Genomic DNA, 122,821 nt, shown 5'->3' with positions numbered 1-122,821 from the left:
AGTCTGCACCTTTCCAAGTTTATTTCCCACCACGAGCCTCTCTTTTTGTGTTCTGCACCCCTGGCCCATGACTGCATCTTACCCTTGCCTGTGCTAAACTTTTCATCACTTACAGTGAGCGTGCTCTCTGGTGAGCCTACCTAACTCTGCTCCGCCTGGAAAATGCCTGCTTTGGAGAAGTTCCCTTGAGTATCATTGCACACTTCTGTTCTGCTTCCACAGCGTGCTGTGCATGTCTCTGCTGGCACATAGCTAGCAATGCGGTTGCAGTCTGCTTCTTCCACTCTGACTTGACCTTCTCTAAAGGCAGGCACTGTCGTTTTTAATCACCCACTTTGCACCTTGGCTTGTGGGAAGAGCTGGCCAAAGTCTTGAATAAAGGAGCATTTTGAATTTATTAAAGTGTTTTTCAAACACTACTCTTTACTTAGAACCAAAAGCAATCAAAACTAAGATGAATGGACTGGAAGAAATAGTAAAGGTAAAAGTGTAGAAAATGACATTTGGGGCTGAATAGGCCTTGCTATGACCTGCTGTTTGACATGTCACTTAGTTGAAGCCAGAAGGACTTGGCTCCAGTTCTGCCGAGGGCTTTCTCTAGCAGCGTGACCCGGATAGTCACAAAGCTTAGTGCCCGTATCTATAAAAGGTGAAAATAATCATGTGGACTGTTGGTGTGAAATGAGCGGCACAGTTGTTGTTACAGAGTAAGTGATTAATAAATGGTAGCCATTATTGCTATTAATCATATTTTCTCACCAGGTGTGGTGGCGCACGCCTGTATTCGCAGCACCCAGGAGACTGAGGCAGGAGGATCGCTGCAAGTTGGAAGCCAGCCCGAGTTCAGGGCCAGCCTTTCTCAAAAAAACAAAAAATAAAAATTAGTTAATTGATTAAAAAATAAAAATATTTTCTCTGGACTGTATTTCCAAATAATAAAGATTTTAATTGTAACTGTGTAGGAGGGATATAGAAGCTAATATTAAATGATAACAGAGAAAATGTGAAATTTGGTCCAAAATTAATGTTACAGTTTTTTAAATATAATGCAAAAAATAATTATAAAAAACAAATTAGTTGGGGCTGGGGATTTAGCTCAGTGGCACCCATGCCTGCCTTGAAAGTGCAAGGTCCTAAGTTCGATCCCCAGTATAAAAAAAAATTAGTTTTTCATACACAGAAAACCTAAAAGTTCTGGCCGAATTCTGGCCATTAAGCAACACCTGAGAAATTCAGCTGGAGAAGGCTGATGCCAGTATTATCTCAAATAAAGGATAAGCAGACACGGAAAGTGGCGGAGGGGACTGGACTGCAAAGCAAGCGTCACAGAGAAAAAGACTTGCCTAGAACTCAGGCCCTCCTGGTCTTTGACCATTTGGAGAACAAATATTTGCTTACTGCCTTTTCTTTAAAAACAAGACAGTTCAGAGCCTCATCTAACATTTCATTGAAACGTGGAACACATTTGGGGACTCTTATTCCCAGGATGAATTCTGTCTCTAAGAGGAGTGGAAGATAAGCCGTCTGTCTCTAGATAGAAATATTTAGCTGCTAAGAGAAAAGAGAGACTCGAATACTTATGGACAAATAATCATGATTAACCAATGACCAAATTTAATAATAAAAACAGTTCTATAGCAGATTTTTAAGTGAAATTATACCAAATACACTACATGCTTCATTTTCTCTGATGGCTTAGACTTTGTTAGCAAGTCACGAGGTCTTAGACTTCATGCACCAGAGGATTTATGGATGTACAGTGACTCCAGGAACTCCATGTAATTGCCAGGTTGTCCTCTATAAGCCCTAACTGTGACTTATCCAGGTAACACAATTGCAGCCCCGGCCTACTAGGAAAATAGGTCAACCGTTTGCCGAGAGGGAGGAGAGGTCAACGGAGGGAGGGGGCAGGATACATGCACAACCACTGTTGTAAAGTGCATCTGTTACATTGCTTTCAGGTCAGATCAGATTCGTGTTCCTATTAAAAATAAAGACTGATTTGAGATTCTTTTCATAATAAAGTAGATTTTACAGTAAGGGCAATAGAAGAAATAACTTGATCATTGAAAAATTCCAAACTTCTAATGCAGGATATTGAATAGAAAAAAATTGTCAGAAATGCAGTACGTAAGTGGAAATATCTATTTCAAAAATAAAATTAACTGATACACATGATGTTAAGTTATACAAAATTAGGCTTAATATTTGTGCAGACAACTTCATGGCAGTGTAAGCTAATTCACTCTTTCTTGGTCCAAGGATATCTTAACCAAAGATTGACCATATTCTGGATCACAAGATAGATTTAGTCAAAATTCTGTATGCCTTACATCCAGAGAGCAAATAACAGAATTAGAAATAGCAAAATAAAATGCTTTATAACAGAAAATGTGAAAAAGATGCATAATATTTAAGCCACAAAGGAAACTCCTGTAAATAATATTTAACCCAGGAAGGAATCTGAAAATGTAATAGAGAATTGTTTTTTTGTTTTTCTGTTTTTGGTGGTACTGGGGATCTGACTCAGGACCTTGTGCTTGTGAGGCAGCTGCGGTGCCACTGAGCTAAATCCCTGGCCCTGTAATAGAGAAGTTTTAAGTAGAAATAGAAATAGAATATGTTAAATTAGATGGGATACACCAAAGCAATCAAAGTATGAAGCAAGCTTCTCCCTAAAAATATAGTGATCATAATAAGCAAGAGGAAAATATAACAAGTCTAAAATAGAAAATATGAAAAAATATTGGTCCTTTGAAAAGGTTAATGCTAATCATTAATGAAAAGAAAAAAATTGTTTCACTTCAAAAGTAAGTTGAACCACAGTTAGCTTAGAAATTGATTTTTTGGGTTATCTTTGAAGATTAGAAAAAATATATAGCCAGGGCCAGGGATTTAGCTCAGTGGTTCCGCCACCTGCCTTGCAAGTACAAGGACCCGAGTTCGATCCCCAATACCAAACCCACAAATCAAAATGTAGAAATTTGAGAAAGAAACCTAATAGAAATATGATGTATATTCTTTCAGGAATTTTTAGAGCAGTTGCTACATAGAAACTTTTGTCTTCTGTTAACCAGAAATGGATATATGAAACTGCCATGAGTGTAGCTGCTATGACACAAATTCTTATCCTTGATATTACACTTAAAATCCTTCAGCAGATGCCTGGTTTACAATAAAAACTGCAGGCAGGACACATTTGTACAGCAGCACTTTGAGCATCTTGGAAACCCAGGAGCCCTCTGTGAACGGGAAGCTCTGCTCTCATCTCCAGCTTTGTACAGTAGCATCACAGATCTGTGGCTGACAAAATGAATTGTCTGTCTCCTGCTCTGATCCCTTCATCCATTCAAAAAACCAAATCAAAGCAGAATGAGAGAGGCATCTATTGAGTTTCAAATTATTTTAAAACAATTATCGTGTTAACAAAATAATATGTGTAAAATGTTTTGAAAAAAAAAATAGTTTCACTTTGGAATGAGACACCCTTGTGCCTTACTTAAGCTACTCCTCTTTGCCGAGATATCTCTGTGTTGAGGAAAAAGGAGAATACAGGAGTTTGAGACACCTCAGCGGGGCAGGGATTTGTGGTACTGGGTGCCAGACACACACAGGGAGCCCTCCAAAGCTGGGGAAAGGAACTTCTGGTTGAGATGTCTTCAGGGTACTTTTGCAACTCTTAATTCTAATGAAACACTATCCCTACCTCAGGTGGTTTCCTCTGCCTAATCCCCTGAGGAAATCCCTTTGCTTTGCAAAGATAAAAAGTTAGTAGAACAAAGAGAAAGTCAGAAAAGTGGCCAGGCCTTTTGCTATAGAATTTCACTGAAGCCCTTCCAAGCCCCAGGATAGAGCCCTGGGGCCGTGCTATTTATTCCTACACCTGGATAGAATATCAAGGTCTGCAGATTAATCATGTAGAAACCTGGTGTTCTCACAGGGGCTGTTGCTTCCTCAGAACTCTAATAACAACTGTGTCAAGGCAAAAATCACACGAAAAGTTCAAAGTTGTTAAATCCCCTTTCTGCGCTGCTTTCAGCAAGAGTCAAGAGTCTCATCTGGTGATGTTGATCATTCTTTGTCTGCAAAGGAGAGTTTAAAAACAGAGAGGAAGGGAGTAAACAGCTTGAGATGGCCCTTCTCACTCAAGGGAACACCTGTCCAAGACTTTCATCATTTTTGTTTTTATTTTCAGCTTAAACTGAGTGATTCAGGCAAAAGACACAGGATTTGATATGGATCCAGATGTGATCATGAAAAATACATATAAATGGACTTGAGGCCTAGGAGGTCCTGACAAAGTTGTTTCCAATACAGTGCACACTTATTCCAGGAAGCACATCAAAGCTCAGCTGAGTCCCAAGGGTGTTTCGGAACCAGGGGGGGGAGTAATTATACTGTCAATGTAGGAACTAGAGATGATAACATCCCAAACGATGTTTATTCACCATTGACGTAAGCACTAGATGTTTTAGACTCATTGTAATAATCCCATTGTTATATAGCAAAATGTATTTTAAGCAGTTCTTCTTAACTTCCCTCCTCAAATCCTTTACCCATCCTGCAGTTACAAACTGACACTCCACAGGCATGTTTTGTTTGGCTTCTGCAGTGTTTCATTGTTTTACTTTTCAGATTAGGTTCTAATATAACTTCACATGAAAATCTACATTTCTGGCTTCTGGTGAAAAATACACCTGACACGTCAGATGATATATGTTATATTATTACACACTGTGCTCCCATTTCCTCTGCTGGTAATCTCTAGTTTACCCAGCCTGCTTGTCTTCGTGGCAGTCAGTATCTGAACAGCGTGATCTATGTGTCTCAAATGCACAGCTGTGATCGTCTTGCAGCCCTGAGATTGTAGAACCAAGGGGATCGAACTCGGGACCTTGTGCTTGTGAGTCAGGCACTGGAACCACTGAGCTAAATCCCCAGCCAAGAACCACATCTTTATTTTGAGGAAATGGAAGTACAGTGACAGATTAGTGTTAGATAACAGGCCACGGGCACCATCTCTCCACTCTGGAGCCATCTTGGGCATCATCTCTCCTCTCTCTCTCCTGAATTATGCTGCCTCCTATAGTTTATTTCAAAATGTAAGTATATTTCAAGAACCATAGAGCCTTAATTAATCATATGTTAACTGAAAAAAGTAAAAAACTTACCTTCTATGTGCAGTACGATTAGAACAGTGTTAAAATAAGGCATTGAGTAAAGTCTTTGGGAAGTGGCATTAAGGAATCTTTTCCTTCTGTTTCCAAATGTTCTTAAGTAATCATGCGTTAACTTTCTGTAATAAAACAAAACTTCCTTTTTAAAAATTCTGAATGCACTGAAACACAGTTTGCCAAAGGAAGTAGGACAATCCCACTTCCCTTTGCCAGACACTCACTTTCCTGCCTCTCTTCCAGCTCGGGTTGGCTGTGTCCCTTGGCCCTGACTTGGGAGACATAAGGGGAAGTTTCCTGGGCCTTGAGAAGATGTTCAGGACTCTGTCTTAAACACGGGTATGTGAAAATGCCAAGCAGAATTCTCAAGGCACAGTTACAGATTCTAACCTTGAGTGAAAAACAAAACAAAACAAAATGTGGAACTGGCACCATTTTTAGATACCTCATTAAACATTATTCCTATGGTTTAAGCGGCTACTAGGTTTTCTGTTACTTGCAGCCAAAACTGGGATACACATAAGAACATTTACATTTTCTTTGAGGTCATAAATTTAAACATATTATCTGAAGTTGAGAATTTTCTTATTTCTTTTCCCACTACTACCTCTGTACTTTTAATTATGTTATCCAATGAAGGAGGCTAGTGAGGAGATCAATAGAAGATCACATGATTTTCTGTCCAAGAGCATGCTGATAATCATCAATTTTCATTCTTTTGGGGTTTGTGGGGGGGGCTTTTTAAAAAAAATTGTAGTGTACTTCAGGCTAGCCTTGAACTTACTATCTCCCTGCCTCAGCTTCCTGAATGCTGGGATCACACATGTGCATCACTATGCCCAGCTCATTTTAGTTCATTTTAATAAGTTTGGGTCTAACAATCACCGGATATCATGGAGCTGATCTTTACTCTGGTCATTCACAAAATGGAAAGGTGTGGTTTGAGGTCATAAAAGTATTCTGCTAGAGAACACAGAACGTGCTGCTTGTTGAGTTCATGCTGACACAGTCTTCTTCATTGGTGATTACTGGAGTGAAGAGGGGAGGCTGAAACTTGGAGCTAGAGGATGACAGAGAACAGGGGACGACGGGAAGCTGAAGTCTCAGGAAGCCGCTCCGTAATGCTGGTCTGAATGTAGGAGATGTTCAGCCTGAAGAAGACAAGATTTGTTGGAGAATATGAGAAGTGTTAGTTAGATTCTTGTGGGTTCAAAGACTAAGGGTTCATCTGATTTATTTCAAGTACAACAGGAGATTTTAGAAGGATGTATGCAAAATTAAGGAAGGAAAGATCTCCATGGTGGCAACCCAAGAAAAGTGTTAGAAGTTGTTGAAAAAGCAATGAAGTATGGTCTAGGGGGGCCTACCTGAGCCTGGAGCCCAGATCTAGGGCAAGAAGTCATTCAGAATCATTGCAGACTACCAAAGTTTCAGGTGACCTGGTTACTATCCCATACCCTCAATAGTAGGACTCCTAGCGATCCATCATGAATGCGATTGGGCTGGTTTGGTTTTATCCTTGCTTTGCTAATGTTGCTGCCTAACTGATCTCTCCCCATTTTTCCAGACCAAATCCATGAGGGAAAAAATCTCATTGATGAATTTAGTTACCCTCATCCCTAAGGAGGCAAACACTTGTGCTGGGTCACCCCTTGGCCACAGTCCACAAACTCGGTAGGATAAGCACCCAAAACGTGGCCACCTCGATACAAGGAAGTTTGTAGCATTTCTCAGCTAGGAGCAGGCCCACCTGCTTGACTATAAGATTCCTTTATAAGAAATGATTGGCCTAGGTATTTGAAAGACTGTCATATAAAAACTCTGAACATTTAAAATATATTCCAGAAGATAGGAGGAGGGAAGAGACTATAGAAAGGTAGACTTCAACCAGACATAATGAAGACTTTCAGACAATTAATACTATCTGAAAGCAAAATGGACCTCCTATAGAGGTGAAGGGTAGCTTGTTGCTGGATGGTTTAGGGGAGGGTGAATTACCTACCACCTGGCAGGGAGATTGCTTCTTAGAATAGAGGATGGAACATTTATGATCATCTTTTGTCCTGAGACTATGATCCTGTGCTGAACTGGGAAATGTAGAAAGAATTCTAGGACCAGAGGAGACTCATGCATAAGATGCCTTTGAGGAATTTTGAGCCACAAGAAACTATCAGATATGTCAGGTTCTGACTTCTTTGTGGCAGATGTTTTCACCAGCAGGCTTTATGGGGTCATAGAACTCCAAAGTAGCCCCTAAAAATTCAATCCCAGTTGATCTCTAGGGTTGATTTAAAAGAGTAGCAATTTTCAATTTTTGTCACTGTTTTGAACTGAGGTGTTGAAGAACTCACATAAAAAGTGAGCTGGGTATGGTAGTACACCCCTGTATGCTCAGCATTCTGGAAGGCTGAGGCAGGAGGCTTGAAAATTCAAGGCCAGTCTCGGCAAATTAGCAACTTAGTGAGGCCTTGTCTCAAAATAAACAATAAAAATAAGTTAGGGATGTAGCTCAGTATGAGAGCTTTGGGTTCTAGCCCCAGTACTGCTGGGGGGGGGGGGGAGAGAAAGAGAAAGAAGAGAGAGAGAAACAGAGAGGGAGAGTGGAAGGGAGGAAGGGGGAAGGAATGTGTGTGATAACACACCTTCTCACATGGTAATTTATCAAGTAGCAGACAGTAACCTAGTAAGAAGAGGCTAGAAGAAAGGCAATAGGTAAGCAACTGTAACAAGTAAGTATTTCAGCACAGTCTTGGGTATTTTTCTCTGGTAGTGCTTTGAGGAAGGGAAAGAAAGGGGAAAAGGTAAGAGAGAAGGAAGGTGAAAGGTGAGACATAACTGGACACCTGCTCTGGGACAGGAGCCTGTTGCTTCCTGAGGCCTCCCACAGTGAGCAGCCTGAGCCTCATGGCTCCTGTCTGTTTTAGCTGACGATGAGTAATGGCCGCCTTTAAGGCCAGCTGCAGTCGTATGAAAGCCCTGGACTTAAGACATTAGCATTAACTATTTCACAGGAAAAGGTGAACATTTGACATGCGTTAATTTCTGTTTATTGTTTGCATTTGATCAACCTAAAGCTCCAGTATTCACCTAGAACTGTAATTTTCCAGATCACAGCTTGGCTGACCCCTGCAAAGTTACTCATAAATACTTTAATTCCCCAGTGCTCTTTAGAAATGACGGCAAGTGTCATAATGATGCATTGTTCAGTTCTTCGCACTTTGTGATGACCTGTCTTGAGAAGGATTTTACTTCCACATTATGAGGTAAAAGGTTGAGGTTAAGGCTTCGAGAAAATAACCTTTGGCATTCAAAAGGGAGGGTGCTTGTGAATTGCAGTCTTTATTCATTTCGGAAGTGTCCCGAATGTAGGTCAACAGTTACCAGTGTGCTCCAAAACCAGGGCTTACAGGAAATATGGGTGGAACCAAAGAAAAAGAAAAATCTACTTGTGTGAAGCATGGGAATTAAAAAAAACAAAAAATGGAAAAGTCAACTCAGTACACTGTGATTCTTTTTCTTTCTTCTTTAATTTTTTCCAGCCCAGGGAATTGAACCCAGGGCTTCATGCATGCTAAGCAAAAGCCCTACCATCAAGCCACACTCCCTGCCCAGTAGACTGCAGGGCATATGTTTTCCTCAGTTTCCTGCCTGTGCCTCTGCCAGGAGAGGAGGCGCCTGTACTCAGGCCATGGCTCAGGACCGGTCCTCAGAGACAGAGAGCAGTACAATGCTCTGCTGGTTTCAGTTCTACCTGTGTGATCACCACCTGTGCATTGGACCCCTGAAGTCATCAGGATGAACCCAGTTGGGGCCAAGCCCATCCTATTTCCCTTGAGTCAGGGATTGGTTTAGGGCTAGTCTGATCAGAACGGGTACAATACAAATACGTTCTTTCCTGACTATGAAGGGTGAAGCTTTAGGCCCAGACATGGATCATAGCATCTTGAAATCTCACCAAGGAAGTCACTCTGCAGAGAAAGCTGACCCATACGAGAAGCCAGAGCTGTCACAATAACTGATGACTTGTGTCGGGCTGTGACTGAGCCACACCGAGTCCTGACCACCTTCAGCTATTTCCCTTCACTGTCCTGAATGGTTAAATGGTTCATAGAGCCTTCTGGGAGAAGTAACCCTGGAGAACACAGGTATCACTGGGTATTATGCAATGGGCATTAATGAAGAAAGCAGTCCATGGGCCAAATTGTTTGCAAAGCACTGAATTAAGGCTATGTCAGAGCCATTTATAAATGAATGCACGTAGCATTATATAGACTTATTCAGCCAAAAAAAATCGGATGACTTTTTTTGTTTTTGCATTCATTTGTTTTCTGGGAACTCATGAATACTTTGAGGAACAGTTTGTGAGGCTAAGCTGAATCATTATCAGGTATTTACACCTTGGAGTATGAAGTGGCAAGAAAGAGAAAGTAGCAAACCCTAAGCATGGAATGTGAGAGGAAACCAAGGGCAAGAAACAGAGTTTCCTCCTTTCAGTCCTGGAATTGGGAGGGCTGGTTCACAGCGAGCTTCCAAATGCTGGGCCACATTCTAGCTCAGTAGATCTGCAAGATCCTACATATTGTATACATGTGCATGTATAAGATACAGATAAATGATCTCCATAACCCCCTTAGGTATAATCTTATGTATGTATATATACTGGGCCGGGGATGTAGCTCAGTGGTGCCGCACCTGCCTGACAAGTGCAAGGTCCTGAGTTCAATGCCTGGTACCATTAAAAAAAAAAAAGAATGTATATATACTATCTACAAGCATAGTCTGCAATTTGTTTTATGTGCATCATAAGCATTGTCAATTTAATATTAAATGCGGGCTGGGGATTTAGCTCAGTGGTTTTGCTGCCTGCTGCACAAGCACAAAGACGCGAGTTCAATCCCCAGTACCAAAAAAAAAAAAAAATTTAATATTAAATGCAAGTAACCTAATGACTCTTCAAAATACACTTAATGGTCCCCCCCTTTTTTTTACCTCTATTTTTAAGTAATTTCAGGCTTACAGAAAAGATGAAAAAAATACAAAGAAATACCATAAATTTTTACCCATGTTCCCCAACTGCTAACATTTTAGCAGTTTTGCTGACTTGTTCTGTGATCTGTCTTCCTATCTATCTATCATCTATCTTTCTGAAGCAATTGAAGGTTGGAGACATGATGCTGTAGAGTTTATAGAAATGTCAGTGTGAGGCTGGGGATTTAGCTCAGTGGTTTCACCGCTTGCTGTGCAAGTGAAAGGACCCAAGTTCAATCCCCAGTACCAAAAAAAAAAAAAAAGAAATGTCAGTGTGAATTTTTTAAAAGACAAGAACATTCTCCCACATAACCATAGTTCAGCAATCAAAATCAAGAAGTGGAAGGGCTGGGGATTTAGCTCAGTGGTTCCGGCTCCTGCCTTCCAAGCACAAGGTCCCGAGTTCCATCCCCGGCACCAAAAAAAAAAAAGTGGATATTTTTACAGTATCACCATCTAATAATAGCACCATCTAATCCATTCATCCGATCCAAATTCACCTCCTGTTTTAATATTTACAGAAAACTTTTCTTTCTGTTTTTGGATCTGATCCAAGATTATGTGTTACATTTACTTTTGATGTCTCTTCAATCTGAAATGATTCACCAATCTTTCCTTGACTTTTGTGACCTCAATATTTTGGAAGATTTCAGGCCATTATTTTGTAGAATCTCCCTCAGTTTGGGTTTGTGTGATATTTCCATTGACTGGCAAGTTCATTTGGCCAGGAATATAACAGAAGTGGTGCCATGCTCCTCTCATAATGTCAATTTGTCCCATTACTGGTGATATTCACTTTGACCTCTGGTCAGAATCAGGCAAATGTGCATAAAACAATAAACTGGAGGTTAAATGTCACCATTCCAAGTATGAGAGTTACTTTTGCTCCAGCTCTATACAAGAAAATGAAAAAAAAACAAACAAACAGAAAAAAAGAACAGCCCAAGAAAATGTTTTACTGGGGGCAACTAGATTTTCTTACTTTAATAATTTTCTTGTTTGTAATTTGGAAGATAATATTTTTTCCGTCTTTTAATAGAACAGGGTGTGTTATGGTTGACACATTCAGGAAGTATCAAGTTTTCTGTTAAAGAGATTATAAAACATGTTTATGTAATATCCAATCATGAGTTTGTTGTGGTCATGTTTCTACTGCTTACCTCGTAATCTATCTGCATGAATCAACTTTGCCCTCCAGAGCTGCCCAGTGTAACCCAAACATTAATGGTGCACAAGTTGTAAGTGGGTCGACTTAATGCTGGAAATTTGAACTCTGGGGAAGCTGTTTCAAAAGGATGAGGCACTTTGTGGAAACAAAGCAGATGGGTTACAGAATGCTCAGAATCCACTGAGGGAGGAACTGCACTATAATCCATATAGTAGGGGCATGGAGCATCACTCTGCTTATAGGACCCAGTGCTGTTTTAAGGCCACATCATAGGCAACAAATGATTTAAATTTAAATGATATAAAACATCAATGAAAGTAGCTAAAATCTCTAAATATGATTTTTCATCCACTTTATATACCACTGAAACAATCTCTGTCATGCATATCAAAGAATATTATTGTTTTTACTTGCATAAATGGCCTAAACCAATAGGACCAATAGACAGTTATGAGGATCTTTTTGGTAAATTCCAGTAGTTTCTTCTAACAGGCCAGTAGGTGTTATTTGATCCAAACCAGTCGAGTGTGTCACAATCCAAGCGAGTCACAGAACAAAGAGGTCAAACAGAACACACGTGGGTGAGTGGGCAGCCACAGGCACCCGCTGTGACTGGACATCTGGACGCCTCCCTTTCCTGCGACGACTGAAACCAGGCACCTTCCAGGAAAGGCCAAGTCAGGACTGGACGTATTCACAAATTCACAGCAGGATTTTATAGGTGATATTTGAGTTGGATGAAGCAAGAAGAACCTACATGGAGTGGAGAGACCCAGGCCTCAGAGGCCCCAGAACTGAGCAGGTATGAGATTTGGCCTTAGCCAGTTCATGTCCTGGCCCACAAGAGGGCAAATGGGTCCTAACTCACAGCCTCACCCACAAAATGTTATTTCTAACATTTCTTTAGGATAACGACTCTCAAATACTGATTCATCGAAGTACATTCCATATGCTGTGTAATCAGTGTAAAATGTTGATTTCTATTTGGTCACTTTATATGCTAACGAACCATCCCTTGAGTTGTTGTTAGAGTTAATGCCCATACACATAAAATACATATACTAAATTGTTTTAGAATAAATCATCACACAGGTAAGCTATGGGATTATTTTTAGTTTTCATGATAATGGTGTGACCGGTGGTGGCGTAACTGCATTATCAGGGTTGCTTTAGCTTTAAGGAGGGACAGAGCAGGCTGTGGGGCATCTGGGAGTCCCTCACTCTAAAGGAGTCACACAGCACAGGAAGACTGAGCAGGTTGTTGGCCTTGTTTTCTTGTTACAAATTTCTCATTCTGCATAGTATAGAAAAATCAGAAAATACAGTCAACAAAAAAATGGGCAATCCATAATCTATCCTGACGAAGACTACCAATTTTAAACATGTAGGTACATATAAATATAGATATACAATTTTGTTTACAAACACAGGGAGTTTCTTTTTCTTACAAAGGAAATGGGAAAGGGACCTGAGGACAGAGGGAAATAGGAAAGATGGGAGGGAGAGGGAAATAAAAAGGATCGGGATGTGATATGTATATGTACCAATTCTTCATGATGAATGCGTTTATTAGGTATCAAAAACATACTAGAAAGGGACTGGGGATTTAGCTCAGTGGTTTTGCTGCCTGCTGCACAAGCGCAAAGACCCAAGTTCAATCCCTAATACTAAAAAAAAAAAAAAAAAAAAAAAAAACTAGAAAAAGAAAATTTATAATCAATACCTTTGATATCAATGTATGCACTAAATTCATTGGGAAGACTGTACTGATTAATATATTGGTTAATATAACCAACTGTCCCCAACTATTTGTTCTTAAAAAAAAAAAGTCCTGCCACTGAACATCCTGACAAAGTTTCCTAAGCATTTCCTTAAGAAAAATTCCCAGATATGTGTTGCCAAGTACAAGTTCTTACATATTTTTCTTTCCTTGTCCTTACGTAATACCTGTTCATCTCCTTCCTACTTTCCAGCAATCATATCACATTTTCCTAGTCAACTCTTCCACTTGCTCAGGCTCCTCATTCTCAGCTGGTGGCATTGCTTCCTAGTTCTGTGAGAAAATAGACGTCACTGGAAGCTTCCACAATCCCCCACCTCTGCCACCCACCTTCCAGTGTCTGCAGCCACAAGCCCTGCTTGCCTTCCTGTGAGCCAGAACTGGCTTTTCTTTGGCACTGGTCAGCTCCCAATGCCTATCCAAAGGCACTGCTCCTGCAAGTCTAGCCTCGCTTTCCTGCACCATCAGTTTTTCCCTCTCTTTCCTGTGGATCACTCCCATTAGCTTCTCATCTTTTTCTTTTCTTTTTTTTTTTTTTTGGTACCAGGGATCAAACTCAGGACCTTGCACTTGCAAGGCAGGCGCCGGAACCACTGAGCTAAATCCCCGGCCCAGCTTCTCATCTTTAAAAACGAATAGACAGGCCCCCTTTTGGGCCCCATTTCCACATTCAGTTTTAGAATAATTTCCAGTCTCTTTGTAGCTCAACTCCATGAAAGAGTTGTCTTCATTCGAGGTACCCAATTCCTCCCATTCTCTGTTTAACCTACTTCTATGCATTCCACCAAAACGATTTTTGTGGGGGTCCCCAATGACTTACTAGCTCTTATAGCTGATGGACAACCTTAAGTCCCGTCTTACATGATCAGCAGCAGTTGACACTAGTCACCAAACCCTCTTCTTTGAAAGATTCTTTCTCCCCAGGGCTGATGGCTCCAGAAGTCCACAGGGGTCCTCTCTCTTTCACCCTCCTCAGCATCCTTTCCTGGCCCCTCTTCATCTCCAGTGTTGCAAGGGGCAGGCTTTGGACACCACTTTGCTACTGACTTAGCCTTTCCTTAGTCTCGTCGAGGACTTGGCTCTAACATAGACTTGCTGACCAGTTCTATAGCCCCACACTCCTCTGCCTTTTCCCTGTGTTCACACATGGTTTTGGTGAAGTCACTCTATAGATAGTTTTAACATCTGCTTTGAAGTTTTTGATATGGATATCGTTCAGATTTTGCACATACCTCTCCAAATAGTCTTTCAGAAATTCCACATTACATCTTGCTGGCAATGTACTAGAGTCAAACTTGGCCTTGTTAGATCTGTTCTGTATGTAATCGAATACATGTGGTATGATTAGAAAAGGTGGTGTTTACAGTTTTAAAAACTTATTACAGTAAAAGACATACTGCTCTTAATCTCCCTCACAATAATCATCTTTATTGCAAACACACATCCCTCCAGTCTTGCCACTTCTGAAGCAGCTCTGAAGTCCTCTTCCATGTCTTTTGTTGTACTGTCATGGCTGCCTTGATGTCCTGAATTGGTCCAAAACATTTACCTTTCACGGTTATTTTGGCTTTGGTTCCCCACCGAGAAGTTGCACCTTATCCAGTGAATGAGGTACATGAGGACGCACTAGCATGTTTTTATTTGACAGAGATTGCCATAAATGTTTTGAATCATTTCAGAACATTGAGGGAACCAGCAAAAGACACTCATGAAAGAGAACTTCTAGAACTGCTTCAGAAAGTGGCAAGAATTTGGGATTTAGCTCAGTGGTTTTGCCGCCTGCTGCACAAGCGCAAGGACCCAAGTTCGATCCCCGGTACCAAAAAAAAAAGAAAGAAAGTGGCAAACATGATGGGAAAGGGTATTCAGTGAGAGTGAGGGGGAGTATATCGAGGGGGACTAATGACAATGTGTCTTTTACTATAACAATTTTTAAATTTTTAATTTAAATGTTCACTTTTTTTGAGAGTACCTTATATTATGTTTGCATTGGTCTTGAAATCTTACAGGCTTTATTTTCAGCATCTTCCCAAATTCTCTTGTCACCTTAACCATTCATTGATAAACATACACATCTTCCCTAAAAGTGGGAGGGATTCAAGAAATGAGTACATTACCTCAAAAAACTATTGAACAGGGCCGGGGATCTAGCTCAGTGGTTTCACTGCCTGCTGCGGAAGCGCAAGGACCCGAGTTCAATCCCTGGTACCAAAAAACAAAAAACAAAAACAATTGAACACTATTTTTTTTAGGACTACTGCTGGAGAGAAGTTCTTGAATATGAGTAGCCATCTTATTAAAACTAAGCAATCCTAATAGTTTCTAGAATTAAAATTCATAGAATTAAGGTGTGGGCTGAGCTATTATTTGCTGGCAGATAGATAGAGGCTGTCATAAACTGTTTCGTCTCATGTAATCCACTAGCTGTGCATTTCATGATTCCAAAGGATGCCTTCAAGATGGTCCACAACAAGAAGTCTCCCCCTGGAGTTGTGCTGTGTGGCAGCTACCAAAAATCTCTGGCTGGGGCTGGGATGTAGTTCAGTGGAGCCACACCTGCCAAACGCAAGGTCCTGAGTTCAATTCCTGATACTGAAAAGAAATACAAAAATGTCTGGCTGGATTAATTCAATTTTAGGAATCATTTCTGAAATATTTTCTTTTTCTGGTTTGGCCTTTCTGCTTTCCTATTAAGCATTTTTCTAAGAAAAGCAGACTATTACGATAGTCAAATTAAATTGTTTTTTCAATGAACAAAGAGAGGGTGCATACCACGTGGTCCAGTAAAATGACCAAACGTGTCTGTCAAATGAGTTCGCTGACTGGTCCAGAAAGGGATCTTGGGAGGAAAGCAGACACCTGAGTTCTGAGACCCATCCCACTGCTGCCAGGACACTGCAGCATCTCTCCACATCTTCCGACCCTGATGCTTTTGCCTGCTTTGTCTCTTCACTCTGTCCTCCCAAACCCATGAAGTATGTGGTATGCTTGTGTGTTTGAATGTAACCTTTTCTCATTATTGTAAGAACTTTTTAAACATTTTTTAAAGCTTGAGCATCTTATTCTCCCAAGCAAGAAATACAACAAGCCCTAACATAAAATGTTAACAGACAATAAACAGGTCAAGGCAGACCTGCTCTGTTGGCCTCTTGGGAACAGAATGTGAAACCCTTGCCCCTCTGCTGGACACACCCAGAGGACCACCCTGTCCCTCACACCCCACACCCTCCTCCGATCCCTTCTCCTGGAGACAAGATGAGGACTTTGCCTGAAGAGCAAAGCTTGGTGGGAGGGGGGCTCCAGAGACGTCAGCAATCCAGATAGAGAATATTTTAATACAACATTTTAAACACTCAAAATTAATGCAAAAATCCATGATGAATAAAACATTAAAATATTAAATAAAGACAGGATTAGTAATGGTGTTTTGTGAACCATATTTGAGCCTGAGCCAAAAGGAAAATCTCGGTAATACTGATACTGTCTTTAGAGGGCTAATATTCTTTTATCTTGATTGCTGAAATGCTAGTGTCCCTTTAAACTCTGAGCTTGAAGTAGGTGCCTCACTGTCATGGTACCCTTTACATCCATCACCCTAGATTACTGTACAGTTGACTATTTCTTGCTTCCATTCCCTCTTGGAATGTATGGCCCCTGGGTATGTAGACCATGTCATGTTCATTTTTGCATCTCAAACACGCTAAGGACATAGTAGGATTTAGTAAACATTTTTAAAATAAATAGATCAGTCTAGAAACTATTAGATATGTATTTATCCCTCTGGTCCAACCTCTATCTAGCTTTGTGACCAGGCAAATCATGACTTCTCTGGCTTTACTAGGCTTCCCTGTGAAATCAAAGACTGGGTAATGCATGTCTACAGAATTAATTTGCCTGTAGAAGAAAAATCTCCCAAAGATTCCCTGCCTGATTATTGATTATATAATAAGGTCCTTGTAAGGGTGCTGGTATTTTTCAACATATTAGAGAACTGTGTTCAATAAATCTATGGAGTTATCTGTAAAATGCACTCTTGGCCAGATAAAGTGCTTTGAACTTATATTTTGTTGAAACTGTATTTCAAAATCTACGGGGGGTAATCTTTCTAGTAATCCTGTTCCAGTTGAGAAAGTCAAGAATTGTCCTTTGATTATCTCAACATATGTTAAGAAATACCTCCTTGCTTTTAGTTCCATTCTTATTGGATGGTTGCCTTCAAAGGTAGCAGAGAGCCACTGAAGTCTGGAAAAGCATTTGAGGCTTTCCCAACATCTCTCTTGTGTGATTGAAAGGGAGGAAAGTTCAGTTCCTTGCAGGTAATATTAGGTTTTGTTGTGGGGACAAAATACCTGACATACACAACAGAAAGGAGGAAGGGTTTACTTTGGCTCATGGTTTTGGAAGTTTCAGTCCATGGTTAGCTGGTAGAAATATGGCAGAAGTACATGGCAGAGGGAAGCTGCTCACCTCATGACAGCCAGGAAGCAGAGCATAGGGAAGTGTCAGAGAGGAAGGGACCAGGGACCAGATATAGTCCCAAGGTCTTATGACCAACCCAGAAACACCCAAAGGCATGCTTTACCAGTCTCCTAGGTGTCTCAAGTCAATCAGATGGAAAGATCAACTGTCGCACAGGTATAGAAACAAATGTACATCAAGTACCTACTGTCCACCTGCTATGTGTAGTCTTCTGTGGGAACAACAGCATGAGAGACAAAGTTTCTGTCCTTGGTGAGTTTTCAAGACACTGCTAGGAATAAAAACATGAACAAAGAAACACCATGAGTGGGTTGTACAATCAACTGTCAAGACAGTAAAGATAAGAGAATAGTGGAAGAAAAAGAGAAAGCAAATTACCTTTAGGTGCCTACTATATAAAGACTGAAAATCTTCTTTCATATAATCTTCACAGCTATCTTTTGAGTTAAGTATTAATATCTCAAACTAATAAGGACACAGAGGCTTGGAGTAAAAGTCACTCAGGAAGTACTATTTGTTTTCCCATACAGGTTTTGCATACAGGTCTTCTAAGATGTTTGAAAGGGATTACTTAATCTGGGTACTGTGAAGTTTAACTGAGTAAGGAAATATTGCTTGTCTTCCTTTATCCTTTTAACAAAATTTTTAAATGACTTTTATTTAGTCATTGCATCCTGGGATGTTTGCTCATTAAGATACCACTATGGTTTGGAAACTAGTTGAAGAATTTAAAACAGGTCAATAGTTTCATTTTCACACTAAAACATTGTTTAGGTCCTTCTTCTAGGTTATCAGAAACACAGTTCCCGTGCCTTTTATTTGATAGTTCTAAAAGCTTTGGGTGCAAGGACCAAAATTCCCTGCCCAGATTTATGCTCAGGGATTTTCCTGTCTTCTTTCCAGAGGCAGGCTTGGTCCTGGCTGCTTCCACTAAGGAGGCCACAGATGGAAGACTGCTTTCTCTGTCCTTTTCAAGCCATAACCTTCAAATGCCAGCTTTGAAGCAGCAGAGCCTGTAAAACGTGCTTGGTGCTTTTTTCTGTCTTTTTGTGTTTGAGTTCACCCTGTGGTGGTTCTTCCTCTCCTCCCCTTCCATCGCTGACCCTGGGTGCTCGGGGAGAGACTGGGATTTAACCAGGCATGAAAGAAGGCAATTTGGCAGCTTTGGAATGTGGAAGTCCGTTTACCTAGGGGCCAAATGTGAGGCTGGAGACTGAGCTCACATACCTCACTCGCCTCAGTCTCAGGGATCCAGCCTTCTCACTGGGAAGCAGAGGGACTTAAAAAGCTCTCAGAAGCTCCTAAGGCACTGGCTTGTTGCCTAGGACGTATTTTCTCCTGTTGTGCCCAGATTTCGAGGTCCCCAAAGACCACCAAGGAGCCGATTCCGATGTAAACACACGAGGGTCGTTTATTCAAGCTCGAGCAGGGACTCCCAACCATCACCGCCGCAGCAGGTCAAGATTGAGAGCCCCGACTCCAAATCAGCAGGGGTTTTTATAGCGGTTACAGCAAGGTTCTAGATTGGCAATTAAACTTGATTGATTGTGCCTTGCTCACCCAAGCTGCAAACAGTTGCTAACTACTGATTAGCTGTCGCTAGGGGACGGCTGAACACTATCACATGCAGGTGGTCAAAATACATCTTGTGGTTTTTCTTAGAACTGAAATTTATGCCACCAAATTTTAGAAGGGAGTCACTTAGGTCTCACACTCCTTTAAAGTCAGAATCAAGGGAGGATAGTGAATCACCCGGCACTGGCAACTATTGCGATAACAACCACATCAATAAGAAGTATCAGCCGCATCAATTTAATAATTTAAAGAATGATTACTTTCTGTTTCTGTAGGATGATGGGAACTTCCACTGCTTATTTGTGTGGTGGCATGTTTGATTGCCCAGTGGAATCTTCATAGAAATATTGGTGCAGCATCTTTCGAATGTAAAATTTAAATCATCACAACAAAGCCAAGATTGAGAAAGAGAAGAAAGATCGTGTGTGATGGGGATTTATGGAATTTCTGAGTGGTCTGGACGGTTCCTGCACGCAGGCAGCATGTCCCTGCTTTGAGTCAGGCCTGTATGTTCTCCCTGGTCCTCTGGACAGCTGGTAAAAGGCTTGATCCATCTTTCCACGACCACACAATCTTGGCAACTGGCAGGAAGTGTGGCCAGGAGATGGTCAGCGAGCTGACAATGTATTTCCCAGGATGGTGGAACACACCATGAAAAATCCCTGGGCACTGTAGCACAGCCATGGGCAAGAAGGCAGAAAAAGTAGAAATACATTCCTCAGAAGAGATTGTATAATTCAGCTGAAGGAAAGGAACCTGAATTCAGAAAGGAGATGTGTCAAACCCCAGCATCATGTGGCACTCGGGCCTGCCCCACACTCCCTGCTGTCTACTCTCATCTGTGCCTCCCCACCTTCCTTTACCTGCCCGACTTCTCCTCTTCCTGAGATAGGAGAAAAGAAATTAAAAACTAGGTAGAAAGGAGACAAAGAAATTGAAATTTTAAGTTGTACTTTTAAGAAAAACTGCAGCTTCAAGACATAAAACTCACTCAAGCCTTTTTCCCTTTCAGGAACCCCCCCCCCAACACACACCCAAAATCCTAAAGGTCCTTATACAATAAGGCTGTAAATCTGGGCTCTTAACCCATCCTTCCTACCTATAAACTGCACCTCCTCCATCCTCAGGAAGCAACAATATTAGTGGGGAACATATCTCAAATTGAAACCCAGGCACATGGCTTCCATAGCAACCTAACACGGTTAAGACATGCATCCTAGATCACCCATCTGAAAGACAGGCCCTTAAATGTACACACCTGGGCTCATACTATGTCTTGTTTTCTCTGAGCTCTCTCACTCTGCTCCGGAGTATGTCCGAAAAATCTCTAATAAACATTTCTTATATCTCTTTTCCCGACGCATGCTGAAAATCCCATTTCTGCAATGGGAGTCAGCAAACTTCCAAACTTGCTTTGAAAGGGTGGGATAGGTTCCTTATTTCAGGCTCAGGGACATCACAGACCCAGCCCAGGAACGCTTTCAGAACACAGCTCTGATGTTGGCTTTCCCAGGAAGCCACTGCCACCCCAGAGGATGAATCTCTCTGTGCCTCCTTTTGCCTATCCTGACCATTGTCCCCACCATGTTTTATTAGGATGTTTTCTTCATGGTGAACTTTGATCTCCATGAGGGCAGTGGCTGGGGTTTACTCAGCCCTGTGGCCCCAGCACCAAGCCCAATTCCAGGCCCAAGTAAATACAGTCATCGTGACCACATCAATAGATAAATAGCTGCTGAGGGCTCCCAGTGACAAGGGATGGCCATAAGGTCATTGGGCAAAGCCTTGCAGATGAGTCAGTTCTGAAGGAAGTAGAACTAATTGGATTGGTAGGAAGAAGACTGGGTGGACCATTTATGGGAAATGTCGGGAGCTTCGTTGAACTGCCTCTCACAGGACATCGCAGAGGGGATTAACAGGAGATGGAATTAATAACAGGGGAAGGAGGAGAGCTCGGGACTGAGAGCACTTTGTACTCTGGATCTGACAAGCAGGCCATGTAATTCTTTCCACCTGCTGTGGATGAGAGGGTGAGCCCAGGCCAGCCGTGCCCTGACCACATTTTCACCAGAACATCTATCTTTGGCTTCTTTAAATCCCACTGTGCTTTCAGTTTAATGCAGCATTTCCTTTACTTCCTGTCTGCAACCTTTATACATATTTCAGTGGTGGCTGTAGGTTATTTCCACAAATTACAGCAAACCTACTCCCACAGAGACCTAAGCCAACTGCAGTTTTTCCTTAGAGGCGCAAGTTTTTCCTTGTCTTCAAGTGACTTTCATCTCATACTTCCCTGGACAAGAGCATCACTTCTCATGTAGTCTCATGTAATGAAAAGTGCTGACTTGAGCCCTGCAATTCCAGCCGCGCCACCAGGAAGAGGAAATGAGCAAGGTTCATAACCAGAACACACTGTACCTTTGTAAACATTAACCATTGTTAGGGTCTGTGGGCCCGGCTGCTAAAGGCACCGATGGTGGAAAGCAAGAATTACATGCCAAAAATCCTATCTATGGAAAATTTCAGAGTTCCTTTATCTGCCTTGGTCTTCAAAGTTGCAGGTGCTATTTTGTTTCTTTTTTTAAAATAGAAGTATAGCTAACATGACTTATCTTTTATCTGAAAATATCTCTATCTGAGCCACATCATGATTAGAAGAGCAAAGTCATTCTCTGACAGTACCTGAGCTGAAATGACATCGTGCCATGGCAGGGGTTTCTGTTTTATGAGGACTTTTGTGTTAGCGATTAGAAGGGATTAGAAGGGATTGATAGTCTTTGCCGTTTGCTGGCACAGCCTAGGCATACATGGAGTATCACTGATTTTTATAATTCGCGGGGAAATTTTTGTTGCTCTCTTGATTTTATTTTTCTGTAAAAGTGAATCATGGAAATCAGCATTTAAATGATTTTACCAGAAAACTGATGGCTGCAATCATCGTCTTTGTCATCATTTTGTTCTTGTGCACCTAATAAGTGCCAGGTAGAGAGCAAATGGTTTTGTACTACAGCTCATAGGACCTGGCACTTACTTCTCTTCTAGTATTTCTCAAAGTGAATCAAAACACACTGTATAAGCAACTGTCTGGACTATCTGACCACAAACTCCTAACAAGGCTTATATCTCACTCATTTAGGTGCCTTAGTACCCTACGTATTATCAGCACTCAATAAGTACCTATTATATGCAACTTGAGATAACAAATTTTTACCATTTTCTGGATCTTAAATAAAATATAATACTATAGACAGCGCTATTTATAATAAGAAAATCTGGACACAAACTATAGGGGAGTAGTTTAATATAAGGACCAAAAATATACCTATTCTATGTGATATAAAAATGAGGCAAGGAAATGAAGGATTTTAAAATGAAAATTTGGAAGCCAGGCCTAGTGGTGCACACCTGTAATCCCAGCACTCAGGAGGCTGAGGCAGGAGGAGAACTGTGAGTTTGAAGCCAGCCTGGGCTACATAGTGACTTCACGACCAGCCTGAACTAAATAATGAGACTCTGTCTCAAAAACAGCAGCAACAACAAAACAAAAAAAAACAAAAGAAAATTTCTAAACTAGGCATGGTGGTACACTGTGAGAGGCAGAGGCAGGAGAATCACAAGTTTGAGCACATTCTGGGCAATTTAGCAACTTATCAAGAAGACCTGGGGAGAGCGGCACGGGGCTGTGGCTCAGCAGGCCGGGCCTGGCTGGAGGCCTCGGGACTCGGCTGTGGCGCGCTGCCTGAGCGTCGGCGTGCTCCAGGGGCAGCAGCCAGGGCCGTGATGACAGACTACAGCGAGGAGCAGCGAAAGGAGCTGGAGGCGCTAGAGTCCATCTACCCTGACTCCTTCACAGTATCATCAGAAAATCCACCCAGCTTCGCCGTCACTGTGACAGCTGAGGCTGGAGAAAATGATGAAACTGTCCAGACTGCCCTCAAGTTTACATACAGTGAAAAATACCCAGATGAAGCTCCTCTTTATGAAATATTTTCCCAGGAAAACCTAGCAGATAATGATGTCATAGACATTTTAAAATTATTAGCATTACAGGCTGAGGAAAATCTTGGTGTGGTCATGATCTTTACTCTAGTGACAGCAGTGCAAGAAAAATTAAATGAAATAGTAGATCAGATAAAAACGAGAAGAGGGGAAGAAAAGAAACTAAAAGAAAAAGAAGCAGAAGAAGCAGAGAAGCAATTATTCCACGGCATCCCTGTTACAATTGAGAATTTCTTGTGTTGGAAAGCCAAGTTTGATGCAGAACTCTTGGAAATTAAAAAGAAACGGGTGAAAGAAGAAGAGCACGCAGGAAAAAATTAATTAAGTGGCAAACAGCTGTTTGAAACCAATCATAATCTTGACACATCTGATATCCAGTTCTTGGAGGATGCTGGAAATAATGTGGAAGTAGGTGAGTCTTTGTTCCAGGAACTGGGTGACTTGGAGCTGGAGGATGTTGAGGACAGCCCAGACTACAACCCTGCTGGCCCAGGGAGTGACTCAGAGGACTGATGCACCATCTCTGGAGAGCTCCACAGCCACAGCATCTGTGGCTGTGCTGAGAGGCTTTTAATTTTCCTTTCTTTTTTTTCTAAGAAAAAATAACTCTCAGGACAATATTCTTCTGATAACTTTCACCACTGAACTTAATAAACTGACCATAAAACTTCAAAAAAAAAGAAAAAAAGGAAGACCTGGGCCAGGGATTTAGCTCAGTGGTTCTGCCGCCTGCCTTGAAAGCACAAGCTCTGGAGTTCAATCCTGGTACCCAAATTAAAAAAAAAAAAAAAAAAAGACCTTGTCTCAAACTTAAAAAATAAATAAATAAATAAATAAAGACCGGGACAGGGGATGTAGCTCAGTGGTGCCATGTCTGCCTCACAAGTGCAAGGTCCTGAGTTTGATTCCCAGTACCAGAAAAAAAAAAAAAAAGAAGAAAAAGACTGGAGATGTAGCTCAGAATAAAGCCCCTGAGTTCAATCTCCCCCCAAAATACCTCAAAAAATACGACAAAATATAACTTTGTAGTCTGAGATACTGGTCAGGTAAAAGTGTCCTCCTACAAAATTGTACATGCAGGGTGTTTGCAACCATGTTTTAGAAAAAATATTATTCATAGAGATAGAGGAAGAACCTGAGCAAAAAAAATACTAGAATTGTAATAGTGGTAAAGGAAGAATAATTATGGATGTTATTTTGCTCCTTTTACCAGTTTTTCACATTTTCTATTATACCTTTGTATTGAAAATGTAAACAATTTTTTTTGATACCATGGATCAAACTCAGGACCTTGTGCTTGCCAGGCAGGCAGCAGAACCACTGAGCTAAATCCCCAGCCCCCCAAAATGTAAACAATTTTAAAGGAAAAAGGCAATGCTGGTAGCATTACCCTTGGGTAATGAGTTCATGGGTGGCATTTATTTATCTAGCTGGCTCTCACTTTCAAAATTTTCCATTGGAAACATGTGTAACTGTTGTATTCAAAGGTTTTCTAGACCCGGAAGGAAGCTCCCCCACCACCATCCCAGGCTCCTAGGGCAGAGAAGCTGAGCCGGTCCCAGAACCCGGAAGGAAGCTCCCCTGCCGCCATCCCAAGCTCCTCGGGCAGAGAAGCTGAGCCGGGTGGGTGGCAGAAGCACCCCCACCCCCCGTGGAAATGAGAAGACACATAAGCCTCAAAAATAGACTTTTGGATCACCTACAGCAACCCCAAAGGGAAACGAGATGGAACAATCTGATACTCAACCACCTGGACTCTCTGAACTGGCAACAACAGAGGATCTGGGAAAAATGAAATCAGAAATAATTACTCAGATAACAGCAAGATTGTGCTCATGGTGCAAGACATGAATAATAAATCTAGACAGGACACATATATAAAAATAGAGGAGCTGAGGAACATGATGGAATCCCAACACAGGAAACAAATGGAATCCATAAAACAGATGCAAATAGATTTCCAGGAGATTAAAAACTCCATCGAAAGTCTGCGCAGCAGAATGAACCAATGTGAGGATAGAATTTCAGATATAGAAGATAAGATTGCAATTAGTGACCAGGAAAAGAAAAATTGCTTTAAAATTGTAAAGGAACATGAGAAATCAATTCAGCAGGTGCTAGATGATGCAAAGGAGAATAACATAAGACTGATTGGAGTCAATGAAGAAAGAGGAGAGAGTGCAGGTGACATAAAAAAACTGTCCACAGAAGTGATGGCAGAAAACTTCCCAAGGAGGGGAAAAGAACTTGGCAAACAGATAAGTGAAGCATATAGGACTCCAGCTAGCCTTGATCAAAAAATATCTACACATAGGCATATAATAGTTAGGATTCCAGAAATCCAACAGAAGAACAAAATTCTACAAGCAGTGAGAGAAAAGAAACAAATCACATACAAAGGAAAGCCCATCAGAATCACAGCAGACTTCTCAATGCAAACCCTCAAGGCAAGAAGAGCTTGGAGTGATGTATTTCAAGCCCTAAAGGAAAACAGCCTCCAACCCAGATTGATGTACCCTGCAAAACTATCTTTCAAAATTGATGGAGAAATAAGATACTTTCATGATAAAGAGCACCTCAGGAACTTCATGAATATCAAAACAGCACTCCAAAAAATTTCAGACAATACCCTAGGAAAAGACAATGAGGATCACTACCCCAGGAAACGTAGCAGAATGAATCCCTTGGGCGTGCAAATTAAACGCAAAGGGGGAGAATCCAACAAAAAGAAAAAGTCATGACAAGGCTTTTAAAACTTTTAACTTCATCTCCCTAATGAGTGTATAATTCAATCTTGTTATTGTACTGATTAGTCTTTTTCTGATTCTAGAGTTGCACACCTTTCCTTGTGCTATACTATTTATTTATCATCTTCTTATGTCTACTTTTTGATTGGGTTGTCTATTAATGAGCTGTAAGAGTTCTTTATATATTCTAGTCATAGGTTATATGCATTGTAAATATGGTCTGTTTAAGGACTACTTTTCATTTTAAAGATGTCATTTAAAGTTCTAAATTTTGATGGAATCTCATTTATCAATATTTTTATTTTATACATCATGTCTTTTGTATCCTAGGTAGTTCTTGCCTACCCTGAATTCATAAACATTTTCCCTTATAATTTCTTCTTAAAGTTTTATACTTTTAGGCTTTCTTATTTAGGTTCATAGATCCCTTCAAGTTATTTTCATGTATGGAAATAAAGGGTTGAGGTTAATTTTTTATATACGGATACCAGGTGTTCTAGTGCCATTTGCTGAAAACACTGTCTCTTCCTCGGCTCTTGAATTGAGTTGAAAATGCTAATGTTAAATAATCTTTCAAAACTCAGTGGACGATATATGTGTGGTTCTATTTCTAGATTCTCTGTTTTATTCCAATGATTTACATGTCTTTCCTTACACCAACACAACCTTGATTACTGTAGCTTTAGAAGAAGTCTTAAAATTTGGTACTAAATGTCTTCCAATACTGGTTTTTTTTTTACCTTTTCTAGGTCCTTTGTACTCCTACATAACTTTTAAATTTCAATATCCAATTCTTCATTTATAGCAAGTATATTCTTCATTTATAGCAATTCTTCATTTATAGCAAGTATACACAGACCTGAATTTTTATATATACCTTGTGTTTTCTAATCCTGCTAAATTCAAGTACAAGTTCTAGGGGCTCCTGGAGACTTCTTAGTATTTTCTCTGTAGATGATCATTTCATCTAAATATAAAGATTTTGCTTCTACCTTGCCAATCCTATCCTAATTGTATCATTTTATTGCCAGACTATTTTAGTGGGGCCTAGGTTTCAAAGTTTAATGGACAGATAAAGAGTAAGCATATCTGCCCTTGTTCCTCACCTTAAGGAGAAAGCATTGTATCTTCTCCAGTCATATAAGGCATTCTCACTGGAAGTATGGAGTACATGTCTTTAATCTGTTGAGAAGGTTCTGTTCTACTTCTGGTCTCCTGATAGCTTTTACCATGAACAGCTGTAGAATTTAGTCCAATACTTTTTCTCCAACTAGTGACAGAATCATATGGCTTTTTCCTTTCCTCTGTTAAAATGATGACTTTTGGGGGTGGATTTCCCAATGCTGAATCAACACTGTCATCCCTATAACAAAACCACTTTCTACATCCTGCCAGATCTGACTTCTAATAGTTTGTTTTGTTAAACAAATTTCCATCTATGTTCATACTTTTTTCTTCTATTATCTTTATCCAATTTTAGGATTAGCACAATGTTGATTTCCTAAAATGAGGGGAGAAGTGTTCCTTCTTTTTTCTGCTTTAATTGTTTGATATAGTTTATCATTTAAAATATATATGAGCCTGCTGTTGTCATATAGGTAGGTTTTCAAGCTAGGAATATACTTTCTTTAATAGGTGCTATTCAAATTTTATATTTCCTGAAGAGTTAGTTTCATTAATTTGTCTTCCAAGGTACTTCTTAGAAGTTGTCAAATTTATTTCAAAACAGATTTTTGAAATATGCTTTCTATATCCTTTTAAATTTTGTAAAATCTGTGGTAATGTCTCCTAGGTCTTGATATTGTAATTTAAAAAGTGCATAATTGATATTATGTAACAGGAAGTAAAGGTCTAAAGGAGCAGGGGAAGTGGGACGGGTAGGGGAAAGGAAAGAAGGGAAAAGAAAACATATGAGAAAAGGAAAAAAAATGGAAACAAAGTCTTTCCAAATAGGGAAGGGTGGGGTGGGGGTGAAGGGAGGGCAGGGGAAGGGGAAAAGAATAAGAACCAAGATACTCATGTAAAGGTACAAGATCCCAAGGATGAATGTAACTGTATTTTATACTTAAAATGTACCAATAAACTTAATGGAAAAAAAAAGGTTTTCTAAAGGGCTGCACATGTAGCTCAAGGCAAGAATTCATGCTTACTATGATCGTGGCCCTAGGTTCAATCCCCAACACCTTCCCAACCGATAAAAAATTTTTCTAAAATAAGATAGCAAAAAACACTTGGTAGTATTAAAATTCATATATTTTTATTTTAGTGTGTTTTTAACCCTAATGATTCAGAAGACTCCTTTGGGCTAACTATCGAAAGATCTCTATGGAATTGCTCAAGGTCACATTTGGGCCAAATGATGGATTACCTGACAGGCGTCACTGCCCCGTTGTCATGGAGACTGGAGATGCTAAAGACAATCATCAAAGTGTGGCCGTTTAACTTTGATCCTAGTTTGGTGTACAGAGAGGTGGAGGCGTTCTTACATCAGTTCAATGTAAACCGTGCAGTTGGGAAAGCCGTAGTCTTAGGTCTAATACAACAGATACACTGGATCCACTTAAAACAGAAACACTGACTGTGGCAGCAGCTGTCATTCAGAAATATAACTGGCCGGTATGTTGGGAAGTCTTTCCCTTCAAAGTGCCCTATCAGGGACTCGAAGCAGAACCTCCTCCAGCCTTTCATCCCCAGACCATCTCTGCAGTGAGGGACCAACTGACTCCTGGTCGCCCCTCCTGGCCACTCACTCTTCTTTTGCTCCCTTCACCCCACCACCCTCGGCCTGTTAGGCGCCTTGCTTCTTGTTAAGTTGTTCCCACAATCCTACTGTGCGATATTGACATCCTTTGCTGCCAGGCATCCTGTGAGCAGACAGTTCCTGTCTTGTTTTAAACAATCCTCTTTTAGTATATACTTTGCATAGCTCCTGGATTCAATTAACCTTAATTGTCTGGCAAGAGAGCCACCCAGACAATTTCCAGTGAGATAAAATTGGACATTTCCGCTGAATAACAACAAAATAAGTAAATGTATACTTTAAAAGAGCATTGATTTATTGATTCTGCTCAAATCAGAGGAGTTTTTGGGTAAACTTTAGGATTAATACTCGATGAGTTAGGAATTCCTGATCTTATTAGAAATGCTAATCTTATGAGAACAGTTAGAACCACTTGTGAAAGGGGCTGAGCTGACCAGGCTGTGCCTGTCCCCACTGTCCTGGCTCTATGAGAAAGGAAAGCAGGAGGGAAGAACATTTGCTCAGCACCTACTGTATTTCAGACATTGGACAAGGGCTCTCCCATACACTATGAGGTTAATCCTCTCAGCAATCCTTCAAGGAAGGATTATGATCAGCTTTCTTGTTCCTGATGGAAAACTTTATGATCAGTGAGATTCAGTGCCCTGATCTAGGCCACACAATCAGAAAAAAAGCAAACTTGAAAGTGCAGGCTTGAATTCAGCACTTTCTGAGTCCAAAGTCTGTCATGGTCCCTCATTTCAGCAGTTGCAGAGCTTGGTCAAATAGCTGGATGCAACATCTCGGGTTATTAAAGACTAAAAAGCAAGGCACAGGTCATGTCTTGGGCTGGGTCCTGGTGACACAGGCCCAGGATAACTCCAGCATTAACTGCTTCTCATCCACTTGAGAGGAGAAGGTGCAGTACCCCTGTGTCATCCAGGAAGTCACAAAATTAACGATCAGACTGTATGGCCCCGCCCCAGTATTAACTGACTGACCCTGTGGCATGCGTGTAGGCACTGGACCAAGGAGTAGACCAATGGAGCCATTTTCTGTCCCTAACTGCCTCTTTACTATAAGCTCAACCATTATAAAATCATGCCTGAGACCCACATTTTCATTTTCAAAATAACCTATTGAAATACCTAAGGTAACACTGCAAACTCCTTTCTTCCCAGAGTCTGGGTTCCACTGCTCCCAGACCAGAGGTAGGGCCTTCCAGGATGCCGTTCCACCACTCTCAGTTCAGAGGAAAGTCAAGCAGGTGCCAACAGCACATACCTGCCCCCCCATCCAAATGAGAAAACATGTAAACAGGTTTCACAACAAGACTTCCAGATCACCTATAGCAACCTCAAAGGGAAGGGAGATGGAACAGCCTGATACTCAACCACCTGGACTCCCTGAACTGGCCACAAAAGAGGATATGGAAAAAATGAAATCAGAAATAATTACTCAGATAACAGCAGAGATTGTGCCCATAATGCAAGACATGATTAATAAATCTAGACAGGATACAGATAAAAAAAATAGAGAAGCTGAGGAACATGATGGAATCCCAACATAGAAAACAAATGGAATCCATAAAACAGATGCAAATAGATTTCCAGGAGATTAAAAACTCCATTGAAAGTTTACACAGCAGAATGAACCAATGTGAGGACAGAATTTAAGATATAGAAGATCAGATTGCAATTAGTGACCTGGAAAAGAAAAATTGCTTCAAAATTGTAAGGGACCATGAGAAATCAATCCAGCAGCTGCCTGCTAGATGATGCAAAGAAGAATAACATAACACTGATTGGAGTCAATGAAGAAATAGGAGAGTGTGCAGATGACATAAAAAAAAAAACTGTTCACAGAAGTAATGGCAGAAGACTTCCCAAGCAGAGGAAAAGAATTTGACATACAGATAAGTGAGGCATGTAGGACTCCAAATAGCCTTGATCAAAAAAGATCTACACATAGGCATATAATTGTTGAGATTCCAGAAACTCAACAGAAGAACAAAGCTCTACAAGCAGTTAGAGAAAAGAAACAAATCACATACAAAGGAAAGCCCACCAGAATCACAGCAGACTTCTCAACACAAACCATCAAGGCAAGAAGAGCTTGGTGTGACATATTTCAAGCCTAAAGGGAAACAGCCTCCAACCCAGATTGATGTACCCTACAAAACTATCTTTCAAAACTGATGGAGAAATAAGATACTTTCATGACAAAGAGCACCTTAGGAACTTCATAAATACCCAACCAGCACTCCAAAAAATTTTAGACAGTATCCTAGAAATGGACAATGAGAATCACCACCACAGGAAGCCCAGCAGAATGAACCTATCGGGCATGACAAGAAATTAAATGCAAAAGGGGAGAATCCAACAAAAAGAAAAAGTCATGACAACCATAACTCAATATGTAAACGTTATAACCATCAGTGTGAATGGTCTCAATTCACCAATCAAAAGAAATAGACTAGAGAATGGGTCAAGAAGCAAGATCCAACAATATGCAGCATACAAGAAACACACTTAATTCAAAAAGAAACTCATAGACTGAAAGTTAAAGGGTGGAAAACAATACTCTCCATGTGATAGGAACCAGAAAATAAGCAGGAGTAGCTATCCTCTTGGCAGATCAAGTGGATTTCACACCAACACTGATTAAGAGAGATAAAGAAGGACACTACATCCTTGTAAAGGGACCAATCCAACAGGACGAGATGACAATCATAAATATCTATGGACCAAACATTAGTGTACCCAACTATATAAAACAAATGCAAACAGACATGAAAAGTCATATATGCACTAATACAATAGTAGTGGAGGACCTCAATACCCCACTGTCACAAATAGATCAACTAGACAAAATATAAGTAATGAAATACTAGAACTCAATAGAACTCTTGAACAAATGAAGTTAACAGATGTTTACAGAGTGTTCCACTCACAAAATCAGAATACACATTCTTTTCAGCTGCACATGGGTCATTCTCCAAAATAGACCACATACTCACTCATAGAACATGTTGAAGTAAGTGCAAAGGAATTGAAGTTATCTCCTGCATATTATCAGACCATAGTGCTATGAAATCGGAGATCAATAGCAAAAGAAACTACAAAAATTACATAAACACATAGAAATTGAACAACACACTTCTGAATAACCAATGGATCACAGATGAAATTAAGAAATTAGACAGTTCCTACAATTAAATGACAATGACAATACAACATATCAGAATCTATGGGACATAATAAAAGCAGTCTTATGAGGGAAATTCATGGCAGTGAATACACATATTAGGAAAACAGAGTGAGCTCAATTAAACAACTTGATGCTGAACCACAAGCTTCTAGAAAAAAGAAGAGCAGGACAAACCCAAAGCTCATACACGGGAGGAAATTATAAAAATCAGAGCAGAAATCAATTCAATGGAGACTAATAGAATAATACAAAAAAGTAATGAAGCCAAGAGTTGGTTCTTTGAAAGAAGAAATAAAATTGACAAACCCTTAGCTAACTTTATCAGAAAAAGGAAAGAAAAGGCCCAAGTCCATGCAATTAGGAATGAAAAGGGTGAAATTAGAACAGACCCAGCAGAAATCCACAGGGTTATCAATACCTACTTTGAGAACCTATATGCCAATAAGATGGAAAACACAGAAGAAGTGGACAGATTCCTAGATATGTATTAATTACCAAAGTTGAACGATTCTAAACAACCCAATATCAACCAATGAAATTGAAAGCATAATTAAAAACTTACCAACTAAGAAAAGCTCAGGTCCTGATGGCTTCACTGCTGAATTCTACAAGATGTTTAGAGAGGAACTACTGCCACTACTGTTTAAACTCTTCAATGAAATTGAAAGGGAAGCAATACTCCCAAATTCATTCCTGGAAGCAAGCATCACCTTGATCCCCAAAGCAGAGAAAGACCCAACCCAAAAAGAGAACCATAGGCCAATCTCACTATACATGCAAAAATCCTTCATAAGATACTGGCAAATAGAATCCAGAAGATCATCAAGAAGATCATACACCCTGATTAAGTGGGATTCACCCCAGGGATGCAGGGATGGTTTAACATAAGCAAATCAATCAATGTAATACACTATATCAACAAAGCCAAGGACAAAAACCATATGATTATCTCCATAGATGCAGAAAAAGCATTTGACAAAGTTCAACACATATTTATGATGAAAACCCTACAAAAAATTTGAATAGATGGTCTCTACCTCAATCTGATAAAAGCCATCTATGAAAAACCAACAGCCAATATCATATTAAATGTCAAAAACTGAAATCCTTCACACTAAAATCAGGAACAAGACAAGGATGTCCACTATCACCACTCCTGTTCGATATAGTTTTGGAAACATTAGCCATGGAAATTAGACAAGAGAAAGAAATAAAAGGAATAAAGATAGGAAATGAAGAAGTCAAATTGTCATTATTTGCAGATGACATGATACTCTATATAGAAGACCCCAAGAACTCCACCAAAAGTCTTCTAGACTTAATGAAATTAAGTAAAGTAGCTGGATGCAAGATCAACACACAAAAATCAACAGCTTTCCTCTACACGAACAATAGACTCAGTGAGACACAAATAGGGCAAACAATTCCTTTCACAATAGCATCCAAAAAACTGAAATACCTAGGAATCAATCTAACAAAAGAAATCAAAGACCTCTTCTCTGAAAACTATAGCACTCTGAAAAGAGAGCTTGAAGATGATATCAGAAAATGGAAAGACATCCCCTGCTCCTGGATAGGAAGGATCAATATAATGAAAATGGCCATACTTCCAAAACTGCTATATAGAGTCAATGCAATCCCAATTGAAATCCCAGCAGCATACTTCACCGACCTTGAGAAAACAATACAAAAATTCATTTGGAACAAGAAGAGACAAAATAGCAAAAGCAATTCTAGGTAACAGAGACATGGCAGGGGGTATTATAATCCCCAACTTAAAACTATACCACAAAGCTATTGTGATTAAAAACAGCATGGTACTGGCAAAGAAACAGACCTAAGAACCAGTGGAACAAATTAGAAGATGCAGAAACAACTCCAAACACACTCAGTCATCTCATCTTCGATAAAGGAGCCAAACACCCTCCCTGGAGGAAAGATAGCCTCTTTAATAAATGGTGCTGAATAAATTGGGTTTCAACTTACCAAAGATTAAAACTAGACCTATCTCTCTTGCCATGCACTAAATTAAAATCAAAATGGATTAAAGATCTAAATATTAAAACAGACCAGAAACACTGAACCTGCTGGAATAGCAATTAGGTAGAACTCTTGAAGACACTGGTGTAGGAAAAGATTTTATGAACAAAACCTCAGTTGCCTGTGAACTAGCACAAACAATCAACAAGTGGGATCTCTTCTTATTAAAAAGCTTCTGCACAGCAAGAGAAACCACCAGCAGTATGAAGAGACAACCCACAATGTGGGAAAAAATCTTCACCTGCTTTTCCTCAGACAAAGGTCTACTATCTCGAATTTATAAAGAACTTAAAAAAAATCAGACCTCCCAAATTTAAAGCCCCAATCCGAAAATGGGCAGCTGAAATGAACAGACATTTTCTCAGACAAAGAAGTAGAAATAGCAAAGAAACATACGAAAAAGTATTCAACATCACTGGTCATTTGAGAGATGCAAAGGAAAACAACACTGAGATTCCACCTCACTCCAGAAAGAATGGCTGCTATCATGAAATCAACCAATAACAAATGCTGACGGGGCTGTGGGGAAAGAGGAACACTGCTCCACTGCTGGTGGGAGTGTAGACTGGTGCAACCACTGTGGAAATCAGTATGGAGGTACCTCAAAGAACTAGGACTGGAAGTCCAATTTGACCCAGCTATTTCCCTGCTGGGTATCTTCCCCAAAGAATTAAAAGAATCATACCACAGTGATACATGTGCACCCATGTTCACAGCAGCACAGTTTGTGATAGCTAAAACTTGGAAACAACCCAAATGCCCATCAACTGGAGACTGGATCAAGAAAATTTGGGGTTTTTAAAAAATAAAATGGAGTACTACTCAGCCATAAAAAATGAGAAATTAGGGACATTGATAGCTAAATGCATGCACACTGAGGCGGTACTCTTAAGTGAAATAAATAGGACACACATGTGTAAATACTGAATAATTTCTCTAGTGTGAGAAACTGAAAGTGCAAATAAGGACTAAAAGGTATAATAGATAATGTGAAATAGGAAGAAAAGGGGCAAAGGGGAAGGGGAAGTGGGAGGGGTAGAGGAAAGGAAAGAAGGGAATGGAATTAATATGAGAAAATGAATAAAAGGAAACAAAGTCTGTAAATAGGGAGGAATGGAGGCGGTGAAGGGAGGGCAGGGGAAGGGGGAAAAAATAACCAAGAGAGATTATGTAAAGGTGCATATCTCCAATGATGAATGTCATTACATTGTACACCTAAAATGTACCAATAAAATAAAATTTTTTTTTTAAATAGAAAGAAAGCAGCCCAGCGAGGCCCCTGGGCCAGATGCCTGGGGACACAGCCAGGTAAGTGAGCTCTACAAGAGAAATTCCCTTGTCACAATATCCCTCGCCTTGTCTTCAGCCCTGTCTTTACGTTTCCATTCTCCTTTTGCTCAAATACCAATAATAGCATGATGGTGGGAAAGGAGTTTAAACCAACCATAAATTGAAATCTACAATGAATTCAAATTATTTGCTTTTATAGAATCATGAGGCAAATTAACTTTGAGCTGTAGTGTTTAATAAACATTTAATTTCAGAATAGATTTATAGAAAAGTTGTGACAACTATCATCAACATCTTTCATGTACATTTGTCACCACTACAGAACCAAAAACACGGGACATCATTACAGACCACAGCCCATACTTCATTCAGATTTTTAACTCTTTGTTCTGCTCTTCCCTGACTTCCTCTTCTGCCCCAGGATTCCATGCAGGATTCCACATCACACTCACTCGTCAGGTCTCTGTAGTCTCCTGCACACTGTGATGGTTTTTCAGACTCCTCTTGTTTTGGGTGCCCTTGAGGAGCATTGGTGGGGTCATTTGTAAAATGCTTTTCCATGTGGGTTTATCTGATGTTTTTCTAACGGTGAGACAGGGGTTATGGGTTTTTGAAAGGACAAGCCCAGAAGTAAAGTTTCCTTCTCATTTTGTCTCATCAGGCATTACAGGACTTATCACTATTGATTTAACATGTATTTCTAAAGAAGGTGAATCATGTGGTGAGCCAGTCTGAGCAAGAAATGGACCTGTACGTTTTCTAAAATGACTGAAATGGCACAAAATCAGATTGCCGAACTATCTTGAAACCAACAATGTTTCATTTAGTCCAAGTGTCTGGTTGTGAGGTTTAGGCAAGCTCCTCTATAGAAAACACTTGGAGTTCTGTAGAGAAAACGAAACCTTAAATATAGAATGCAGGTAGCATGCCATGTCTGAAGAATTTTATTGAACAGAGAGCGAGCGCTCAGCCATTATACAACACCAGCTGTGGAACCCTGCCTGCTCAATCTACAGGCCTAAAATCCCTGGAAGACAATATTAGCACTGAACCAGACTTCCAGATTTCCTGCCTCCTCTGAATTCATATCATTTCCAAATGGCTGGGTTGCTCCTAGGAGCCTGTACCATTCATTGCCTTGTAGGGAAAGCACTGGCAGAATCACTTTCCATTTGTTGCGTAAGAACATCATCTTCATTTAAGTGATTTAAGCCCGATTAAATTTAGCTGCCAGCTTTTAAAGTACTCTGCAGAGCATTCCAACCCAGAAAGGGAAGAGCCATGCCAGCAGGTTCCCTGCAATCCTCTGCCTCCTACCTTTGTGCAGGCGCCTTTCCAAGCAGCTGGGCCAGGCGTCACCGTCACCGGGAGAGTGATCCTCTGCCAGGCTCTGAGGTGTCTGGCTGAGCCGATCTTCCCACCCTGCAGCCCTGCTGGGGAAGGCAGTGGGGCCTCCCTGCACTGCCTGCCGCTTTTGCATTGTTCTGGTCTCAATTGCTTCCTTCTCTTTCTTGCTTCTAAGGTAAATGCAGCCTGTGGTTTTTGTTTTGTATTTTACTTCTATATTTAAAATGGGGAGGGGGTTGTCTTTCCATTTTTTGCTTTTTGACCAGCCTTGTGCGTTTCTTCTTGCTTTGGCTCTCCCACTCTCCCATCATTTACCGAACACTCGAAGCCACACGGGAGCACTGGATGAGCAGTTTCTCCTAACGAGCGTCCGTCTTTTTGTTTGCTTCCCACTCCCTTCCTGCCTTCAGAGTGAGGGCAGGCAGAGGGGGCAGGAATGGGGATGTGGCTGTACAGCCGTCCTCCCTGGAGAGGGCCGGCCCATCTCGCGGTGGCACACACAGTTCCACAGACCTCCTCCCACACCTTTCCGATTTGTTGTTTTAATAACACAAAAGGTCTCATTTGTGCAAATTTTGTGTTAGGGTTTCCATTTCACTCCCATGTGCTCATTATTTGGAAAACTAAGCAGAACAACTAAATGACCTAAAAAGAGGTCCTCGGAATCCTTGAAGTGGGTTATGGCCGTTACACACAGTACTGCCTTCCCTTGATCAGTACCCTAAAAGAATGTATAAAATGGTGTTTTGTAACCAGGTCCAAATGCTCCAGGCTTGATTAATTATCGGGGCCTAGCTTAGATGTTACACAATTGCCAACTACTTTGAGGTCCCCTGTTCTAGCCCAGTATACCCAGCTGGATAAACAACAGTCCAAGCTCAGCTTCCTGAACAAATGGTAAAAATTGATAATGTTCTACATTTCTAGAAGCACAGGTGCTTCAGATCAATAGGGGTAATCTTGTGGAAACAACCAACGCAAAGTCTTTTTATGAGAAAGAGAGCTTTTGTGTTTACAAGCTCAGGTTTGGGAAGAAGTGGGAATTTTCTTGGTGCTAAAAATGTTTCCTTTAGAGCTAATGGGTTGGTAACATTGCTGTGGTTTATTGAGCTCTTAGAAAAAGAAGAAAAGAAAAACAAAACGATAAAAGTAATAAAACTCGAACTACCACCATCAGCTTATTACAGCAGTTAACTTCCTGCTTATGAGTTTTTCAAAGATGACTCCCATGAAAGCTTGAGATAAATAAATACACTCTTATGAGAAAGATAATCATTCTCTAAGCTTGCTCTTATCAGAACATACCCAGGTAGAGATGGAGAGTCCTACTGGAATAGGAGTTTTCAGTGACTTAGAAAGGTTTCTCACGATTGAATGGATAACTTCATAATTAAGTTTGTGAGTCCAAGTTTATCCAGATTCCACTGTACATGATATGGATATTCTCTACCCAAACTCTCGGAAGACAGATATCCCTCTGTAAATTACAGGCAAATGACAAAATACCCATTTTAGCTTCTCTCCAGTTGGGAGAAGTAAGGTAAAAGTAAGTGTCGTTCTTATGGTGAAGATACATCATGTGACTTTAAACAGATCTTTAACCTTCTAGGCCTCTGCCCTTTGGTGTCTAAAACAGGGAGTTGAACTAGGATCCAGTGCTAATAATCTGGACTTCTAATTAAAAGTGATGAAGAACGAGGATTCTGCAGTCAGATAGGCCTGGTTTCAAACACCAGCTCCACAACTGTGTAGCTATACATTCTTGGGCAAACCAGTTAACTGTTCAGAGCCTCAATTTCCTTATCTGTAAAATGGCTATAGTAATAGCACCTATTTGAAAAAGCTGGGATAAGGATTAAATGAGATAATTACATGAAATCCTTACCTTTGGGCCTGGCTTATAATAGGTGTTAGATAAATGTTAGTTTTCATTAGTAAAGGCCACAATATTATAACAAAGATAAGTTAAACGTGGTTTCCATTTTATTGCCACAAGTTGATCAGTTTTTATAAGAATGAATTAGTTGGGCCAATGAGTCATGAGAGATCAAGACTCTTATTGTTCCAACTGCAGAGGCTGATGTTAACAATATGGCGTCCGTATTCCTACTTCTAATGTTTTTGATGCCAAACAGTATTAGAGGTGTTGTGAGTACAGATGAAATGTTGCAGGGAGAGGGGATAGGGGATATTCTGATTCCTAATCAAAATACTATGGCTGGTCCAAATCAAATCCATAGCATCAGAGCACTTCTTGATAAATGAAAAGGATGGAGATGGAGAGGAGAATCAAGGACCATGATACTGACCAGGGCTGAGGAAGGCCTGTCTTCTAGTCACACTTAAGGTAACGGAGTGCACTTGAGCAAGATGTTTGAGCCTCAGTTTTCTCCTTGTTAAAATCAGGATCATAGCCGCTCGGTCCTTCCCATTAGACCAAATCAGATGATGTACGGTCTCAGAGCCTCCTGCAAATGCAAGGTAATCAGTGAAAGATCCCAAATGAGAAGAGCAAAGCAATACTGAAGTAAGTCCAAGGAAATAAATGCTTTCAGTTCTTTGAATTTATTTGAAATCAACAATTTCCCTTTTTGATTTTCCTCATCTGAAGTGTGTATCTAATTGCTGTTCTATACAAACAATGACTTTCACCTGGAAAGTAAGGCTGGCAGATTCCCCTGCCCATTGGTTGGATCCATGGTCTCCCTGTGGGCCAAGTGGACCTGTAATCATCGTCTTTGTGTCTGTCTCTCCCCATTAGGATAGCAGGTCCACAGAACCAAAGACTTTGCCTGCCTAGTTTACCAGGCTATAATACTTGACCCTTGACAGGTAATCAATGTTTGTTGAAAGAAAGAATACACAAAGGTCGCCTCCCCATCAGAAGACTGAAGTGGAAGTCCTAGAAAAAGAAACAAAAGTAGAGAGAGAAGTTCTGGCAATGATTCAGCAGGATCCTTTGCTATGCACCCCTTCCCCGGCTCCTCTTGCTCCCTTGACTCCATGGGGAGAAGGCTGATTATTGCTGATTTAATATACTTTTTAAACCCAAGCCGAAAATAACTTCAAAAGATGATGCCATTCTGGCCATACATAGTGCTACAACTGTGAGATGCCACTTATAGTAAAGTAAAATACAGTCTGACTCTTTTTGGTTGCTCTTGTGATGAAACAGTGGTTTTGGCTGACTTTAAAACTGCTGCCTAAATGAAAGGATGAGAATCTTCTGGGAAATGTAGCCTCTTAATGGAAGGCTGAGGTTTGAGATGGTTCCCACGCAGTGATTTTTTAAATGCTAGTTGGTCACACTGCAGCGGCTGCACCTCTATCATAATGTTATATAATTACTGTGCAACTTTGTCACTGCCTCTTACAAAATGGATTGAAACTTACCCACCTAGGTCAGCTCCACTGCTGACACTGTTCCAGAATCTGCAGAGTTCGTTGGAGTTGCATTGGCAGAACTAGGGAAATTGGCTTGTGTGGCCACCACTCTGTAAGGGATAACATAAAACCAACATTTTGGGGACAAATGGCTTGAGAAAAACTGAGCTCAGTGCCTTAGTAAATGTTTGATCTAAGTGACTCCTTCCCCCACTCCCAAACTTTGACCTTTAGCCTAGCATGTTGGAGCCTGAAGCATGTGAGAAGCTATTTTAGTCAGAACTCTGGGATGTGGGTAACAGAAGCTGACTCCAAATATGTTAAGCAAACAGACACAGTGGAAGGATCTAGAGTAGCTTTCAGAACAGGAGGAGAAGCTGAAGAGTCTACTTTATAAAACTACAAGAGAAGCTAGGAATTCAGGTTTGGGGAATAATTTTGTAGTTTCCTTAGTTCCGTAGCCACCAGGGTAAATGATTTCCAACCATTCTGTTACTGTCACTTCTCGGGACATTGAATTCCAGGTCAAGAGCATCCGATAGGTCTCTTCAGGGAGGTGCTCAGCCTCCCTTTGTCAAGGACAGGGGGAGGGACGGAGGAAAGTGAGTCCCCCCAAAATCAAGTCTCTCCTTTCCTAGCCTGCTGTGGCCTGGTGGCTCCCCGTTGGCAGGGGAAGATGGAGTTGGTGCTGTGAGAAGGAGGCATGGAGGTGCGTCCACTGCTGTCTGGCTCACATCTCACAGGTCTACCTTTTCCCTTCTCCATGCCCTGAGCTGTGAATTCAGCACAGCAGGTATTTCCATAGGAAAGCAGCAGCGTGTGCTCTTTCTCCCTGGGAACAATCTGAGATGTGTGTGCAGCTTAGAACCTTGAAGAAGGAGAAAAATGAGTGAAAGGAGTGGTGGTGGAGGAGGCAGAGGCTGGTACCACGCCCTCCTGTTGAGCAGCTAAGCTGCCTCAGTTTTCCTGGAGATAGCACACTTTCAATTTGATTTGGGAGAAACCTCAATTCTATTTCAGCTGCAGTACCCAGAATTTTTGTTGGTGATGATTTTAAATGGAAAGGGAAAATAAAGATACAAGAATTCCTTTCATTTCTTTTTCCACAACTGACCTCTCTGAAGTTTTTATTACATGATATAATCATTTTTTTCATTGATTAGGCAAACAAAAAGTATATAAGGGTGCCAGGAGAACAGAGAAGTTACTGGGGAGGCCCCTTCCTCAGGCAGCATGGTTATCTGTGCCTTTGGGAGCCTCCCAACTCTCCCATCCTGGGTTTATTCTGCCCCTTGTTTCCATATAAGTAACCTCTCAGGTGAAAACAAACTAACAACCCATAACGCACCCCAGATTTCACCCAAATGCATCCCAGGGTGGAACTAAAGAACAATTCTCACTAGACAAGAAATGTCTTTCAATTAAATGTCATGCCTGTGCAGGTTCTAGTTAGGAAATAATCTAAATCTGTTACTGTTGTACGGAATATATGGGTTTGTTTCTCCCTTAAACCCACTGTGACATTCTTAAAAATGTTGGTATATCTTATATCACTAGTAAAAAGTTAGTAATTGACTTTCATTATTTTCATTATGAAATAACATATGCAAAGACACTTGTCGTAATGCTTGGCGTGTGACAGTATCTTGTAATATCTTCAATGGACAAATATGTAACTCAAAGATGAATAAGGTTATCAGGAAATTCTTCCTTCAGAGACTTCAGTGTCTATTGAGGAAGAGAGCAAATTAACAAGAGACTGGAACAAATGAGACAAAGTGTACTGTCTGCTGCACATAGGTCCCTCTTTATAATCAACATTTGGTGGGTAAGTGCGGATTTTTGACAACTCAGCATTCATTCCACCTTGATTTCCACTGGAAAGTCTAGTGATATGTTAAACACAGGCACTTTCAACACTCCAGTCATCAACAAACTGCTACCTGGCCCAAGTTGGAACAGAGGGCAAACCCCAAAGGGAAGAAGGAGGATAGAGAGGTTGAGAAATGATATGTGATTTGTTTGGGGGCTGAGTAGTGGTGATACTATTGCCTGATTCCGAGACAAATCCCTCCCCACCCCACCAGTTTCTATCCATTTCTGAGTCTTCTGGTCCATCCTGAAAGCTGATAGGAACATTTCCAATAACCATAACTTCCTGTGGTTAAACAATGGAAAACATCAAAGGTCCTCTTGTGAAAAGTGGGGTGTAAGACTGAAAGCAAGAGAGCAGTGAGGGGTCTACTGCAGTGAGTGGTGGTAAGAGACTGAACTCACTGTCTGGATGCAGAAAGGGAGGACAGACTACAGAATACGAAGAGATAGACCTAGCTGGTCTTGGTGGTGACTGGATGCAGAAAGCAAAGAATACAAACACATAAGATGAAAAATTTCTCAGTGAAACAAAATAGGGCAGCTCTCTAATCTCCGTTGTGTCTGTTTGGATTTGGCCTTGGTTTGGGAGCTTTTTTCAACTTGCTAAGTCTGCCTTCTTCCATCTCCATCCTCCCAGCCCTGTGACATACACATCACTTCCTGTAAAAAAAAAAAAAAATTCCATTATCCTGGAAACTTGGCAGGGATACCAAACTACTCTCCTCACTTCATCTTCTAGGGCCCAGGGGTGCATGTTCAAGAACATTCTTGGAAATAGTTCTGGATAGCAGGTAGCACTCCAATATCAACAAGCATACTGTAAGGATGACCGTGTGTCACAAGGATATTTACTTAAATTTGTGATCCCAATGACATGATCACCTACGTGACCACAGCCCACTCAGTTCACATAGCCTGACCAGGTATTCCTAAGGTGTGCTGTGCTACCAGGTCTGTTACAAAGGAGAGGTGCTGAAGTTCTTCTGGTCATGTGGAAGGAATTCAAAAGTGCTAGGGTGTGCAGAGCTGGACTTAGTGGACCGTGTTTTCCACTGAAAAGGAGCACATAGGGCACAAACAGAGAGCAGCTTGCATGAGTCAGAGCATACCCTGCCTGCTTGTCCTTTGCACCATGTCTTTTAAACCAATAAATAGAGTAACACCCATAGCTACAACCTCTTATCTGCAGGAAAATAAGCCAGTAGCAAAGTTGAGCCAGTCACTGAACAAGAATCTACAAGAACCAAAGACTCCACTCTCCCTAGAAAGCCCCTAAGCCCTGGATTTGGGGGTTCACTTGTGAGATGGAAAAGATGAGTTGACAGTCTGGTTGGGTTTTTCTTATTTTCTCCTATTAGAAGATACCGCAGAAACTGCAGATCTTAAAAAAAAAAAAAGAAAGAAACAAAAATCAAATATTTCAACCAACACATCAATGGTATCTGGAATATCACAGTATTTCTTGGATGATCCCTTGAAAGATAAAATCATAATGGTAGTGTGTTACAGTAACTTCTGGAATCTCAGCATTTTCAAAATCATGTCATTGAATAACTCGTATGTAGGGTTGTTCAACTATGTTCCTTCAGATTGTGAAGTAAATCTTTTTTTTTTCATTAGATTCATTGGTACATTTTAGGTATACGATACGATGACATTCACCATTGGGAATTTGTACCTTTACATGACGTATCTTGGTTCTTCTTTCCCCCTTCCCCTGCCCTCCCTTCAACCCCTCCACCCCTCCCTATTTACAAAGACTTTGTTTCCATTTTCTCCTTTTCTCATATTTTTTCCTTTCCCGTCTTTCTTTTCCCCTATATGAAGGAAATTTTAAGGGATGATAGGAAGAGAAGATAAAAAGATATCTCACAATTTATGCCTTTGGACAAATTTGCTAGATGACTATTAGATCATTATATGTGTTGCTGCTTGTTCACCTGTGTTTCATTTCAAATAAAATTTCTCAATTTCTTTCAACAAAGCTTACTTCGTAGAAAAGCCTCAAAATCAATTTGTGCTGCTTCACCAGTTTTATGCATTTTAAATTTAAGGAAACAACAATTAAGACATTTTCAATGATGAAAAGAACTCTATTAAGCTGCCACAAATGTCAAAAGTTCCTGGTTATGCTAACACTTTTGTAATTGTTCTGGAAACCCCACGCACCGGAATAGACCTACAACACCAGGCATGACTCACTGAATACTTCTATGTACATACCGTCTCTAAAACGCTCTCCAGTTGGGATTTGTTTTCTTCGAAGAAAAAAAAAGATGAAATATGGTGCAACAAATCCAAAAGTTCATACTGTGAGTTTTGGGGGAAGTTCTTTTGCCTCCTCACACAAGAGCATTAGAAGACGCTGCAGTTTTCATTAATAAAGTAGCCAGATGGGCTAACATTAAAACAGGTTGAAACTTTGAAATTCTTCCTAGAGAAAAAAAAAAAAAAGCATAGAGAACATGTGGGTTCTCAGATTTCCAAATGGTCTTCATTTCCTCTTGTGACTTTATTCCAAAGTTTGTTTTTAAAAAATTGTGGGTGCTAGCATATGACTGGTGTTCTAGTCTCCTGAGCTCCTGAGCAACGCTAAAGAAAATGTGGGGTGGCACGTGAAGGCCTGGATCTACAGTGCAGAGGCTCATTGGTACCCTCTAATCACCTGTACTGAACGTTCTCTGTAACTTCAAATACTTGGAGTGGATGTACCAAAGCATATGGCATCCCAATATTCTGGATTTCCCCCAAAGTGTATGTTTGGTGGAACTTCCCATACTAACGTGGTGCATTTTTTACTAGAAATATTCAGGATTAGAAATATTCAGTTTAGAAATCAGTGGTGAACCAAATCAGACTTGGCAGTGCAACTCCAACAGGTAACTTAAAACAGGTTATAGATGGGAACATACATCTGCATGCTAATAGAGTTCTGCCATTTGGTTGTCATCAGGGACTTGCAATGAGAAGTCATCCCAGTCTCAGAAAAACTTAGAGGGACAATGTAGAGGAAGGAGCAAGGCCAAAACCCAATTATGGAACTGGAACATGAAGTAGAGCCTTTGAGAAGGAATCGAATGGAAACCTCGCGGTTGGCAATGGAGCAGGAGCTCAGAGCAGAGCTTGGGCCTGGCTGACCTGACACTGAGCCACATGAGCTGTTTCCACCTCTTAGGCCTAAGGGCAGACCAGACCGGCCAGCACCTGTGACAGCACTGAGCTACAGAAGGTCTGGGTGGTTTCGGCCAGAGGCTGAGCCTGAGTGTAGGAATGCAGGGGGAGATGCCAGGCAGAATGGCCAAAGAACACCCACACTAAAGTCCTCTTGGCTCCCACTGCTGTTTTTCACAACTTCATCCCTTTGGCAAGCTGGTTTTGTAACATGGAATGCCTGAGCCCAATTTTGGGGGACTGTTTATCCTTTAGGATGGAGCTCAAAACCCACCTTCTCTAATATACCCTTCCTGATTGCTACGCTTTGTATACATCTCTGTGATGACACTTACTGCACCTCACTGTGTCCTGTTCTTTTTAACAAGTCTCTCTCCCTGCCTAGCCTTAAGTTTATTGCCCAGGCAGCCTTGACATTTCCTGGGTCCAGCATAGCACCAGCAGAGAATAGGATCTCAATAAATGGTTGATGAAAGGAAATGAATGGCGTGATTAAGTGAATAAATGTTTATTAAAGGAAATCAATCAAATAACAGATTAATACCATACACTGATATAAAACACAAAAGAGTAAGAGCAGATAAGGTGTGTATTCTTGACTATCTTGGTCCCTACGGATTACCTTATTTCACCAACAATGCAAGACGTTAAGTGCTGCTCTAACATCCGTGTTACGGACAAGAGAATGGAGCCACTGTAGTAGTCTTGAAGAATGTGGGCTCTGACCTGGGATTTGCATGTTCTACTTAGTGACAGAATCCCTTGGCCTTCACTCCACCACAAGAGATACGGTCACTGTTGGTGGTGGAGAAAGTGTGTTAGGAGGCTCTGCCGTGTCTCTGTTGCCTTCTTCTCCCTTGTGTCTTGGATTAACAAGAAGAGTACATCCCTTGCAATCCTGTGGACAGGTCCTCCATATTTGCCTTTCCTCTCCGGATTGTAGAGGCCTTCCTAGAATTCTCCTGTAACCTGTTTACCCTGCTAGCCCAAGGGTATGAAATATAGCAGGAATTGAAACGAAATAATAAGGAATTAAAGAATAAAAGAAAAAGAGGGTGGGGATTTAGCTCAGTGGTTCTGCCGCCTGCCTCGCAAGCACAAGGACCCGAGTTCGATCCCCAGTACCAAAAAAAAAGAAAAGAATAAAAGAAAAAGAAACCAATGCCAGGCTGGGGATTATTGCTCTGTGGTAGAGCACTCACCTAGCATGCACAAGTCCCTGGGTTCCATCCGCTCACCACATACACATTCTCACACACACACAATTTTCACACTCACTGAAAATGCTTGTCTGCCTTGTACACGCAAAGCCCTCTACATACATTTTCCTCTTCAGTCATCACTCCACTAATGGGGCACTATTTCTTTATCCCACAACTAAAACATAAAGCACCCGAGGGGCTCTAAACTTTAGCAAGGGGCCCAGCCGACCCTTGTTTGGTGCAATTCAACACTTGCCACGCACCTCCTATGGAGGTGTGCTCTCCCCACATAGCATGTGGCCACCAATACTCCTTGGTGTTGGGGACACGGCCCTACTCACCTTCACCGGCTCTCATTCAGAACTTCCTTTAAAAGCATGACATTAGTGGCAGTTTTGTGGTCTGTTTTTTGGAAAAAGTCACAAAGCCCCATTCATGGATGTAAAATCTTCAGCAGCACTTAGAGAGGAGCTAGGTAAGATGGTGGGTGAGATGAACAGCACTTCCAGTTGGAAAATTCAGAATCCTCTTTCCTCTTTCGCTCTTTAACAACTGGTGTGCTCATAGCCCACCTGCAGCTGTTTTCGGTGACCTGTTCCTGACAGACACTAACCTGTTGAGATAAGGCACCAGGAAGAGAGACGAGGGCCCTGTCTGCAACCCCGCGCTGTTTGCTTTGCAAAATTCCAGACTGTTTAATCTGCTCTACCTCATCCTAATAATTCCAGATTCCACTTTTCATAATGACTTTCCCCTCCTTAAATGCCTACACAGTTATCTTTGAAGGAGAAAAAGCATAGATGAATCATTTGCAGGAAATAGGGGGGAGAGACGTGTGGTTGGAACGGCAGATGGCTGTCTGTGTGGGCACCCAGATGTCTCTGTTGTTCCTTCCACCACCCTCTGGAGCCAAGTGAGTCCCTTGGGAGTGCATGTTCATTCCAGGGTGGGGGCTGCATCTGCTCTCAGGTACTAACATGTAAATCTATGTCTGCTTGGATTCATCTGAAGACATCCACACCACAGGCTCACGCCCGGTTGGACAATGTACTTATCCTCTCCTGGAAGTTTTGACATGAGGCCTATTAAAGAGAAAACGATAAACTGCTTTCAATTACTGGCAACATAACTTCTTGTGCTGTCTTTTTTCTCCTCTAGGATATGAAGTAAATGTGTGAATATTCTCCATGGGCCCTGATATCATAAGGGATTGTCAAATGCCTTGTTTGTCAAATGTCAAACTAGAGGAGGGAGACTGTATATTCAGATAAAAATATGGGTTAAACAGGAAAACACACTGTTCTTGGTAGAGTTTATGGTGGTGGGAGAGTGGGGAGAATATAAAGGCAATATACGGTAGTCACGAGGCTAAATGCCCATGTGTTGCTCCCCAAAATGTGGAGGTGACACATACAGATATTTTCCTAGAATCCAAAAGAACATAAAGTTTGAAAGACTACACCTTCTCAGAAGGCTTCATTCCTTTTTTGCTTCCATTTAAATTTCCAAATGTAGGGCCGGGGATTTAGCTCAGTGGTTTCGCTGCCTGCTGCGCAAGCGCAAGGACCTGAGTTCGATCCCCAATACCAATAAATAAATAAATAAAATAAATTTCCAAATGTTATGTGGATGTTTGTGCTAAGATAAGTATTTGCTATTTTATTTTTATATGTAGGAAGTTCGTTTATGGTAGATCCTTTGATCGATTTTTTAAAATTTTTCATTTTCACCACTACCATGTGACTTTCAGACTCAGCACAGAAATATGCAGAGGGATAAAGATTTGCCTTTTTTTTCCCCCTTAGGATGATAAGCATGTTAGTAAAACATGAATCTAGAAGTTGGACACATGTCTTAGCAAAATTATTATCTGTGACTTGGGGAAAAAATTATTGTGGTTTAGCATTTTTATTAATGAACATTCCTCTAAAAATCATTTTAAAAAATAAACATCTGATTATACATGATTAAACTCAGCCCAGAAATCAATCCGAAGGACAGTAAAAAATATTTCAGCAATCACAAATCTTGTTAATAGAACTTCCATCCCCGTCCCCATTATGATCTGATAACTCTTTTTATCTGAGAATCATTCACATTAATCTCCACAAAAGCACTAATTCTGAAATCTGGGTTTTTGGGGGGGGGTTTTGGTACCAAGGATTGAACTCGAGACCTTGGGCCAGAGAGGAAATTCTGAAATCTTAAAGGCTTTACAATTATTATTCATAATTTTAAGACATCATTATACCAGCCCAAATTTTGTACCTTTGCAGGCGTCCACTCCCCCACGTGACCTCCGTGCCTGGGCCTCTTCCTAAATTCACATCCGGGCTGCAGTGCCCAGCTTCTGCGAGAGAGGGCAGGGCTTTGCTACAACCACATTTTACACATAGCAACCAACGGGAACCTCAGCGGCTAAGGTACGCAGATCTGACCTGAAGAGACGCACATACCTTCCACTTTATAGCTGCCCTCCTGCCTTCTCCTCAGGCAGTGTAATGAAGAGGAGGAATCTAACTTCCCTGAGGGCTCCCTTAAATGGCTGGATAACAATCCAAAAATGCAGGGGAATTAAAATCTTTCAAGGGATTAGAGCACAGGAGAAGATCTTTCTCCAGTGCCCCTTCCTCCCACCTCCCCACTCAATGAATTGTTTCAAAGTGACAGGCAGGATGCAGCAACTACTGTTCCCTTGTGCAGCTATGACCAGCTGTCTAACACGCCACCCATTATTCGCATTCCTTCCGGTCCTGCCTCACTTCTCCTTCCCCCTGGACTGTCTACCCTTGGGATTGCACCTCCCAACAAAGCCTAAACCATAATCTTTGCCTCGGGTTTTATTCTGTAAAGAATCTGGCTAAGACAAGTTTTGTTGTTTTTTTTTTTCTTCAATGTTCTCCCTCCAGTTTGGCTTCTTGCCTACAGTCCATTTCCTTTTTAGTAAGACGGAGGAATGAAGATCTTTAATTCTTGTTAAGGTTAACCAGAAGTGTGTCTAGGTTAGGAATCTCTTTCCTGAGTCTCATCTGATTCTCCAGTGCATTTAATCTCACAGTATGGTTGGATAATGTCTGCGGGTGTGGCACGGTGACATCGTACATGCTTAGCACACATGAGGCACTGGGTTCAATCTTCATTACCGAAAGAAAAAAATAAAACTGGATGCTAGTATTTTCTTTTTCCTTTAGGTATTTCCAAACTGCTTGCTGACCTTCATCTTACTATCTGTGTTGCTATCCTCCGTCTTCCTGGTATCCTTGACACCTATTTTGCATTCGTGGAATTCCAGAAATGTACCTAAGATAAAGTCAGATCAAACAGATATCTCACAACCTTTGGATTCAAGATGTTCCATTTTGTGGAAAATGTGTAACTGTTAATCAGCAGCGGAGGAGTGTCCTCTGCCAAGCGCCATGTGGTATTCCCGGATTGTAAACAGACACTATACACCAGCGGGGAGACAGAAAGAGGAGCCCCAAGATTTTTCCACTTCTTTCTTTAATGGGCCAGATAGTATCTTGTTATGGAGGGGTGTGGAAGAGGAGAATGCTTTTTAGATGCTTTGTCTTTTTACTCTTTCTGCTCAATGCAAAAGTCAGAACCTTTAATGCCAGACAGAATATTCAAGCTGCCATTTTAATGAGTAAGAATTCTTCAGGAAGTTCACACAGCTAATCCATAGGTGAAATCCACCGGGAGTAACTTCTGGGATTACAATAAAACAGAAAAACCCAGGGGCTCTTTGACCCTGAGCCATCATCCTAAGAAGAGAGGATGGTTTCATTACATTTTGAGATTTAGAATGAGCTGAGAAGACAAAGTTAGACATCAATAAATTATGTTTCACAGTACGCGTTCACATAATCCAGTGGCTCTGCTTTTTCTTTTTTCTGTGTGAAGCTAATACTTGATTAAGGGTATTTAATTTCACTGGCTATAATGAACTTAATATTATGGTTGAAAAATAAGATTTAAAAATAGGTTACAAAGTCACCTTAAAAATGGGTAAGGAATAGTCAAGCCATAGAAAAAGAAATTCAAACAGGTTCAAACCTACAAAAAATCCTTAGTTGGATCCTTAACAAGAAGCACAAAGTTACCATGAGATAACAATATCCATCTGTCAGATTAGAAAAGTATGTTTTGTTTTTTTTTAAGACAGGGTCTCGATTTGTAGTTTAGTCTGGCCTTGAACTCACCACGGAGCCCAGACAGGCCTCAAGCTTACAGTGATCCTCCAGTCTCAGCCTCCTGAGACTGGAGGTGTGTGCACAGGGTTTTCAAGCTTACTCTATCAGTGTATGGAGAAACAAATTACTGGTGGGAATGAAAACTATTATAATATTCTGAGAGGGCATTTGGATGAGACCTATTGAAATTATAAACTCACACCTGACTAAACAATTCCACTTTTAAGAATTTATCATTTAGATGATACTCACATAAGAAACAGGTATGTACTAGGAGGCTGAGACAGGAGGATTCTGAGTTTGAGCACAACCTGGGTAATTTAGACTCTGTCTTAAAATAAAAAATACAAAGGAACTGGAATTGTAGGTCAGTGTAAAGGCTCTATGTTCAATCCATAGTACAGGGAACAAAAAAAGATGGGAGAATGTGTAAATGTATATTTGTTGCTGTTATTGTTTCCAGGAATGTTGAGCAAACTCAATATCAAGCAATACATAGACTGTATAATGTAGAATATTATATAGCCATTAAAAAGAATGTAGAAGCAAAATTTTAAAAAAAGAATGTAGAAGCTTTGTGTTTTGTTATGATCCCATCTCCAAAATTTAAGTGAAAAATCAAATTGCATTCCTATATGTTTAGCCTGCTATAATTATGTAATAATATCATCTCCATAAATGCATATGCCTTGTGTTTGTGTAGACTCTCTGGACAGATGCACTAGGAAGCTAGTTAACAGTGGTTATATTGAAGGAGAACTATGTGGTCAGCAGGTACTTTTACTATATGTCATTTCCTTCTTTTTTCATTTTATTTTATGCACAAGTATCACTGTTCTGCCCCACATCAGTAATGGTTTATTTTATTAAAGTTTTATTTTACCTTTAATTGGCACCTCATAATTACATATATTTATGGGCCACACTGTGATTTTTGATAGCTTCTACCTTCGATATTGGTTAAAGCAGAGTAATTAGTATTTCTACCCCCTCAAACATTTATCATGTCTTTGTGGCAAGAACATTCAAAATCCTTTCTTTTAGCTATTTTGAAAACGATGCTTTTTTGAAGAAGAGGAAATCAGTATAATAAATGCAGGTGTCTGAAATGGGGCTTTTATCTAATTTGTGAGTAAGTACTCTGTAGTGTACAAAATCTGAGAGCAGCAGACATTTCCTTGGAAGCGAATAAAGTCACCTTTCACGATTAAATCAGAAATTAGAATTATTCATTGGCAGCCCCCTTTACTTTATAATAAATGGATAAATCTTTGTTGCCTTCTTTTCATAACTAACTGACTCTTCCTTGTTAGCACAACCATGTTTCTACTTGTTTTCCTGGAGCTCTTTGCAGTCATCTAACCAGTCCATGGAAAAGTTTCCACAAATGCAGGCTGTGGTCTGTGATCCTCACACTGTCCTTAAAATAAGGACTAATTCGTGGAAGGATTAAAAAGGCTAATTCTTCTGGGCTTTGTAATCTCTGCTTTGTGACAAATTTCATCAGTAAGTTTTCCAAGAAACTCACAATATCAGGAAACAAATGAATCAAAACAATTTACTGCAATACCTAAAATGTACCAATGATTCGAATGAACAATCGATAATGCAAAATAGGAAGAAAAGGTCCAAAGGGGTAGGGGTAGTGGGAGGGGCAGGGGAAAGGAAAGAAGGGAAAGGAAAAATGATGAGAAATGGAAAAAATGGAAATAAAGTCTTTGTAAATAGGGAAGGGTGGAGGGGGTGAAGGGAGGGCTAGGAATGGGGAAAATACAAGAGCCAAGATGCATTATGTAAAGGTACAAGTTCCCAATGAGAAATGTAATTGTGTTGTATACCTACAATGTATCAATAAAAGAATTTAACAACAACAAAAAAACCCAAAAAACAATTTACTGCACTACAGCAAATATTTCTATTTGAGAGAACGAATCATTCCTTACGTAAACATACTTCAGAAAGCATATATTATGTCTTCCGTATGTATTTCTGGCTTGTCTCATTATATCACTCTTTACCCATTTAGTTTCCATAAATAAAATGAAGTATTTTGGAGTTCCCTGTTGTAAGGTCAACTCATCCCATCCGGGGTAGGAAGAGCCCCATCAGTCACTGAATAGAAACATCCTTTTGGCCTTGAAAGTTGACAGTGTTCTAACCCTGCCTGAAGTTCTTGGGGAGCAGCACCAGCTCTCAGGAGGCTGAGACTGGAGGATCACTGTAAGCTTGAGGCCTGCCTGGGCTCCATGGTGAGAATAAAATTCGTACTTTTATCTCCCAGAATATCTTGCATGAACTCAGCAAATACACTGAGCAAGGATTTTTAAAAAGGTACGAGGCAGGGCGGGGGATTTAGCTCAGTGGTTCCACTGCCTGCCTCACAAGCGCAGGGTCCCGAGTTTGATCCCCAGTATCAAAAAAAAAAGGTACAAGGCAAAGTCATTTTGGCAAAACTTAGAGCAGTTTCTGATAGATACTAACAAACAATCCTTTTCCAAGAGGATTCCTATGTTGTCCAGGGAAATGCAATGGAGACCCAGATCAGGAAAGGCCCTGACAGTGAGGGGAAAGGTATGAGCAGGGGTCCTACGCCGTTAAATACAGAATGGAGGCTTCAAAGGGCAAAGAAGAACCTGAAAACATGCTCAGCTATTCACTTAGGGCGAGGCTCCTTCTACTGTGCCCCTCCCCCGAGTCAGCAATGGGAGCAACCTCCCCTCTGCTTTTGTTCAGCATGGAAACAGTCCTTTCTTTACAAAATTCACCTTACAGAACAGTGTTTGCAGCCAAACACATGCTAAGGGCACTTTCATACCAAAGGAAACGGGCCCTTGTGTTGGGAATACCACTTCCTTGGCCTAGTTCTTGGCAATTCCCTAGAAGTTTCCCTCCAAAGTGTTCTTCTGATGCTTTTACTCAACTTTCAATTTCTCTGTAGGCTTGAAATTTTGATAACAAACCATTAGAGGAAAGTGCAGTTTCTTTCCCCTAGAGGAATCACTGCGACTGGCATTTAGAATAACATTTTCTTTCTTTCCTGGCTCCAAATGTAGGCATCTCTCAGTACCTCTCCACATGAGGTAAGGTAAGTATTTTGTCATCGTCTATTAATAGGGAGGGATTCTGAGTCACAGAAAGGCTAAGTGAATTTTCTAGCCCCAGAAAGATGACAAACGCTAAGCAGGTTGATTAGTGCATTCGTTTAGGAAAAGGACAACTGGGTTAGTGTAGCCTCATTTTCCTAGATGGTTACAGTTGCTTCCTAACTGGTTTTCCTGCCCCTAGTTGCACCCTCCCCTCCTGTCTACATATCCTTTTGTTACCAGAATTATATTCTGAAATCACATCACACCCCAGCATAAACATCTTTGATGACTTCTCATGGCCTAAAAAACTATTCCAAACTCTTGAGCATGCCATCCGAAGCCCATCTCCAGGGCTCTGAACTACCTTCCTTGGGTTCTTTGCCCTCCATACTGCTCCCTCGCATGCCAGTGATCACGCACATCTATCTCTCCAAACCTTGGCTCATGGGGGTTCTCTTTTGCCTGGATTACCTTTCTTCTGTTTCTTGCTACTATGGTTTGGATCTTAAATGTCCCCCAAAGGCTACGTGTTGAAGGTTTGTTCCCCAGCCTGTGGCACTACTGGGAGGAGGTGGAACCTTCAGGAGCTGGGTCCTGGTGGAATCAAGTTAGGGTCCTGGGGGCACGCCCTGCAAGGGGGTGCGGGACTCCAGCCCCTTCCTTTTTCTTTGCTTTCTGACCACCAGGTGGTGAGCAGCTTTCTCTGCCTTGGGCTCCCTGTCATGATGCTCTCTCTGCCTTGCCCCAGGTCCAAAAGCAATCAAGTCAGCTGACAGTGGCCTGAAACTTTTGAAACCCTGAGACGAAACAACCGTTTTTCTTTTAAGTTGATTTTTCTTGTGTGTTTGTCACACCAAGAGAGAGCTAACACATTCAAGGATGGGGGAGAGGGAGAAATCTGCCTACCCACAAGTATCCAACTCAGATACCACCTTCTCTGGGTCACTTCCCAGTACCACTACCACTTCCCCTTCAGCCCAAGGTAGATGAACCACTTCTTCCTCTTGTTCCCACAGCACTTCCTTCCTACTGCAATTGCCACTTACTACGTTACAGCCTAGCTACCTAGGCATGTGTCTAACTTCCTCAATCAGACTTTTTGTGAGAGCAAGGCCTGAACCTTAATCTTACTCATTTTCATATGTTCTGGTAGTCATTTCAGTCCTACAAATGCATTTGCTTCTCTATAAACACTTGACACTGTTATTAAAAGATTTTTTTTCCATACTAGGGATTGAACCCAGGGCCTTCACACTTGAGCTGCATTCCTGGCCTTTTTTCTTTCCCCCTGAGATGGGGGTCTCACTAAATTGCCCAGGCTAGGCTTGAACTTGCAATCCTGCTGCCTCTGCTCAGAGGTGCTGGGATTACAGGTGTGCACCACCATGCTCAGCACATGCTCACTTTCTTTTAGGCAAACCCATAAGCAGACCTGGGTCTGGTTTCAGGCTTCCTGAATGAACGCAGTGTACACCAGTTCGAGAGTTATGGCTGCAAGGGCAAGCAGACGAGTTATATCTAGCATTGCATTTTTCTGTTATGAAGTTCTGATACTTGTGGGTAAGGGCTACTTCCTTCCAGTGAACCTTTAAGATATTTCTACACTTGCTAACTAGAGCTGATGGGTGAGGAACCCTGCTCTCGGAGCTATCTTTTGGAGCTTCTCAAAGTGGGCCATTTGTGTAAGCCTCTGGCTGCTGGACTAACCCAGACTTGCTGAATCACAGCCCCTGTCGGGGAGGCCAGGGCATGGACTGAGTATCTCTAGGGGCTTCTAGATTTTTAATTTTGAGACTCACCAATCTGCCTAGGATGCTCTCATGCATCCTGGAACCCTCCACCTAGACATGGGCTTCAAGGAGATGAGCATTATGAATCCTCCCTAAGCCACTGGCTGTCAAAGCAGCTCACACAGTGGAATTCTCTGAGGAGTTTTTGAAAAATACCAATACCTCAGACCTGCCTTAGATCAATGAAACTACTGAAGATAGGACTTGGGCATCTGTAATTTTCAGAAGCTTTGCTGCTAAGCCAGTTTGGCTGGAGGGTAAATATCAGATCCTTCTGATCAAATTCAGGGGTCTTGATCTCTTGCAGCTAGAAGTCCCAGATTTAGGTTACTTTCTGTGTTGCACCCCACCCCCCACTCATATAAAATTAAATCTCACACTGAATTTAACTGGACCGACCCTTCCAAAAAGTGTTAACAAATAGGTATAGTCATGCAAACTGTATGCGTCTGGGGAATCATCCTATCTGCCCTTGTACAGCGGACCCTTGACTTACGAACTCAATTCGTTCACAAGGACTTGTAACTCAAGTTGGTCAGTTGAAGGCTCAGCCTTCAAAGTCTCTCTCCTGTACACAGGCAGATCTCAGTGTCCTTAGAGAGACACTGGCCCAGGATTTCTCAATTAACCACACAGGAAAGGATGTTGTAATGTTCCTTCCAGAACTCTTTAAGGGTTAGGTCTGTACTTGAGACCATCTGGAAGCAGCCAGCATTCAGGTCGTAACTCAATACTTTGTTCATAAATTAAAACTAAAATTATGTTTGTAACCCAAGTTGTTCATATGTCAGGCCAGTCAAAACTCGAGGGTCCATTGTAATATGATTAATGACACAAGCACAAACACATGCTGTAGCTCACTAAGCAGTGTTCCAAAGTCAAACACATCAGGATTTTGGTCTCACTGTGGGGCAGTCTCTTGGGTTCCAATCCTGGCTGCCGCACTGTTACATAACATAGGTAGGCTGGCTGCCTTCCTGTGTCTCTGTCATAGAAGATTTGTGGTTCCTGTCACATCTTTAACAATCAGATACTTCAAACCCAACACTTTCAACAACAGAAATAATTTTCTAACATCCTTTATGCTAAATAAAAAATCTCTCAGTTAGGGCCGGGGATTTAGCTCAGTGGTTTCACCGCCTACTGCACAAGCGCAAGGACCCGAGTTTGATCCCCAGTACCAAAAAACAAAAACCTCTCAGCTCACCAAGTGGATTCACATTGAAGAATGTTACAGCTAAACAGCCATCCCTAAATATCCAAATTACTTACAAAGTAAGTTACCATCCTGACGACATAGCAAAAGGGCTGAAGAGAATCCCACCATAACAAAAGCTTTTCAGGCCAGGTATTTAGCTCAGTGGTTCTGCCACCTGCCTCACAAGCACAAGGTTCTGAGTTCAATCCTCTGTACCAAAACAAACAAACAAACACATAATAAAGGCTTTTCCCTGGGAGACTAGCTAGGTAGGAGAATAACCTGGAAAGGATTCTAAACTTTGGAAGTTTGAAAGAGAAATCTAGAACTTTTGATGGGTCCAGGAAAGCCTATGGGCTTACAGCAAAGAATGTACACTTGTCAGACACTTAATAACAATCTTGGAATCACACATGTGTAAAAATCACTATAGAAACTGTGGTAGGCGGGTGGTCTGTGTACTCAAAGCCAGATATTCTTCTACGATGCAGCTCCTGGCAGTCTTCCTCACTGATGCATGGAAGATTCCTTCCTATCACAGGACAGTGGCTCTCATACCCAGCTCTGAAGATTCCCCACCTCCATGTGAAAAGCTCCCACAGGACACAAAGTCAGAGGGAGGGAGGAAATTCCCAGATGAGATTTCTTGTATGCAGGACTCAAAATATCAATGGGTACTCCCATCAGGGAGGCAAACCGACATCCTAAGAGGTGACGGCTCGTGCCAGTAGATCTCCAATTTCCAGTTCACAGAACATGCAGTGCACACCTGCAGTGACGGAGGGGAGGTGTCTGCTGTAGACTGACGGGAATCTCTGGAGGGCGCTATCAGCGTTCTCAGCACCCCCATTTCCACAGCTTTCTTGGCATCCTGAGCAATCTTGATTTCTTGACTGCTTAACCTCAGCAACCAAGAAGAGTGATAATAAACCAATTGAGTTTGTTCTCAAATTTCTTCCCCGAACTTTGTATGGATTGTTTTTTCTAGTCCTGAGAGCTAAGCTGACACTACACTGTTTTTTTATTACAGAATGCCTTTCAGTAAGGTTAACAAACATTTAGCAAGAGATGTGTGTGTGTTATCAGTAATCCCAGCAATCAATGGTTATTGTTTCAGGACTCTTCCTACCCCCTTACAACTACATCTCATCGACTGCTATGTTCCAGTGGGCCAATAATGCCATTTTACAAATGAGAAAAGTGAGGCATAAGGAGATTAAGTGACTTCTCTAAATCCTACAGCTACATGAATAGGTCGGCTAGGATTAAAATCCAGGTTGATCTGATTCCAGAACTCCAAACCTTGGTTAGCAAGATAAAAATTAACAAATTACAAAGAAGCTGCCATTGTGTTAACAGGCTGAATTCATACTAAGATGCAGGATGTCATGTTTTAGGGCCACTCTTAGCAGGTACAGTGCAGTTTGTACTAAAGAGGCTTCAAAGGCACTGAGATAGGAGTTTGGATTCCAGCATAATTGCCTGACATTTGAGCCCAGGTTCTCCCACTGTAGAAGCGTAGTAATGGTACACTACACCTGCTTTGCAGTGGTATCGCGATAGATTTAGCATGTAGAAAGCTGGGCACAGAATAAACTGTGGCCATGATGTTGTTATATTCATTATACATCAAGATATAACTATTATAATTAATCCACCAAACAGCCTAAGGCACTGTTGCTTAGACTAGATGGGGGCTCTTGGGGTTCCACTAATATATTCTTGGGGTTCCACTAATATATTCTTGGGGGTTCTGTGAGTTAAGTTTGAAAAACTGGTCTAACTTCCTCCTCATTTTGTGGTCACAGTAACTTCCACTGATTGCTGAGGCAAAAATAGAGCGGCAGGAAACAGTACCTACTTAGAAAAATAACTAATTCTCTTACACAACAGCTGTATGTACTGCTCACATTTGTGTCAATGAAGGAAAACAAGATGAGGAGAAAAGGCACCAGAGGAAGGCTTTCGAGGTGAATGTGGACAGCGCCTTATCCTCCTGGAAGGCAGTGTAAGCCATGCTTTTTCACCCAGGACAATAACTGGGGCTTTGGAACTAGTACAATGGGAAGTAAGTGTTGTTTTTTTCCAAAAAGAAAAAGATGGTAAATGAGTTTGGCTATACCATACAAATGGCCACTTCTGGTGATTTCTTACACATATATTTATACAGGTTTTGGGGGGGGGGTACCGGAGATCGAACTCGGGTCCTTGCGCGTGTGCAGCAGGCGGCGAAACCACTGAGCTAAATCCCTGGCCCTTTATATGTATTTTAAAGTGTCCTATTTTGCAAAAAATAAAGGATAAAAGGAACCAGTAAGTTTTCCTAAAGCACAAAATGGGATGAAACCATCTGAAGGAAGAAATTAACCTTACCTTTAAATGGATTTCCTTGCTACAGACTTCTAAAGCATATTCTCGATAAAGTCTCCATGGGATCCTGATGTAAATAAATCAGTATTGCACCAGGTGATAGGAAAGAAATGCAAGGAAGTATATGATTACTGTTTCAAAAAGCTTAGCCGAACTGTCGGAGGTCTGAATTTCACCTCACAGTAGCTGTATTTTTCTTCATGTCACAGCATCCTGGCCATGTACCAAGTGTCATCCTGTTTAGAAGGAAGCTCTAACCACCTCCCTCCCAAATGTGCCTGGGGACAGGTGACGCTGGCTGCTTCACAGCAGCCATTTCTTTCCTGGGGTTGGACCTGGCTTGCCTTTCTGCCACACCTGTGTTGTTCGAGGACATCACTATCCTGCACTAAGGCAAGACCCTTGTGGTTCCTCACCCTAGGACAAGCTGCATGGAGTTTCCAGGAGGGAAGCAGTTTAATTACAAACCCAGATCTGCAGTCTGAGGGGTTGCCCTTGAGGTATCTGAATTAGAGACTATTTGAAACTTTCCAGGCATGATCAGTATTTCCCATTGTCAGGCCCTCAGGCCTCCTGGGTTCCTCAGTTCCTACAATTAAGACATAACTTCTTGCTATCTTCTTCTTGCTATCTGTCAGGACACCTCACAGTGAAATCTGTGCACCTTTTATACATTTAAGTCAGGATACAGTATGTTCTTGACTTAGGAATGAGCTCTGTTCCAGGAGAACTGTTCGTAAACTGGCTTTGTTCATAAGCCCGCAGAGTGAGTCTTATACAGTACACCTAGTTCAAAACTTGAATGTTCATAAATTGGGGACTGTATTTCAAATTGTATCCTTCAAATACAGTTAAATCTAGTTCTGAGTTTAGCTGCTCCAAAAGTCACTGACTGTCACTTTGAGGACATCCCTGGAACCTCCAACAATATTTTTTTTGTGTGGGATTGAACCCAAGCAAGCTCTCTACCACACTAAGTTATATCCCTAACCTTTGTGTGTGTGCTGTGCGAGTGTTGTGTGTGTGTTGATGTCACTGGGGCCTTTGCACTGGATTATATCCCAACTGTTTTTTTAAATTATGAGAGAAGTTCTAAGTCATCAAGTTGCCCAGGCTGGGCTCAAACTCACATTTCTTCTGTCTCACTCCCCCATACTGCTGGAATTATAGACTTTCACCACCACTCCTGGCTCAGTAAATCTTGAATACGTTCCAACACTATATTTAAAATCAGATCGTCCAAAACATCCTCTTATTTGCTGAACACCTGTTTAGCTTTTTTCACATGATGTGTTAATAAGCGTTACTGTAAATCAGAGATTACTACAAAAAGATTAAGGTTCATGCTAACTCTTTTGGGTCTTGTAAGTCCCAACTGTCCTTAAACTCAGGAAAGTTCCTGCAAAGTTGGACTGCTTCCCTAACGGCCTAGAGAAAGTTGCTAACTAGAAGACTTCTAAGGGAAACAACTTCCGGGCGGGGGGCGGGAACACCAAGGAGAATTCAAGAACAGTTGCTCAGGGCCCGCACACATGTGCAACAGCAAAACGAGGACCCATGAAAGTGGCTCTTTAAAGGCACTTAAGAGAGTGGATCAGAGATAACCCACTGCATTCTCCAATTTTTAATCACAGCTCCCTCCGCCTGAATGATATTCTGGAAGGAAACGGAGCTCTTTGAAAGAGGAGGCCTGTGGTTCTTACCATTGCTAGAACCCTTATCTCCCAGAAGCCTATCCAGAAGGGTCAGGATGGTGACATTTCAGGCAGGATTACCAGCAACAGCAAGTGGGCTTTACCCAGGAATGAAGCAGTAGGTTTCCTGTTTGGAAGCATGGCAGAAATGAGGCCTGTAGACACAGGAGCAAGGCTGTGCCTACCCTGCAGTAGTTGTCCAACACAGTGGTCTTCTCTTTTGTCGGTTTGATGTGGTTGAAGAACAAGATTCTTAAAAGGCGACCAGCAAGGTGATGTCTGAGATGTAGCTGAGTCCCCTCTGCCTGTTAACCTTGTTATGGAATTTGCAGCCTTGTCTCGGGCAGCTCCTGTTTTGCTCCACAGCTAAACTAGAATAAATTAAACCGGTCAGGGTAGTCACAAGAGTTTTGCTGCGAACGAGGGAGCCCTGGCTGGCCGTCAGGCAGGCCTCAAAGGGTATCTTTGGGATGGAAAGAAACACCCCAAAGGACGAGGGCCGTTTTGCAGATTCTCAGTGCAGAACATCAACACCTAGTGGCACAACACCACCATGTTAGGGCATTCCACAGCAGAGTATCACAGCGACCTTACAAAATAAAATACGCCAACGTGGAAGGCTATAACTTAGAACAGTTAGCGGATTTAACCAAGGTAGCAGTTCTAGGGAGAGGAGGGGGCACAATTCAAACGCAAGCCACCCCAGAGCCCTTTTAAGGCCCCACTTCTTAAGACAGTCGAGATCAGAACGCCATTTAATAAAGTGTTCCGGGAAGGTCCGTCCTTCTCGTCGCCTTAGAGATCACAAGCATAGGTAAAACTTCAGTATTTTGATTGTCAGGTTTGCCAAGTGTTGTGATGACCCTCTCAAATCTACTCTGACACTCAGGTAACTTGCATTTTAAAAGTGGTTAAGAAGAAACCCAGCTTGCCTTTCTCCAGTCTGCTGAAGGTGTGGGGTGAACGATTTGGTCTGCTCATTTCCGCCGCAGGGGATTCTACCTCCCCCCTCCCAGCCCCGAAACTACTTGGAGTGGGGACGTCGGTAACAGATGTGGAGGGGGCTCAGTCCCAGGGCAGGCTTCCCCCAGCTAAAACTGGACGATATCCAGTGAGACACGGGCGTTTTATTCCGAGGGTTTCCCAAAAAAGGCGCGGAGGAGCAGCGCGGGCACCCCCACCACCATGGAACAGGCTCCCCGAGGAGCGGCCTGCCTGCAGCAGAGATCCAAAATTGGCAGCCGGGGACTTGCAGCCGCCTCCTTCAGCCCACATTTCCCAAACCCGAGAAGAGGCGGGTGACTAAAAATGCAAATGGCAGCGGGGCGTCCGCGGGCAGGCCCGTGGGTGCGGGGCGTCGGCTGGGGGAGACCCGGTGACCTCAGGCGCCCTCGCCGCGTACACAGTGGGCGCAAAGGGCGACGAGGCTCGCTCCAAAGCACAGCTCCCCGCCGGGCCGCTGCCCCCGCTTCCGCCTCCCGGGCGGCGGCGGGACAATGCGCCGCCTCTTTTCCGCCGGAGTTAGGGAGGGAAGCCCGGATTAGGACCCGCACTTTCCGGCCACAGCCGCTCGGCGGCACACAGGTGGTTTTCCGCTCGGGAGCCGCCGCCTCGGTGCTTTTATATAACAATAGAGCTCAGCTCGCCCGTGCAGTCCCGCCTGGCCCCGCCTCCATCCGGCTTCCAGCCCGCGCGTCCAGGTCCAGGCGCCAAGGCTGCACGCAGCTCAGCACCTCCCCAAGTGACCTGCGGGCAGTGCGGGACCTCAGAGATGGTCCCTGCGATCCCCCAGCCCTAAGCGAGCCAAGGGGTCCCCATAGGCATTCTTGCCCCCCACCCCCACCCGGGCCAGGCCTCTATCAGCCAGATCCCAACCTCAGTCCAGCACGCGGCCACCGGGTGGCTCCAGGCCCAGCGCTCCCCTCGGCCGGTGGGGAGGTGGGGGCCGCGGCCAGGAGCGCGCACGCGCGGCTGGGGCTCTGGAGTGTCCCGCGCTGGACGAGGGAGGGGGCGGCAGAACCGGGAGGGCAGATGGGTGGTGGGGCGGGCGTTAGGAGGCGCCCCTCTGACCTGCCAGCTGTCTACGGTAGCCAATCGCCGAGACGGCCAGCTGAGCCCCCGCAGCCTGCAGGTTTTGGGGAGGACTTCCTCACGCCCGCGTGGAGGGACTGCCGGCCAGGCTTCGCGCGTCTTAACGCACCTAGCTGGGGCGGCCTTGCCGGACCGGTCCTCAGGCGACCTCTTGGCTCCCCTCGCTGGCGGTGGGTGACCGCGGCGTGGGGGTGACCTGGATACTCTGCGGGACCGGATTAAAAGCGTCGGTCTGTTCAATGAGGTGTGTTTTTTTTTTTAATTTAATGCAGTCCCTACCTTTTTTTTTTTAATTAAACACTATTGGGCGGCAGAGCAGGGGGGCTTCTGATTTTTCTGGGTAACCAGACGTTTGGTTGCTTTCAAACGTTTCAACAAAATCCTGGTTTGTTTGGAAAGATGTTGGATTAGCATTTAACACATCACCGGTCTCTAAAGCCCAGGCAGTACACCAGCCCCAACACAGCCTCGGCTAAAAGAACATCAGAGCAAACAGAGCTGGACTTTAAAAACAGGCAAACAAATGCCACACACCGACTAAAGGAGGGCGGGGGGAGGGGGAGCTCCAGAGAACTGGGATCCAAATAAGTTTTAAGGGAATTTTTTCAGAAGTCAGTACGTTTTCCGAAAGCTAGCTCGAGAGCACGGGCGTCGCGAAGAAGGGCTTTTGTGCATGCTAACTGCACCATTTGTGCGCAAAAGTTCCGACCCGAAGTGTGAACTCTCAACAGAAGGAAACATGAGACAACTGAAGTGCCCGGGTTTATGTGCCTGCTCCTCCTCCACCGCCGCCTCCTCTTCTTTCTCCTTCCTCCCGCGGAGCCCGCAGTTGCAGCTTGTTTGCACTGGGGCTTATCCGGAGCGGAAATTCCTTTCCGTTTTTGTGAATGACAAACTCATTAACAATTCATCAACACAACCTGTTCCAGCCGGCCCGTCTCCACGGTAACAGCCCCTTCCGCAGCGCGCTCATTGGCTGGCCGAGAGAATGTATCCATTGAGACGCTTGCTGTTTGTATCCATTGAGGAGCTGCCTCGCGCTGGGGGTGTGCGAGTGTGGAGTCCTAGGGACTGCGAGCAAATCAAGTCTTGAATAATCTCGGGAGAGAGACGCCCGGGTGGATTTGAGGTGCAGCCTTGGAGGGAAAGATTAGGAACCTCTAGGGTTTTTTTTTTTCCCTCTTCTCTCAGTAGAACGGAGTCCGAATTAATTGGATTTCATTCACTGGGGAGGAACACAACTAGGCAGGTTCATTCAGAGATTCATTGATTCAGGAGCGAGCCGCTGCAGTCGGGTGCCCGGGGACCTCAGGCTGCTGTTCTGTCTCGTCTTCCCCAACCACTAACCTCGGTTTGGGAAAGGCGAGGCGGAATTAAAGACCGCTCCGAGAGCGGCGGCTCGGCTCGGCGCGGCGCGCTCGGCCTATGCCTGCCCAGAAGGGCGTCTGGTAAGCACCCGCCTCTCCCTCAGCTCGAACCCCATGATAGATACTCTCAGACCCGCGCCCTTCGCATCGGAAATGGCGATCAGCAAGACAGTGGCGTGGCTTAACGAGCAGCTAGAGCTGGGCAACGAGCGGCTGCTCCTGATGGACTGCCGGCCTCAGGAGCTGTACGAGTCGTCGCACATCGAGTCGGCCATCAACGTGGCCATCCCCGGGATCATGCTGCGGCGCCTGCAGAAGGGCAACCTGCCGGTGCGCGCGCTCTTCACGCGCGGCGAGGACCGTGACCGCTTTACCAGGCGCTGCGGCACCGACACGGTGGTTCTGTACGACGAGAGCAGCAGCGACTGGAACGAGAACACCGGCGGCGAGTCGGTGCTCGGGCTGCTGCTGAAGAAGCTCAAGGACGAGGGCTGCCGGGCCTTCTACCTGGAAGGTATGCGCCGCGGGTGCGGGGCCACAGCTGCGGGGCTGGGGCTGGGCGCGTGGCTGGAAACGCCTCTTGAGCCTCGGAGCCGCGTTGCCCGGCCCCGAGTAGCCTCCGTCCAAGGGAGGTGGGGGACACCTGGGTTTGCGTGAAATCCTCCCGCTTCCGGCCCCGGGCACCAGCGGTTTTTTTCTAACGAGTTCTGCGTTTTCTTATTCGGAAAGTTCCCCCGTTTCCCGCTTAATGTGGTCCCGATTTTGAAGTAAGATTTGCAGGACGAGCGAGGTGGGAGTTTGGGGAGGTGCAGATTGATACTTCCTAGCCCGTCGAGATATTCCGAAAAGTTGCCATTTTGTGCATTTCTGAGTTCCAAGGAATAAGGGTTTCCAGGGGAGGCGGCGGCGTGTTGATTGCATTCCCGAAGGTGCACATTGAAGTCGATTTCTGTTTTACTGCGTGTAGGGGATTCATGGGGTGCCCCTGGTGTTTTCTGCGCCCAGCTGCGTTCTCACAAGCTGCGAAAACTACTACAGGCATCTCAGGTTACACTATTGCTTTTCTCTTTGGCAGGTGGCTTCAGTAAGTTCCAAGCCGAGTTCGCTTTGCACTGCGAGACCAATCTAGATGGCTCGTGTAGCAGCAGCTCGCCGCCGTTGCCAGTGCTGGGGCTCGGGGGCCTGCGGATCAGCTCCGACTCTTCCTCCGACATTGAGTCTGACCTTGACCGAGACCCCAACAGCGCTACGGACTCGGATGGCAGCCCGCTGTCCAACAGCCAGCCTTCCTTCCCGGTGGAGATCTTGCCCTTCCTTTACTTAGGCTGTGCCAAGGACTCTACCAACTTGGACGTGTTGGAAGAGTTCGGCATTAAGTACATCTTGAATGTCACCCCCAATTTGCCCAACCTCTTTGAGAACGCAGGAGAGTTCAAATACAAACAAATCCCCATCTCGGATCACTGGAGCCAAAACCTGTCCCAGTTTTTCCCCGAGGCCATTTCTTTCATAGGTGAGAGACTGATGAACAGCCCTTGCTCTGACTTTTCAATGCAAAACACTGGATCCATTCATAGTTTAAACTGTTAATCCTTATAGCTCTTTGCTAATTTGTCCGACCTCTTGGTTTCTGATGTTCCTGGGGCGTTTTATAACTCTGGGTTTATCTTCTTGCTAAGGAAAGGAAAAGTGCCTTTTAATATGGCTGCAAACCACAGAGCTGTTAAAACGCTCTGTTTCTTGAATCTGAATTCAGTCGCTTTAAACGGAGGCAGTTGATCAGGCAACAGTTTTCCCAGTCTTTGGACTGAGGGTGGGGATGGAAAGGGCTAGATCGAAGTACTCGCTGTAGACAGGTATTCTAACATTGCTCTGTAATTTTAAACGATCTAGAAGTTATTTTAGGGCACCCAGTTAGTTGTTGGAAAGCAAAGGGGTCTGAATGCTAAATGTTATCCAGTTGCATGATATGGTGATACTGGTAACTGTGAGAGTGGGTGACCTGATCCCACAGGAAGAACTGTGGGCTGGAAGCCTGGGAGAAGTGAATCTCCAGGCATTGTAGTGCATTTCCTATTACAAAGGAACTCATTTTCAGGCCATGTCGACATCCTGTCCTCCTAATGGCCTGTCCCCTGTGACTTCCCTCTCTCTTTTAAAACGCCTGAATACCTCCTTTGTTAGCTGCACAACAGTTGGAGAATAATTTAATAGACCCTTGCAGTCTGCTTGTCTGTATAAAAGGCATTCACGACCATATTGCAGGGTTTCTGGTATTCATGCTGAGGCAAAGAATGCACATATTAAGGAGTTTTTTGTTGGCAGAAACTTAATACAAAAGCTCCCTTTTCAGAAAATATCTGAAATATGTAATTGTGTCCAGTGTACATGTTTATTATCTCAGTGATAAATTTTTCTGTTGCCTTCAGGGCTCAACTTCCACACAGGATTGTTTTATGTCTTTTTTTCATTCAGATTTTAGACGCATCATTCACAAAGGGTGGTTTTCAGCCTACTTGAAATCGTGCTTTTCTTTTTGTGTTCACAGATGAAGCCCGGGGCAAAAACTGTGGTGTTTTGGTGCATTGCTTGGCTGGCATTAGCCGATCAGTGACTGTAACTGTGGCTTACCTTATGCAGAAGCTCAATCTATCCATGAACGATGCTTATGACATTGTCAAGATGAAGAAATCCAACATCTCCCCTAACTTCAACTTCATGGGCCAACTGCTAGACTTCGAGAGGACCCTGGGACTCAGCAGCCCCTGTGACAACCGGGTTCCAGCACAGCAGCTCTATTTTACCACCCCGTCCAACCAGAACGTCTACCAAGTGGACTCCTTGCAATCCACGTGAAAGACCCACACACCTCTCCTTGCTAGGATGTGTCTGTTCCTTCAGCAGTTTCTCTTGGCAGCATCAGCTGGGCTGCTTTCTTTGTGTGTGGCCCCAGGTGTCCAAATGTCACCAGCTGTATTAGACAAGGTTACCAGGTGTGGAATTGGTTATTACAGAGAGCTTTGCTCCATTCTCTTTGGAAGAACAGGACATGCTGTCTCTAGATACAGACAGTAGGTTTGCTCTGTACCCATGTGTGTAGCCTACCCATGCAGGCACTGGAATTCAAGGACTTCCAGGTATACAGGGTAGTTCCCAAGTGGTAGGGTAGGAGCATGTGTTCTTTAGGGCCTCATGTGGCTATTTCCTTTTACATCTGGAACAAACTGTAAATTGTCTTCAGTGAAGACTGATTCAACTTTGCATATAGAGGAGCCAAAGAGAGATTTCAGCTCTGAATTTGTGGTATCAGTTGGGAAAAAAGCCTCTGATACTTCTTTTAAATATTGTAAATATTTGATCTTAAATCATTAGACTGTTTGAATTTTGTGTGTGTGTGTGTGTGTGTTTTTCTTTGATTGGTTTAAAAGAAATCCAAAGGGAGAAAGACCAGTGTGCCACTTTAAAAAAAAATTTTTTTTTTTTTTTTGCTCTTTTCTAATCCAAAGGCTCCCATTTGCAGCATGCTTGACTATTGTACCAATTCTGATGACACTTTCATGGACACTGTTATCCACCAAGACCTTGTTATGGTGCAGTCTTCAGTCTCTTTACTGTATCTTCTTCATGATTGTTTTGCTCCTTGTATAGTTTGACTATGCCTTACCTTTGTAAATATTTTGGCTTGTATTGTCTCAAAGGGGATCTCTTGGAAAGACACCAAAATCACAGGCTCACTCTTTTTCCCCTGTACTTCAGCTGTGCTAAACAGTGTATTACCTCTGTACAAAATCCTTCAGGGAGTGTCACCTCAAATGCAATACTTTAGGCCGGTTTCTTTCCTTTTAGAAGATGTATAAAACTGGAAGTGTGTGTGTGTGAGGAAGGGCACCCATTTGATAGGTGGAATGCATCTGATTATGAAGACAGGAAAGTCGCTCCATTTATGTTCGCAGTGTAAAATTTTGAGCTGGAGTTTTATTATAAAAATGTAAAACCTTAAATTATTAATAAATAACTATTTTGGCTATTGAATGTGCATCTTTGAAAAAAATTTCAATCCTTAGTTATCTACATAGGAAGTAACATTTTAGAAAATTTTCAGTTGGGGACTGAGATGACATATAGCAGGCAAAAGTTACACTTTTTAAAGCTATTCCTAGAATGTTTTTCAGGTGTGTATTATGTTTCAAATTAAGATGCCATCATAGAATGGAATATATTATTTATATATATATATATATATATATATATATATATATATATATATGCAATGGTTTCTGTGGGTGTAGTTGCTTATTTAAGATTTTATTGTTCCAAATAAAACATAGCCCTTGTTGAGGTATAGAGAGGTTTGAGTACTCTTATGAATAAGTATAAAAGGGTGTGCCAGAATACAAAGATGATAGTCTTATGTAAACTTCTGTCTTTTACTGTTACGATTTTCTGCACAAAAATCTTACACATGCCAGGGAAGGAAGTAGGCATAATAATTTTTCCAGGCTATTGTTACATGGCATGTCTAAGCTTTTTCATTGAGCCTAGATGTAGCTTTAGAATTTGCAGTTGGTACCTGAGATGAAAATTTGCCATCCCTGTTCAAATGTGCTTAAATGGTTTTGAATGTGGGTCACAACCCCTATTGAATCCGTAGGTAGAGATTATTAAGTTTCTAAGCTACAGGTTTAATATCTTGTCATTTTCCTTGAAACCTCTTCAGCCTGACAATAAAAGTTCATAAAGCAAAGGTAAAGGTGGGTGTTTGGAATCAAACTAGAGCACATGTCTTCGGCTCTTTCCACTTGAGCTTAGTTCTTCCTCTGAAGGGAGATAAGCTTTCACCCAAATGGCACACAGCGGATGCCAGTTGGACTGTTCTGGTAGTCCACATTTTAGAGGCAAGTGACCCCGATTTTATATCAATTGCGTCAAACTGCAGCATGATTTTGAAGCAACTAAGTATAAAAAGCAAACAAAGTACAGAAAAATAACCCACGTCAGTCTGATGTTTGGGTGTCTCAAGTCAGCAGCAGCACAGAAAAGAGAAGTGTCTTGCAGTTCAACTTGGCTCCTACTAATCCAGTTCTCAACAGTTTCCGCTCCTGGCATTCCCTAAACTGCCTGCTCAAAGTAGGGATTTGCAAGCAGCGTTAGCAATTTCCTGTCCAGCTGCAGCTCAAGTAGCTGGGTGCTTCCCCCCCACCACCACCACCCTTTTCTCTGATTTCTTTTCTCTTTTTTCATTTTTTAAAAATATGGGCTGTGGGTAATTTTAGTGCATTTCCTCTTTTTGGATTATCATCTTTCCTCCTAGAACCTGCATCCTGCATGCATCGAGTTCCTACTGCTGAGCTCCGGCCGACAGCTGGCCTCCCTGGCACTTCTCTCCTTCACTGTGGGTTTGTTGTTTGTCAGTCCACTTCTGAAATTAATAATGTTTTCTGGCCAAGTGCCACAAGCCATTACCACAAGGGGAAGTAACACATATGAATAGCAGGAAACCATGCAGGGTCACAGTGTGAGCTGAACCTGTGTAGGGAGGTAATTGAGCCTGGCCCATTCAGCAAGTGTCTCAGGGTGATTTGGGGAGAGGGAGCTCACAGTATTTAAGAAGCTCAGGCTGTGGGAAAAAAGTTTCAAATTGGGAGCAAATGGTCTTTGTTACCAGTCTGAGTAAAGGAGAGGGAGCAAGAGGAGTTTAGGGGCCCCATAAAGTTGCCATGGTTGGAGTTCCTCCCCTGTCCCTGGCATGTTGTTTCCTAAGGGTGATGAACGGAGGGGAGCCTGTTTCCTTCGGTTTCCACAAAATAACTCACTTTAGATGGGTGGTTTTTACGGTTCACATAGGCCAGAAGAAGATTGAAAGTAATTCCAATTAAAAAAAAAAAAAAAGTTACTCTCTTTCCTTTGCTTCTCTGAAAGGTGGAAGGTTGTAACTGCCAGAGCAGCCAGGCCTGTGCTTCCCTTCCTCGGGGCCATCCCAGGGGTCCTCCGTTCCTTTGTGCTTGCGGGAGCCGCAGGAAGGCGATCAGTTTGCATCTTGGAGTTGGGCGGGCTTTCTGAATGGAGCCCGCACCGTTGCTAGGGCAACCTTTGCCAGCTGCTGCAGCTCTGTTGCCTCCCTCCTCACCTGCTGTCCCCATTAGTGGCTTCCTCGGGTCTAGAGAGAGAAAGTGCTACCTTTCCTGACCTCCTGCAGGGGGTTGGTGGGGGGCTCCTCAGCAGAGGAGGTGATCTGCAAGTTTTTGTGGGAGCTGTGGGAGGCTTAAGAAGGCAGCAGTTAGTGGTTTTAGAGTTAAAATTGGAATGAGAAATGGATATCTGGGGAGAAAAATACCGACCCAGTCTTCAAGGGAATGAAAATGGGAGTTTTGACCCCAAGTTTGGAATGAGGAGACCTGCTCTGTCACTAATCAGTCAGGGAGTTGGCCTCAAAATGTTTTTCTTTCTTGTCTGTAAAATGAGGGTGTGCTTACCTCATTCTAATGAGAATCCCCTTATCTTTGCAGCCCCTGCTCATAGATCAGTGACACTCATTAAATGAAAAATGAGATGCAGAGCAAGGTGAAATAAACAACGAACATCTATGATGAGTAACAGCTCTGTGAGATAGGTCCTATTATTATCCTCATTTTCTAAAGAGGAAACTGAGACACAGAGAGGCCCATAATGTTCAAACCCACCCATAATAGGGCACCTAGTGCACACTGTTAGGAAAGGTGTGTGTTTGGAACCAAACTTTGCACTCTTAACTCTTTCCGTTGTAAACTGCTTGTCATCAGCGTCTACTCCTTCTTATTAAGTCCTGTGATGTCAACTAGAAAGTGGTATCCCCATCTGACAGCTGAGGAAGTAGAGGAAGCAGAGCTTAAATGACCTACCAAGCCAAGCTTGAATTTGACAGCCAAATCATGAAAAGGAACCTGCTGGTGATGCCATTCACCTGGAAGCTGCTATTCTCCCCCTCCAACACAGAGAATTCACCAGGTCTTGGGCCCTGTAACGAATAACTTATAAAACTGATTGTCCTAAAGATTTCGAAAGTGGCTCGCAGCTGTAGCGCCTGGCGCTGACCCTTGCTCACACTCCCATTTCAGGGTTACACAAGGAAGCCTCCCCAAAGAAACTCATTTCCTCACTCCGATCCCTCGATCTGTCAGGGGAGGAAATCTGGGGGAGGCAGGAGGGGAGGACAGAGGACTCCATGGCAGTCTGCAGAATGAGAGGTAATCTGGCCAGCAAATCAGCAAATAATGGAGGCGGGAGTGGGAGGAAGTACCTGGCAAGGTAGCTTATGTGGTAGCTGGCTGTGGGACAGAATCCTTGAAAAGTCCTCCTTAGAAAGTCTGTCTGCAGACCTTACACAGCCATAATCGCTTTCCAGAAGCTCCTGTAAGACTTTCAGATACCCCCCACCCATGTCCTTGTTGAGCATTTTGCAATTGGCCCTCAATCTGTCCAGTTTTGATGAATGAATCTTCAAACTTCTTCAAAGTCTGAAATTGATTTCCTAAGAGGATTGAAGGGCACAGAACAAAGTTCAAGCCATTGAAAAATATTTATCCAGGCTTTGGTATGTGTTACATTGAGTTGATGAAACAAGGTGAAAATAAAGGCCAACCAAGGACTTAAACAGGGGCCCTGGAAACAGAAGGCAACATCATGATTCTAGATAAAACCACTCCATCTTTCTGTTAGTAACCCACATCAAAGGGTTACTTAAAGGACTTTTAGATATATTCTTGTATGTCCTCTGCTTCAACCATTCAATTAAATTTTAGACCTGAATTTTAATTTTTGTGTAGAAAAGGATTGATAATCCACATGATGGCAGTTTATTCTGTCTACTTCCTTGCTTGTGGATAATAGTACCAGAGAAGGTGTGCCTATCCATGCCTCTTCTGGATGTGACAGAAAGGTTTTGAATTAACATTTCTTCAAAGGAACTTTCAGACACACAGGGAAAGTGAAATATACATTATGTGATAATGATATTCTAAAAGGAACAAAATAAATCTGAAAAAGTTTATTTTTTGTTAGGAGTTCCCCTTTCCTACTTTTGAAGAAAATCTAAGTATTTACTAATTACATTTTTTTGAGGTCCTGAAGATCAAATCCAAGGCCTTTTGAGTACTAGGCAAGTGTTCTGCCACTGAGCTACACCCTAAGCTCAAGTTAACTAATTTTTTTTTAGGTCTATCTTCATTCCTATTGCAGATACTAACAGGAGGAAATGGAAAAAGAGAAAGGAAGATGCGGAAGGGAATCTTAAGTAGTACATAGCTCCCAGGCAATTGTAGCAGGAATACCTCTTTATCTTATGTTCCACTTACTTATTGCTACATAACAAACCACCCCAAAATTAGTGGCTTCAAGCAGTGATCATTATTTTGTTTCTAACCCTGCATTTGAGCGGGGCTCCATAGACAAGCCTGGTCTGCCCAGGGCAGTGTTGCCTGGGGCCAGAGGATCCAGTTCTAAGATACCTCACTCACTTCTCTGGCAAGTTGGTACTGGCCAACTACCGGAAGCTCAGCAGGCATCTGGGTCCTAAGATTGTGGTTCTTCTCCACAGGACCTTCATTTCCTCCCAGGATGGGGGCTGGGTCCTGTGGATAAAATCTCTGTGATAGCACCAAATGGAAGCTGTATTAACTTTTATGACCTGGGCTCAGAAGTTACTTCTATTGTATAAAGGTTCAAGGAGAGGGGACATAAAAAGCTGCCTTTTGATGGAGGGGGACAAAATTTCACAAGAGTAGATAGGATGGAAAATGTTGTTGGAGTTCCTCTTGGAAAACACAACCTATCACATCTTATATGGAAGCTATTTGAATGTAGGATTGTGTAAAGTAATAGCTCCTGCTGAGTTAGATTAAAAAATACTCAGCTAACTTAGACTCTTGGTCCTACCTTGGAAACATTATTATTCAACAATTGTAATTATTCTTTTAATTTTACTCTTTTTTATCTGTCTCTTATGTTAACAATAGAATAATGCTGTAAGAATATTTTTAGATTGACCCATAAAGTAAAAACAAGGTTTTATAAAAGAATATTAATTTTTCCTGTTTTCATGTTGATGGACCAAATGTAATGTTTGAGATTGGTTCATCTAAGTTATTGACTCAATAGCTTTCTTTTCTGGGGAAAACCCCACTCCCATTACAGAGAAGAGTAAAAACTCAGGCCAAGCCTGAAAATATCTAATTTTCTGGTTTCAGTGACTGGTTCAGAGGGGAGATGTAATTAAATCCAACCAACCATATTAGAATCTGGATTTACCTATGGAAAGGATCTTCTCTTATGGTTGCTGAGCCCCAAACCCACAACTGAGTGAGAATCTTTGGAAATGAGGCCCTGGAATCAATTTTGTAAAAGATCCTGAGGTGACTCTTTTGGTTGTCCAGAGCTGGAAATTACCAGCGCTAGCATGTGTGTCCAGCCAGTAGTTAATTTAATTTAGCATCCCTTCTGTCGGGGTGTTCAAAGAACAGTGTGAAAGGCACCCTGCCAAGTATCTCCCATAATGTGGACATCAAAAAGCTGAACATATGGTTTAGCTAAACTATACCCTAAGCTATTATGGGTTTACAACTAGAGAGTGCCTTAGAGTTCAGTTTCTTTCTAGTTTGTTACTTGCCCTGAAGGATAGTACATTGAAAACATAAATTGTCCCACAAGCAGTTGATTTTAATTTCACTGGGGCTTCTAGGTCTACTTTGCTGGGACTTGGTGTGTACTTTATCTGTGCCTTTTGTGATTTTTATAGACTCTGGCCCACCCGCTCTCATATTTTGCCTTTCTAAGCTTGAGTGTTTTCACACCCTAATCATTCCAAGTGACCTTTTTGGGATAGCTTCCAGTTTCATTATGACATTTTTGAAGTTGAATGGCTGGAGCTCTACACAGTGTCTCTAGAGCAGATGCATTCTGGAGTCTGTGTGTATATGTGTGCGTGTGTGAACACTCGTGAAGCTGTACTTTCTATTTTGTTTTTAACATCCTTCCTGATGATACTTGCCTTTGTGACTGCCACAATACATTGGACCGATGTCTTCGGGGAATGGTCGGCAGTGATGCTATCACCCCTTCCTGGATCACGTCTGCAGTCAGAGCCCTTGGTCTCCCAAGTGTAAAGTGGGTTTTTCCTTCTTCTATGGCCATTTCTGTGAAGTTGATGCCACTGTACATAAGTGTTCAGTGCCCACATAACTGTTCACTGTCAGTGACCTTATGGGACCTTTCTGATGTTTATACTTGTCCAGTTGGTCTTCGGTTGTCCAAAAACCTGGTTTCGGTTGTCCTCTATAGCCTTGAAGTTTCATTTTATAGGGGGTGCTTTTTTGAGACAGGGTCTTGCTATGTAGTCCAGGCTTGAACTGATGTTGGTCCTTTTTTTTTTTTTTTTTTTTGGTACCAGAGATCGAACTCGGGTCCTTCTGCCTGTAAGGCAGGTGGCGGAGCCACTGAGCTAGATCCCCGGCCCATGATGTAGGTCCTTTCGTCTCAGTCTCCTGAGTGCTGGAATTACAGGCGTGTGCCACCATGCCCCGCTTGAAGTTTCAGTTTCTGGATGTTTGAATTACTTTGGGAAAGTGGTTGTATTTAAAATTTTTATTACATTTTTTAGACAGAAGAGTGTTTATCCTTGAAATCTGCCCTCATATCCATTCACTATCGATAATAATACTAAGACTTGATTTTAAAAAGTAAGCATCTTATGATAATTTCAAAAGACCTTACTCCCTCCTGCAATTCCAATGAGAATTCTCTTCCCAAACCTTTCCTGTAGGGAAACTTCAAAACCACCACTGATCTCTATCTGGGCTTAATTGTGTGTGTGTGTGTGTGTGTGTGTGTGTGTGTACCAGGGATTGAACTTGGGACCTTGCACTCACAAGGCAGGTGGCAGAACCACTGAGCTAAATCCCTGGCCGCAGGCTTAATGGTTTTTAAGGCCCTTAAAACTCCTTGAACTTGGACAAGTTTCCTAGTCTCTAAGCCTTGGTTTTCTCATCTGTACATCAGTAATTATAACAATTGATGGAGTTGTGAAGAGCCAGTGAGATAATTAATGTAAAGCACTTATGCCACTGCAAATAAATTAGGATTGTTGAGACTCCAAGGAATTGAATTATGGTACACAATTATTCAATAATATATAGGAAATGTATGCAGGGAATTTTCTGGGGGCCATAAGAACATAAACCTGATACAAATCTTTTAGCCTTGATATGAAAACAGTAGTGGATATAAATCATTATAAGGTATGGAACTAATAGGTAGCATAGAACATAGTTTCTGGCTTTAGACTCTTATGGATTCAAATATTGGTCTAATCACTAGCTACCTGTATAACTTAGACCCATTGAATGACCTTAGTAAGTTTTCCTCTTCTATCTGTTAAAATATGGAGATAATAATAAAGCTTATGTCATTGTGTTGTCATTGGGATTAAATGTGAGAATCCATGTAGTGTTTAGCACTTTGGCAAGTGGGAAATAATGTTAACTTTTCCATAAATGAGATCTTGAAAAGGTACTGAAGGAATTCAGCAGAACAGGGAGTTTTGTTTTTTTGAGACAAGTTCTCACTGTGTAGGCCAAGTTGACCTTAAACTTGAGATCCTCCTGCTTTAGTGTCCTGGGTGCCGAGTTTACAGATCTGCACCACTGTTCCCAGCTCAAGGGGATATTTCTTCCCTGTGTGGGAGAGGGGAAAATCACAGAAGACTTCTTGAAAAAAAACTGATAAAACATAAAGGCAGTTTATGAGTTTGTTCCCCCAATACATTGTGTTATTACCCTGAAGCTGGCCCATTTATTCTCTGAGGTATGTTTTATAGAAATATTAAATCTTCTTTTTTCAGGTGAGAAAACAGAAATCCAGAGAGGTTAAGTAACTTGCTGAAGTTTCCTCAGGACATTTGCATTACCACTTCATAGCTCTACTCAAAAATCTGTTTCGCATCTCTCTACAAAAAGACATGGCATGGGGCTGGGAATTTAGCTCAGTGGTTTCACTGCCTGCCTCACAAGTGCAAGGTCCCAAGTTCGATCCCTGGTACCAAAAACAAACAAACGAACAAAAAAGACATGGCATGGCAAGTGCCCATCTTACAAGCTTTTCTTTTCCCTGAATGCAGATGGGGATACTTGAAGAGCTGAATTGCAGATAAACATGGACTCAGAATCATGGAGTTTGTGGCATATGTCATCCAGGTTGTGTTAGGGTCAAGACAAAAATTACTGTATTGAGGGCCTGGGGATTTAGCTCAGTAGTTCTGCCGCCTGCCTTGCAAGCACAAGGTCCTGAGTTCAATCCCCGGTACCAAAAAACAAAACAAAAACAACAACAAAAAAATTACTGCATTGTGATAAAATAAATGAAACAAAACAAGATCCACATCTTTTGAATCACTAGGATGTTGAGATCTATTGGATGATGATGGATAATTCTGACATATTTTTATCCTCTAGTTGTCTTGTCCTTGTCTTTTTTTCTGGAAATTCAACACCCTCTGTATTGGCTATTAAGCAATAGCTAAAGAAAATACTAATTAGTGACATTATTTACAAGTTTATGTTCCCTGCTTTACTGTAATCCTTAAGATAAGAGATGAGAAATATCCTAATATTTCTAGAGGCCATGGACATAATTTTCTATTTCAGAGGCCATGGACATAATTTTCACCATTTGAGCCCTTGCTTTGTGCCAGGCTAGATACTGGATGCTTATCTAGTCTTTGGTACTTTCTTGTAAGGCAGAGATTATTCTCAAAAGTGGTAAAGTGAAGGACTCTGTAGCTAGACTGTTAGTTTCAAATCCTGGTTCCCACTTACTAGCTGTCATACTTTAAGCAAGGTGATTAACCTCCCCATGCATTAATTTCTGTATTCCTAAAATAGAGACACTGTAGTGTAAGGGCATAGATTTAAATGAGTTAACACACTATTTTCTGAATGGTGCCTTGATCCTTATAAGTAATTAATACTTGTTAACTCTTCTGAGGAGGAAAACCTTTCCCTCTACTCTCTTAGGTTCAGTTTTGGGGGGCCTTCAAATTAAATTGAGAGAAGACAGACTAGCAAGAGAAAATATAGTTTTTTATTCATGTATGCATTAGGGAGTTCACAGAAAAATAGGACTCAAGGAGGTGCTTTGAATTTGGGTCTAATAGATGAAGGGGAGGGGGAGAAGTTTAGTTATGGGAAAATAAAGAATTTTTAGGTTAGGAAAGATAAATAAGCCCTTGGAATAATAGATGGGGGACATGATAGTTTCAGATGATTTCTTTTCCTTCTACTGCCCGGTGATAATACAATCTTTCCAGGTTATCAAACTCCTGGAAGGGGATTTATGACATTAGAATACTTTTAGGAAGGTTCAACTTTGAAGATCAGAGGAGTCTATAAAAAACTTCATTCACAGTGGTCTATCCCGACCCTTTTGACTCTTACCATCTCCATTTTGCATTCAGTTTACAAGGATTTATTCACCTAGTATTGCCTAAGTGGTAAATGGTGGAGTTGAGATTTGAACCCAGGCAGGCCAGACCTCAGACCTTTGATCTTTCCACTGAAAGAGATTACAGAAAGAGAAACCCTAATCTTGTCTCAGATTTCTGGGAGAAGATAAATTCTGTGGAATGAGTTGATTATCAGGCCACATTTCATCATTTGCAAAATGAGAATGTTGAACAATATGAAATTTCTACTTCCAAAATTAATTATGTTGTGTCTTTTAAGCATAAATCATAATGGGGAAGAAACTATGGTAATGTTTCACAGAAATGTACCAGATGAGCCACTGTGGGGTGTGTGTGTGTGTGTGTGTGTGTGTGTGTTATCGTGTGTGTGTCCTCATCCGTGCATGCACAGATGCATATGTCATTCAGCTGCTCTGAGAAGAGTGATTGTCTTTGGAAGGAAAAGGGAAGATCCAAAGATGTAGACAGTTTAGTTGTTTATTTCTACCGCATACGCAGTTGTTCTAGAATCCTGCACGTTCTCAGGGAGTGTCCCCCAAGCCCTTTCCAAAAGGTGATTGGCAAGGGAAGTTCTTCTAGAAGAGATAAGTGGCTTCTTAAAGTAAACTCAGAATAAATGGAGTACAAATTCTGTTTACTAAACATTTCCTGGATGACGACCACTAACGTGCAGACCTGCATGGTGTTTTCTTTGAGAAGCGGAAGAAATGAAGTTCAATACTGTTTCTGCATCATTTGGGAAAGGTATTTGGAAACTGCCCCAGTTAGAAGAATGCATCCTTTCTGAGCAAAACTCAAATCTATAGAAAGAGATGTTACTGTGTGGGAGACAAGTTTAATTTGGAGAATTGAGAGAAGTCGGAGAATTTTGAAAGTTTATCACGACAATTTTTAAATACCTTCCTAGTAGTTTAATAAATTTCTAGAATTCTTTGCACAGATTTTTCCAAGCAGTGTACCTCCTTTCTGCTAAATATCCTTTGCATTTTGCAAGGCTGTGTTTCAAAATTGTGGGTGTTTGCAACTGATGGTTATTCTTACCAAGGCTCTTCTCTTACTCTTTCAAGGAGAGATAGGAGAGAAGTATGCTTGAACCAGCTGATTCAAATGTTCTTTTATGTTGTTGTTTCTCTTCTTTCTTTCTTTAACAAAAATACTGGTCTTCTTAAATATTTCATTCATTTATGTTGGGTCTTACAATGCTAATGTAGTAGCACCATTCTTGTATTGGTTCTCATTTTTCAAGATAATTTCTTCAGTCGAAGTGCAGGCCAACTAAAAACTGGATTTTCAGGGGCCAGGGATTTAGCTCAGTGGTTCTGCCACCTGCCTCGCAAGCGCAAGGTCCCGAGTTCAATCCCTGGTACCAAAAACAAAAAACAAAAAAACCCCCACTGGATTTTCTGGTGTGGTGAGGCCAATAATTATACTAAAAACAAAGGATAACATAGGAAGAGGAGTTGAATGATTCCACAATGACATTGAGTTGTAAGTTATCGAAAGGGAGCACAGTCTGCCTTTTTATCCCACAGGGAGAAAAACAGAAACAAAAACAAACAGAAGTGAACCAAATCTAAACATAAGGAGCATTGTAAATAAATAAATCACCATTGACCCCAAGAGCCTACCTGCATGGGGAAGAGAGCTGGGCTATAGCCCATTAAACCAGAGAAACAAGAAAGGAAATAGGGGGGATTGCCACATGACTAGGGTTCTAAGGAGCCATAAAGAGAATGAAAACTAAATCCCACTGACGTGTAGATTTGAGGCTTAACGAGTCCCTCACCAAAGTGGGTGGAACTCCCAGGTCGCCAGAAGGTCATAAAGGACAGAGGAATCACAGGCAACCTCAAATCACACCTTCCAAGGGAAGATAGGGTTAGGCCAGTAATTTGACTGAGCTTGAGTAGGGTGAGCTAATGCTCTGTCAAGAGGGGATGGAGAGAATTTTATTTTTGGAGACTATTTCTTAATTTGAGGGGATAATCAGTAATTTTAGGATTTTGTTATTTTAAATGCTCCTTGGTTATTTATTGGTTGGAAGAATGAGGTTTTCAACATGTGCCTAAACAAATGGATTTTCTCCTTTTCTTTCCTAAAGCCCCTCTTCTCTGTAAAACTCAGAGCTTTGCACTTGTAAATTAGAAAACTTTAATGGAACCAACTTCCTGGGCTTGGGAGTAAGGCTGAGCTGTGTGTGTATCCCAGCAAATGGTAAGCAATTGTGCAGGCCTAAGCAAGACACAGTGGCAACAATGTTAGTGTCGGGGCTGTCTAAATCTCAGGCTTGTCATGGGACCAAAGGCTGTGAAATGTCTGGTACAGGCCCTGACATGTACCATAGTAACTTCTGGCCCCGAGCAAGGACCCTCATCTCTCTTGATCTCAGTCTTGTCTGCTGTAGAAGAGCCATAATGGTAATCCTTTGAGGGTCATTGTGCAGCTTGAATGTGATGACCTGCTTTCCAGCCTTCTTAGCAAACTTTTCCTTCAAGTCTTAGTTGAAATGCCACCTCTTCTGTGAAGCTTTTTGAATTTTATAGGCAGATTCAGGACTTGATTTTAAGGTGGCCGTATGGCAGTTTGCCTTTATTGCTAACGTATAGTTCCTCATGTTCTGGAATAAATACTGGCTGTACTGTATTCCTCCATCTTTGTGGCACAGTCTTTTTATGTAGTACAGTTGTTTAAAAAACTAGGCTTTCAAATGGGTTGAAAATCTTAGCTCAACCAGTACTATCTGATGTTGAACTAGTTACATAACTTCCGTGAAACTCAATTTCTTTAAGTATAAAATAAGAGTGGCAATACCAGCTTATAAGTACTATTATTAACCCTTCACCTAATAGTGCCTGGTCATACCAAATGTGCCATAAATATTTGTAGAATGCATGAACAAATAGAAATATTATGCATATTAATAGAATGCATCTGTAAAGCACAATGTCATGTACTTCAAAGACTCTTAATAAGTATTTCCAAAATGAATTTTAAAAAGCAGTCTAGGTCACTACATACTGTTATATAGGTAATGTGTAGTTGCTTATGCCCTAGGAGCACAAATGATATAAGGCTTATGTAAAGTTTTGACTTAGGAGAAACATGCAAATAAATGAACATTCAATAAATAAAATGATGAGTCACTCAGAGATAAGAAAGTGTTTGGGAATCTGATATCCTAATGCATTTAGGAATGCTACTATATAGAATTTTTTTGAAAAAAAAATTAAGAATCTTCACTCAATCCTTTCACTATGTTAATTTTCACTTTAGTTTATCATTTTTTGATTTCTGCTCTCATTTGAATCATTTCATTTCTCCTATTTGTTTTGTATTTACTATCTATCTTTTAATGCAGGAACCTTAGACCCTTAATTTAAGACCTTTCATTCATATATATATATATATATATATATATATCTCCAAAGCTATCATTTTCCCTTTAATCACTGTGTTAGCTGGATATATTGTATTTTCATTATTATTCATCTCAAAATATTTTCCAACTTACACATTTCCTTTTACTGTGTACTTGATCCTATGGAGTATTAGAAGTATGTTATTTGATTTCCAAACATTTGGGATCTTTTTAGGTACAGCATTTTTCTATTGATTTCTAATTTACCTTCATTGTGGTCTAAGAATTTACAGTACTTTGTATAATTACAACCGTTTAAAATACTTAGATTTGTTTTATGGCTTAACATATGGTTGAAATGCATTTGTTGTTGGATGAGCATAGTGCTCTATAACTATCAATTAGTTCCAGATAGTTATCAGTGTTTAGATCTTCTATATATATATTTTTTGGTACCAGGGATCAAACTCGGGTCTTTGTGCTTGCAAGGCAAGTGGTGGAACCACTGAGCTAAATCCCTGGCCCTAGAGCTTCTATATTTTTACTGATATTTTGCCAGTTGTTCCAATAATTGCTGAGACAAAGATGATTAAATCTATGACTTTGTTGGATTTCCTGTCTTCCTCTTTAATTCAATCAATTTTACTTTAGGCATTTTGAAGCTCTGTTAGGTCCATACTCTCAATTTTAAAAAAATCTTACAGATGAGAAAAATTAAACATTGTAATATGCTTTAAAAATGAAAACAACTTTTGTTTGAGTGATTATAAATGTGTTATAGATTCAAATTACAAAATCCATACCTGGCCTACGTTCATAATTTGTTTTTTTGTTTTTTTGAGACAAGGTCTGGCTATTTAGACCAGGATGACTATGAACTTGCCATTCTTCTGTCTCAGCCTCTCTGGTGCTGGTATTATGGCCATGTTCCATCATTCCTGGCTTATAAATATTTTTTAAAAGTACTCTTATAAAGGACTCATATTTGAAAAAGCATACTTTGGGTTTACATATTTATATATATGGAGAAAGAGAGATTTGCATAAGTGGGATTATATTTATTTTTTAAAAGCCAGGTTTATTTTCAAATTCAACAATTTATTGAACTTCTTTCTACTCACTGAGCATAACTTTACCTCACCTTTTTTTAAGAAAAAAGTATTTCATGTATGAATGTACAATAATTCATATCATTTAGCTCCTAATCTAGCTCCTACTGAAGAATATTTAGCTTTATATTTTTACAGTTTTTCATTATGATCAGCAAATACTACAGTGACAGTCATTGGTTTATGCTCACTGAATGATGTGCTTTTGGGTAAATTCCAAAGGCCTGGGAGGTTTTTTTCATCGGATTCATATTGCTGGCTTCAGACTGGCCACCCTCATGTCACTGGGCATGGTTACTCTTTCTCAGTCAGTGGAGTGAGGCCCATTTTAAAAGCTGAGTTTCTCTCCACAACATGAAAGATCATGCAATGCCAGGTCAAAGTTATTGTTAATAAAAATATTGAAGACTGGGGGGAAGAAGGAGACACCATGAACTTTCCGCTTCTTACTCTCTCTCTTCTGTGACCTCGTGATATGGAAGTAGAAGAAACAATTAATGCAGAAGAGAACAATCAAATTTTATTAGAAATGTGTGAGATATGGAAACCTGGCCTTGAGTATTTTAACCTTGAGTTTCTGTTTTCTTCAACATATTACTCTCAAGAGAATGACTCTACCCTTCATGTTAGTGCCCCACATTTAGAAGTAATATTGCAGGAGACAATGTGTCAGCGTAGGAATGCCCAGGGAGGGTGGTGGTAGGCGCTGGAGCGGGTGTCATTGCCTGCTCTCTGTATTCCAGGTGCTCTACACACCCTGTCTCACTCATTCCTCCACATCAAGTCTGTAAGTTAGGCCATGGTGTTATCAACAATTTTATTGATTTATTTATTTTTTGCAGAGAGGGAACTCTACTCTCTCAAAGGGCAAGCATACCCTGTTCGGGCTGGCAGAATGGGATTAGGTGCAGGCTGTGTCTACACTAAGGAACAAGCTTTCTGGTCTCCAAGACTACGCCTCAGGGAGTGGGTGGGGGAAGGCAGGAGCTGGAGGTGGAGGGTGGGAGAGATTTCTGTTCTCAGGGGACAAAAGCTTCTGTGAGCCTCGGGGAACCTGCTGGCTGTGTTCAGAGATCAAGACTCAGAACTGTCGCGAACTGCCCCTGGTTTTGGCAACAGTAGGGCTTATGTTTGTTTCCAGAATTCACAGTAGTGATCACAATGAGGCTGTGTTCATATGTAATCTGGTTTGACAGAAATTAATTTTTAATAAGAAGCTCCATTCAGTCAAACAATTGCCCTTGAGGGCCCATGTCAGGGTCTGTGGCCTAGGGTTGGGCACTGGGACATTGTGTATTCTTGCCTGTGGCCTTGAGGGGAGGAGTGGAGAGAGAGACAGGGAAGGGGGAGAGAGAAAGAGAGAGAGGGAGAGAGAATTGTGTGTTGGGGGAGGAGGTACTGACTGGTCTGGTCTCAGTCAGATTTCAAGGCAGGACTGTGTGTTATTCTAACCAGAAGCTGCTTCTGCCAAGAAGAGTAAGTGCAGTTGTCCCTTGGATTCCTCATACTCACTGCCCTTTGCACAAATTCAGGGTCTGGCAGGTGCTCAGGGTATGACCTTCACTGGGGTATGATTTTATTAAGTGCTGCTGGCTCTGCACTGTGATTTAACCCTAACAACAACCCTCCCGGGTCCAGTGTCACCAACACCATTTTATATATGAGGAAAACTAAGGCTCCAAGAGGTCAGCTAGCTCAGATTTCTACACCGGAAGCTACGAAATTGGGAGCTAGGAAGGACTCCACAAATCATTCTTTATCCTCTCAGTGGCAATGAGTCTCCAACCTCACCCTTCTTTTGAGGAGCAGTTGTGGGGGATTGGAGGCCCTATTTCAAGTCCATCCCATTTCTTCCATCTCTCGATGGAATTGCACAAAACCACCGTATTTATTTATGCCCACTACCAAGTTGTCTTCTGAAGCTCTATGTCGCATCCTTTGCTTGTCACCAACGCCAGTGAGGTAGTGTTTATGCCACTTTCAGAAGACTTGGGGCTTCCGTGTTTTCTCTTCTGGAGGCTGCTTCCATTTTTCTGTGCATTTGTTCAGGAAATGCACATTTTATTTTTTTCCTGGTTCTGCGAAAAGACAGAATCTTTCAGCTCGGCCTTCTCCGTGTGGGCGGCCCTGCATTTTCAGCACAGCATACTTATCCTCCAGCCACCCCCAGAGGCTTCATCAGGAGACACAGTGACTTCTCTCCTAAATTACAGAGTGGCTTAAAAATAGAGTGCAGGAGTTCCCTTGTCAGGAGAGCTGTCAGGCTGCCCACTTTGACAGCCTTTCCTACCTAATTTTGTGGGTACACGTCAAAGCATTTTTATTTTTATTTAAAAAATGTTCTGCTTAAGTTATCTAGAGCCCTGAAATTACCAAAAAGGTTCATTTAAAGCATCTCAGGATGCCTTAAAAAAAATGTTCTGTTTCCCGACTTAAAATCACGCACGATTTGATTTTCTATGCCTTGCCATCTTTTCAGGGGTATTGTTAGTATGAAAATGAGTTTTAAAAATACACTCAAGTGGAGGAGGAAGCCCTGACACAGAACTCTGCTGTGTGTCATGGCTGACTGAGTTGGGGGCTCAGAGCTGCTCTGGCACTGGGCATATATCTGCTTGCATAGTGAATGCAGCAAAAAGAAATGAAATTTTAAACAAATAAATAGACGACAAATAAAAACGGAACACACAAGATACAGCCTGGAAGTAAAGCAAGAATTAGTAATAACAATGGTGATAAAACCCCCACCACTAGCTAGAATTGCCAGGAAAGAAAATGGCCTGCTACTTGGACAAATATTCTTTGGCTAATTCTGTTCACGGATTATAAGATTTATTGAAACATTTTGTCCTTTGTGTGGGGGAATCTAAAAAGATCCACTTCTTCTGTAACCTTTTGTTTCTCCCTTCGTCTGCTCTTATTTGCACTCTCCGGCTCCTCCCTTATATGGCTGTCCTGGAAGTCTAGGAATTTGAATGTTATGTGAAAGGTTAATTCTAATTGGGCTCAGTGACATTCCTGTCAAAAGGGAGACACATGGGGGTCACCCTGCAAGAGACCCACGAGGACGCCCATCTGCTGTCGTGCAGCGTCTGTTTCATTCCTTTCTCTCTGAATACCAGTCTTAGCTAAACCAGTCTTACCCAATCACCCTCTCTACCCCTCCCCTCCAACTGTTTCCTTAATTAGCAGGGCAAAGACGATTCCCTACCTTTTCTTTGGCATTTCATCTTTGCAACAGGATGTTTACATCGGTGATCTCATTTATTACACAGAGAAACCTGTGAGATAAGGAGGACTGGTATCATTAAATCATGTTCATTTTACAGCTGAAGAACTGGAAGTCTTGATGGGTTCTGGTTATTGCTTAGGATGGCACGGCTCATGAAACTCAGAGGCCCGTTTCTCTCTCCCAGCTCCCGGCTCCTTGGCGCCCTGTTTGGGTGGATTTTTTTTAAACAGAATGCTTCCTGACTTTGGACATCAGGCACCATTTGTGGATACAAGTTAGAGATAATTTTGTAATATGAAAGCTCACCCGGATTTATGCCTCTATATTAAATAAGCTTTCCTTGCCTCAATCTAAATGACTCCATACTTCAAAAAGTAATTAGCTTCCATTACTTAATAAATATTCCCACTGACCTAGTTTAGAGTACAGCAGTGAAGAGAAAAGAGAGAGTCTCTCCTTCATGGAGCTTACATTCCAAGCAAGAAGACCAAGAATAAATAAGGAAATCAATACATGTACGATAGGTCTAGTGGTGAAAAGTGCTGAGGAAGAAAGGAAAGGGAAGGGCTGGGGATTTAGCTCAGTGATTTCGCAGCCTGCTGCACAAGTGCAAGGGCCCGAGTTCGATCCCCAGTCGATCCCCAGTACCAAAAAAAAAGAAAGGAAAGGGAGATGAGTCGAGGATTGTTGGTTTATATGAGGAGATCAGGAAAGTCAAGGATCTCTGAAGAGATGCCCCAGGATTTGAAGAAGTGCTCCAGATTTGGGGGACAAGCCGTTCTAAGAAATGGTGTTGGCACATACAGGGGCCCTTGGGTGTGAGAAGGCCGGCCAGGGTGGAAGAAATGCACTGAGGGTAGCCTAGCCGGAGCTGAGGGGAGGGATCAGAGAGGTGGGCAGGGCCAGAGCCATAGTGAGAATTTGGGCTTCAACTGAGAGTGAGATGGGGCACCCCAGGAAGGGTCTGAGTGTGGGATGCTGGTGTCAGAAAGGGCGGTTAGACAAATGTCTACAACCTGCTGGGCTATGGCCCAGTTCTGACCCTTTCCACCCCAGCCTCTGTCCTACTCAATTGCTTTTCATTGCTCACCAGGGATGGCTATGTAGCTTGCATGGCCCAGTTCAAAAAAGAGAATGTCGTGCCTCTTGTTCAAATAGCAGGAAAAAAAGTACAGTTAAAGGTACTAAAATATAAAGCTTTTTCCCTTTCTTCTGTAGCCTTGCTGTCAGATTGCTACAGTATTTTAAATTTGCTATTTCATAAAATTCTAAGGAACAACATTTAAAATTATTAGCTTGAATTTTGCCGTTCATCTTTATGCTGTACAATGCCAGTTTTCAAAGCAAATCTGAGCACGAGCATTTTGCTGGTATGCAGAATCACCACAGTGATGCAGTTCCTGTTTTGTAATTCATTCATTCTTACGTATTTTGCTTTCCCCAAGACAGTGGAAATGCTGCACGAAATGAGCTCCGTTGTTTTTATTTCCTGATATGCAAGATTCTCCAACACTCTACTCTTGCTTCTAATGAGTAAGGAAGGACTGAAAGGAAAAAGGAACTATTGGCGCCTAAGCCTTCTCTCTCTCTCTTTTTTTTTTTCCTGGAGGATTATTTTCAGGGTAAGTAGCTGGCTATCCCAGAGAAGAATTAAGAGAAACAAAAGGTCTGATAAGAAGAACAAGAATGCCTTTCTTCTTGCTGCATTCTGGTTGGAATAGAAAGCATGGGCCCTTGGTGTGGACAACCCTCCTACCTAGTCACAAACGTAACATGCTTGTCTTAGACTAGCTTCCAGTTTTGCCGAACTCCCGGCCATCATACATCCACCGTAATTCTGTGTTCATGTGACATCTTAAAGGCCATATGGGAATGCAGGGTGATGAATGGTGGACACATAGAATATGAAGCTCTTTTTTTTTTCTTTTTCTTTTTGCTCATGTGCATGCCCCACTGTCCCATTTGACTTAAAACACACACACACATGCAACAAACAAAACGATCGACAATTTTAGAACAGTGACATCAGAACGTCAAATCACGTGCATGCCTTCTGCACGGGCCTCAGGCCCATCAAGCCAAGCCTGTTTGTTCATGCTGCTTTTTCTAGAGTTAGACTGGCCCTCCTGGAACAGATGTTACAGTGCAGAGACTGGGGGAAAACAAGCCTATGGCTGGAGGCAAGCCCCTATGCCCCGGTCAGGTGATAGTTCTCACTGCCTGCAAGGAAGAGGCTTGGAGCAAACTGTGCTTGAGAAAAGCTACTTGTAGAACAGAGAAAGTTCTATCGGAGTCCCCCAGAAGGGTTCTCTCAGAAAAGCATAGGAGAAGCAAACAAAGGGTCGACAACAAGACTGAAAGGGAGGAAGTGGGTGGAGTGTAGATGAGGAGGAGAAAATGACAACGGGTTTCTCCAGTGGTGCCAAGAGGTGAAGAACCCCACTGGGTCAGAAAAAGGGGCATCAGCATGATAATGTGGCTTGGCTGGAGTTGATTTCAGTCTTAGGGGTTTTGGAAGGGATTGCCTCAAAGGAAAGAGAATACTACTAAAGTTAGTAAATAATCAGGGCCCAAGAATAAGAGACAAAGTTGGATATGACTGAAAAAGGAACTGATCAGTAATCTACTGATTTCTTTTGGTAATGAAGGGAAGAGAAATGACTTTAAGATGCTCATTGTGTAATATATATATATTATATATAATGTTTAATGCGATATATATATATATATATTCTCCCCCAAGAGGAGGGAGAATATGGAGGAGTAGATGGAGAAGTAGAATCACCTTGGGGTGGGATAAAATGTCAAGGAAAGACAAGCTTTTTGAATTGGGAGAAAATGAGCTCAGTCTTCATTTTTAGGTTGAAGAATAATGTCAGGAATGAGACATTGGAAAGAAACTGACTGCTGACATTTGTTTGTGATTTCTGGCTAAAGTTGTGGGAATGGAGATGTCACCTAAAAGCACTTAACACATGGGGAGCTCGTGTAGGGCCATATGTCTGTCTGAGTGGGGAGGGCTGCAGATCTCGCTGCTCCAGGGCTAAGGCTGTGGTGTACTCAGTGTTGCCCTGAGGCCAAAAGCGCGAGGTGCCCCTGCCTTGGGCCCCATGCTTGACAGGGTGCTGTTTTGATTTTCCTTGAGATAGGTAGGCAAGAGGTCGGAAAGGACAAGAAAACACACCCATCTGAGTTCTAGGCTGTCTTTTGAGACCTGGTTCTGGATACTCAGGGCTCTTGAATTCCTCAGACCTGATTCCAATCCCACGTAAGCCGCTTTTCTAAACTTGTCCTCCAACAGAAGACGAGTGGGTACTTCTAAGCTTGTGGGATTGCCAAGGGCCAATGGTTAGGCAGTTAAAACTCCTCTGATGTGCTGGGTAGGGCTGTCTCCAAGGATGCCCGTGAGGCTGCCTATGGTACAGGATGGACCTAGAAGGTAGGAGGGGTGGGCAAGGGGTATGGCAGGGCTTTCCTTGTGTCACCACGTTTCAGTGCATCACTCTGAGGAGTCTGAATTTGAACCTGGTACAATTGTTTTTGCTTTTTGAGACAGGGTCTCACTTTGTATTCCAGGCTAGCCCTCCCTCAGCCTCATGAGTGCTGGGATTGCAGGTGTGCACCACCACTACCAGTTTAAGAAGATATTGTTAAAGCAGAAGGATAGAATAGATTTTATTTTTTTATTTTTAAATTTTATTTATTTATTTTTTTCGTACCGGGGATCAAACTCAGGACCTTGGCGGTTTCAAGGCAGGCAGTGGAACCCCTGAGCTAAATCCCCGGCCCTTAGAATACATTTTATTTACTCATTTGTTCATTTATTTTTATAACTCATACTTATTCATTTGATATATAGATATTCAATCATTCTTCTGCCCTAGACCTGCCCCCACACAAACTCTTTCTTGGGTCAAAAGGCTTAGAAGATGGTGGAGGGTGATGAGACTCCCTCTCACTTCTTATTTCCCACATTGTCATGGTTTTGCTGTTGTCTTTAGTGATGACATGGAGAATGTGATCGTTAGAGTGGAGTGTCCACTTGATTGGTTTTGCTATATACCCCAGGATCGATGGGGCACAATCTTGGGTGTGGTCTGGGTCTATGTCTGATCCCGTGCCTTCTGATCCCTTCCTTTTCATGGGCAGTGTTCCCCTGCTCTGGTTCCCAGCCAATATGAACAAAGCAGCTTTGTGTCACCACACCCTTCTGCCATGATGTTTCTGCCTTAGAGCTAGCTGACCATGGACTGAATCCTCTTAAAATGTGAGCCAAATCAAACCTCTTCTTATTTAAGCTGTGGGTGTTGGATATTGTGTCCCAGAATAGGAAAGCTAATAAAGAGACCCTTAAAAAATGAGTAGCATATTCTTTTTGCCTAAATATGACCTCAATTATTTCTCTTTTTTGAATGAATATAGTTGTTTTTAGGTGAAGAATAAAAATACCTTGATGACTTAGGCATCATTTATCCCTTTGACACTATGTGCATGAGGGGAAAAGATGGACAGACCAGAATTACTGGCTAAACAGAGTATCTTGTTTCAATCAGATGCTCAGAAGACATTTTTTATTCTGGGAGCTGAAGCTAAGGTTTCTCCACAAATTGAGGAAGAAGCCAATGTTAATCTGTACAGACTGTTGTTTTTTCTCCCCTTTTTGCTTTAGGCTCAGATTGTGAATCTTTTTTCTCCCTTAGGCTTAAAATTAGGATTTTTTAAAATAAAGAGAAGTAAAATAGCTTGAGCAGGGAGAACTGTGTATCCAGAATGTTCTGTTGAGTTGGGATGTTCAGATTCTGCTTTGTCTCCAAATTAGGCAATCAGAGCAGAGGTCTGAGAGATTTTGAGGGGGGCAACTTTAGGATTTCTTTGTTATACACATGACCCCACTGATGTATGGACAGGATTGACAGACATGGGTTCAGTACTTTTCAATAGCAAGAAGGGACATTTCCTGAACCTCCTGATGTGCAGGCATATGTTGGACACATGGTATGTGTTATGTCATAATTAATATAATCTAATACAATTATTGTTCTCAATTTATGGTTAAGGAAACTGAGGCTTTGGGAAACTAAGCAGCAAATTTCACAGCTAGTCAGTTACTGAGAAGGACTTGAAAATGGTAATTTTTTTTATAACGACCTGAAAATGTTTATTATTCTTTTAAATAACAAAGCTCATGTTTCTGACCACAGTGTTATACAGATCAGCTTTCCAATGGTACTTGGTGTGAGGTTGGGATAATTATGTCATTTAATTTCTGGAAGATGAACACTTAGGGAGGCCAGCTAGTCTGCCCCTTTCAATCAATTAGTTGCAAAAGCACAGACCCAGAGGGGCTGTTTTTTTTTTTTTTTAAGGTCAAACACCCAGTTAATACCAAACAACACTCTAGGTGTGCTAGATTCCATATTGCCACTTAGTCTGCTACAGTCTGATGAAAGACTAGTTTAGAAACATAGCTTGAGTAATGACACATGGGGAGAGTAGAAATGTTTCCTTTTAAAATTCAGACTTGGAGCAGTATTGCCAGCCTTTTTTATTTCCCTGTTTTTTCTTTGCTCTCCAACCTGTTCTGTGAATTCTGAGAGCTTCCATACGGAAATACATTGCTGTGGTTTGGCCTCAACATCTCACACTAAGGATGAAGGCACAGGTGGCTTCTTCTACAACACTGATGAGAACAGCATAGATGTCCCCGATTTTCATACCTGATTATGCTGGTGGGAACAACCCTTTGCTTTTCATCCTGCATAAAAAAGAAACTGCAAAACACCTGGGTTGAAAAGTTGTTTGATAGATAGTACAAAGAATGTTCCCAAAATTTAGTGACCTAAATAGTAATCATTTATTTGTTCACCATCATGGGAGTCAGCAATTTGTGCTGGGCTCAGCTTGCATTGTCATCTCAAATCTCTCTGTGGCTAGAGTAGATGATTTGCAAAGTAGTAGATGGTTTGCAAAGATGGCTGTGACCATTCTATCCACCAATGTACAAGGATCATTGTGCAATGTGACTTTGCCACTCTTTCATCTGATAGATGAGATGCCACTCCTTTATCTCTGCCCCCATATCTGGGTTTAAACTTGTGACTTAGTTTGTCTAATGGGACATTAGCAAACATGACATAGCAGATATTTGAAAAGTGCTTGCACATTGAGGCCTGCTCTCTTGCGGCTGTGAACCTGAGCACTACCCTTTGGGGAATCCTCAACTGGCTTTGTGGAGAATGAGAAACCAAATGGCAAGAGATCAGCCCTCTCTGCTATTCTGGCTGACACTTCAGGCATGTGACCTAGGTCATCCTAGATCTGCAGTGTGCATCAAGTTGACCCAGAGTGGAAGAACTGAGAGAAATAAGAAATCATTGGTACTATAATATTCACTTTTTTGGCTTGATTGTTTAAATATTACATTTACTTCCCTGATCAGGTCTGATTTAAAGAGTTATTTTTGCTTTCTTAAAGAGTCTGGATGACTAGCTAGCAACTGAAGGCAGCTTTAATACATTTTGCTCCACAAAAATAGTTTTGTTGATGTATTGGACAAAAGAGTTGTCCAGATCTTGTGAAACTGGTGCTGTAAGGTAGGCAATCTTCATTGGCAAAGAAATTTAATCAATGAAAGGAAAGTCAAGATAATCTGTAGGTTCTACAGATTTGTAGAGTAGTTGTAAGCAAGCTGTTTTTCCTCCCTCTCACTGTAAGAATATCAAAAACAAAAAATACTTTCAAAAAATCAAATGGCATCTGTAACACCTTCCTAAAAGGGTGAAGGTCAAGTTTGTAAGCAAAATTAATGGAACTCATGAGTAAGAGAATTAAAACTAAGGATGGCAATCTAACGGATCATTTTATATTTCCCTTGAGATTTTAAGTTTTCTTCAAGTAAGACCAGGGAAAATCCCTTCATACTCTCACTTCCTGGGTTAGTAAATGGTTTACAATATTAGGTCTAATCACATAAATGTCTTGGGGGAAAAAAATCTCCTTATACTTTCAGCAGATGTTAGTGCGTAAAAAATCCACCAAGAAGCACTCTGCTATTACACCATTGGTTGTGGATAGAGATCTAATAAGGAAATGCTCATTTTGGCTAGGTTTTCCAAGTTCCTTGCTATTGCTCCCCTGTCTATTGGACAAAGCAGCTTCTGGCTGTGTGCTTTCAGAATCAAAATCAACTTGAAGCAGGGCCTACCTGAGCATTCCGTGTATGACTTGAGGCTGAGGGAGCTTCTAGAACACAAGATAGCCAGACTCATGGGACAGGGGCCCCATAGGGATTAGAAGGATTGGAGGCAGTGTTGGAACTAGTGGATCAGAAGGCTCCTGAGTTGTGAAAAGTTTAATCCATTCAGTCCTAGAATGGTTTATTTTGCAATGAAAACGAACCCATAGAGATATAGAGTGATCTTAGAAGACTTGTTAGGGTAGAGTACCCTTAAGAAAATGGAACTAACTGTGATTGACGTTATTAGGAAAGCAAAGCTTACCAGATAAGAATAGCAACCGATTATTACCATTAACAGTAATGATGGTGATGAGAATTCTGACAACCACAATGTTCTTTATTTCTTTTAGCAAAGACCTGACATGTGATAATCTCATTGGAATATGAACACTATTAAAAATTGCTTGCCCTACACTTCTCTCTGTCATGCAGGCTTATATTCTTGCCTACCTAGAGATAGTGTTGAGTGGTAGCGTAAATAGAAACTTAAAAATGTATCACTATCTATAGGAATAGAAATTTAGAGAACTGACCAACTTTTTGCAGATAATGCAACAAGTTGATCAGATTGTTTTCTTTTGTTTAGAGAGAAGGGACTTTGTAGGTAGGGGGAGAAAGGGGGCAAACTGGGAGATCAGAATTTAGTGATGCAATTAAAGGATGTGATTTTGGAGGGAAGGGTATTTTTAGGAATTGTATAAACAGTACACTGAGAGGGGAAAGTTTTCTGGGCCATTTTGAGTTCAGAAATTAAGGAGAATGCTTCCTTTTACCTTTTCTTTCCACTACTCTGGGCCTATCAAATTTGAATCATGAGCAGAGTTTAAGTGTGTTCTGACATGCATGGTTATTTTCTCAGATACGTTCCTTGTAACATTTGTTCTGCAAAATGCTCAGCATGAAAGAGATAAGGAGTCAGATAAATTTGAAAAATATGGCCTTACTTTTTGTGACAATGCACATTAGCCTTATATATTGAAGGCTTTACTATATTGTGGTAAATGAATTATTATCTGTTTAGTCAATCCAGTGTTTATGAATCCTATTTAAAGGCAGAAATGTCTCTTTCCATAAAACATAATAACACCCTGCATCAATGGCATTCACTTGAGAAATACTAAAGTAGTTGGGTCAATTTATCCAATAGTTATGTATATGTATAGGTATGTATATGTTAAGTACTTTGAACAGATATGTTAGATATAGTATTGCTTTCAGAAAGTTAATTGATATAATGGGAAATATAAAACTGATACACAAAAAATATTATATAAAACAGGAGACCATATCAATAGGATACTTTCATTGGAGGTTAAAAAAAAATCAGTTTGAAAACCAAGCATGGTGGCATATACTCTGCAATGCTGAGGCAGAATCATTGCAAGTTTGAACCTAAACCAGGCAACTTAGCAACTTAATGAGACCCTGTGTGAAAATAAGAAATAAAAAAGAGACAGACTGAGGATGTAGCTCAGTGTGATGACCCTGGATTCAATCTCCAGTACTGAAAAAAAATCTCATAATGGCCTGAATGATGATGGAATGACTGGCTTATGTAAATGGAAAGTTCAAAGGTAGATCAGGCTTAGGGAGCTTGCTCAATCAGAGCTGTGACTCCATTTCTTTATGAGTCCTTCAATTGTCCTCTCCTCTGGGTATCACCTTCATTCTCAAGCTGATTTCCTTCATGGGAGCAAAATATCTGCCCATGACAACATGGGCCATATAATCCATCCTTCTCAAATCCAGAAAAAGCGTCCTCTCTCCTAATCATTGATAGATTGTCCTAGGATTTGGGCTATTTTGACTTCATCTGAACCTGTCTGTGTGGTAAAGAAAATGCCAAATGCCAGGTCTGGATTTTCTATACCAATGACTAAATAAAGGGATAGAATTATCCTTAGTGACATAGACCTTACTGCAGACAAGAGGGGTGGGCTAAATTTAATTGAAATCCTATGATTGTTACCACAAGTTATCATTTCTTCTAGTGAAGGGCCATAACAACTACTTAAGGAGTTCATAGATTCAAGGATAGACTCCAGCTGGAGGACTAGCAGTTGAGCTCTTTGCAAAGAGCATAAGTTGGCCTTGGGTATAAAGGAGAACAAGGGCAAAAGGCATTCCAGTAAGAGGGAATGGCATGAGTCAAGTTAGAGAGGCAAACCATCACAGGGTGTGAGTGAAGACCTGTTAGGCAGACCCATCTGGAGGGAAGAATCATGACACTGTTTCTATGGGAAAATGCAGTGTGCATTCCAAGTACTTAACAAATGTGGTCTTGAAAAACAACCATTATTAGTAAACTGGGAACGCCCTGTTCTTTTAGTGGTAGTGGTAGCCCTATTAAAATTTATAATACTTAGGTCCCAAGAAACATAGTTAGCACACTCATGCGCAATTGTTATAGAAAAACTGTAGACTTGTTTGAAGGGATGCCAGGCTAGTACAGAGTTGACCACTGACACATTTTATAGCAAAATATTTATTGACAAGAATGAAAAGTATTCCTTTCCTCTTTCTGAGGACCCTTTGAAGATTATGTATTATTAATGTAAGAAATAATTTAGAGAAAAAATAAATTTGAAAGTCAGAATTTGAAAAAAATGCTATGACTCTTTCTGTAGTTTTTATTATTTTATTTTGGGCAACTAAAAAGACCATCATGTTCTTCAATTAACAAAAATCCCCTAGATAAAATTTCATTGCTGTTAATACACTAATCTCTAATAGTGTGAATTTTAACAGAAAGGAGTATGTGTTATTATATACGGAGAAACAGTGGAGTTACCAGTGGAGGAAGACAAAGTTAGTCACCAGACAATGAAAGCTCTAGTATGTTTTGAACTTTTAACATTTCTCTTTTCTTTTTAGTTTTAATTAATACATTTCTTCTTTTCCTTAACTATCTTGTTTAGCATTGTACCTAGCTTTCTGTAGAACAACTGCAGGACGTTTTGAAGAGACCTGTATCAGTCCTGGTCATTCCCTTGAAATACATTTGGATCCTTCTCTGAAAAGTTTCAAGCTTTTGGAGTGGTCATTCTACTTCTCCAGTGGTTAGTTCTGAATAAGTAATTACCTCCAGGTCTAGAGGAGGGGATTAACAGACCCTACCCTAATTGCTTTCTTTTGCAGAGTAGTTAAAAAAGATTTGGGCTCCAAAAACAGAGGGTGTAGCCAGACAGAAGGCAGCCTGGAGTTCAAAAGTCTTGTAATCTTTGGCTCCACAGGCCTATAAAATGGAAGTGTTGACTGAATACAAACAGCCTGGAGTCTGAAAGGCCAAGGCCCAAGAAAGGAGAAAGGCCCACCGGTCATTTGAAAGGCAGGGGGTTTCATAAGGGCTCTGACTAACTCCGTTAATGGATGGCCCCATTTGATTTCCCCTCCCTGTGAATGCCAGATCTGGAGCTGTCCGCCACACAACAAAGCTTTTCTTAGGGCCTGTGTTCCTGGAATTTAGGAATAAACGAGGCCTCTTGCAAGGTCACTGCGTGAGAGGAGTAAATTGGAAATATTAGGGGATGACGACGTGGTAGTAATACAGCCTTGTTTCCTGGTGTCCTTCTTGAGGTAATGGTTATAGGCTTGTAATTTGTGAGCAAGATTAAACTCAACATTAAAATGTTATTACAGGCAAGTAGGAGCAGGGGGCTCTTCTAGGAAAGTGAAGAGATTATTCACTTCACCTTCATGTAGTAAGGGTTATGGAAAGCTCTGCTGAATGAGAGGGCATTTTAAAAATTAAGCTGGAAGCTTTTCCGTGTGAGTGGCTTCAGCACTAATCATGCCCTGCTGCTGTCTAGGAGCTGTTACAAATTCACTGGGTGTCTCTGTAAGGAAAACCTTAGTTAATAAACATTAACTCCACATTCTACTTGACTGATGTGTGGAATAAGAGATAGATACATGATTTCATTTAAAGAGATGTAATATAATATCATTAATTCTGGTTGTCAAAAGGTGATGTTAGAGAAACAGAGACAGAATTAAATTTCTTTTTTAAATACGCAGAAACAGGAAAGAACTATCAATGTGCCTCTTTTCTTTCTAAGTTGAATTTTTTTGGTCAGCCAGCTAAGTTTTAATTATTTTTTATTTTTTTGGGACCAGGGATTGAACTCAGGACCTTGCGCTTGCAAGGCAGGCACGGTGCCACTGAGCTAAATTTCTAGCCCTAACTTTTAATTATTTTAACAAGATATTTCTTCCAACTTTGAAAACAATTTAATTTGGAAAAAAAATGTTTTTTCCCCCCAGTATTAACTGTTGTACCCAAGGGCACTCTCCTATTAAACTACATCTCCAACTTTTAAAATTTTGAGCCAGGATCTTGCTGAGTTCTCAGCTTGGCTTCAAATTTGTGATTCTCCTGTCTTGTCCTTTGAAGTAGCTAGAAAAAAAATAGTTTTGAATGACGTCAATGAGTCTGTCCCCAACCCTTCTTTTTCAGAGGAAGATTTTCTTTAAGAAACATCTTTATTTTCATATTTTGCTAAAAATATCTTAGTATTTGGACTTTCATAAAATCAGCAGACTCCTACAATCATATCTACACCAGTAACCCCTCTTCATGATTGTATTTAAATTTCTCTAAAACAAACCAGGGTTTAGTATTTGAAAGCGTATTTGTTAATTATTTCTTTTTTTTTGGTACTGGGGATAGAACACAAGGTTGTGTTTGTGAGGCAAGAGCAGCATCACTGAGCGAAATCAACCTGTTAATTACTTAATTACTTCTTGAACTTATCTGTGATCTTTAAAAGCAAGAAAGAAATAATGTGAGGTCCATGTTGATGAGAAGAGATAGTTGTCATGGAAGCTTTAATTATTCCCATCTATTTTTCTCTTGATCTAACACTCCTGAATCCATTATATTTCTAGAAGTTCCTGTCTCTCTGATGATATGCCTTATATCAGCAGCCCTCTGACTTTCTCATTTCTCTAAAAAAAAATTTCAGCACTCATTAAATAACTTGGCCTCAAAAAGTAGCTACTGCCTTATCTATTTAAAAAGAATTTCATAATTTAATTCTGAATAGAATGACTGACTACCCTGCAAAGAATTACATCAGTTCTGGCTATTTGGGACTGAAGTCTAGTAGCAACTGTTTCTCCAACCTCAGGATACCAGCCCCACATGTAGTCCAAGTGAGAGGTGCAGAAACTTTGTGGCTTGGAGAGAAGAGTTCAGAATTTAAGTCACAGGACGACTTGTATGTGAAAAGAAATGGAGCTCCTTTGTTTAGTCTAGAGCCTGTTTTATCTACCTGCAGGTTTATGGGACAACATAAAATTCTAGTATATTTTAAAATTAATCCAATATGACAATCTGAACAATCCTTTTAGGTTGTACTCAGCTTCTCATGAAGAAAAATATTCAGAATCTCAGATAGTTTCTATTGTCTTTTGCCCCTGTCTGTAACACTGAGTCACAGAAGTGTGTTGCTTAAGCTTGTACAGGCCCGGGGCAAAGGCCACTTGGAGGCCTTTCAGTATAATATCTTCTGGGCCCCCAGGTCATGACCACTGGCTTCTTGACTGCTGAGTTTTTTCCTGGCTTTCAGAGCATATGGACCTATGGACTCATTTCACTTGAATCCAGACAACAGTGAAATATGTGTGGTTTAGGAATACTCAGTCTAAGGGCGTCTTTGTCTACCCATATAGTATTGCTAAGGTTACTCTGAGTGGCCGTGCCTCAGATTGGACCCTTTGCCAGGTGGTCTCCTTCACACTCTAAACTGGGGGTAGGTGATCTCAGGGACACTTCATCTGTTTAACGTATTTCTTCTTTTACGTGGTGGAAGCCAAGATGGGGAAAATTTGGAGGTGTTTACTTGTCTCTCCTCCCCTTCCCTCCCCTTCTCCCTGCCTCCACTTTTTCTCCCCTTATCTTGTGTCCAGAACAGGATAGACTTCCTTTTTTCTTCCTTTATGACATTTTGTCTGTTAAACAGAGATGGCCGAGGCATGTCTTCTAATCATAGAAGACTATGATCTAAATCTTTTACACTTAGGGCCAGGGATTTAGTTCCGAGTTTCTGCCACCTGCTTCTCGAGCGCAAGGACCCGAGTTCGTTCCCCAGTAACAACAACAAAAAAAACCCCAAAAACCAAAAAACAAAAAACTTTCACACTTACAACATATTAAAGGAAGAATAAAATGATCTGGAAAATCTGCTCTAAGTGCATTAATATGGTTTGCAAAGCTGTTGTCTTGGTGCATTATTCTATTTTGTGTCACAGGAACTAATTATTCCTTTACTACACCCTGAATTTGTTCTGCACAAAATACCATGGCAGCTGCTATGTATCACTGGGGATTTGACAGTATTTGGGGGAGTTGAGCTGAGACATATTAGATCTTTTCCTTCATTCTTTAGTTCCTTTGCTTCTGCAATATTCTTGGTATTTTGGTCATTAAAATGGCAATAAAAATGTGACCTTATAGTATGTGTGTTCCCTTTTCTGACAGAAAGTAGCCTGCTTGACACATTCACCAGTTATTTTGCCTTCCATTCCATTAATTAATTTGTTTCTATTATTTCATCATACTTTATAGCACTAGTCTTAGTGAAATTATATTTTTTTCATTTGCTGGCTGGTTTATATTCTGTCTCTTCCACTCAAATATAAACACATAGATAGGAATACTTTATCTCTTTTATTCACTTCGGTATTCTGATGCCCAGAAGAGGAGATATTAATAATAGAGACTCAATAAGTATTTGTTGAATAAATGAATTTATAAATAAATGGATGGAAGAATGCCTCCATATCCAGATTCTACAGCTGACTGGCTTTTTGCTCTTTCCTGTTAGCTCAGGTTCCCCTCAGAGTTTGACTTTGCAGAGGCTTTCCAAAAATGCCTGATTGTCAGCACTATTACTACAGATATCCATTGAGTGAACTCTGAATTGTGACTTTAATTCAAGATGTTTTTTCACCTGACATTTTCACTAGTTCATGGAAAGACTGTTTTCTGGGGTTGAAGAAGTAGTACTCTGATTGTATTATGCAACATGCAACAAGTACTACATACATTTAATAATGTATTATTCATTCTTTTATCATTATATCATGGTGCCCAACAGGACACACAGTAAGCATCATCAGTGTTTGTGGAATCAGCTCTGTATGAACAGTGGGTTTGAAACTGCCATTTTTACTTAAAGTTTATGGATAAATGATCCTAAAGTTGCCAAACCCCAGGTAAAAATCATATAGCTCACAGTGTGTTCATGCTAAAAAAAAAAAAACAAGCTTGTCGATCCTGATCTGCTTTATTTTGTCTTAACTGAGGTCCTGTCGTTGAGCCACTGGGAAAAGATATTGCTGTAATTGGTGTTTACAGTCTGTTGAAAATCTCTGCCAGTAACCTAAGAAATATAAAATATAAAGTTTTTTACCACTGACATTTTAGTTTATGATATTAAAGCTATACCCCTCCAACAACATGCTACCTTGACTTCAAGGTAGCAGAACAGAATGATTCACAAACCAATCATAAAGCCCTTGCATTATTGCATTGGTTGAGAACTTGCACAAGTACTGTTGACTGGAAGGGTTCACAGATTACTTAGATCTAGGCTTGGAGTGGTTGCTCATAGGAATTTTCTAGCTGTCCAGGAATAAGGTGTTCTAGGCCCCAGTAAACAAGATCCTTTTGCTGTCTCATGATTAGGGCTGTGAGTCATCTCAGCTTTGTGCCCAAGCTGCTTGGAGCTCATGGAAAGCCTCACCTGTGTTGAGGGGCTGGGCTCTGGGCTCTGGGCTCTGGGCTCTGGTCTCTGGGCTCTGGGCTCTTAGGTTTCAGCATATTACTGCTGCCCAGGGACTATTGGCATCTTCAGGGAGTTCTCCAGGAGTTCAGTGAAATGATTTAGCTGAGTTATTCTTTCTCACTGATCATGCCAGAGGTGCAATTTAGGGAACATTTGAGGCCCACAGATTTATTTATTTATTTAAAAATCGATTTTATTGGTACACTTTTGATGTATGTAATGATAACATACATCATAAGGAATTTGTACCTGTACATAATATAGGTTGATTCTTCCCTCCCTAATCCCCTCCCCACCTTGCAACCCTTCTTCCCTTATTTACAAAAGCTGTTTCCATTTTTTCCTTCTAGTCTCTTTTTTCCCCTTTTCCCTTCCTCCCTCCTGCTCCTGCCCCTTCTTCCCCTTCTCATTTGAACAGTTTCTCCCTACTTCCCGGTATCTGTCATCATTTTGGTCCTTATTTACACTTTCGATTTCTCACTTGGGAGAAACAATGTAATATTTAAACAAGACCCACAGATTTAGACGCAGATTTAGGACGTCATTATTGTCTACTGGTGTGTCTTGGTACAAGAGTTATACTAATTTTCTATCGACTTACAGTTTATTGATAAAAGGCCTCTTAGAGTAAGAATGGCTGATGGAGAAGTTACTCTTTTTGATTAAAAAAGGTGTATTATGGCGCCCATGCCCTACCGAGGTCCCGAGTCGGGCGGAACACGCCGAATCAGCCCGCGCCCCAGGCAACAATCCACTGGACCCCCCCCCCCCCCCCCCCCCGCTCCTCTGTACAGCCACCTGGTTCCACACTACAAAGACACAGAGGACACCGGACCACCAGACCACGGTACTGAGTCCTGCTGCTCCCAGCCCAGAGGTAAGGGCTTCTGAGCCGCCGTCCCACTGCTCCTGGACCAGAGGAAGGGGCTTCCTGGCCACCATCCCTCCCCCTGCTCCTAGCCCACAGAAAAGGGCTTTTGGGCCACCATCTCTACCGCTGGTCTCGGCCCCTGTCCTGCCTCTCCCAGCTCAGAGGAGGTAATCCGTGCAGGCACCAACAGCCTCCTCCCCCAGTCGAAATGAGAAAACACATAAATAAGTCTCAAAACCAGACTTCCAGATCACCTACAGCAACCCCAAAGGGAAATGAGATGAAACACTCTGATACTCAACCACCTGGACCCACTGAACTGGCAACAAAAGGGGATCTGGAAAAAAAATGAAATCAGAAATAATTTCTCAGATAACAGGAGAAATTGTGCCCCTAGTGCAAGACATGATTAATACATCTAGAGAGGAGCTGAGGAACATGATGGAATCCCAACATAGGAAACAAATGGAATCCATAAAACAGATGCAAATAGATTTCCAGGACATGAAAAACTCCATTGAAAGTCTACACAGCAGAATGAGCCAATGTGAGGACAGACTTTCAGATATAGAAGATAAGATTGCAATTAATGATCAGGAAAAGAAAAATGGCTTCAAAATTATAAGGGAACATGAGAAATCAATCCAGCAGCTGCTAGATGATGCAAAGAAGAATAACATAAGACTGATTTGGCTTAATGAAGAAACAGGAGAGAGTGGAGATGACATAAAAAAATCTCTTCACAGAAATAATGGCAGAAAACTTCTCAAGCAGGGGGAAAGAACTTGACATACAGACAAGTGAGGCATATAGGACTCCAAATAGCTTTGATAAAAAAAAATCTACACATAGGCATATAATTGTTAAGATTCCAGAAACACAACAGAAGAACAAAATTCTCCAAGCAGTCAGAGAAAAGAAACAAATCACATACAAAGGAAAGCCCATCAGAATCACAGCAGACTTCTCAACACAAACCATCAAGGCAAGAAGAGCTTGGAGTGACATATTCCAAGCCCTAAAAGAAAACAACCTCCAACCCAGATTGATGTACCCTGCAAAACTATCTTTCAAAATGGATGGAGAAATAAGATACTTTCATGACAAAGAGCACCTTAGGAACTTCTTGAATACCAAACCAGCACTCCAAAGAATTTTACACAATAGCCTAGGAACAGACATTGAGGATCACAACCCCAGGAAGCAAAGCAGAATGAACCCATCTGGCATGACAAGAAATTAAATGGAAAGGGGGAGAACCCAACAAAAAGAAAAAGTCATGGCAATGACAAGTCAATATGTTTCAGTTATAACCATCAATGTTAATGGTCTCAATTCACCAATCAAAAGAAATAGACTGGCAGAATGGGTCAAGAAGCAAAATCCAACAATATGCTGCATACAAGAAACACACTTAATTCAAAAGGAAACTCATAGACTGAAAGTTAAAGGGTGGAAAACAATACTGCATATGACAGGAACCCCAAAAAAAGCAGGAGTAGCTATCCTCTTGGCAGATCAAGTAGATTTCAAACCAACACTGATTAAGAGAGATGAAGAAGGACACTACATCCTTATAAATGGAAGAATCCAAGATAAAGAGATGACAATCATAAATATCTATGCACCAAACACTAGTGCACCTAACTATATAAAACAAATACTAATGGACATGAAAAGTCATATATGCACTAATACAATTGTAGTGGGGGACCTCAACACCCCACTGTAACAAATAGATAGATCAACTAGACTAAAAATAAGTAATGAAATACTCGAAAACAATCGAACTCTTAAAGAAATGAATTTAACAGATGTTTACAGAGTCTTCCACCCCACAAAATCAGAATACACATTCTTCTCAGCTGCACATGGGTCATTCTCAAAAATAGACCACATACTCACACATAGAACATGTTTAAGTAAGTGTAAAGGAATTGAAGTTATCCCCTGTATATTATCAGACCATAGTGCGATGAAATTGGAGATCCATAGCAAAAGAAACTCAAAAAATTTCATAAACACATGGAAATTGAACAACACACTTCTGAATAACCAATGGGTCACAGAGGAGATTAAAGAAGAAATCAGACAGTTCCTTCAATTACATGACAATGACAATACAACATATCGGAATCTATGGGACACAATGAAAGCAGTCTTACGAGGGAAATTCATAGCAGTGAATACGCATGTTAGGAAAACAGAATGAGCCCAATTAAACAGCCTGATGCTGAACCTCAAGCTTCTAGAAAAAGAAGAGCAGGACAACCCCAAAGCTCATACAAGGGAGGAAATTATAAAGATCAGAGGAGAAATCAATGCAATGGAGACTAAGAGAATGATACAAAAAAATCAATGAAGCCAAGAGTTGGTTCTTTGAAAGAATCAACAAAATTGACAAACCTTTAGCCAACCTTGTGAGAAAAAGGAAAGAAAAGGCCCAAATCCATGCAATTAGGAATGAAAAGGGTGAAAGTACAACAGACCCAGCAGAAATCCAGAGGATCATCAATACCTACTTCCAGAACCTATACACCAATAAGATGGACAACACAGAAGAAATGGACAGATTCCTAGATACATATGAATTACCAAAGTTGAACGAAGCAGACCTAAAAATTCTGAACAACCCAATATCAACCAATGAAATTGAAAATGTAATTAAAAACTTATCAACTAAGAAAAGCCCAGGCCTTGGTGGCTTCACTGGTGAATTCTACAAGACATTTAGAGAGGAACTGCTGCCATTACTGTTTAAACTCTTCAATGAAATTGAAAGGGAAGCAGTACTCCCAAATTCATTTCTGGAAGCAAGCGTCACCTTGATCCCCAAAGCAGAGAAAGACCCAACTGAGAAAGAGAACTATAGACCAATCTCACTAATGAACATAGATGCAAAAATCCTTAGTAAGATAATGGCAAACAGAATGCAGAAGATCATATACGCTGGCCAAGTGGGATTCATCCCAGGGATGCAGGGATGGTTCAATATATGAAAATCAATCAATGTAATACACTATATCAATAGAGCCAAGGATAAAAACCATGTGATTATCTCCATAGATGCAGAGAAAGCATTTGACAAAATCCAACATGCATTTATGATAAAAACCCTACAAAAAATTGGAATAGATGGTCTCTACCTCAAACTGATAGAAGCCATCTATGAAAATCCAACAGCCAATATCATACTAAATGATATTGGCTTTCAGTTTCAAAAACTGAAATCCTTCACACTAAAATCAGGAACAAGACAAGGATGTCCACTATCACCACTCTTGTTCAATATAGTTCTGGAAACATTAGCCACAGCAATTAGACGAGAAAAATAAAAGGAATAAAGATAGGTAATGAAGAAGTCAACTTGTCATTATTTGCAGATGACGTGATACTCTATATAGAAGACCCCAAGAACTCCACCAAAAGTCTTCTAGACTTAATAACCAAATTCAGTCAAGCAGCTGGTTACAAGGTCAGCACACAAAAATCAATAGCTTTCCTCTACACGAACAACAGACTCACTGAGAGAGAAATAGGGCAAATAATTCCTTTCACAATAGCATCCAAAAAACTGAAATACCTAGGAATCATCCTAATGAAAGAAATCAAAGACCTCTTCTCTGAAAACTATGACACTCTGAAAAGAGAGATTGAAGATGATATCAGAAAATGGACAGACATCCCCTGCTCCTGGGTAGGAAGGATTAATATAGTGAAAATGGCCATACTTCCAAAACTGCTATATAGATTTAATGCAATTCCAATTGAGATCCCAGCAGCATACTTCATGGACCTTGAGAAAACAATCCAAAAATTCATTTGGAACAAGAAGAGACCCAGAAGAGCAAAAGCAATTCTAGGTAACAGAGACATGACAGGGGGGTCTCACAATCCCCAACCTGCAACTCTACTACAAAGCTACTGTGATAAAAACAGCATGGTATTGGCAAAGAAACAGACCTGAGGACTGGTGGAACAGATTAGAAGATGCAGAAACAATGCCAGACACACTCAGCCATCTCATTTTTGATAAAGGAGCCAAGCACCCTCCCTGGAGGAAAGATAGCCTCTTTAATAAATGGTGCTGAATAAATTGGGTTTCAATTTGCCAAAGATTAAAACTAGACCTGTATCTCTCACCATGCACTAAACTAAAATCAAAATAGATTAAAGATCTAAATATTAAAATAGAAACTCTGAACCAGTTGGAACAGAGGTTAGGTAGAACCCTTGAAGACATTGGTGTAGGAAAAGACTTTATGAACAAAACCTCAGTTGCCCGTGAACTAGCACAAACAATCAACAAGTGGGATCTCTTCTTATTAAAAGGCTTCTGCACAGCAAGAGAAACCACCAGCAGTGTGAAGAGACAACCCACAGTGTGGGAAAAAAATCTTCACCTCCTCTTCCTCAGACAAAGGTGTACTATCTCGAATCTATAAAGAACTTCAAAAGATCAGACCTCCCAAATTTAAAGACCCAATCTGAAAATGGGCACCTGAAATGGACAGACATTTCTCAGACAAAGAAGTAGAAATAGCAAATAAATACATGAAAAAATGTTCAACATCACTGGTCATTCGAGAGATGCAAATGAAAACAAGGCTGAGATTCCACTTCACTCCAGAAAGAATGGCTGCTATCATGAAATCAACCAATAACAAATGCTGACTGGGCTGTGGGGAAAGAGGAACCCTGCTCCACTGCTAGTGGAAGTGTAGACTGGTGCAAGCTCTGTGGTAATCAGTATGGAGATACCTCAAAGAACTAGGACTGGAAGTCCCATTTGACCCCACTATTCCACTGCTGGGAATCTTCCCCAAAGAATTAAAAGAATCATACCACAGTGATATATGTGCTCTCATGTTCACAGCAGCACAGTTTGTGATAGCTAAAACTTTGAAACAGCCCAAATGCCCATCAACTGGAGACTGGATAAAGAAAATGTGGGTTTTTAATAAAATGGAGTAGTACTCAGCCATAAAAAATGAGAAATTAGAGACATTTATAGCTAGGTGGATGCACATTGAGGCCATACTCTTAAGTGAAATAAATAGGACACAGATGTGTAAATACCGAATAGTTTCTCTGGTGTGAGAAACTGAAAGTGTAAATAAGGACTAAATGTATAATAGGTAATGTGAAATAGGAAGAAAAGGGGCAAAGGGGAAGTAAGTTGGAGGGGTAGGGGAAAGGATAGAAGGGAATAGGATTAATATGAGAAAATGGAAAAATAGGAAGAAAATCTTTGTAAATAGGGAGGAATGGAGGGGTTGAAGGGAGGGCTGGGCAAGGGTGAAAAATAAGAACCAAGAGAGATTATGTAAAGGTGCAAATTTCCAAGGATGAATGTCAGTATATTGTATACCTAAAGTGTACCAATGATTAGAATGAATAATCGAAAATGTAAAATAGGAAGAGAATGTCCAAAGGGGTAGGGGTAGTGGGAGGGGCAGGGGAAAGGAAAGAAGGGAAAGGAAAAATGATGAGAAATGGAAAGAATGGAAATAAAGTCTTTGTAAATAGGGAAGGGTGGAGGGGGTGAAGGGAGGACTAGAAATGGGGAAAAAATAAGAACCAAGATGCATTATGTAAAGGTACAATTCCCAATGAGAAATGTAATTGTGTTGTATAACTACAATGTACCAATAAAAGAATTTAATAAAGCGAAGAAAAAAAAAAAGGTGCATTAAAGGCTGGGGATTTAGCTCAGTGGTTCCGCTGCCTGCCTTGCAAGCGCAAGGACCCGAGTTCAATCCCCGGTACCAAAAAAAAAGGTGTATTACCCTTCTGTTTGGTGTTAGGGACTGTACTAATTAGGTCCTGATAGATAAAGAAGAGCAAGAAATAATTCCTACCCTTGAGGAACTAAATCTACTGTTACAGGAACTAAATGAGGAACTAAATCTAATGCTAGATATAATTTATACTTTAATATAAAGAGCATATATTTTGTTATAAGGAGGTAATTTAGGTTTTTTTGTTGTTCTAATATGGTGTAGAGTGGAAAGTCTTACTTCCCTTAGACTGCAACATTGAGAAAGCTGATGGGCTGTTGGAGTATTTTTGTCTTTTAGCAATTATAGCATCTCTTTACATTTCATTTGCTCATGTAGCAGAGCTGTTAAAAATAGCACTGAAAATTACATAATAGAAACGAGTGAGTTTTAGAGAAATTTAAAAAGGTAACAATCTAAAAGTCAAAATATGAGTTACTGAATTGGAAATGTATGTATTTTTAAGCATACTTTGATATTTATTTTCTTTGGATTTTTGCCCTCGATGTTGAAAGCACACAAAGGGAAATCCTATGTGTTGAGATTTATTTTATAGTCTCCTGAAGCCTGTGTGATTTCCAGAGTTCCTTTCAGTTATCGATTTCATAAGAATGATATGTGAAGTTTCAGACTCTTGGCGATTATTTTTATTTCTTAGGAAAATCCCTTTTTCCACCCTTCTATCCTGCTCATCAGCAGAGCAAATACATCTCCTTATAAGTCTCTGTTTCCTCCTACGGCACGCTTCCTAATGCTAGTGTTCTTCACTTCGGCTCAGCTTCCAAATTTAATTCATTTGTTAAGCCTATTTTTACCTTGAGACATGAAATCTGAATGTGTTGCTAAACTATAGAGAAAATACTTTTCTCTGTGCCTTTCATCTAAGGCAATGTGTGCTTTCCTAATGGTATTATTTATAGCTGTGGGCTGTGAAAACTGCACACGGACAGGCTGCCTACATCCCATGTCACATTCTTTTTTTTCTTTTTTTTTTTGGAGTAGTTAGTCATTAGCACTGAATTGTTTGGTCACGAGCAAGGAGGGAGTAAAAATGGAAAATTAATGTGCTTCATTTCTACACTTGTGGTGTGAAATCTGTGGGGGAAACTGTGCAGTGAGGTAAATCCCAGGTACTCACATGACAAAGAGTTCCAGGTACGCAGTATGTCTTAGTGTCTCTTGCCTCACCCCTTTTAACCTAGAAGTCTGCATTCATGAATCTATTAGTAAAGAGAGGCTAGTTTAGTTTATGGTCCAGGAATAAATAGCCCTCAAGTCTCAGTATCTTGGAGATTGATTTATCTTCTGCAGCACATCCTTTCCAGCTTGGCTGTCTCCTCACTCCCTGTCATCTAATGGAGTAACCTCTATAGGGAACACTCAGTCACTGTAGGAGAAGGAAAACAGACATGGCAAGCCACTTGCTCACTCTAAAAGCGTCTGTGTGGCGGTGACCCACGTAATTTCTGAGCACATTTCATTGGCTAATGCAAGCCATTTGGCTACTTCTGAGTTTGACAGTGCTGTGATACATATCCTCCTTCAGACAAAGGCACTGAGGAAGAGAGACACTGGAATAGCTGTTGAGCAATGAGGGTTCAATGACTTTCATTTGATGATATACAATAGAAGTTAGACCCTTCCAGACAATGACTGAGTCTTGTAACTGAGCTTGGCAAAGAACAGTGTCTTCTTTCTTAATACTTCCCCACCCTGGGAGTGGAAGAGTAGACATAAGGTAGGGGGTTTCATTGTTTAGAACAGCAGACACTTTCTTAGGTGTTTACATCTTTGTTATATTTTGTACCTGTGTTTATTGTTTTGATTTATTCAGTTAAAAAGTTAATAGGTTTTGACTTCTTGGAGTCTGTGATTTGGGCCTTACCTATGTATGAAGGCTCATTTCTCACCACTACCTGGCTTCAGACTCTAGACTCTGGCTTCAATTTGCAGTTCTAGTTGTTTTCTCTCATCCTTTAGTGCTCAAAGTCAGTATCACTTTTCCTAGTCCAGGTTAGGTGCCTGTATGTCCAATAGCTAGTTGTCTTTACTTATCTTTCTCATAACACTTATCTCATGGGAGTATTACTTATCAGTCTCATACTAATCTAATTTGTCATTACTCTGTGAGGCCCAGACAGCACTTCTACCATTCTTCTCTTTTGACCATGATGCTCCATCCATAATGATCTCTTTCTGTTCGGTGAGTAAGTTCAGGCTGACCACAATTTAAGGCCCCCAAAAGACTCATGAACATCACTTATGCAAAATAGATTTAGTCCACCTCTAAGAGTTGCTGAAGTCCTAACAGTTTCAGCACTCCTGGAAAGTTCCAGTCCAAAGTTTCCTCTGAGATTTAAGGCAAACTTGTAGCTGTGAACCCACATAAAAATGAAAAGAAAGATAAACACTGTTGACATACAAAGGCACAGAGTAAACATTCCCATTCCAAAGGGAGAAATACAAGAATAGTAAATAATGGGACCAAAGCAAGAATGAAATCCAGCAGGGCAAACATGAAACCCCATAGTTCCATGTCCAGCATCTGGGCAACCTGTGGCAAGATATGAACTCCAAGGGGCTTGGGAGACCCCACCTCTATAGCATTGTTGGTGGTGGTTACAGCCATCATGGCTTTTCTGGCTTTGCTCACTCATTGCAGATTTCTTCAGATGTTCCACAGTCCTGGCTTTTCCAGCATCCTAGGGTCTCCACTGCATTGGCTTTGCCCTAACAGCTTTATAAACTTCCCTGTCAGGGGCATACTGTCTGGCCTCTTAGGCCTTTTTCTGAATCTGGGTGGAAGCCTCCCCCGACAACTCTTGCAATCTGCATGCTTGTAAAACCAGCACCATGTGCGTGACACCATGGTCTTCTGCCTTCCGGAGCAGTAGCTGAGCTTTTTTGCATCTTGCTGGTGGTTGCAAAAGCCTCTAAGTGCCCGGATGGCTGAGGAATCAATTTCCATTCCCTAGGCCACTGCCATTCTGGAGGGTGGTGCCCTGGAGCTCTCTTCACAAAGCAAAATCTTCCACTGTTTCAATTTTGAGCCTGCACAAGCCTTATTTCTTCACAGTCCCTCAAGATATTTTTCCTATTATACTGTTCCAAACTATGTGGCTTTTTAAAAGGTGAAAAATTTTTGTGATCTGAAGAGAAACCAGAATATTCATGGATTTTAAACAATGCTAATCTTTTTAGCAACCAAGCTCTCCTGTGCTCTGTCGTCACAGTTCCAACTTTACTAAACTTTCCTTTTGGACCAAAGTCAAAACTTTTAAGATCACTCAACTGTGCCATTTGCTCTTGGTTCTCAATATAGATCTGGCTAAAAGCCCCCCCCCCGTACCCATTCTACAACCTCAATATTAGGCTGCCTTGAAATTTCCTCTGCCAGATTAATTAGTCTGACACTCTTAATCTCAGTCTCCTGCAAAATTAAAACATGAAAAAATGTAAACAAATTTTCTGCTAGATCATAGCACACATGGTCTGGAGTCCAACGGCCAATAGAGTCTTTCTTTTCAAATGAAACTTTCTCAGCCTTGTCTTTTCTGGCTGCATTTCTATCAGTGTTCTGATCTTCTGAGCTCTGACTAGAATCTCCCATCAAGCTTGGCTCACAGTATTCCAGAACTGCTTCTCCAGCTAGCATCTCTAAGCCTTTCCAAAGTCCTTCTGCAAGCCAGTTCCAAAGGTTTCTAAACCACATGATCAAGTAGCATCACAGCAATGGCCCTACTTCTCTGGTACCAAAATCTGCCTTAGTTTCTTTCTCATTCCTGAGACACAATACTCAACACCTACAATTAAAAGGAAGAAAGGTTTATTTTGGCTTACAGTTGTAGAGGTTTCAGTCCATAGTCAGCTGGCTCCAAGGCAGAGTGGCTTGGCAAAGTGGCATGGCAGAGAGAGAGAGAGAGAGAGAGAGAGAGAGAGAGAGAGAGCAAGGGAGTAGTGGGACAGAGGATAGAGACATAGTCCCAGGGACCCACCTCTTCTGACCAGATTCCACTTCCCAAAAGCAAGTCAGTCATAAACCCCTAGAATCCAATCACCCTCCAAGAGCCCCACCTATGAGTGCAACATCTTCATATAAACCATAAAGGCAATAAAGCTAAATGTATGAGTACTGGAGACAAATGGCCTGGCATGGTCTCAGAGTGGCCCACAAAATAAATACAGCACACGAGTTGGGGGATTTCACCCTTGCTCTCGCCTGCTCTGCCTCATTGTACTCTTCTTCCTGGCCTCTACTTCCCCTCCATGCCCTTGACCTTACTTCCAAACCAACATCGTTTTATCACTATCATGATCTTGTATGCTGTGTTGAGAGATAGGATGCTGGGTATCCATCAGAACCTCTGCCAACCACAAACATCCTGATGTTAAAATACCCAATTCTGCCTATAAACAACCACAGACTGTGTGTTGAATTCATTGTTTTTCTGACTTAGGTCAGTACCCAGGGAGATCAAAAGTGAGAGACCACAAAGGTTCTAGTGACGCCTTTCAGGAATTTATCTTCAGGGAAAGCAGTAGCATGCTTAAGATTGAAGGGTTAACACAATTAAGTTACATTTTAGTACTGTCCTACATACCACTTTGGATTGTGGTTTATTTATTGTGGTACTGGGCATTGAATCCAGGAAACACTGAGCTACATCCCCAGGCCTTTTTGTTTTATTTTGAAAAAAGGTCATCCTAAGTTGACTAGGCTGGGCTTGAATTTAAGATTCTCCTGCCTTAGCCTCCTGAGTGGCTGGAATTACAAATGTGTATCACTATGCCCCACTCTTTTGTTTTCCTCTTTTTTCTTTTCAACTGATACATAAAATTTGCATATATACCTGGAGTAGTAAGTGATGTTTTGATACATGTATACTATGTTTAATGTTCAAATCAGGGTGAATTGTTCTCAAACATTTATAATTTGTTTATGGTAACAACATTCTAGTGTTTAAAAAATAGGAACCATCTCTGTTATGTAATTACTTTAGTATGCAATGAAACACTAAAACTTCTTGCTCCTATCGAACTATAACTTAGTACCTGTTAATCAAACATCCCTGTGTCTTCCCTCTCTACTCTCTCTAACCTCTGCTAACCACCATTTTGATCCTATTTTTTTGAACACACTCAGATATGTTTGCCTGTTTCTTCATATATTTGTCTTTCTTCTTCATTCTCACTTTCTTTTCTTCCATTCACCCATTATGTCTCTCTCCTTTAATGTTTTCTCTTTCTCTTTCTCTGTTAAAGTGCTTATTATTTTCACATGGATTCACTAAGAAATAGATATCATATTTTCACTACATATTACTGGTATGAATAATTTCACGAAATAAAACTGACATTGTCTGAAATTGCACAAGACAAAATTTGTTATTGAATAAAAGCTAAAGAATAGATCTACTTCACAATGTTTAGATCTAAGAAATCTTACCAGGAATATTGAACTTGGTGAAAATAGCCACAAAGAAAACTCACAAGGATAGAAAGGGATCGAAAAAAGTCAATATGACAAAGACTTATTCATGAATAAAATTACAGTTTTACAACTTAAATGGAAAAAAGCTAATGCAATGAAATATTTTGTCAGAAACAAAAATAGCAGGGTCAAAATATTGGGTTGAAATATCCCATAGGTAATATTTTGTGGTCTGAGTTTTCATAACAATTTATCTTATAGGACTTTCCATGTCATTAAATGCTCACCCATCATATTTTCAATGGATATGTAGCATTCCACTTGGTATAAATGTAATAGTTTTAAAAATAAATCTTCTTATTATATATTTACATTGTTTAAAACTTTTGGGCCTTATAACTCCATGAAGAAAATCTTGGTAGATGAGTGGTAAGCTTCTCATAAAGGGAACATTTCTTGAATCTATTTTTGTATGGTTTTAGAAATAGATATTGTCTGAAAAACCTCTGTGAAGAAAAAGAATCTATATTATTCCATACACATTTTAGTTATCTGACATTAAAACATTTATTAAATATGGGCCATTTGGATTAAATTAAAGCTTTTCTTTAACTTTCAGTGTTGCTAGAGACTGTTACAAAATCAGATACAGTGTCTGAGCTTGGCTTTTAAAATAAGCAAACCTAAAATACCTCAACTCAAATAGCTCAAAAACAGAATGAAAGGATTGAAATGTCGCAGAGGAGCTGCTAGGATTTGATCGGTGGGAATTTGTTTGACCTACACTTATTCCTGTGCTATTTATAGTCAAAGGCAAATATAATTTTAGGTCTCCTTTTGAAACCACAAGCGGAACCAAATGTCATCTCTGTAAGAGGCTAGAAGAAATGGGTTGGGAATGAACTGATTTCCTACTCATTGCTCATTACAGAGAACAGAATTCATTAACAGTTGGTAAATGAATAAGTTGATTAATGAAACAGCAATATTAATTTTATACTTGTAACAAGCAAGATGTCTACTAAGTCTACCACCCAGCAATAAGCACAACAAATTCAGATGATGTATTCAACATGAATTCTTGTCAAATGAATAAAGAAGCAATTATACTTTTCTACCACTATGAACATCATTGTGGGTTTAAAAATATGTGAAATCTTCACAGTCACAATTTTTTCACTGGCTACACTGGAGAGCCAGTGGCCTGGACAGAGCCTTATGGTGATATTGTGGTTACCTGTTACAATGAATGTTATGAAGGAAACAGTTCCTTTCAGAAATAACTACATTGTGTAAAACATCTATTATGTGCCAGCTACTCATCCATTTTATAGATGAAGATTCAGAAGCTAGAAATTTTTTTTTTAAAAGAAAAGAACAAGAACTGTCTCGAGGTTGTACAGACAACAGAGTTAGCTGATACAGCTCACCACTTCTGCATGATCCTGAAGCACAGGAATCCATTACACTTACGGCCTCTCTTTTGACGTAGACTTCATTAGTGTGTATTAAAATTACTTGGAATCCTACTACTCAGAAATAGCTGCTGGTATTCTCTAGAATTTCAGGAATCATATCTACTTTCATAGAAAGATTTTTGGAGTTATGTATTTTATTCTTTTGAATTGTACTTTCCTTTCTATTTTCTCTTAGCAATCTGCAGTGGACCCTTGACTTATGAACTCAATTCATTTGCGAGGACTGATTGTAACTCAGGTTGGTCAATGAAGACTCAAGCTCCTCTACACAGCCTTCAAAGTCTCTCTCCTGTACACAGGCAGATCTCAGTGTCCTTAGAAAGACATTGGCCCAGGATTTCTCAATTAACCCTGGACAGGAAAGGATATTGTAATGTTCCTTCTAGAACTCTTTAAGGGTTAAATTTGTATCTGAGACCATCTGGAAGCACAAGTGGCAAGCATTTGGGTCATAACTCAAGACTTTGTTCATAAATCAAAACTAAAATCCCGGTTGTAACCCAAATTCTTTGTATGGCAGGGTGGTCATAACTCGAGGGTCTACTGCATTGTTTCATAGTATTAAGTACTTTTTACCATATATTTGAGAGGTAACTCTTAGCAATTACATACCCCCAAGTAAATTACAAAGTTTTTAAGGGCAGGGACTTAAAAAATTTACATCTACTACAATGTTTACAGTAATAATATAGAATAAATATTTATTATCAGTATTATTAATTATATAGTGTTTATCTTGGGATAGAAACTCCAGTTGTATTTAGCTTTCCAAAAGATTTTTTTGAGGTCATATAGTTATCAGCCCATTTTCCATGTGAGGAAGTTGCCTGGTCACTTACGGTTAGTGAGTGGTTGAGGCAGATTCAAACCTGGGTGGCCTGTTCTGAAATACATACTCCTAACCACCCTACCTGACTCTTAAAATAGATATGCAATGAATACTTGTCAGCTCTAAGAAATGAAGAGTAAAAGTAATTACGGGTATGCCTAGACATCTTCCATGTGTAAAAAGCCACAATTCAGCCCTATTGCTCTACTCCTTTAATTCTAAACTTCTCTGCAATGCTTTTGAATTAAAATTTTTTTTTTCTTATTTCTCCAAATTTCCTCTGGTCTTATGAGACTGAATGCATGGGCACACAATACCCACTCTCATTTTTTGTCTTGACTCTGTCTAAAGTCTATCCACCTTTGAAGGACTGGCTCAGCTCCTTAGTCCTCTGTGAAGATTTCTCTGGCTCTTACACGGCTTGTCATGTGTCTCTCGTCTCCCGACTCTTTTGGCCTAATCATTAGCCATGAATTTTGTCTTTTTTTTCTTTCTTTCTTTCTTTCTTTCTTTCTTTCTTTCTTTCTTTCTTTCTGTCTGTCTGTCTTTTTGGTACTGGGAATTGAACTCAGGACCTTGCACTTGCCAGGCAGGTGTAGTGCCACTGAGCTAAATCCTGGGCTGTCTTCATTCTTATATTTCTTGCTGTTTCAGAAAAAAATGCTCAATATATGGCAGGCAGAATATCAATATTCATATGTTGAATGAGAAAATGACCAAGTGAATGAACGAATGAATATAGCATACAAGAACATATTGTCAATTTTGTTTGTTTGTTTGTTTGTTTTGGTGCCGGGGATCGAACTCGGGTCCTTGTGCTTGGGTAGCAGGCAGCAAAACCACTGAGCTAAATCTCAGGTCCTACACTGTCAATTTTATTAGACAAGATTGCTTTCCAGAGAGGTTGTACTAATTTTCAATTCTACCAGCAGTGTGCATAGTTACATTGTTGTGAGGTTTTTTTTTTGTGTATTTGTGTGTGTGTATACGTGTGTGTGTGTGGGTGGGTGGGGGCTACTGGGATTTGAATCCAGGGCCTTTGCTCTGGGTTACAGCCTCAGCCCCTTTTTTATTTTTTTATTTTGAGGCAGGGACTCGTTAACTCTCTAAGTTGCCCCGGCTGATCTTGAACTTGCAATTCTCCTGCCTCAGCCTCCAGAGAGCTGGGATTGTATGCCTGCACCACCACAACTAGCTTTGTTAGTGTTTTAAATTTTTGTAATTCTGGTAGATATGAAATTTATATTATTGTGGGTTTAATTTGTATGTTCAACAGCTGTAGAATTTAGTCCAATACTTTTTCTCCAACTAGTGACAGGATCATATAGCTTTTTTCTTTCCCCTGTTAAAATGATGACTTTTGGGAACCAACACTGCCATCCCTATAACAAAACCACTTTCTACATCCTGCCAGATCTGACTTCTAATAGTTTGTATGTTAAAAAAATTTCTATCTATGTTCATAGTTTTTTCTTTTATTATCTTTATCCAGTTTTAGGATTAGAACAATGCTGAGTTCCTAAAATGAGGGGAGAAGTGTTCCTTCTTTTTTCTGCTTTAATTGTTTGATATAATTTATCAGTTACAATGTATATGAGCTTGCTGTTGTCATATAGGTAGGTTTTCAAGCTAGGAATATACTTTCTTTAATAGGTGCTGTTCAAATTTTATATTTCCTGCAGAGTTAGTTTCATTAATTTGTCTTCCAAGGTACTTCTTAGAAGTTGTCAAATTTATTTCAAAACAGATTTTTGAAATATGCTTTCTATATTCTTTTAAATTCTGTAAAATCTGTGGTAATGTCTCCTAGATCTTGATATTGTAATTTAAAAAATGTATAATTGATATTGTGTAACAGGAGGAAAAGGTCTAAAGGTGCAGGGGAAGTGGGAGGGGTAGGGGAAAGAAAAAAAGGGAAAAGAAAAATATGAGAAAAGGAAAAAAATGGAAACAAAATCTTTGCAAATAGGGAAGGATGGAGAGGGTGAAGGGAGGGCAGGGGAAGGGGAAAAAAATAAGAACCAAGATACTCATGTAATGGTACAAGATCCCAAGGATGAATGTAACTGTAATTTATACCTAAAATGTACCAATAAACTTAAGGGGAAAAAAGAATTTATATGTTCAAAATTATTCATATGTTCAAATAACTTTATTTGCTGACAATTTGCATATATCCTCTTGCAAAATGCCTGCTTAGATATTTTAGCTATGATATTGGAATTCCTGCAGCTTTTTATTACTATTACTGGTACTATTATTATTATTATTATTATTATTGTTAATAGTAGTTGTAATTCTTTCTTAAAATTAATTTTATTGGTACATTCTAGGTATGCAATATAATGACATTCATCATTGGAAATTTGCACCTTTACATAATCTATCTTGGTTCTTATTTTTTCCCCCTTCCCCTGCCCTCCCTTCAACCCCTCCATCCCTCCCTATTTACAAAAATTTTGTTTCCATTTTTTCATTTTCTCATATTAATTCCATTCCCTTCTTTCCTTTCCCCCACCCTCCCACTTCCCTTTCCCCTTTGCTCCTTTTCTTCCTATTTCACATTATCTATTATACCTTTTAGTCCTTATTTACACTTTCAGTTTCTCACACCAGAGAAACTACTCAGTATTTATACATGTGTGTCCTATTCATTTCACTTAGGAGTATGGCCTCAATGTGCATCCATTTAGCTATAAATGTCTCTAATTTCTCATTGTTTATGGCTGAGTAGTATGCTGTTTTATAAAAAACTGCATTTTCTTTATCCACTCTCCATTTGATGGACATTTGGGCTGTTCCCAAGTTTTAGCTATCACAAACTGTGCTGCTATGAACATGGGCGCACATATATCACTGTGGTATGATTCTTTTAATTCTTTGGGGAAGATCCCTAGCAGTGGAAGAGCGGGGTCAAATGGGACCTCTAGTACTAGTTCTTTGAGGTATCTCCATACTGATTTCCACAGTGGTTGCACCAGTCTGCATTCCCACCAACAATGGAGAAGGGTTCCTTTCTTCCTACACCCCCACCAGCATTTGTTATTGGTTGATTTCATGAGAGCAGCTATTGTTTCTGGGGTGAGGGGGAGTTTTCATTTGCATCTTTCGAATGACCAGTGATGGCGAACATTTTTTCATGTTTATTTGCTATTTCTACTTCTTTGAGAAACATCTGTTCATTTCAGATGCCAATTTTCGGACTGGGTGTTTACATTTGGGAGGTCTTTTTCTAAGTTCTTTATAGTTTCTAGATAGTAGACCTTTGTCTGAGGAATAGCTGGTGAAAATTTTTTCCCACATTGTGGGTTGTTTCTTCACATTGTTGGTGATTTCTCTTGCTGTGCAGAAACTTTTTAATAAGAAGAAATCACACTTGGTGATTTTGCTAGTTCACGTGCAACTAAGGTTTTATTCAGAAAATCTTTTCCTACACCAGTGTCTTCAAGAGTTCTACTTAACTTCTCTTCCAGCTCGTCCAGCTGGTTTAGTGTTTCTGTTTTAATATTTAGATCTTTAATCCACCTCAATTTTAGTTTAGTGCATGGTGAGAGATATAGATCTACTTGTAGTCTTTGGCAAGTTGAAACCCAATTTATTCAGCACCATTTATTAAAGAGGCTATCTTTCCTCCAGGGAGGGTGGTTGGCTCCTTTGTTGAAGATGAGGTGGCTGAGTGTGTCTGGAGTTGTTTCTACCTCTTCTAATCTGTTGCACTGGTCCTCAGGTCCTTTCCTTTGCCAGTACCATGCTGTTTTTAATCACAATACCTTTGTAGTATAGTTTCAAGTTGGGGGTTGTGATACCCCCCTGCCATGTCTCTGTTGCCTAGAATTGCTTTTGCTATTCTACGTCTCTTCTTGTTCCAAATGAATTTTTGGATTGTTTACTCAAGGTCTGTGAAGTATGCTGCTGGAATTTCAATTGGGATTGCTTTGAATCTATATAGCAATTTTGGAAGTATGGCCATTTTCACCATGTTGGTTCTTCCTACCCAGGAACAAGGGATATCTTTCCATTTTCTGACATCATCTTCGATCTCTTTTTTTCAGAGTGCTATAGTTCTCAGAGTGGAGGTCTTTCATTTCTTTTGTTAGGTTGATTCCTAGATATTTCAGTTTTTTGGATGCTGTTGTGAAAGGAATTATTTGCCTTATTTCTCTCAGTGAGTCTGTCATTGGTGTAGAGGAAAGCTCTTGATTTTTGTGTGTTAGCCTTGTAACCAGCTACTTGACTGAATTTGGTTATTAAGTCTAGAAGACTTTTGGTGGAGTTCTTGGCATCTTCTAAATAGAGTATCATGTCATCTGCAAATAATGACAATTTGACTTCTTCATTTCCTATCTTTATTCCTTTTATTTCTTTCTCTTGTCTAATTGCCGTGGCTAATGTTTCCAGAACTATATTGAACAAGAGTGGTGATAGTGGACATCCTTGTCTTGTTCCTGATTTTAGTGTGAAGGATTTCAGTTTTGACCATTTAGTATGATATTGGCTGTTGGTTTTTCATAGATGGCTTTTATCGGATTGAGGTGGAGCTTGTCAGAATTTTGTGTAAGGTTTTTATCATGAATGCATGTTGATTTTTTTGAATGCCTTTTCTGCATCGATTGAGACGATCATATGGTTTTTGTCCTTGACTCTATTAATATAGTGTATTACATTCATTGATTTGTGTATGTTGAACCATCCCTGCATCCCTGGGATGAATCCAACTTGGCCAGCATATATGATCTTCTTGATGATCTTCTGCATTCTATTTGCCAGAAATTCTATTCTATTTTCCAGAATTCTATTGAGGGTTTTTGCATGTATGTTCATTAGTGAGATTGGCCTATAGTTCTCTTTTTTGGGTCTTTCTCTGCTTTGGGGATCAAGGTGATGCTTGCTTTCAGAAATGAATTTGGGAGTATTGCTTCCCTTTCAATTTCACTGAAGAGTTTAAACAATAGTGGCAATAGTTCCTCTTTAAATGTCTTGTAGAATTCAGCTGTGAAGCCATCAGGACCTGGGCTTTTCTTAGTTGGTAAGTTTTTTTTTGGTACTGGGGATCGTACTTGGGTCCTTTCACTTGCAAGGCAGGCAGCAAAACCACTAAGCTAAATCCCTGGCCCAGTTGGTAAGTTTTTAATTATGTTTTCAATTTCATTGGTTGATACTGGGTTGTTTAGAATTTTTAAGTCTTCTTCATTCAACTTTGGTAATTCATACATATCTAGGAATCTGTCTATTTCTTCTGTGCATTCCATCTTACTGGTGTATAGGTTCTCAAAGTAGGTATTGATGATCCTCTGGATTTCTGCTGGATTCCATTGTAATTGCACCCTTTTCATTCCTAATTGTATGGACATGGGCCTTTTCTTTCCTTTTTTTGATAAGGTTGGCTAAAGGTTTTTCAATTTTGTTTATTCTTTCAAAGAACCAAGAACTCTTTGCTTTATTGATTTTTTGCATCATTCTATTAGTCTCCAATGCACTAATTTCTGCTCTGATCTTTATAATTTCTTCCCTTGTATGAGCTTTGGGTTTGTCATGCTCTTCTTTTTCTAGAGGCTTGAGGTTCAGCATCAGGTTGTTTAATTGAGGTTGCTCTGTTTTCCTAATGTAAGTATTCACTGCTATGAATTTCCCTCCTAAGACTGCTTTAATTGTGTCCCATAGATTCTGATATGTTGTACTGACATTGTTATGTAATTGCAGAAACTGTCTGATTTCTTCTTTAATTTCCTCTGTGACCCATTGGTTATTCAGAAGTGTGTTATTCAATTTCCATGTGTTTATGAAATTCTTGCAGTTTCTTTTCCTATTGATCTCCAATTTCATTGCACTATGGTCTGATAATATGCAGAGGATAACTTCAATTCCTTTGCACTTCAACCTGTTCTATTAGTGAGTATGTGGTCTATTTTGGAGAATGACCTGTGTGCAGCTGAAAAGAATGTGTCTTCTGATTTTGTGGGGTGGAACACTCTTTAAACATCTGTTAAGTTCATTTGTTCATGAGTTGGATTGAGTTCTAGTATTTTGTTGCTTATTTTTTGTCTAGCTGATCTCTCTGTTTGTGACAGTGGTATATTGAGGTGCTACAGTACTATTTTATGAGTGCATATTTGATTTTTCATGTTTATTAGTATTTGTTTTATATAGTTGGGTGCACTAATGTTTGGTGCATAGATATTTATGATTGTCATCTCTTCCTGTTGGATTCTTCCCTTTACAAGGATGTAGTGTCCTTCTTTGTCTCTCTTAATCAGTGTTGGTTTGAAATCTACTTGATCTGCAAAGAGGAGAGCTACTCCTGCTTTTTTTCGGGTTCCTGTCACATGGAGTATTGTTTTCCACCCTTTAACTTTCAGTCTATGAGTTTCCTTTTGAATTAAGTGTGTTTCTTGTATGCGGCATATTGTTGGATCTTGCTTCTTGACCCATTTGGGCAGTCTATTTCTTTTGATTGGTGAGTTGAGACCATTCACATTGATGGTTATAACTGATATGTATTGACTTATCCTTGTCATGACTTTTTCTTTTTGTTGGATTCTCCCCCTTTGCGCTTAATTTCTTGTCGTGCCCAATGGATTCTTTCTGCTTTGCTTCCTGGGGTTGTGATCCTCATTGTCTGTACCTAGGATATTATCTAAGATTTTTTGGAGTGCTGGTTTGGTATTCATGAAGTTTCTAAGGTGCTCTTTGTCATGAAAGTATCTTATTTATCCATCAATTTAGAAAGATAGTTTTGCAGGGTACATCAATCTGGGTTGGAGGCTGTTTTCCTTTAGGGCTTGGAATATGTCACTCCAAGCTCTTCTTGCCTTGAGGGTTTGTGTTAAGAAGTCTGCTGTGATTCTGATGGGCTTTCCTTTGTATGTGATTTGTTTCTTTTTTCTAACTGCTTGTAGAACTTTGTTCTTCTGTTGTGTTTCTGGAATCCTAACTATTATATGCCTATGTGTAGATTTTTTTTGATCAAGGCTATTTGGAGTCCTATATGCCTGACTTATCTGTATGTCAAGCTCTTTTCCCCTGCTTGGGAAGTTTTCTGCCATTACTTCTGTGAACAGTTGTTTTATGTGGTCTGCACTCTCTCTTGTTTCTTCAGTGACTCCGTTCATTTTTATGTTATTCTTCTTTGCATCATCTAGCAGCTGCTGGATTGATTTCTCATGTTCCCTTACAATTTTAAAGCAATTTTTCTTTTTCTGGTCACTAGTTACAATCTTATCTTCTATATCTGAAATTCTGTCCTCACATTGGCTCATTCTGCTGTGTAAACATTTAATGGGGTTTTTAATCTCCTGGAAATCTGTTTGGACCTGTTTTAGGGATTCCTTTTTTTCCTATGTTGGGATTCCATCATGTTTCTCAGCTCCTCTATTTTTTTATCTGTGTCCTCTCTAGGTTTACCAATTATGTCTTGCACTATGGGCACAATCTCTGTTGTTATCTGAGAAATAATTTCTGATTTCTTATTTTCCAGATCCTCTTTTATTGCCAGTTCAGGGAGTCCAGGTGGTTGAGTATCGAATTGTTCCATCTTGTTGCCCTCTGGGGTTGCCTTAGGTGATCTGGAAGTCTGATTTTGAAACTTGTTACGTGCCTTCTCATTTCAACAGATGCCACCTGGTGTGCCTTTGTTGAGGCAATGTTTTGCTCACTCAGTGGTCTTCAATTCTCAGAAAGTCACAGAGTGGCCTTTTCTGTGCTGCTCACCAGTGCCCCAATTCCTGGGCTCTAGAGTGGTGACCTTCTGCATCCTTGAGCTGACCTGCTGTCTTGGCAGGCTTCTGGCCTGGGCCTGTGCACATTTGGGATGGTATCTAGGCATGCCTCTGGTAGGCCCTACTTACCTCCATAGCTGTTGTCTGTGAGGGCCTTTTGGTGGGGGCTGTGCAACCCAGTCCCTGGTGTCTGCGTAGGCTTCTGGGTAGGGCATCTGCACACTTACTGATAGTATTGGGGTGAGCCTCTGGCTGTTGCTTATGTGCCTGTGCAGCTCTTTTCTGGGCTTGCCTTTTGCTTGGGCTTGTGTGCCCAAGTGGCTGGGTTCAGGTTGGGGCCCTGGCTGGATCTGTCTGCAGCTGTGATGCTCTGTTCCACACCACTGCTCACTGAGATCTCAGTAATAGTAATCCTTAATAGTTTCTGGAAATATGCAAGTGTGTCTTATAAAAATCTTCTATTCTTCACTTGATTAATAGGTATATGTTTTGGTGAATAGAAAT

General features: G+C 41.0%; 1 protein-coding gene, 1 long non-coding RNA gene and 1 pseudogene across 10 annotated transcripts; 2 read left to right on the top strand and 1 right to left on the bottom strand.

Annotated features, from left to right (window-relative positions):
- Window positions 1–1,597: 1,597 nt before the first annotated feature.
- Window positions 1,598–40,112, bottom strand: LOC110349211 (uncharacterized). Of its 3 annotated transcripts, none has more exons than XR_015443517.1 (5): window positions 39,975–40,112; window positions 38,887–39,045; window positions 17,813–17,900; window positions 15,268–15,352; window positions 1,598–6,325 (listed from the first exon to the last, which is right to left on the bottom strand). It is a non-coding gene; the product is annotated as an uncharacterized LOC110349211 (long non-coding RNA). The 3 variants fall into 3 exon arrangements; XR_015443516.1 differs by having other exon boundaries at window positions 39,971–40,102; XR_015443518.1 differs by lacking the exon at window positions 39,975–40,112 and adding an exon at window positions 39,230–39,366.
- Window positions 9,856–52,377, top strand: LOC110349212 (RWD domain-containing protein 1 pseudogene; annotated as a pseudogene). 5 transcript variants are annotated; one of them, XR_002395034.2, is made up of 4 exons: window positions 9,860–12,172; window positions 35,196–35,248; window positions 48,486–48,632; window positions 49,401–52,375. The product of XR_002395034.2 is annotated as an RWD domain-containing protein 1 pseudogene, transcript variant X2 (transcript). The 5 variants fall into 5 exon arrangements; XR_015443514.1 differs by lacking the exon at window positions 48,486–48,632 and having other exon boundaries at window positions 9,856–12,172; window positions 49,401–52,377; XR_015443513.1 differs by lacking the exons at window positions 48,486–48,632; window positions 49,401–52,375 and adding an exon at window positions 43,822–45,487 and having other exon boundaries at window positions 9,856–12,172.
- A 10,319-nt stretch (window positions 52,378–62,696) lies between these two features.
- Window positions 62,697–68,030, top strand: Dusp6 (dual specificity phosphatase 6). Of its 2 annotated transcripts, none has more exons than XM_004844987.3 (4): window positions 62,697–62,875; window positions 64,103–64,512; window positions 65,074–65,511; window positions 66,547–68,030. In XM_004844987.3, exons 1-4 carry the CDS (start codon window positions 62,871–62,873, stop codon window positions 66,852–66,854), a joined length of 1,161 nt encoding a protein of 386 aa, XP_004845044.2. In that variant the 5' UTR covers window positions 62,697–62,870; the 3' UTR covers window positions 66,855–68,030. The 2 variants fall into 2 exon arrangements, with proteins under 2 accessions (XP_004845044.2, XP_021114153.1); XM_021258494.2 differs by lacking the exon at window positions 62,697–62,875 and adding an exon at window positions 63,634–63,760.
- Window positions 68,031–122,821: the final 54,791 nt, after the last annotated feature.

This window comes from Heterocephalus glaber, unplaced genomic scaffold (genome assembly GCF_053883595.1).
Source record: "Heterocephalus glaber isolate CG9 unplaced genomic scaffold, H.glaber_assembly_v1.0 deba00001572, whole genome shotgun sequence".
Classification (NCBI taxonomy): domain Eukaryota; kingdom Metazoa; phylum Chordata; class Mammalia; order Rodentia; family Bathyergidae; genus Heterocephalus; species Heterocephalus glaber.
Note: the sequence above shows the minus strand (reverse complement) of the source record. Positions and strands in the feature narration are given on the sequence as shown.

Coding starts and splice junctions, on each gene's coding strand:
- Dusp6 (XM_004844987.3), top strand. Junction 64,513..65,073: donor CCGGGCCTTCTACCTGGAAG/GTATGCGCCGCG, acceptor TCTCTTTGGCAG/GTGGCTTCAGTAAGTTCCAA. Junction 65,512..66,546: donor CGAGGCCATTTCTTTCATAG/GTGAGAGACTGA, acceptor TTGTGTTCACAG/ATGAAGCCCGGGGCAAAAAC.